The sequence below is a fragment of the Lytechinus variegatus genome, chromosome 3, assembly GCF_018143015.1.
Source record: "Lytechinus variegatus isolate NC3 chromosome 3, Lvar_3.0, whole genome shotgun sequence".
NCBI classification, from domain to species: Eukaryota; Metazoa; Echinodermata; class Echinoidea; order Temnopleuroida; family Toxopneustidae; genus Lytechinus; species Lytechinus variegatus.
Window position 1 is genome coordinate 1,554,642 of NC_054742.1, and position 144,179 is coordinate 1,698,820.

At 35.0% G+C, this 144,179-nt stretch overlaps 7 protein-coding genes across 9 annotated transcripts; 3 read left to right on the forward strand and 4 right to left on the reverse strand.

Annotated features, from left to right (window-relative positions):
- The first annotated feature begins 5,487 nt into the window (after positions 1-5,487).
- Positions 5,488-12,096, forward strand: LOC121409939. The gene is made up of 5 exons (XM_041601731.1): positions 5,488-5,696; positions 6,549-6,604; positions 8,476-8,595; positions 9,926-10,082; positions 11,139-12,096. Exons 1-5 carry the CDS (start codon positions 5,585-5,587, stop codon positions 11,297-11,299), a joined length of 606 nt encoding a protein of 201 aa, XP_041457665.1. The 5' UTR covers positions 5,488-5,584; the 3' UTR covers positions 11,300-12,096.
- An 11,119-nt stretch (positions 12,097-23,215) lies between these two features.
- On the reverse strand, positions 23,216-38,126 carry LOC121409940 (nicolin-1-like). The gene is made up of 7 exons (XM_041601732.1): positions 37,703-38,126; positions 30,261-30,339; positions 27,877-27,977; positions 27,501-27,614; positions 25,621-25,701; positions 24,911-25,015; positions 23,216-24,185 (listed from the first exon to the last, which is right to left on the reverse strand). Exons 1-7 carry the CDS (start codon positions 37,865-37,867, stop codon positions 24,144-24,146), a joined length of 687 nt encoding a protein of 228 aa, XP_041457666.1. The 5' UTR covers positions 37,868-38,126; the 3' UTR covers positions 23,216-24,143.
- A 367-nt stretch (positions 38,127-38,493) lies between these two features.
- Positions 38,494-43,116, forward strand: LOC121409942 (UPF0691 protein C9orf116 homolog). The gene is made up of 4 exons (XM_041601733.1): positions 38,494-38,616; positions 39,749-39,872; positions 40,279-40,412; positions 41,195-43,116. Exons 1-4 carry the CDS (start codon positions 38,557-38,559, stop codon positions 41,261-41,263), a joined length of 387 nt encoding a protein of 128 aa, XP_041457667.1. The 5' UTR covers positions 38,494-38,556; the 3' UTR covers positions 41,264-43,116.
- A 3,898-nt stretch (positions 43,117-47,014) lies between these two features.
- Positions 47,015-74,073, reverse strand: LOC121409943 (TBC1 domain family member 25-like). 3 transcript variants are annotated; one of them, XR_005969250.1, is made up of 5 exons: positions 73,873-74,073; positions 59,275-59,384; positions 55,154-55,305; positions 52,216-54,161; positions 47,015-51,500 (listed from the first exon to the last, which is right to left on the reverse strand). XR_005969250.1 is itself a non-coding variant. In XM_041601734.1 (4 exons), the coding sequence occupies exons 1-4, from the start codon at positions 73,951-73,953 to the stop codon at positions 52,267-52,269; spliced, it is 2,238 nt and encodes a 745-aa protein (XP_041457668.1). In that variant the 5' UTR covers positions 73,954-74,073; the 3' UTR covers positions 47,015-52,266. The 3 variants fall into 3 exon arrangements, 2 of the variants coding, with proteins under 2 accessions (XP_041457668.1, XP_041457669.1); XM_041601734.1 differs by having other exon boundaries at positions 47,015-54,161; XM_041601735.1 differs by lacking the exon at positions 73,873-74,073 and adding an exon at positions 70,864-71,362 and having other exon boundaries at positions 47,015-54,161.
- Positions 74,074-86,962: 12,889 nt separating this feature from the next.
- Positions 86,963-108,019, reverse strand: LOC121409944 (F-actin-capping protein subunit alpha-1-like). The gene is made up of 8 exons (XM_041601737.1): positions 107,848-108,019; positions 102,810-102,873; positions 100,455-100,503; positions 98,953-99,016; positions 94,967-95,176; positions 94,199-94,278; positions 92,180-92,336; positions 86,963-90,371 (listed from the first exon to the last, which is right to left on the reverse strand). Exons 1-8 carry the CDS (start codon positions 107,881-107,883, stop codon positions 90,165-90,167), a joined length of 867 nt encoding a protein of 288 aa, XP_041457671.1. The 5' UTR covers positions 107,884-108,019; the 3' UTR covers positions 86,963-90,164.
- A 5,829-nt stretch (positions 108,020-113,848) lies between these two features.
- LOC121409945 (peroxisome assembly protein 26-like) lies at positions 113,849-118,377 on the forward strand. The gene is made up of 5 exons (XM_041601738.1): positions 113,849-114,350; positions 114,761-114,895; positions 116,436-116,731; positions 117,393-117,539; positions 118,082-118,377. The coding sequence occupies exons 1-5, from the start codon at positions 114,094-114,096 to the stop codon at positions 118,186-118,188; spliced, it is 942 nt and encodes a 313-aa protein (XP_041457672.1). The 5' UTR covers positions 113,849-114,093; the 3' UTR covers positions 118,189-118,377.
- A 10,012-nt stretch (positions 118,378-128,389) lies between these two features.
- On the reverse strand, positions 128,390-143,844 carry LOC121409946 (zinc finger protein GIS2-like). Its single transcript, XM_041601739.1, has 6 exons — positions 143,746-143,844; positions 141,848-141,996; positions 135,807-135,875; positions 134,464-134,532; positions 131,899-132,130; positions 128,390-131,144 (listed from the first exon to the last, which is right to left on the reverse strand). Exons 2-6 carry the CDS (start codon positions 141,966-141,968, stop codon positions 130,997-130,999), a joined length of 639 nt encoding a protein of 212 aa, XP_041457673.1. The 5' UTR covers positions 141,969-141,996; positions 143,746-143,844; the 3' UTR covers positions 128,390-130,996.
- Positions 143,845-144,179: the final 335 nt, after the last annotated feature.

Consider the following 144,179-nt stretch of genomic DNA (forward strand, 5'->3'; position numbering starts at 1 on the left):
ATAACTTAGTAAGTATATGGACCTAGTTCATGAAATTCGACCATAAGATTAATCAAGTATTACTGAACATCCTATTAGAGTTTCATGTCACATGACCAAGGTCAAAGGTCATTTAGGGTCAATGAACTTAGACCATGTTGGGGGAATCAACATCAAAATCTTAACCTGAGGTTAAGTTTTTGAAATGTCATCACAACTTAGAAAATATATGGACCTAGTTCGTTAAACTTTGACATAAGTTTAATCAAGTATCATCAAACATCCTGCATGAGTTTCACGTCACATGACCAAGGTCAAAGGTCATTTAGAGTCAATGAACTTTGGCCGATTTGGGGGCATCTGTTGAATTACAATCAAAACTTTGGATCTGATTCATGAAACTTGGACATAATAGTAATCGAGTATCACTGAACATCCTGTGCAAGTTTTATGTCACATGATCAAGGTCAAAGGTAATTTAGGGTCAATGAACTTTGGCCGAATTGGGGTATTTGTTGAATTACCATCATAACTTTAAAAGTATGTTGGTCTAGTTCATAAAACTTGGACATAGAGTAATCAAGTATCACTGAACATCCTGTGCGCATTTTAGGTCACATGCCAAGATCAAAGGTCAATGAACTTTGGCCATAATGGGGGTATTTGTTGAATTACCATCCTATCTCTGTAAAGTGTTTTGGTCTAGTTCATAAAAGTTGGAAATAAGAGAAACCAAGTATCACTGAACATCTTCTGCGAGTTATAGTAGTTTTCAAAGTCAGCACTGCTGCTATGTTGAATCGCGTGATGCAGGTGAGACGGCCAGAGGCATTCCACTTGTTCTAGCATGGAATCGCCCAGTATCTCTCTCCCTTGTGGTCTAGAATCTTGTAGGCCATTGGGGTAGACTAGAGGAGTTCAGTCCTGAGGGTTGTTCCTATAAAGGTCAGTGGGGTGAATGAGATAGAGTGGAAATCAAAAGGCCAGAAAGTGGAAGGGTTCGAGAGAGAGTATTCATAGCTGTGACATAGTTTACAGAGGACTTGACAAAAATGAAATGGCTTCTTTTTGTGGTATCTTGTTTAGCATGTCGGTTCAAATTCAATGCATGTTGGAGCAGCACTATCACTTCAGTGGTTGGCACCCGGTCAAACATTCTATAACTGGAAAAATTAATTGTGGAAGTCAATATACAATGAAACCCCTAAAACCACTTAAACAGTAATGAATTTAGATATTGCAAATGTTTATGTGACCACATATAAATTGTGATCTAAATTCAGTGTCAAAATGATGTGCTATGGATGTCATGCTATTAATCCAGCTCTAGAAAGTGGCTGTGAACAGCTTGTCTTGAATATCTGATGATTTTATTCTTTTTAATGGAGAGGTGTCATTTTCTTATTTGTCTCCATTCAGAAGGCCAATTTATGATCATGCCATTATTATGGTAATTGTAAGAGGGCTCAGCAGCCAATCAAACTGAAGTTCCCATGATGGTTACCTTAATCATGAGTTTGTATGAAATGGATCCCCATCAGTGTATTTTGAGTGAAATTTTGGAGTTCTCTCACCAGATATCAAATTCCATTTCTGGTTGTGATTTTTTGTGCAATTGGAGTACAATCCAGTCACAAAAGAAATCATGAATTGTTTCCGATGATGATATACAGTATGGTAGATTAAATTGTGTTTGAAAGATTTATAGAAAAGAAGCAGGGGGAATAATATGTAAAGCCTACTGCAGACCTTACGATTGTTCAACGACCAGATTTTGAAAGAAACTGTAATTTGAACATTTTCTAATATAACATATAGAAATGTTTTACATGTATATGATATAAAGGTAATAAAAAATGTTTAAGTGATTGTTTCACTTTGTTCTGATTTTAAAATTCTCATTTTAGTTCTTGGAAATGGATTAAATGTAAAATACCAGTCCATAAGTTTCAAAGTACTATATATACAGGAACTATTTCTAACCTCTGGAGATGTAAACCAAAGTTTGAAAATGGATGAGGGTTGGTTTCAATGACTACATGTTAAGCAAATATGTACTACACCAATTAACTCTTGATGAACCCGGCATGACCCATGTACAGTTCAGTGCATACAATGTACCCTGAATGTTAAGTGTAGCTGATAATAAACACAGCCAGCAAACTTTTTTAATTTGAGAAAACTGGGCAGAAGCAAGACATCTCAGAGACAGTTATCTAAATCAGGCTGAATAGTTTTTTGTCCTATATTGTGGTGTATTTCACAGTTTTTTAGGACTAAATACAGGCACTCATACCCATGTTTCGTCTAAGTTTGAGAATTTTTAAAAAAATCAGCTGCTCACAAAGTACAATGATCCCTTTAAATAATTGCAAGTCTTTATTTCACAGTAATGGCTACATTGGTTAAGAATCATAGCCAGTATGATTGTTACAATGTTTTAACAATTCTGAATCAAATTTACTTGTATACCTATGAGTGAAATGGCAATATATTTTCATTTCAGTATTCACAGGGTGATTCAGAACCTTTGACCATGATTATGTAATCCTCTCATCGATTGGTATTAACTTTTCATTTCGAATTTGGGTTGTATGCCAGTCTTTAAGGTGTGTGGTGGTCTTAAGTCACCATTGATCTATGATGTCTTTCTATCATGTGTCTTCCCTGTAGAAGCTTAGCTGATACATGTTGTTACTATAGAGGTAGTGGAAGAATTATTGGTGATTAAATGACGTCCTTGTGATCATTAGAATACATAACTTCATTGTTATTAATACTGCAATATCAGAAATAAGAACATCATTGGAAACAGTCACCCAACCTTTATATAATGATATGAAACATCCATCTCTCTAGCAGTGCTAGCACCTTTGATATGTCCCAGCAAATTATATTCTATCTGAATACTAATAATGATTTCATATTAAAAATTTGAATGTAACTTTAAACAAGAAACTCATTTGCAGGTGTACTTGTTTGTATTGTTTGTTTTCCTCCTTTTATATTGTTATTTAATTCTGTATTTTTTATCGTAAGTTATTTATTTTTATTTACTGGTATTTATTTTTTTGTAAAATTATTTTCTATCTTTAGAATCGTTCTCCCTTTCTTACTTTTTTCTTCCTCTCTTTTATTTATTAGGCCGGGGGGGGGGGGGGCGGCTTAATGCCTACACCAACTGGCTACTTTTTACAAATATTTTTTCTGTTCTGTTTTTATTCTTGCAATAACAGATATTTTTTTGACACTATTTGAAACATGGTCCAAGCCAAGGTTGAGTGATGAAGGTCTGATGAGAGTTAGGGGTTCTGTGGTCAAATTTTGAAAGTCACAGACGTCATTATTTGAAAATTGTACAAGCTTAATGGACCGTCAAGTCCACCTCAGAAAAATATTGATTTGAATCAATAGAGAAAAATCAGACAAGCACAATGCTGAAAATTTCATCAAAATCGGATGTAAAATAAATGTTTCGAGGGATCATAACTTTTTTACTTCTTGACTATTTTTTGTGACTAAGGTATCAAATAAAAGAGCAGATAACAAACTTTTTAGTCATGTGACTTTCTTTTTCAAATTTAGATATCACCCGCCAAATGAGTTTTTGGCATCCTTTCTTTGAATTGTTTTTGCTCACTCATGCGTGAATGAGGAATGATCTAAGTAGTACCAGATGAAAGAGGAGATTCTAAGCTTTATGTTGGTAGGTCATTTGTCTATTTTATTTATGATTAAGTTATGATAAATCATCACTAAATCTCGGTTTCGTTTTTTCTTGGACGCACTGTATACCATATTAGAGATAAGGAATAGCTTTTCATTCGCTAGTGGTTATAAATGCATTGTTCTGGTTTAAATTTGGAAAAATGGAATGATATCTTTCTTATGATGTGCAATCCCTACAGTGTGTACCAATGAAAATGTTACAATTGTAAAAAGTCCCCCAAATCCCCCCCCAAAAAAAAATCCAACCTGGAGATTTTTTTACATATATCCTTGGGCTTTGGCCGCATCTCTCAGATGAAAGTATGATTTTTGTACAGAATCTTCAGCTTGAATGAGCACTGTCCATTTTCTAGGTCCTCCTAGAAATTGGTTGGGCAAAAACAATATTTACCATGCTGAGTCAAGGGAAAAGGGCAAAAATAAACTGACCTTGCTGTACATAATCTTCCTTTTTTTCTGGGGGGGGGGGGATTTTTGGTCTATAGAAAGAAAACAGATACATTGTAACTTTTTATACAACTTTTCTTCCCGAATGAACATTTTAAGACTATATAGACATAAATCTTAGTTTATTTAGCCAGCTGGATCTGAAGTAAGAAGACAAAGACTTGATTGGATGGGGGGCATTGTGTGATATAAAAGAGTATGTAGGCAATGACTTGATGGAACGTGAGAGGGGGAGGTCACTTTGTGATACAAGAGAAAGTAGACAAAGACTTGATAGAACATGAGGGGGTATTTCGGGATATAATTTTCATTAATGCCTAAGATATTATTGATCATAAGCTTAATACTTTGAATCATAATTTTCAATGAGGATATACAGTATAACAACATGCTATTTATGTTATTTCTAAAGAGTTCAATCATAATGCCCAGTGAAAAAGTGCAAAGAAAACCCTACAGTTTATTATAAGTATGTGACCAATGGGAGGGCTGTCCCTATTATTCATCACAATTCATTTTTCTTACCAAGGTTGGATTCCCCTTTGAATACATCTCTAATGAATAACATAAGTTAGTAAGGATATTTCTATTGATATTGAAGGTTTGCATGGTGGTATGAACAATTGTGGAAGTGGTTTACAGTACAACATGTGTGATGTCCTGGAAGGACAGATAAAAAAAAAATAAAAAAAGATAGAGGTACAAGTGAAATGGAAAGGTAAGAAAGTGGAGGATGAAAAGTAGAGTAGGTCTATTCTTTTATTTCTATTTTTCAAAAATTTTCTATTCTTTAATACTTGGTATAATTTCAGAAGAGAAGTAAAGATATGCAATTTTTGATGAAACTGCTAAAGTTCATCATGACAAGTTTATTTTATGTTAAAAGCATTTCAAATCCATTAAGTTGAGGTCAAGCATACAACATGTTTAAAAGTACACCTGAGCTCCCACTTTTTTGTCCTTTATATTTTCCTTAATTTTTACAATATCCGTTTTTGACCTGTCATTTCTTAATTTATTTTCAGATTATTTCTGACTTTTTATTCGAGTATTTGCTAAATTTAGTTTTAACTTATGTCAGCTGGTCACGCCAAGTTTCATTATGAATACAGACAGACTTAGGAAAATATTAAGGTCACATTTCGTATTTCAAACACTTACGCTAAACAAGGATAAACCAATTTATCATCAGTCCACTTAGAGTGTGCTAATGGACTTTATCATGAATGAAATTGCTATTCAATGACACACCTCAGCATCTGTCTCCCATGTCTTTCAAAAGAAATCATTTTCTCCATTCTGAAATGCTATTTGAATGATATAAACCAACAGACAATTCGATGTGGCTTGGATTTTGGGTTATTTAAGCAAGGCTTTACTTATTTTGCCACTCATTCGTTCTGGTGATTGAAGGAAGTTTATATTGTGTATGCTCGCAAGCTCTCCGTGCATTTTAAGATCACTTCAACAAAAGTCATCTCTTAATCCTGTCATGTCTCAAGTTTTAATTGCAGTTTCACTATGCTGTTTATACTATCAAGGTAAGTCAAAATTAACCATAAAGTTCTATCATATTTTTTTTTAGTTTCAGATTTTTTCTAGTTAATTTCTATTCATTCATTTTTTTTTCAATTTGAGATGTGTAATGCGCATTTTATGAAATGTTTTTCATAAAGTTCTATATATTCTAAAGAACTACTTTCTTCTTTTTCATCTTCTCTGTCTACTACAATGCTGTAGCCTACTCTACTACAAAACGAAATCAAGTACTGTCCCTCTAAAAAGAATAATTTCCCAAGTACGAAAACAGGATTCTTCGATATTCTCATCATGACGAAAAACTTCCATTTGAGAACACTATACCCCAGTTCCTCTTCTCATCAATTCTCTTCTCCAGCCGTAACTTCCTCAAGAAAGCAATTTAAGTATCAAAACACCCGTTTCTTGACGTTGGTCCGAAGATAAAACAACAGCCCGGCATATACAGTCACAGCAGGGGGCCACACACGATGAGAGAAGTCTTACGTAATAGCGCAGCTGTTGTTTATCTTTTCGTCCTTTGCTCAACGCTCATATACTGACCTGTGGGGGTAAAATTGAGACAGCGGGGATTACCCCTGGATTACTTGGCCAAGCACGGTTGATAAGGGCTTGGAAATGATTTTTAGGAGATCCAAACGGAAAATGGGGTACAACACCGCAGTTCGCAATCCGAACTGCGGTATTGTTTCAAAGGGAATTTTGACGTAATGATATCAAGAAAATGCTCTTTAGACTCTTTTCTACCCAATTGAATTATGGCTGGGGCTCTCATCTTTGTCAAAACACATTATAATGATTTCATCTTCCATTTTCTAAAATTTGATCATCTTTTTTCCCCTTTCTTTCTCAAGGTTCTGCTCACCAACTTCAGGAGTATTCACATTCTCCAACATACGACTTTTTACAGGTAGGCCATTTAATAAAAAAACCTTACCATTTCCAAAGATGACAGAAAACTTCTTGTTTTATACAGTGCATCTCAGATAAAACAAAACAGGCAATAATCTGTTTTTATGTTCTGGACAGTTAATAACAAATCATTGTAAAGCTTAAAGTCTTAGGGTCTGCAATTCATGCTATAGGCCTACACACTTCAAACATGATTTAAACAAATTGAAGAAATGAATACCAAATAAATATCATTGACGGAGAGTATCTGAATTTCATGGGTTGAATTTCAAAAGCTATGTCTTGAATTTTCCAGATGCCTGTAAATAATATACCCTCAATCCAAGAAAATGACCTAGCACTTAGATCTGATGATTCAACATTATGTGCTTATTTTAATTGGCTGCCTTTCAGACTCATGTGCCACTACATTTTTTGATAATCAGCAATGCATGGTAGATTATTAGTAGAAATGCATTTATTTGATTTGATGAATTATAAGAATGCATGAATTATCCCTTAAAATACACAACTTTGTTTTAGTCAGTTTTGCAGATCAAAGTTTCATTTGATTCAAAGAATACAAACTTTCAAGATGTGTGATTTTATTTTTAGAAAAAAAAACCCTGCCTATTAAAAAAAAAACTTGCTTCTTGCTTCTTATTGTGTTTACTGAGTTTAAGGTAAGAAATCAGCAACATATAACTTGCATCAAATGAAAGAAAAGTCTGTAAGTTTTGCAATGGTGACTCATTCATTATTCATAGTTGTAATTATCATTGTTTTATTATGTTGGGTTAAAAGTTAGTTTAATTTTTTTTTCGGGGGGGGGGGGGGGATGCACTGTATAACACATTTCACAGGAGTTTCCTGGTTTGAACATGTATCATTCTATTGTTATAACATACTCTGTGCTTTTGTTAATTTCCATAGTGCTTCTATGAATAAGAGACTTTATTGAGATTCATGCCATAAAAAAATCAGGATTTAAGAATACAATTATGCAATCATTTTTATGATTTGGAAATCATATTTATCAGTATTATTACTTATTACCTCTACTGCACTTTTCCCATTGAGCCCAAAGCGGTTACAGTTAGACAATGAAAATGAATTATATAATTCTAAAACTACTAACCACAAAAGAGACTAAACAAATGCTTATAATCTACTCACCTTACCTGTTTTTAAATCTTGTATAGTTTCATTATTTGTTGATTTTTTTTACATAGTGGTAGACTCATAAATACAAGGCATTTGGTAAAACTTACCCCATGTAGTGTATACAGATAACTTCAATATGTGGAATAAAGTTGAGGAATAAGCCATTTCGGAGTTCCATTCTGCGCATGATCAGAAGGAGGTCATTTGCACTCTGATAGCATAGTGGTTTATATTCAATGAGATAAGCACCATCTCTGACGTCTTGATTATTCATATATTACTTTTAAATATGTTTTCATTTAAAGCAAGAATGTGTTCAGTAACAACTTGTATTCAACAGTTGGCCAAGTACATTGTAATAGCAACATGTGAAAGCATTCAAAATAGAAATGTAACAAAGACCTTCCTGATCTTCTTAAAGCATTCATTGATATGCAATCTAGTCACCTGTTCTATACAATTTGTGCATCTTGCTATGTCAGGGTAGCTTATGTAATATCTTGCTTTGAAATTTGCCTATCCCTATGGAAGAAAGGAAGGGACAATTGTACAAACTTGCCCATGAGGTAACTCTGAACTGGTCTATTGTATTGTCTTCCATAATAAGAATCCTTTTGGTAGTCCTTGCCAGATTCATATCGTATTTCAGATCAGATTTTCAAATGGGTTTGAAAATGACAAATTCATTTTAAAAGCACTGTTCCTTTTTTTTTTATTGCTTTACAGTATATTGCTAAGACGATTGATAATAAGTTTCATGGTAATGTAGTATCAACTGAAGGCAGAACAGGTGATTTGGAGACACCATACCAATCAACAGAGGACCATGACATTGACAAAAGACAAGTGGGTATCAAACCTCTCCCATTCTCTCTTTGTTTTTATATCTCTGTCTCTCTCTCTCTCTTGTCTCCTCTTTCCCACTGTCTTTCACTCATTCCCCTTCCTCCCTCTCTCTATCTGTCACTCCTATCTCTATCTGTCACTCCTACCTCTATAACTGGGAAAATACATTATTTTGAATAAGATTATTTTTATGCTACATGTGGTGTACTATAAGTATTCAGAAAAGCAGTGGTTGACTTATCTCTACTATAATCATATAAGACATGAGTAACACAGACTCTATTCATACCTGCTAAAATTTTCAAATGTTTAGACATTTTAAAAATCACAATGTTTTCAAACTTCCATTAGAATAAATTTTACTAACCTTTGTTTTGAATCAAAATTAAATAGCTGCAGATACACAATTTGGGTCAAAAGTTTACAATTACCTAGACCATTATGCAGAAATTCTCCATTGGACAATTAACATCTTTGAAAAAAAAATGTCTTGTTATAATCAATTTGGTATGAAAGAAAAAAACTCATCATACTCCTTTGTATTTATCTAATTTATCATGAATTTACATTCATTCAATTCCGAAGAACCAAGTTTGGTTCAAGTAGATTTCATAACTTATCAAGAAAGCTATTTGATGAATTTTCAGGTGTATGTAAACTTTTGCTCCTGATGAATATAGCCATGAGTTCAAGTCAATTCATTATATTTTTAACAATACCAAAATACCATACACACTTTAATAATTCTAGTCCCGGCCATTAAAGTCTAAAATTTATGAAAGAAAATCAAGTAGTAAATTTGGCTTTAGAAAGCAAAATAATATTGATTTTGAAATTATTTTCGATTTTGCCAGAATTTGAGATTTTTTCAGATGACATGCATGGTGAACTGTTCTTTATTTTTTCGTAGTAGCATAATATTTCTAGATTTCAGGTTGTTTTTTTAGCAACTGAACACTAGTTTGGAATGCCTAGGTGTACGTCCAAAGTATACATTTAAGTCTCAAACTATAAAGTTTGAATTACTTTTTTTCTTTTACCAAATGAAGATTTATCAATATTATATAACTTTCTTGTTTTAATTCCGATTCAGTACAGATTTCAGCATTATACTTTTTTGATTTTTCTCTTTTCATTCAAATCAACTTTTGTCGGGGTTGACTCCCCATCAGTCTCAAATCAATACATGTACTTGTTGCTTTCGGTAATGATGATTTTAAATTTATTTATCTGAAAGAGCGTTTTCATTGTGTTCTAAAATGAGGAGTATATTCTTTTATTCTGGCATGGATACAATATCCATTTTCACAATCAATGTTATCATCCATAGTATGAGATGCTGTCTGATCCATGTGCTGAGGTCGTAAGACATGAACGATTATTCAACCTCCAGAACAAGAAAGGAGAACCTCGAGAGTTTGCTCCTGATTTCAGAGTTGACATCTACACATGTCGAAATTCAGGCTCCACATGCGCTGGTCTGCAAGGTATGTTCAATTATACAGGGTCTTGTTTCATAAAGACTTGTTATCATAACAAATGCAATTTCTATCGCAAATTTGTCAGCCAATCAGATAGAAAGATTTCAGTAGTTTTTAACTGTTATTGTAAATTTGTCATTGTAACAAGTTTTATGAAATGGCACCCAGGCACAGAGGGTGTGTGGCATGAGGTGGATGGTGTAGTGCTCCAATAGTCCTCCAATAAAAAATATGTACAGTATATATTTTTCCCTCTTTAATAATTTTTTTCGTAAAGTTTCTTATCAAATTTTCTTGATGAAAGCACTTTCGCAAACCAGTCCACTTTTAATTGCTTATTCAACTTTCCTATGGCAAAACTGGAATGCTGCAGAACAACTTCATTGCAATGACAATGTATGTGTCGAGTCTTGTGAGCAATGAAGTAAATTGATTTGCAAATAGACAGACTGACGACACAGCCAATGCTTGCTGAGTTTAAGCAGATATAAAAAAGGTTATTCTCATTAAAAAAAAATCTTTTCATTAATAGAAGAAAAGGAATTTAACGGGAAACTGAAAGATACATCGTGTTGTTTTTAGTAGAAACAGAAAATTATACCCAAAAAATTAATGAGGGTTTAAAGAAAACACAGCATTGCCTTAAATTCCATATTTTGTGACTTGACATGTGAGAACTTCCCAAATGTCACATTCTAAATGTAAATCCTGTTACTTGCAATTATTCATTATTTTTTATTTTATTGATAGCTTCATGGTGCTACCTGTATCTCTAAATCAATATTTCCAATTATAGATCTAAGACACAGCATATACTCTTGTACAACTTCCAGAAAAATTTATCTTTATGGAATACACCACAGATGAGGGAGCTGCTCAAATGTGATGTAACAAATTAAAAGATTTGACCTTAAATTGCCAAAACCTTTGTTAATAGCTTTTCTCACTTTTGTTTCATCTAAACAAACTTGACATCAGCGTGAACTTCCCCTTTGAAATTTTGAATGAAAAATAATCATAAATACAAATATAATGAAACCAATGATTCACTTCCATACACAGCCCCACCTGCTGTGCGGGAAATCCGGAAGACTGTTTGCAAGGAGCGGATGGGCTGGATCCTGGCCCGAGTCTGGAACCCTAATGACAAGAGCACTGCTTTCACCTACGAGATGGTAGGCCCAGTACCACGAGGCTGCTTCTGTGGCATCAGAATAGCTTAGATGATCGTTGTACCAGAGATGGACAAACAGAACCATGGACCACATAGAGGGTTGTTCTCAGAAAAATGCCACGATTACTTGTCCTATCCATGTTTTGGCCTGTAACACTGCAATCTTGCATGATTTCTGTTTGGATTTTTTTCTAGTAGGAACATGGGTATCTGGCCAAGACACCACTACTTGGTGGCTGGTAATGCTTCAGCTTGAAAATATTATACTAATAACGAAAGTTCATTCGTGCATTGGACAGAATATTTCATGAGGTGAAAGATGAAATGATCCATTCAACGAGGCGTAGCCAAGTTAAATGGATCATTCATTTAATCTTTTACCGAATGAAGTATTCTGTCCATTGCACAAATGAAAATAACATTCATTATTTGGTTTATATGACACCTAAAAAAACATTCTTCTTCATATGAAATTTATCAATTTTGATGCAAAATATGGTCATGCAGTGCAGGCTCTGTTTATTGTAGCGTCCATACAACATACGCGCTGCATGCAAACACAAGTGGTTTTGCTTGTGGTGCTTGCAGTCTCGGTGCGCGCATGCAGTGAGTGGACAGTATCGTATTGATCCAAAATGGCACAATGAATGGATACAAAATTGCATGATTGATGACGTCATTGTAAATGGGCTAAATGATCGATATCAAACAACCAATCAAATGACAAGGATCTATCTGGGTGTCATATAAAGATGAATAACTCTTTAACATTCGTAAAAGAAACATCCATAACAAAATCATTCGATTTTCAGTCATATTCTGATATATCTTACATTGTTCTGTTGATTTTGTTTGAAAAAAATAACATTATGGATAGCCACTGCTCCACATGGTTGATTGATGGCCGGTGGTGCTTAAGCTTGAATATACAAGTCTCAAACACCCAAAAACATCAACTTCCGTACAACACAATCATTTTTAATTTTCATCAATATTTAAAAATATCTTGATTAGTTTCTTTAACTTTTTTTATGAACAATGGCAGGATTGGAAGGCCATTACAACATCTGTGTGCTTTGGCTTGACATGTGAACAAGTGTGTTAACTTCCATAACATTAACATCCATTACAAAATCTTTTAAAACATGCATTTATATTTGGATCTGGGAATTGCTGGTTACTGCAAATAGATGCAGTGAGCAGATTTTTTTTTTACTTTGTGTTCATTCTTATGAGGGTGTGGGGCCATGGGCTGCAAGATGTTTGAGTCATGATTTACATTTTCTTGAGAATGACCCTGGAATATTTATGACATTGAGTACTACTATTTTATAACTCATTCTTCTGCATTATGACAGAAGTCATTAGACTGACTTTGGTCAGTGACATCGAATCAAGCGTGAAAAAATTTCATGGAGGATGAAAAAAAAATATCCATCACAAACTGCTTAATTAATGTGCTTTACAATGAAGCTACTGGCATCAACAGAAACCATAAGGGGCAAAATGTAATTTTTAACTTCATTGTCCTATGTTGGTTTGGGGTGTCATTTCTAAACTTGTCCCCATGCGCTATTTTTCTGTTTTTTCTAAAATTCTTCATTGCATTACATAATGTGTGTGTTGTACTTAAATATGAAGTGTCATATCACAATGATGCTTTGTTGCATTTTGAACACCTCAATTGCAAGATAGTGCACCTTTGTACAAATATACTTCAGTACAAACAAACAAATTAGTGAGCATTTTGTGTACTACAAAAATAGCTATAATTCTAAATGGATCATTGAAAATGTTGAGCACATTGGGCACCAGATTTTGCCATACATTTCGCATAATTGAAGCCTTTTGGTCACCATTTTAATCAATTAAAATGTTCCCACTTGCCAATGACTTGAGCTCAATGTGTCTGCAATATTTGTATAAGAAACCAGGGGGGTGTTTCACAAAGATTTAAGTATGACTTAGAGTTGCACTTAAATGTCTAGTTGCGTGCAGTATAAAAGGCATGACAGCATTGGTCAGATAATGCCAAGAGGACACGCACTACTGCGTATTGATCAATAAGATTGCGCGTTGCATATCATGTACGCGTCAACATTTAAGTGCGACCTAAGTCATACTTAAATCTTTGTGAAACACCCCCCAGCTTAAATAAGAACAAGTGTGTAAAGATGACTAGATGAGTCAATTAAGACATTGTCAATGAATAAAAAACAACATGAAATAAAGTCCATTCACATATTTATTCTGAAATTTCATGATATGGAATACGAGTAGCATGGAGGCAATTTGAGAGAAAGATTCACACACTGAGGTATGAGAGGAAGAAAGGTGGAAATATTTGAAATTTCAAAGTAATCAGAACCATACAGAAAAAAAGTACCAAGTTTATTTACTAGTGCAGATCCTGACCAGGTTTGCATTATGATCATTGAAGATTTCATACTATTCACATTTCTTGCTTAATATCAATCTTTTTTTTTTTAATTACAACATGCATAAACCTTTGAAGGTGGATAACCTGGGGGGGGGGGGCGGCAGACAAATAAATTGCTGTACACACGCGTGACCAAAAAACATGTTAAAGGGGTGTTTTTTCAGTTTGGGACGTGGGCTGCACGTGCACTCGTTAAGGGTATCAAAAACACAGATTTTCAAAAATAAGGGTGGTTTTGAAAGACTGGTCAATGGTCAATCACGGGGTCAAACGTATTTAGGGTGTTTTTTCCCCCAGGGCTTTTTCCCTCTTCGTTTCTGAAAAGTGTTCAGGTTCTTCCTGATTGTGGTATTTTAACCCTAACTGCGCTGGGGGGTATGCAACACCCATGAATATAGTTTTGTCTATAATTAAATATTGTTAGCAAGAAAACATATGTTAATGAAGCTGTTTACGGGGTTATTTTGCACACAGAGAAAAATGCGTTTAGGGGGTGTTTAGAATAATTTGGCCATGCGTGTGTACAGTAATACATTTGACTGCCCCCCCCCCCCCCCCCGGTGGAAAATGCAATAAAAAAGTCTAATATCTGAACTACATTGTATATAGCACTTAATACATGGTGTTTATAAGCGCTTTACAAATCGATTAAGTAGCATACATTAATATCATTGGACATTTAACAAACAAAAATGGAAATGTACAGTGTAAAGTATTATCACATTACAAATTAGGTAAGAAAACGGCCTATTCTAATTGGGAAATACAAAATAATGATGATAATACAAGCAATGATGCTTATTAATTAAATAGTTCAAATTCAAAAGTTAAACAAAATGAATTATCAAAAATACAATGACATAAATTATGTTAGAATAATAGAGCATTTAAATAGCTATACACATACAGTTGTAAGTGTGACAGAGACAGAGAGATGGGAACAAGAGAGATGATAAAGAGATATCAGGGCAGTGTCTTAACCCTGAAAGGACTGGGCTAATTGAGATATATTGAGGACTGGGGGGGGGGGCATGATGTCCCCCTTCTGATCTCAGCGACCGTTCGTGATACCAGTATTGTGCAGATATTTGGCTTACACATTCCTTACCACATAAACTACAAGCCAGTATATAAAACACAATTTCCAAAAATCATTATTTCTTATTCATTCTGAATATGCAAATTTATTCATGAAAAGCATTACTTGTATATTACCCCTAAAATGACTGGGGGCTGATTCAGCCTCCCCTCAACATATTTCACGATAAATCCCCATGCAAAAAAAAATTTACGCATTGCTCACTGACTTATTACTTTCAACTCTCGCGCAACTTTTGAGACCAAAATTGCAACCACTGGGTACACTGTTCTGAAGTACATGTATGCAACATTTCGTAAGTGCATGCAGACCCAAAATTGCTTAAAACATTAATTTGTTTACAAATCCAACACAAATAGTGTTTTTTGCCAAAATTCATGAATGTATCATTATTTTTCCTTTTACTAATTAAAATCAATTAATTTCATCTTGATTATGATCAAAATAAAGTTCCCAACATGGGGGGGGGTCAAAAAACAAAGAAATACATGTACACATAAGAAATTTAGAAAACAATTTAATACAAAAGAAAATAAATGTGATGTTGAAATTTCTGAAGTAAATTTTATCAGATTCCTATAAAGAGTCGTGAACCAAAAATTAGCACTTTAGGGGACATTATTCACTTAATAATTAAAGTAAAGTTTTGATTTTACGCATAAATTAGCAAAATTAATTAGCAACTAGATTTTAATATGTCATTCGGACAAATTAGATGGTCTGTCTTATCAGATATATTTGATTAACACAGAGATACACAGACAGATATATAGCCAGGCCAATTCAAATGGATTGTGAGATACGAATTAAACCACATGTTTTGACATACGCATAGGGACGTACCATAAGATACCCAGAAGGGGGGGGGGGGGCTGGAAGTTTGGGTTGATGAAATTTTTTTTTCTTTCCTTCCTTCTAGCAAAGTTTTTTATCCTTAGTCCATTGAGACAAGTTTTTTTTTGCCGCTTACAGATGAATAATTAGTGGACCAACTTTTTTTCTCTGATGGTGAGTCAATTTTTTTTTGGTCATATAGCATGTCAAGTTTTTGTTTAAAATAATTTCCAGCCTCCCCCCTGGATATCTAATGGTGCGTCCCTTATATTTCATCAAGGCTCAGTCACAGATTTCCAGACTCCGCCTCCCAATGTCACCAAAAGTACCGTGTGCAGCAAGAAAGCAAAAAGTGTGTGTGTTTAATGCTATACATGCATACGTTTATTTTGGCGGAGCGAACGACACATGCGCACAGCCTGAATGGAGCTGCGCATTGGCCCTATGGTAATTCGGGTTGGCAGGACATGATTTGAACTCCAAAAGTGTCAATGTCCGGGGGAAAGAGATCACTAGTGGCTGCAATCAGGAAAATGCCAGGAATGGCAGTACAGATGTATATCGTCAAGAGGGTCGAACGGAGGAACAGTGGCCAGGCGGAGGGGAAAAGGGAGTCCTTGTGATCTGCAGTTTGTTTTAGGGACTAACTTAAAATATACAAATGTTTATGTGAATGATGTCAGTGCTATGGAGGGTAGAGTGGTGTTTGTTGGAGATGGGGAAGGGAGCCTTCTTCTTCGTCAAGAGCTGCATCGTAGACAGGGTTAATGTCAAAGTTATTGTAAAATATCAAATAATAGGTAGGCCTAAACTCAAGAGTTAAATTTGATGTTTGGTTTAAATGTTTGTGCACGTGCTAGTGTCGTATACATTAGTTTGTATACATCCAGGACCATGGCCATTATCATGGTTTAACTTCTAATTTTAAAGGCATTGGTTAATTAACATTGTTCCCAAGAGCTGCAATTCTTTTAGCTCATCAGAATAACTGATGAGTGATGAGATGTAAAAATGAATATGAGAAAAAAAATTATGCCTCAAAGTTCAAGGATATTAATTTTTGCTTTAAAAGTGTGAAAACCTAAAATTTAACCCCATAGGCTACTTTAGGTATAGAGTCTAGAGGACTACACACATACTGGAAATAGAGTAATCAATAATAACTAGTAAATCAAACAGATTACAAATTTCAATCACAGACATTTTGCAAATGGATATGTGTCTTTTATTATTTTTGCATTTCATTTTTTTCAATCTAGAAAGTGAACATAATTAGACAGGTCATGCTGCTCACTTTTACAATTTGTTAAATCAATTAACCCTTGATACATTTTGGCTGGAATTTTTTTTTTAGTTTTAATAATCAAAATAGGGGTACCTTGAACATATATTAAAAAGAGGATGTACCAGGCTCATCGATCCATTAGGAAAATACAAAGTATTGGGGTTTCACAGGCCTAATTCATTTCCCATAGACTTGTGTGTTAAAGTGGCACTTTAAAAAATTAACAAAAAATGAGGAATTTTGAGGGTTGAATGTTTACTACCAGTGGATAGGATACTGTAACAGTATCCTGTTTATGTGATTTGTTCAATTGATAACCTATAATGTATATTCAGTAAGAGGGTGTACTCATGCTCAGTAATAGAGTACCCTTCCTACCTGCAAATTCTGTTGTCCAGCTTGGGACAAACCTGTTCTGCCTGCCAAAAGAAAGAATCGCTTCAAAGCCTCCAAGGTTTGTGGAATGAACAAAGTTGATGGAGTGCGAGAGAATGAGAACACTTCAGACAGTGACACCTCATCTTGTGAGAGTATAAGCACTGTGAACATTGTCAATGTAGTTCAAATGGACAGAGGACCAGTATACTGCATGATGGAACTCGATGGCCAGCGTGTCAAATTCCAAATTTACCGTGGTTCCACGGTCAATCTACTGCCAAGAATGTACTTCAATCAACTGACGTAATACGCCCTGAGGTGGTACACCTGCAAATGTGCAATTGGATATCTTCTGACTCAATAGGGAAGTGCAAGGTCAAGACAGTCAACCTGGGGAGCGTTTCATCAATATTTTCATCCGACAAGTTGTCAGATCTGACATCTTTCTATGATTTTGATTGGCTTAGAGGCACTGTTCCTATGGTAACTGTCGGATAAACTGGGACTTGTCGGATAAAACGTCCGACAAGTCCTTTCATGAAACGCCCCCCAGTTGACTGAACTGAAGTACAAGGTTGATTGTGTCATTGTTGAAGATCTTACTCCTTTGATCAGTAAAAAGGCTGCAGAATAGATGAAGCTTCTTTCAACTATAGTGACTTTGAACAAGTGAATGCAACACACACACATGACTTCATGAAGGGGTATCCTCGGACCAGTAGTACAAAGAGCTTCTATCGCAAGCCATGAAATCTATCGCGACCATGAGTACGATTTCAAATCCATATTACAAAGCATTTACGATAGAAAATATATCTTACATTCTAAAATCTATCGCAAGTATTCTGGATAGTGCGATTGATTTAGAATATATCGCACTTCCAAAAATCTCATGCTAAATCTATCGCAGACCACCGTTGCTATGGTGCAGCTGCTATCAATATTATCAGGCTTCATGTAGGAAAGACAGAGACCGTATGCAGCCCCTAGAGCTTAGTGATAAGGAGTGCAGAAATATAGATTTACTAGGAATGGGTGCATGAAACTCATATATGTATTTGCTGAGGAGTTGGAGCATCCAACCACAAGAAGCTGTGCCCTTCCAGGGTAGCTCCAGCTATTCATTACCTTGAATTTTTTTTGCCACCGGTTTAATTTTGGACGATACAGCCACCACCCATGGCATCCTACAAGAAACAATTGACAGTGTAACGTCACACCTGACAACCTTTCTAAAGGAGTTACAGCCAACTAGCAATGGTCATATCCATATTGCTATTGCAAAAAGGGTAAATTTGCATAACAAAAAGGGTTTTGGGAAAAGTGGGAGGCACATGAAATTAGATACCGGTAATAATGAATCAATCTTATACTGAAGTTTCACCATGTAGATGTCATTAGAACATTCAATCAAATGTAGATGTCATTAGAATGTTCAATCAAATAATCGAAATCTGTGGGGAATATTTATGTGTATAAACCTGAGATGTGAAGTAACCAACAACTTTGATATTGAAGAACATGTTATGAATTCAACAGAAGAACCTTTCTAAAAATACATAGAATGTCACTCTTTATTACACTACATGTAGAACTTCTAGAGGACGAGGAGCCATCTCAATAAATCCCTCCTTTACTCATCATAACTAAATGTACAGGTCCTGATTGGAATTGTCCTGTCTGCACCCATGACACAGCAGAAGCTAGGCAGGACGGGATACTTCAGTATTCATTGTGAGTTATTTGGGAAGGTCTTCAAGATCTATTATGACGAGATACCATCAGGTATAATGATGGAGCACAAATGTTGGCATTCTGGAGGATTGATATGGGCCAATTCTGATCGGCAGGCTATAAAAAACTACCTGCTAATGGAGCATAGATTATTTACAAGGAAGGTGCATCAAGAAATATTTCGAGTGTGCTCAATGAAATGTGCATGCATTCCAGAGAGCTAATTCCATCAAATAGACCCTGTGCATTTATGTTTGAATACACATGCAACATTACCTTTGCTGAGAAACTCTTTTTATTCAAGACGCTCTTCAAAACTAGAAATATCTCAGAAAGTGACAATCACCAGCCTCTAACCTTCCTCTGACCTTGTTGTGATGGAATGGAACAGCAGAAAGAAGCATGAATCAAGTTTGTCATCATGTTTCGAGGAGAGTATAATCATGTTAATGGTAATGTAGGTAGCTTAAACAGTGTAATATATGTTTATTTTTTAATGCATGATCAGTTTAGGAAGCAATGAAATACAACATAAATTGCTATCTTCAGATTAAGAAATAATTTTAAGGTAGAGTCGGAGATAATAAATTTTGTATTGTTGTAACAGTATTTGGTTGGAGTTCCATTGAGGTTGAGTCATTTTGATTTTAAAACATAGTATTGTCAATAGGGACGAAGTGCATTGTAGGCTTTTCTAAAATGCATACATGAAATTATACAAATCCATGAAATCATTCAGGTAACATGTATGCACATTTTTTTCAATGGTCCATTTGTCACAACATATGTAAATGTGGTAGGAACAGATATACATATCACCCGGTACTGCCACTCAATGTGATTTAGGGACTGCATGACCATTACCAAAACCGCAGAAAAAGGGTCAATTTTAGGGTCATCCGCGGACAGAACTTTCCTCTAAATGCAAAAAAAAGGGCAGTAGTGTCCTCGAAATTTACATAACAGGGGTCGAGAACCTGGGTCCTCAAAATTAATTGAAAGAAGTTGTGATTCAGAAACCCTTGTTCGCGTCGGGAATTTGGTGAATGTGGTGTCTGCCATTGAATCAAGCTCTAGGCATGTTTTGTGACTTTTAATGAGAGTACATTTGCTATTATCAAACAGCCTACAGGTTTTTTTCATCTTTGACCTTCATGGAAGAAACTAATCTGGATGCGTTGATGAGAATGGAAAAATTATTCTGATCTACACTTGTTCTGTGAAAGGTATACACAATCATTGCTTGAGATTAGCAAGGTCATTGCAGTGCAATCTTAATACTCAGTTTGAACTTACATGTGTTGAGCTAATAGTAAAATCAGATTAGGAGTCATGTTTCATTCATCTTAGTCATGAAAGCAATAATCTTCAGAGTCAAATTTCTAATGAGAGAGGAGATAACCACAATTCACAACAAAGTGATGTGTGTGTGTAGGTTTAGATGTAGAAAATGATTCAACAATACCACTGAATTCTGATAGTAATCCTGAATTTGAAGAAAATACTGAATTGCATGGAGAAACACTTGATAGTGAAACCAATATACAAGAAGTAGAAGTTTGATTTGTCATGAATATGGTGAAAGATCTGGCAAAGCTAGAAGCAATGATGCAGTGAAAAAAAGCACAGGATTTGCTATCAATTGTTAAAAATGCCTTGTCTAATGAAAACAGCATCAAGATGCATATATATTTACAATCTTTTTTAACGGATCAATCATTTACAGATTAATAGAGTTTATGCTGGTGGCAAGAAAGGACAAGCACAAAAAAGGAATAAGAAAGGTCAGTTTCAGAAAACGATCGGAGCAAGGAGAACTAATTGTTTTGATGTGTCAAATGTCAATGATGAATAGAAATGAGAAAAAGAACTTGGTAAAAGATGAGGCACTGGTTAATAAAGAATGCGTAAAATCACACTGTAAAGGTCATGTCCCTATGTATGCAAAGAATGTTGATGAATTGATTAAAATAGACAAAAGTAAAGAAATAGAGTTAACTAATAAGAATGAGAAGCATAATTTAAAGAAAGTTTGCTTTGAAACTGTTGAGGAATTACATACAAACGCTTGTTAAATGATGAAAACAAGGACAAGTATATTTGTAAAATTGAAAGCAATGATGATGGAGATGGAATCATTGATTATTCTAAAATTGATCTTGAAGAAAGTGATAGTACTGGCAGTGATGTAGTTACAGCAATCAAACATACCTCTGGAAGAAATGTGAAATCTGATAGAGAAATCAGTCAATGTGATTTTTTATGGAACTTCCTTGGGAATAGAGAAATCAAATCAGTTTTTAAGAAAAAATCATGTACATGAAGATAATATGGCATGTTTTGAGAAAGACTTTAAACATAACAATTCTCATACAATAAAAGATCAATGTGATGGAGGTCATTCAACAGATTCCTTGGAATTTGTTTCAGATTCAATTAGCAAAAAAAAAAAAACATTTGAGAAGAGCAAAAATTTGTACCTTCGAAGAAAAATGAGAAAAAGTGTATTTGTACAAAATTAGATATTAGGTATGAGATTGGAACTTGTGATGCAATATATACTGCAATTGGAGTTCCTTCACAAATCAAATTTATAGAAGATGATGTCATTTGTTTCTATCGTGCAATTTCATTTGTGATATCAGGTATTGAATCTAATCATGCAGTGTTAAGAAATGCCACTGTGCAACATTTATTTGAGACTAAAGATATGTTTGTGATACATTGAATAGAGAGTTTAGAAGTGTTAACGAATATGTTTTGGAAAAACAAATAAGGGAAGACAGAACTTGGGTTACAGACACAGAAATAAGTGCATTGGGAAATTCAATTGATGTTGATATACATTCATATGATCAAATGATTAAATACAGTTTTGGCAGTTATACTCTGCAAAGAAACCTGGAAGAAAATTTCAAAACATCTGAAACAGGAATTCAAGTGCAACTTAACAACCCCTAGAATTACATGTATACCATTAATGGATACACACCAAATACACAGTGCTTCTATGTTGCGTAATAACGTTACGCATGAGGTGATCTGTCAGAGACAGACCATCCCATAAGATTTTTTGTAGAAATTGATAGTATAGTTTTGTAGATTGTGCCATGGGTAACGAGTGTGCCAATTTTTTGTCTTGATTGTGCAATCAACAGCAGAGATAATAAGGGGGTGCTGAATCAGCCCCCCCCCAGTTCTCCATTCGAAATAGCCCAGCAATTTTAGGGTTAACACCCAATTTCACTTCAAATTTTCATTTTTTTTTCCAGATGTCATCTTTGCAATCTTATTTAAAGGATTCAGCAAAGAAAATTTCAAATGTTTCCTTATGTATTTCTTTGTTTTGAAGATTTCTTATGTTACTTTGTTTTTTCATCTCTTGTTTTTCATTTCTTTTGTTTCAATGGAAATTATAACAAACCATTTAGCAACTGAATTAGACTCTAAATCAATTATGCAGACCAATTAGAATAAAAAATAATCACCCGTTTATGAATTTCATCTCCCGTATACTTTGTACATGAAGTATAAAAATGAGCCATTTTCAGCATGGCATTGTCTCATAAAAAGTCATATGGTGTCGCCATGCTATAACCCTAATGTTGCGCATTTTGTCTGAAAAGTTGCACAAGGTGTCAGAGAAAAAAAGTAATAAAATTCTGAGGCGCTATCTTTTCGTGTTACGGAAAATATCGCACAAACCTTTGAGGAGGACATCATGCCCCCCCTCCCTCCCCCAGTCCTTATATATGCTTTTCACATTGCATTTCCTTAACCCCATACTATCCTTAACCCCATACTATTTTTTTTTGGATTCACACTGTCTTTCTTAACCCCATACTATCTGTTTTTCGATTCACACTGTCTTTCTTAAACCCATACTATCTGCTCAACCGTGGTTAATGCCTTAACCCCGGACTATCCCTCAGCTCATGAATATGGATGATTTTACCATACAGAGCATGATTAACGTGCAATTCGACTTCTGTGAATGGCTAATGCTTAGCCCCACTTTCCTAAACCTTGTTTCGTTTTCACACTGCATCTCTTAGCACCGCAATTGTGGTGCTAGCACCACAATAAGCCGGCTAACCCTGATTTTTTGCAGGGCCAGATAGTACCGTACTATTTATGGTGCTAGCCCACTTTGCTAAAACGTAGTGTGAAAACGAAGTGGGCTAAGCTTAACCCGGGAAACTGGTGGGGCTAAGACCCCCCCCCTTAGCCCCACCAATTTAGGACAAAAAGTGCAGTGTGAAAAGCATATTAGTGTTAAAGAGATTTAAGAGAGAGATCAGGAAGTTGAGTGAAAGGTGAATACAAACATCTGTTGCAACTGAGTAAAATCAGAGGACATTATGCAATGACTTACATTCCTAGTAAATATAGAAAAACTAGGCCAATGAAATGAATGACAATGTATTGCAATTTTAATTTGGTACATCAAATTCCTTTCCTCTTAATTCCTTCTTTCCCTTTATGGCCAAATTGAGAATAAGTCAAACTATGATTTAACTTACAGTTACGCTTCAATGACTTAATGGAGGGAATCACGAAGGCCTTAATGTTGGTGTTGGCCTTATGAAATAAGTCTCCAGTGACAGATCATTCACTGCAATCTATTTTGTCAGTACTTGAGACAACTTTTCACTCCCAAAGAGTTTGTATACAAAGCAAATGTGCACTTGAGAAGAGAGGTGACTAATTTTGTTTTGGTAAAATTCATACTCTTAGGTATTTAAAATTTTACAGCAAAAGCATCATCAAAATAAAATAAAAAGAAGGGTCCTCCTGTTACCTTAAAATACAAAAAAAAAATGAGGCATCTTATTTAACAGCTTTATGAATCAGCCTGGAGCGATGGCTATCTGGTCACACAGGTGAACAATTCTTCACATCAGATTAGTGCAAAGTGCACTGCCTTCATTGCACTAGATACTTCTATTGTCTGACCAAACAATCTGAAATCTTCTGCAGACTACATCTGATAATCATCATCATGGTTTTCATGATATACCTCATTATGCTGGGTGGGCTTTACACCCATGCTTCTGTTCATCATCCTGGCTCTAGTAATCTATCCCTTGATCATCATTGTCATACTGAGTGAGAAGGGTGCTTCAGGTATAGGACAAGAGATTGACTTCATAGCTACCATCAACCTTGATGACAATACAGATAAAAAGAGATAAACATCAATAAGTCTCCCCCTTGTCTTGTATACAAGACTTTGACATTTAACAAACATCTCATCATTATATATGACTTTCATGGATTTTATCAGCTTTTTAGAATGTCCTTTTAGTCTAGTGCTTCTTTGGGCAGCTTCAGATTAGTGAAAAAACTTCTGTGACAATTTTATTTGAAGAAAAAAAAATGTTATGCACATTTTGATTAAAGGGAGTGACTGCTCTTTGCAAGCACATAGCATCGTTGTGAAATGAAAGTGTCACAGAAGTAACATATGATCTCTTAACTATGCATTTTATTTAAAACTAACAACATTTTTCCAATCAGTTCTCCCTATGCAAACCGACATGCCTGAATTCACAAAGGTGGCTTTGAATCTGTGATCTATGGCCTGTTGCATTAAAGGAAAACTCATGTTTTGCATATTCATGCATTAATTACGCGTAATGCAATGCATATAATGAGAAAGCATTAAATAAAGTTGTGCTTTTGTCGCGGAGTGCTAAATTCATTTTAGTGTTTGAGGTTACTGCATTTAAGTCAACTGTAAATGTAAATTAATGAATAGTAGGCTCATTCATGTTGTAACTTTTGAAACAAGCATGGAATCTACATAATCCATGGTTTCAGACCACCGATTCATCAACACCATCTTTGCGAGTTGAGGGCAACATTCATTGAATGATAACAGACTTACATCAAATCTTCCTAGAGCACTCTCTGTCTGCTGCTCCTGTACCTTAGCTGTCAGAGCCCAAAGCCTCTGTACTCCTGCTGCAATCTCATCAACGGGCAATAAACTCTATTCAAGACAATAAGTTAAAATGAATTAAGACAAATATCATTTTCAATGAGAAACTATTGGATTGCAGCTCAATGTAACGGCAGTGTTGACTTGAAAACAACTACCTGTACAATGAATAATCTTTAAAAGAGAGACAAAAAATACAACAGACACTCATTGAATCCAAAGTTCATTGACCTCAAATGACTTTTGCAAAGTGACCTATAACCTGAAATTTAATTTGTCCATTTGCTAATACCTGATGACCATTATATAAAGGTTTATGGGGTAAAGACTTATACTTGCAAAATTAACTTAAAAAATCACAATCTGTCTGGAAAAAGGGAAAGAATAAACGCTCAACTATTGATCCATTCTTGAGAGAATGAGATACTTCTTCAGGTTTTACAACAGTGAATTCCCAGTAACCCTCATCAAATTAAGAATTGTACATTCAGTACTGGCTCGTGCAAAAGATGTCGACTTTTTACCATGAGGCATTGCAAATTTCGGTCTGTTTGCTGCTACCATATTGCGAATCCACCGCATTGTCTTTTCATGGGACTGAAGGTAAATATTAAAGGTGTTTCTTTGAATGACAAAAGAAAGATAAAAATCATTACCTTAGAGCCAGGTCGAGGTGACTGAGCCAATTTATACTGATGCTTTTCCAACCATTCTACCATTGGAGGAACCGTCACTCTCTGAACAAAAAAATTAATCAAAGTGAATGTTATTGGAACATAATTGAGGCAGAAACAAAGAATTCAAGTCACTATGAAAACACAGTAATTAAATTTACAGAACGGGCATAATATAAGTTATTCAGAGAAGATGAAAAAAGAAGCTATGTAGATAGTTAATATCCCTTGTAATACAGAGGAAAAAGTTTAGTTAGATATCCCTTATGATACATTTAGTAAAATGACTTTGAGCCATCGCTCAATGGCCAGTCAAATGATTATTCCAGCACAGAAACCTATTGATTATAAATGTCAATCACTATTTAGAAAATAAAAGGTCAATTTTTAGTATAGCGCTCCAATATTAATCTGTTGCAGGAAGCAGACCAGCAGTCAATTGTATGACTAATGATTGATGTGCATATTTTTTAATTTTCGACATTGCTTCAGACTCATGAAATGGGAAACAGCACTCTCAATTGTATCAAGCTCATGGAGGCGCAATAGCTTAGTTGATAGAGCGAGGGTTTCAGATTCAAATGACCCGAGTTTGATTCCCACTTGGTGCGCTAGTGCCTTTTAGTAAGGCAATAATCCTCATTACCATGTCCCTTGGAGAGGACCTTAACCCTAATAGGACTGGGGGGCATGATGGCCCCCCTTGACACTTCGCGCGATATTTCTGAAACGCAAAAAGATAACGCCGCAAAATTCTATAACTTCTTTCTTTGAAGTCTTGCGCGATTTATGAGACCAAATTCACAACGTACGTCATGTGACTTTTTACAAGATAATGTCACCCCGAAAATGGCTCATTTTTATACTTTGTGTACAAAGTCTATGAGAGATGAAATTCATAAAAGTGTGATCATATATTCTAACTGGTCTGCTTAATCAATTTAGGGTTTAATCTAGTTGTTAAATGGTTTATAATAATTTCCATTGAAAAAAACAATGAAAAACAAAAGATGAAAAACAAAAGATGAAAAACAAAGAAATTCATAAAGAAAAAAAATTGGCTTTCGCAATTTTTCTTTATGGAAACCTTTAAATTAGATTACAAAGATGACATCTGCAAAAAAAAGAAGAAAATTTGAAGTGAAATTGGGTGTTAAAGAGAAATGCCAGTAGTTGCAGTAAACACTGATTTCATGAGAAAGTCTGTAAAACCAGGCTTGTCAGAATATCATCGAGGATCTAGATCTGGTACAGTTACATAAACTGAAGTTTGTGAAATCTTGAAATCTACATTGAAAAACGTTCACACTGAAGATCACCAACACAGATATGCACATGTGGGACAATGTATAATTATTGCTGGAATAAAGACCCGACGGAAGAGACCGAATCCACGCTTATTTTGCTTATTTCTCAGCAATTACACAATTTCTCCCAGAATCCTTTGGCACATATATTTTATTCATACGAACAGACACTTGGGTGGTCATTATATTAGATTCTGTAAAAAGTAATTTTGAGATCGTTACCAAAACTGGAATTTATCTTTAAATATGCAGACTTTTTCATGAACTAATTTGCATATTTATTCATAATACATAAAAAATAATTACCGGTATTCTAGAATTTTTTTTATACTAGCTTGTAGTTTATGTGGTGAAAACGGTGCGTGCCAAATTTCAGCGCAATCGCACGAATGGCAGCCGAGATCAGAAGGGGGCCATGATTCCCCCCCCCTGTCCTCAAATCCAAATAGCTTAGTCATTTTAGGGTTAAGCCTATGGTCCTCTGATTGCTTGCTTACAAACATTCATAGCAATACCACCATTATAACATTAATTCAAATGAAGTTTGATTCCCACCTCTTCATTATATTCTGTGATTACCACATTGTCGACCCCGAAGCTGGCCCAGACTGGAGACGGCTGCTGCAGGATCAGACGAAGTGCCGTAACCTTGTCAGGTGAAACCAGCATCTTGATACAAAATACAAATTTGATAACTTTGCATAAAAAAGTGCACAGCCTGCATCCATCTCTTGAAGGCCTTGTGCTTTAACATATGATTCCAAATTATGGCATTATTAGTATCAGTAATTACGTGACCTTTCAAATTGAGTTATTGGAGTCAATTCTAGTCTTGCTCGTTGTTATATTACCTTCTTAGATATCTAGATCAAGTGTAACAGCACAAAACAATGATACAACAATTTCATACTGGCTGATTTGCAGTGCTCACCTGATCTCTTGTAAATGTGAAGTAATCCTGAGAAGAGATATCACAATGTACATCAGGCATCAGCTGGGTTGGTTTGATACATGTTAACCATTTACACTCACCTTCAAAGCAATGAAAAAAGGAAAATAAGTACAGCAACTCTACCTAAGGCTGTGGTGGTAGTAAATACTAGTGCCCCTCAGATTAAAAAGAAGTATGCTCAAGGTGGAAAACGGGATCCACAGTTATCACAGGAGTTCTTTAAATTTTGGGGTGGTTGTACTGTAGTCTCCCTTATGGTATCTGGGAGTTTATTCCATCTACTGCTAGTAGCATCTCTTATTTGCCCTTATAGTTATATGATTGTAAAAAATAATTCTTCGAAGAGTGTCTTGTTGTTGGTTTACTATGGACCATCTTGATTTATAAAGAGATATTTGATGTTACTGGGAATTATATCTTAAGTATCCTTTGAGATGATAAGTAGGCAAGCTTTGGTACTAACTTTTGAAAACTAGTAAGTACAATACAAGCCATGCGCTTGTAGTAGCCTTTGCAGTTCATTTAATGGTTTCACTGACTTTGCTTATTGGTTCTGAATTGACAAGCCCTAATTTAACAGTAGTGCTTTACACTCCATTCCAAGTTTAATTACATGTAGGAAACACAACACACTGATCATGCTGACGGAGATAATCAAAGGTGTTTTACTTATTGCTTAAAAAATGCATTCTTGTTTCCAATACTATATTGTAATTAATAAGCTCGATCAAGACCCAGACTGAAGCTAAAAGTGCAATTGATAAACGGGAAATATGTAAGGTACATAGTACAACAGTGTAAGTTTTAATGCATATTTAGGTTTTGCGGGAATGGGACAAAAGGCTTTCCATTGCCTTTCTCCTGCCTCAAGACCCGTGCTGTGTTAAAAGTGTTGTGATTCCATAGGCATGTACACAGAAAAAGGGGGTTATTTTTCTGCTTTTCAGATTGACAATTCATTTTTTTTTAAGTTGCAGAAAAAAAGACAATTATTCATTGCTTAAATGGATGTAAACCTATAACTCTTCAGTCGAAGTTTTGTTATTTCTTCTCTTAGCTCTTGTTGGGCCTAAATTACTATGTCAGGAAAGCTTGTTACACATAATCTGAATGCAGATATAATTCAAAAGTTGTTTCAAATAAGCAGGAAATAAAATAAAGTGAAAACTAGTCAAAAGCTGTAGATTTCATCAGGTCAAGCTTGCAGAAAAGGATATTTTTGATATCTCTATGTGACAAAAAGTGAAGAAAATAAAATGCGTATTCTGAAAGTGGGAAAAATCACCCAATTTTTCTGTGTACAACTCTATGGAATTACACTGCTTTTAAACATGAAGTCTCGGTATTGAGGCCGGTGAAAGCATAAACAAGAAAGTCTATTTTCAAAGCTCGATAATTGGAGCTATTCCTAAGCAAAATACTCAGCTGTCAAGCAGTGAAAATGCAAAAAGCTTGCATTTCTGTATTAAGTACTTTATTAGGTTTTGATTGGTATATGATTTGTCAATTTCATTTTAGGTCCAGTCTGGGGCTTTAAGTAATAGAAGTTAATTTCCACTGATATTTGCTCTCACAATGTGTGATACACTTGTTTTGTGGTTTGTCCATCATTGTCAATCCTTTTCTCCTGCACCTTGCATGTTCTATTATGTTGGTGTACTGATTCCCACTATATTGTACAAATAATCAAACTAACTTCCCACTTGATGTTTCTTGCCCTTCTGAACATATGGTACTTAAAGTTAGTTCGTGATTTAATAATGAGCCTCGTCATATCAGGGAAATTTTTCTAGGACATCCTGGATGTTCAAAGGCAGTTGAGATACCAGAAACAGTGCAGAAAATACAGCGATGCTGCAAACTTGGAATTGCCTGAAAAGCACCACTGCATTAAAACACATAATAGATTGTGTATTTAAAACTGCCCAAGCAAGACCAATGAATTTTGTTCTATAGAACTTAAGAATATGAAACGAGATTAAAAGTTCTGAACTTCTGATCATTTAATATTTGGTTTTGAAATTAATTCAGTTGTAAAGCACATGCCAATGCACTGTATATACAGAATAATAATACTAGAATAGATAAATAATCTTTTTGACATAAAACATTTTTCTGGGGCATAGATATTTCTTTCATATGTTTTTTCTTGAAATCAAAAAAATATCTTGCCACAAGGAAACTGAACAATAGTGTGTATAAAAATAGAAATATAATAGATGAAGCTGAACAGGGTCAAGCAGGGGAAAACTCTTCAGATAATTCTTTTCACAAGTTGATCAGGGCATTCTGTACAATAAATTCTGTGAAAAAATCGTGATTATCTATCTCAGTGCAATCCAAAATAGTAGGCCTACAAGTACCTTGGTTTTCATCTTTATTCCGCCTTAGCTTCATCGACATGAACCCAGTGTAGTTATTCTTGAATGTAATATCTCCAATCTAATTGAGAGAAAAAAAAGTAATAATATACTCATTAGTAATGTGAGGGTGAAATCACATTAGGTATATTTCCTATTTTTAACACAAAGAGGTGTTGGTTTCTGACAAAATTTTCTGTCTCTAACTCTACTTAATTCTTAGCTAGAGACAACCCATCACTCTCAATATTTTTTAAGTTTGTATTGCGGCTTAATTAGTTGCGAATTAATTAGTTAGACCTAACTTTAGTCTGGTTTAATTTGAGATAAAAGAATTTGGAAGTCCTTTCATTTATTTTTCAAAGCTTGTTTTGGTTCAGGAAGTAGAAGGGGGGGGGATGTCCGGACACTTTATATATTTGAAGCCTTATTTTTTTCTTTGGATTACACTACAAATATGAATTTAACCCGTTGCCAACGGGAGCCGGCTATATACGGTTCCCTAAAACTCATTCATGTACGGGAGCCGTATATAGTCGGTTCCCCAAAGGCTATTACTCGCATCCATTTGCAGGCTTTAAAAATACAATTTCATACTATGTTTCTGCCTTTTCTGTGTTATAATTACAATGTCCATTAATTAAACTACACATTCCAGAAAGTCATACGTTTTTACCTTTTGTTTCTATAGTTTATAAAGCATTATAAAACGAGTTATGCTTCGAAGAGAGTCCAATATTGGCGTACAGTGGGCACTGCCGCGATGGGAGCTTGATTTCAATGATTTTCAGTTTCGCAGAACCACGTATATACCGTTATCAATAAAAGTGAGGGAAAATAATGGGAGCAGCGAAATGCAACCCAAAACGCACGCAGAGCTCCGTGCGTGCGCTGATATGATCAACGATAGATCGAAAACGATCGATACTATATTAGATTGGGAGGGTGGGGGGGGGGGGTAATGACAAGGGCTGAGTTTGTGTTTGAATTTATTTGGGTGAAGAGGCCGAGGTGATGGGTCAAAAATATATATGCTGATGGCTTCAATTCGTTTAGGTTTTATTAATGATTTATGTATTTATTTTTGTATGTGGAAAATTTCTTTTATGTTTTTTATTTGACACTGGAAAAAAAATCAATATGTTGGAATTTTCTGTAGAAGTTTCTTCTTGATGCATATAATTATCATCAATGTTATTTATAATTATGTATTGGAAGATGTCTCACATTGTGTTTTATTGTAACATTCATGAAAATATTATGTTTCAAAGTTCTATTTGTTATATATATTTTATTTTGTATATGAATTGAAGTTGTCAATAAAAACTACTCAATACAAAAAAAAATGCTTGTGAGGTATCAAAATGGCGCCGTTGATAAAATATAGGAAGAAAAATCATGGTTTCAGTTTATAACATCGATTTTTGTTTTCTTCTTTCATTGAGGTGCATTATTTTGCCTCTAGAAAATGGCTGTCATAATATTCAAGTTCATGAACTGATCAAGCTAGATCAAACTAGAAGAGAGTTCACGACTTTAAGTTGATATCGATTTCTATAATCCTAAACAAAAAGTGTATACAGCTGGCTATTGAGAATACCTCGGATCGTACGTACACTCTATTTTGTTCTAACGATACGGATGTGGTAATTGATGGAGGCATGGCCCCCTTTCCTTTGAAAATCACAAAAGGGCATCCAGCGAAGGTCAATAAAGTTGCCACTTACTAACAATGTAAAAGATTGACTTGAAAGGGAAGGATGTACGGATGAGTTCACCCTTTGTCAGTTTGGTTTAACACCAAAGAGTGATAAACGCCGTGACATAATAATCGTGCTAATGAAGACTAATATGTGTTATTTACGATGTACAAAGAATATGAAGCATGTTTTATCCATATAATCTCATTATATGAATTTTCGAAAAATCTAAGGTTTCCCCCAATTGATTTTATTCTGATTGAGCATGTTATCGTGGTTTGGTTTGACCTGCATATAAAAAATGTGATGCGATAGGAATCCAGAGCATGGAGTAAATATGCATTCCATGGATATATTATTCGAGAAGATAGAGGGAATAAAAAGCAGAATATATCAAAATAAAATATTTATGTTTATGTCTGCAAACATTCCTATAATGCTTTTCACGGAACAAATGATGTAAGCCGGGTAATGAATAAGTAGAGCGCCTTGATCACAATGTTTAGTGGATATTATATGAATTATTAATCATTATCATCATGCGGCTCGTTTAATTTTTTTGTATTGCTTGTTAGAAGGGTGCGAGAAAAAAAAGCATATTGTGATTCCTTATACGTCCATTCGGTTATTTCTTTCATTTTTGGCCGTACTCCATATAATGTAACAGACGCTCAAGTTTAATAAAGATAAATATGAGATAAAGCAATCAGTACATGAATTAATTAATAAAGACAATTAATTAATTAGAGATAATATATATCACTCAATATGAGCTGGAATATGATATTTAGGCAGGCGAGAATGGCCTTTCTATGTATCTTTTTTGAAGCACGCTCTTCCTCTTACAGTTCTCTAATTAACTCGTTATATTTGTATTTTCATCGGAGCTCTTATGGATTGTTGGCTACAAGGAAAAAGGAAGTGGAGAAATCAAACATAAGAATTATTTTAATACATCGAAATTCTGTAAAGGTGAATGTACCGGGTGAGAAATTATATACACTTACGACATTTTAGAATTTTACTTTGGCAATGCAGGTTATTATTTTCAGAGTCCTTTTTCATCTTGACGAAATTGTATATTAAAACAAACTGAACGCAGGAAATAATAATTTCCGAACGGAAAGTTCCTAAAATGTTAATAAAATCATATTGTCCGAAAATTTGACAGTGAGTGTGGCGAATCAAATAGGGGGGGGGGGGGTTAAATGATGGAATATAATTCATATGCACTAGAATTAGAAAAAAGGGTATAAAATAGTAATGGTGTCACTTGGGTTGCGATTTCATTGCTGACCTCTATCTCCTCCCCCCTTTGCTTGTCAGAAAAAAAGTAAAGAAAAAGTAGCGTTTATAGTCCCTTCCACCGAGAATTCCTTGGTTCACCGCCGATCTCTGACAAATAGATTACCAGCAAAACCGAAAATGTCTTTCTGGTCACACTCATTTTTTTTTCCATTTTAAATTGTCCAACATATACTTAAGTTATTTTTTTCTTGCATTTTTCCATGCATTACTAATCATTTGTTGATCATTAAATCCTTTGCACATAAATGTCAAGAAAATAACCACACACGTTCTAAACTAGTGAAATAAACTGAGAATTGAGTAAGTTCACAATAAATAAAACGGATTGCAGGGACTTATTGTATATTCTTGGATAATGAAAGAAAGGCAGAATGTCTTGTTTATAATACAATTTTAATTGCTAGAATCATTTGATACATAATATTCATTTTTTTACACAAATACATGGCAACGTCACCGTTGGATTTTGAATTAAGGAAATAATTTGGAGGTTTTTGTTGAACATTTCTCGACGACGTAAAATCTAGACATCATTTGAAATTGATTATGGGCCGAATATGCCAGGCACCTATCCTAATGTAGGTTCTATTTTTAGTATGGGTTGGGCTTGGAGGGCCGGGTTTGGACATATTTCTGTGATGACGAGATAATACTCAGAAGGGAAAAAATAGAGAGTTCCGGGGGGCACGGAACGGGAGATGAAGAAGAGAGGGAGAGCATAACCCACTTGTCTGCGCAGTGTTGTAGTACATTTTTTTCGATTAAAAGCGCCTCGTATGAAATTGAACCCCCCTGCGTAAGCTACTGATTGAATAGAAGGGAAAAAAGTAAAGGGAAAATAGAGGAGAGAGAGAATGTAAGTAGAGGTTGACTAGAGGTAAGGGGATTAGAGAGAGTAGAGGGGGTGGCATTCAGCGAAACTGATTCTTCTTTCGGGTTGCGCCAAACAAACATGATAATAACAATAATAATTTTCAATCGAATTAAACTAATTTTTTATTCTTTACATGTAAAATATTCAAATGTTTACATAATATCAATGATAACAATTATAAACATTACTATCAACACTAACAATCGGATAATGAAAATAACTGATACTAATAATATTGATAATAATAACAACAGTGGTTAAAATTATGAATATAATAATGATAAGACAAAGAAAAAGATAAAATAAAAAAAGCAGACGAAACAGAAAAAAAGATGAAGGGAGAAGATAATGGTGATCATGGGGGATGGGGTGGGCTAACTTAAATAATTGGATGATAGATGATAAATAATCTTCATAATAATTGTCGTATACCACCTTGCAAATTTTAATCGAGAAGATTATGATTTCTTGTTCAGAAAGTATTACTTGTATGCATATAAAGATATTTTGAAGATTCATGTTTTGGCGGGCATACTTTTAAAAGGAAATATCATATTCTTCATTTTTTTTCATTTTGCAAGAAGAGAAAAACAGAGAGAACAAAATAAAGCAAAATAGGATGACGGGAGTAAAAGAATAATGAGAATAGGTAAGAGAAGATAAGACGACGAAGAAAAAAACGAAAAAGAAGCACAAGCAAATTCATAACAAGAATAAATAGAAGGGAAATGGAAAGAGAAAACTTAGGAGATGGAGGAGGTGTAGGATTACACAATTATCAGTGAAGAAGGAGGAGGAGAAAAGGAAAAGGGAGCATTATAAAAAAGGGGAAAAAACAAGGAGGATTTCATTTGCAAGAGGAAACAAAGCAAGACTATATCAAGGGAGAAGGGGGGGGGGGTCTATAAATAGGAAGTATAAGAACAAAAAGATGAGACAGAGATCGAACAGAAGAAGAAAGGAATGAGGATGATAAGATAAGAAGAATATCGAAAAAGAAGAAGAATATGAGAAGAAAAGAAATGAGAATAATAATTTTGACAATAATAAGAAGATCGAAAAAGGAAGAAGAAAGGAAGGGAGAATATTATGATAATAGTAATATCGAAAAAGAAGAAGTCCAAGAAGAAGATCGAAAAAGAAGAAAAAGGAAGAAGAAAGGAAGGGAGAATATTATGATAATAGTAATATCGAAAAAGAAGAAGTCCAAGAAAAACTTCAAAACCCACATCACAAACAATACATTCTCAAAGAAGTCACTCTGTGCGGACATAATTATAGCACTGGAGCGACAGGTGAGCTCTGAACTCCGTGCAGCCAAAACAGGAAATGAACTACGCATGCGCGAAAACTATCGATCGATCAATTCACTCATCGTGGATCGCACACACGCTTTTGTAATCAACGATCCAGCTCGCACGCACGGAACAATGGAGCTGTTCGAACTTGACATGGTCGGCTGATTAATCTCGTTTGGGGTGTTAGAACCTATTCTACAATGCCGTCGCGAACGGGTTAATAGTTGAAATCATCTTCTCTTTTGTTCTTTATATTTCCTAACATTTTGTAATAAAAATTGATGAAACTTCGAGTGTAAATTTTTCCAAATGACGTTCTGAAATTGATTGTCCGGACACACAACCTGCAGAGATGCCAAGTTCAAAGACCAGCTATGCGTGAGATTTTCTGTGAATCTGAGTGAGATCACAGACATTGTGTACAATGTATATGGGGATAGGCTGTGATAGTTGCGTGAGACAGAAATTTGAGGGGATGAACAAGAGTCCAAAATGCTTGAGTCTCACGCATAATGCGTGAGACTCGGTAGCTCTGAACCTGTCCAGACACACAACAACTGGGTATACAGTAACCCAGGGAGCTCCGACCTGCAAAGCCAGAGCTCCCTGGGTTAGGTACGGTATACATTGTACCACTATTTAACCCAGGAGCTCACTATGTATTTACCCATACTCACGGGACTAGTGTAGATTATGGTAAAAATATCTACATACATAAGGTTCAGTTCTGGAAGCAGGATCTTCTGTTCTTTTATGTCCAGCTCCTGGTGATAAACAGTGACGTCTGAAGAATTAGCGCGGTCCGGGGGAGGAACCTTATAATCGAATTTAAATTCTGCATTACGGCACCAAAAATCAATCCTTTTTTCAAATTGTAATACATCCTTAGACTCTACTACAAGCTCAGGAAGACTATTCCATAAGTTGCAGATTCTTAATGTAAAAAGTTCTTACGTGTATTCTTATTAGTTCTAACCTTGAAGAGCTTGTGTGCATGACCCCTTGTACTAGCGAGAGAATTAAGTTGCAGACTTGGGGTAACATCAGGGTCATATTTGTGAAGAATCTTAAAGGTCTCTATCATGTCACCCCTAGCTCGTCTATAAACAAGAGTAGGCAAATTAAGCTTCTTCAGTCTCTCAGGATATGAGAGCCCTTTCAAAGATGGGACGTAGCGAGTAGCTCGTCTCTGCACATCCTCAAGTGCATCAATGTGCTTTACCTTGTACGGATTCCACAAAGCATGCCCATATTCTAAATGAGGACGAACAAAAGCCTTAAAAAGCCTCTTAAACATATCCTCATCCAAAAACACAAACGACCTCCTTACCAGGCCTGCTAGCCTGTTTGCTTCTAGCAAAATAAATTGTGAAAACAGAAATTATGCACTTACCACGATTATATGGATGAAGGTCTATCGTGTGGCAGTATCCTAAAAACCAAGGCACAGACTGGAACCTCAAAAAAATGAAAAGTTCTGTCGCGATACCTCTCCTAATTCTTTCAAAATTCATAACAAAATGGCCGATCGAGACTGGGGTAGGTGAGAACTTTTCGTTTTTCTGAGGTTCCAGTCTGTGCCTCGATGTAAGGATATACTGCCACACGATAGACCTTCATCCATCTAATCGTGGTAAGTGCATAGTTTGTTTTCACAATTTATTTTGCTAGATATTTTGACCATAATCTACCCTAGTCCCATGAGTATGGGTAAATATATACAAGGTGAGCTCCAGGGTTAAATAGCGGTAGGCCCTACCTAACCCAGGCAGCTCCGGCTTCGCGGGCCGGAGCTCCATGCATGGGTTACCGTCATGACTGTATACCCAGTTGTTACAGTATATGTCCGGAGTTTGGACAATCAATTTCAGAACGTCATTTGGAAAAATTTATTTGCTCCCTGGGCCTGGCATGCCTGGTTTGACTAATCTCACCCATCCCCACACTCATGACTACAAAAAAAATAAAAATTCTACAAGATTAATTTTCATTTATTTTGGTAGTGGTATGCCTAATGAACAGGTGTATAGGTACTATGTTAAATCTTTATATTATTATTCTTAACTCAAATTTGGTGTGCAGACTTGGGTCTTGGGAGTTGTGGACCACCAGGCATGACCACGGGCATGACGGGCCACCGGCCATGTGACACACACACTTCACAAAGTTCTGCAACAATCTTCAGAAGGAAGCAGACTAGACCACTAACGTTACACAGAAGAAGGAGGAGGAGAAGAAGACTTAAGTTTAACTAGGATAACTTACATCGACAAATTCAAAGTTGGGAAAGGTTATATCCACAACAGACACACCACAGGCACAAAAACTTGGGCCTAGTTTGTCTTTACCATCCGAAGTCTTGGCATATAAATCAACAGGCTTTTTCAAAGTGCAACGGAGCACATTTCCCTTTTGGTATTTTAAAGACATCGCTTATGAAAGTCTGTATATTGTTCACGAAAGCCGTTTACGAAGAATGTTTACGAAAGCCGTGATGATCCACAATCTAATCTCGAGTCGAGTGTGTTAGTGTTACGCCCGGGCTATAGGCAGGCCGCCAGGCCAAGGACCGTACTTAGCTAGATTCCGCGCCCGGGAGTCTTGGCGGGCAAAACGATACCATACCGTTGATCGACGCTACAGCCACGGCCACATGCACAGAGCTAAAGCTAAGCTAGCTAGAGAGCTAGCTCAGCAGCGCAATTGGCGCTCGCGCTCGCGAGCGACTTTGCGTTCGACACAATTTGGATAAGCATAGCGCAGAATCAGCAGCGCGCGAAATCCGTGCCAATATACCGTACATTGCAAATTAGTTAAGGTCATACTGTATGCGCTAGACACCCCGTAAACTCGACAAGGGACGGCTCCGTGTTTTAGTTGGTGTCCTAGCAACGTGCATTGATGCTGCCGTGTTGTTTTGTTTACATGTACGTGTGTTGCATGCATATGCTATTGGCCTCATATTATAACATACAGTGTAGTAGGCCTACCGGACATCATTCGACGTTCGGCCTTACCGTAAAGCACACACAACCAGACGCCATTTTCAACTGTTTATCAGCCAGCAGATCATAGATTTATTAAGGGCAGTGTGAAACTGAAATATTCCTCATTTCAAAATGGAGCAAGCTGGAACTGACACTCATCATCATGACCATTCCCGTCATCATCATGAACAGGTAAATTAAATAGGGCCTAAAGACAAAGACAAAGTAACGGTATTAACGTTACGAAAATCATTGGCCATGTTGTTGGCCCGAATTCTCATGTGGTTTATGCAGATTTCCTGTAAATTACACTTATTTTACCACATATATTTTGCCAAATTAATGCCTGTAGTGTAACCGTGGTTATCCATGCTATTTTATTTATCAGTCCACTGTTTTTGAAATTAGATCTAAAAAGTAAAATGAATCCACTCTTCAAAAGTTCAAACAGACGGTGGATTCATTTACAAAATTTACTTAGGCCTAAGTTAACCATGGTACCATGAGGGAGGGGGTGTCTGGACACTTATATTTAAATTTAGAGCCTTCTTTTTTGTCTTTGGATTACACTAAAAATATGAATTCAATAGTAGGATGGGGGTCAGGTGTCCGGACAGTTTATCTTTTTGAAGCCTTCTTTTGGATTACACTAAAAATATGAATTCAATAGTTGTAATCATCTTCTATTTCGTTCTTTATAATATTTCCTAACATTTTGTAATAAAACTGATGAAACTTCGCTTGTAATTTTTTCCAAATGACTTTCTGGAATTGAACATCCGGATACACAACCTGTCCGGACACACAATAACTTGGTATAATCATCTTCTATTTTGTTCTCTATAATATTTCCTAACAGTTTGTACTAAAATTTGATGAAACTTCGCATGTAAATTCTTCCAAATGACTTCTAAAAGTATAACGGACGTCAGTTTGTCGCACTGTGACAAAAGCGCGCATCGGCATCAGAATTTTTTAAACACGCGCCCAATACGTGCTAATTTAGGGGTCTAGATTAAGGCAAGCGTAATTTATACAGGAAATCTGCATAAACCATGTTAGATTAAACCATGGGTTTTCAAAACTAAAGGGTAATTTTGGGTTGCTTTTCATTTTGATGATTTAAAAGATATTGATATTTGTTAGATAATGACTGTCTGCAAAGTTTGGACTCATTGCATGCCATCAATAAGAGACCTCTGAGTCAGATTTAAACTTTTGATGTTAATACAAGTTTAAAATACATGTAGAAGCTCCAGGGCAAGGCATGACCATGCAAACCTAACTTTACACTTACAGAATATTCTAAATTTCTTTCCAACAGATGGATACAGACAGGACAGGACGTGATCAGGTACTTGCCACAACAACTCTTGAGAAGACAAGTGGAGCCAAAACATCAGACTTCTATAGAACAGAAAAACTTCCACATAGATTTGAAAATCCTGGTAAGTGGCAAGCATAAACCCTTAATGTGTTTTTTTCTTATTAGATAGCTAGCTTTCAGATATTTTAGAAGTAGAATGATCAGTTGTTAATTTTAAAACAGTATTTTTTTTTCTTTTCATAAAATGATTCTTTGCTTTTTGTTCACTCTTAACCTTTAAACAGCTATCTTATAAATAGATTGAATATAGATGTAATAGATCTCCTGTTATTGATATATTAATTTTTTAAACAAGTCTTTCACGCTGTAAAAGCGAACAATATTCTTGACCAAGTGAATGATTGTTCGAGACATTCCTGAACAATCCTGCAATGTAACTTGAGAAAACCCATTTCATTATTTTATGGAAAAAACAACATATTTTATATCAAAAAGTAATCATTCATTGTCTCTATTCTTCCTGACAGAGGTATTTGAAGGATATAATCACAAACCACAGAACCTTCTTTATCGTACTACAAGCATGGGATATGGCAGTATACCTCCCACTGTTGACACAGTCCCCACTTGTTTCCATGCACGTACTAATAAATTCTCAGAGGTAAGCATCATGTTTATATCATCAATATGTCTTACTCGGAAATTCATGTGTTTGTCCAATCAAACAGACAAATAAAAATCAATTGAAGCAAAGCCACCCTAAATTTTTTTTTTTGTCTTTGCAACGAATGTTTGTATTGCCTTATTCATGTATGTGCACAAAATATGTCTAATTTTGTCAAACCATGTAGGAACTAGCCTACACTGTATCTTTTTTAAAGCAAATAAGGATTAAGTAAAGTTTTCATACTTCCAATTTCTGCAGCTCGATTCTACATGTTTGAAAAGCTGCTGATTAAAGAATGGTGTAAAATCAGTTGTGTGTGTGTGTCAGGTTGTGTGACTAGTGTACACGTTATTTACCCTCATTTCTGCAAATGATGTGAACCTTTCTACACTAGTTAATTTAGAACTTTGGTATATGTATTCATTTTAGCTTGTGATTATCAATCTGCAATTCCTTTTTATTATATTACATACCTTCACATCAAATACAGTACATTCTTGAGTTTGAAATTTCAAAAAAAATTATGTCTTAAACTATATATTTTTTAAAGTAAGAAGTGTCCATGTGGAAGAGAAAATATAATGCTTAACCTAAACCGATATATTGTAAGTACTTTTATTTTTGTCAGTACCAAATTATTTTGGTGCTGCTGCTGTCAAAGCCCATTGACCTCCCTTGTTTAGTGAACTTGACTGTTTTAAGTGCAAATGTGAATTAGGTTTAGATGTATGGCTTATATCATTCTCTACTCCTTTGTCTTTATTTTGTCATTGCAGCATCTAGGTAAATGTGGCATGTACCGCAATGAAGGATTGAATACAAGCATGGAATCAAGCGGAGTGTGATAATCAACTGATTATTCGAGCTTGTCGATAGCAAAATTCTGACATTGAAATGAATCTTAACTCAGCCAAAGTAGAAAGGACAATGCTACAAGGTTATCTTTGTGAACTCAACAAAAATGAAGTGTCATTTTTTTTTCCATCGTTTGGAAATCAAATATTCAGCAAGGTCCATGTTTCAATCCTTCTTAAAGATGAATTTGATAATTCATGTGCTGTAGAAGATTACAAGTTGTATGCAATATGCTATGTACATATCTTGTAAATAGAGAAAAAAAATTCTACTGTACTCTTCTGCAAAGTAAAATGTTTGAAGAACCAGCATATGCAACAGGTCGTATTACGCTTATTCTGTTAACATACTTGAAAGAGGCTCACAAAGTGTTTGTTTCAGTGCAAATGAAAGCCAAAGATACAATATGATACGCTCTACCTTGGTTACATGTACATGCAGGTTTTTTTTTTTTTTTTTAAACACTTGTTTGAAGATCAAGTTTATCATGCTTATTACCATTTTCATTTATGAATTGCCTTATAATTGAGAATGACATTGCCTACTGATTCTTAGTCCCATGTGTTGATGGTTCAGTCCAAGACCCTTGAATGATTTAATTACTAAAGTAGTACAGTACTGCCTTACATGAAATAAAGTATCAATAGTCAAAGCTACTGAAAATTGGAAATTTTGATTTGACATGGGCATAAACCCGATTGTAGCATAGCAAAGAAATGAAATAAAAGTTTTATCTGAATGTAGAATATCTTGTTTCTGCCTTTAAAAAAACAACATAAAATGACCCCTACATGTAAGTACAATGACTAGGTTGCGTTCAAACTTGTCAACTGAAAACTTAAGGATAGAGCCTTGTTAAATTTTGTAAGGATTCGAGAATCTGATATTGATAACAACTTTGTATGAAGTGAAGCCCTATTACCTGTTTTGAAGATACATACAGTGTATATATATATATATATATATATATATATATATATATATTCATGTATGAACACCCTAACTATACACAATGTAGATCATAAAATTCAGACGGTTATCTTAAAGTCAGGGAATTTGAAAAAAATTATTTCCAGAAGCAAAATCAGGAAATCTTAACACACCCTTTTTTTTCCAGGAGCAAAACTTCAAAGAATTTATCAGTTCTAATAAGTTATGGAATTTGTTTTTTTATTCTACATTGTGGAAGAACATTTACTTATTTTTTTTCATTCATTAGCATCCTTGAGCTGACCCTATATAAACACGGCATGGAATATTGAAATTAGTTAATCAGTTAGATTGCACTTGGCAAATGGTCAAGTCATGAAAAAGTGTTGGACCACAGTCCTTTTTTGCGATTTGGCCTTGTAGTCTGGAAAGTCAAGAAATTTCAGAAATGTTAAGATATATGAAACTTGCATGTACAGTATATGATACCATTCACCCCAAACAACATAGTTTACACACCTATTTGGGGATACTGGTACTATAAATGTATATTATGGAAAGTGATGTGATTAAACGTTTATGTGAACTATCTTTTTTAAATGTATTCAATGTACTGTCCTAATAACATAAACACAAGGGAAACTGAATGTAACACAAATATTACTGAAAAAGCCAATTGGCTTGTAGACATGAGAAAACATTCTTTTTCCACAATCAAGCTTTTGCTTGCTAGGAAAGCTTGCCAGGCGAGGTCCTGACGAAGCTTGCAGCCTAGCAAGCTAAAGCTTACCAAATCAGGTATCGTTTCATGATTGGAAAAAAAAATGTATTTCTGATCATAACAATTATTATGTGTGAAGTATTATTTATTGTGTCACAAATCTTTGAATAAATACTCATTTTTACATGTAAATTGATATTGTATAGTTTGCAATTTTTCAGTAAAGGATTTGTGGTTTTAAATGTTCTGTTCTTTATGTCATTAACCTCCAAGATCCCAAAGAAGATTTTTATGTGATAATTAATAAATGGGACCCATCTCCCCCCCCCCCCCATTTTCCCAGGTTACATACTAACATTTATTTTCACTCAATACATAATTGTTATCAGGATAATGTAATAACTGGAAAGATGAATAAGGATTTGAATGGGGAGGAGCAACTGAGATTCTTGTCCCCATGACACAGAGGTTAGCAATTAATCACTAAATCCAATTGCCTATCGGTGTCATCGTTGCATGTGAAATTTGGTCAGTAAACTGACTGGGAACCAATCAGAATTGTTCTTTCAAATTGGTAATTGCTAACCTTATGTGTTACAGGGCCCTGACCATCGCATTTATTTAGTGGTAACTTCCATTGGAAACACTATTTTCCACATGGTTCCTCATTATACATGAAAAAAAGTGCGTGAACATGATGGTGATAAAGTTACATTCACAGCTGCCAACCTATGTTGGCCATAAATCATACTTATCTATAATTAAAATCATATTTTGAAAGAAAAAAACATTTTGGTACAAAACTGGATAAATCATATTTTGTCACTTTCGCTCATTAAAAACATACTAATTGGCAAATTTGGATATTTGCTACCATCTCAATCATGAGGAGAAATTAAAGGAGTGGGGGAGCGGGTGAAATGAGAAATGGACTCAATATGACCTGTAAACAAACTACCCCAAACCTGGGTAGAATTGGTATGTGATTTTGACTTTGTACCGCAATCCTGAAACACATAAAACACATAAAAAAAGCAAATCAATTGACATTTAACTGCTGACCATAACCCAGTCGAAGAGACTAAAGTTTATTGCACAAATAATATCCATATAAGTTTAATATGTACCAGCCAAGCTGTTCAGAGTAGTATATCATCACAAATCCCATTTGACAAAATACCTATTGATTTCAATACATACATATAGTACAGTATTTTGTTAGACTATCATTTCACAAATGATACTATACATTTCATAACATGGATAATACACATGAATATGCACTGGTGTTACTATAGTTAATAATACAAGTCTATTTTAATATAAACATCACATTACCATCACTATTCGGCACAAAAAAAGAATTCAACTAATACATACAGCTCAACAGGCCTAACCAAAAAAAAAAAAAAATAGGGACAGTATGTGTTACAGTTTATGTCAAACTAGAGAATTTATTAATTGAGAAATTCACAATCAAATTTTAAGTTATGCTCACAAGAAAATGATCCATAAAATCCCCAAACTGAGTTTGTGTTTGGAAGAAAATTAAGCTTTTGAAAATATTAGAAGTATGAAAATGAAATCAACTAAATTATAAAGATAGGATAGAGATAATCAAGAGAGAGAGAATGAATGAATGAGTGAGTGAGTGAATGAATGAGTGATAGCAAAGCTAGGAGATGCACAATGGGGGAAGGAGGGAGGGATAAAAAGGAGAAGTCAATACTCTCTATAAAAGATATAATATGAGCAGAGGAAATACTATTCCAAAAGACTTATATATTTATATATATATATATACATGGAATGTGTGGAATTCACATGTACTGTTCTCATAACAAAAGAAAACATGATTATGACACTGTTTAAAATAGAGTTTTAGAAGAAACACGGTAATTAGACTTTGACGGCCAAGTTTGCCCTACAAATGGGTTGAATCCATCATGGGTTAGAAAATATCATTATTGTATTAGACTAGTGAAATTTTCAGTTATAGATAGTACAATGCCGTTTCAAGAACAAATGGTAAATTAGCAAACCTCCCTGTTTTTTTTCTTGGTTTAAAAAAAAATTCTTTCTTGTATGGTAAGGTGTTGGAACAATGAGTAATCTACCACATTCCATGGGAATTTAGATATGTCCAAGATTCTAAGATTGAAAAATAGACATCCGTACAAATTTCATACATATAAATTACAGGGAAAATGAGTAAATTACAAATTTTCACTCCAAATCACCATTTGACTCATGTGCAATTTTAGCATAGCACTATACATGAAGCATTATATAAATTAAAAAGGCATTAAAGTTTTCATATCTTTTAATAATACTGTTTTGTCTGTTTTTAATTTGATTTCTGTTCAACCCATGACAAGGACAAACTTGACCCTTAATAATTACCAGCTTTAAATGCATATCTAGGATATTGATATAAAAGTATCTGCTATAGTTATATATCTATAATATGCAAACCACCTCCTATACTGCTTATGAGCTTACATTAAGAAATCATTCTTGATACATACATTGCAACAAATGATCATAACACAATATTCACATGGTATACATAATTTCACCATGAGACTGAATAATAGGATAAATGGCAATAAAAAGAAATGTAATCAACTGCCAAAAAATATCCCATGCATGTATCAATTGGGGAAAGCATAATGATTCAACAATTATTTCACTAGGATAGACCAGCAACCCAATATAATTTACAATGAAATATTGCATACCCGGTATTTGCATGTAGATATGTTAGATTAAAAAAAAGCTTTGATCCCTTTCATACAGGATGTCAAATTTGCATTTTAGTTTGACCCCCAATACCTATCCAAAAGAACATTCCCTATTTCATGTGTTGCATTTGCATTGTATAATAATATACCTTGGCAGTACAGTGGATGAGTTTGGTGTATGGTGTTGAAATCTGATGTTGGTGTTGTTACAACACAAACACCAGCCACAACACCGTACTTGAAATGATACTGGTGTTGGGATTGGCCTCAGAAAATATGACATATTTCTGGCAGTTTGTGTTGAGCGCTGGTCTTGAATGTCATACCTATGCTAAACCAAGCATCACAGCTGGTGTTGACGATTAACGTGTTATTTTCCCATTCATCAACATCAAACCCCAGGGATTGGGGAAAATCATTTTTTCAAGTTCGGTGTTGGTGATTCAAAGCCCATGAATAGGCGGCGAACAGGATGAAGCATCCCTGTAAATTTAGATTTTTGCAGATAAGATGAGTGCAAATCATTAGAGTCTTATACATTTTAATGGACAATAATATTCACTTTCAGATTCTTGAAGTAATTTTAGCCATTTGCATTCTGTACGATGACATTTTACTGTAATTTCTCCCTGATTTCACTTTCGTCAAAAAGTTCTGTAAAAAAAGTTGAGATGGTCAGCAGGGCAGCAGACAGGCGTATTGTCATAGGCTATCAATAATGTAATCGGTATCGTTCTTCTGAACCCAGCTTGGTGTTTGAGCTTGGTTCAGCAGGTTTTTCATGCTCTCAACACCAAAAACTGAATTGAAATCACCCAATAAGTGTAATAATACAGGGGTTATGGATCATTAAAGGGGAATGAAACCTTTGCAATAAGTAGGCTTGTGTCGAAACAGAAAAATCAAAGAATAAGAACAAAGAAAGTTTGAGGAAAATCAGACAAATAATGAGAAAGTTATGAGCATTTGAATATTGCAATCACTAATGCTATGGAGATCCTCCCACTGGCAATGCGACAAGGATGTGTGATGTCACATGTGAACAACTTTCCCTGTGATGGATTATAAAATACCCTCAAAATGTCTCTTTCTGCTTCTTCATGTGGTGATACATACTCTGTACCCATGATGTATTCTTTAAAAATATGTATTACATGCCCTCCTATAGAAAGAGCACATGATATACTATTAATAGATATGATAAAAGAGGCAATTTAAGTGAAATATATATACTACAGTAATGGGGAGAGTTGTTCACAAGTGACATCAGACATCTTTATCGCATCGCCAATTTGACAATCTCCATAGCATTAGTGATCACAATATTCAAATGCTCATAACTTTTTCATTATTTGTCTGATTTTTCTCAAACTTTTGTTGATCTGTTTCTTTGATTTTTCTGTTTTCACACAAGCTATCTTTTTCCAAAAGTTTCTTTCTCCTTTAATGACTCTTTTGTGAAATAACCAAAATATTTTGGGTTTGGTTTGGTTTATTTATCAGAAATCATATTTACAAAGCCAAAACCATCTTGCATGATAATGTTCACAAATGACAATTTGCTATCATTCAACTTTTGTCAAGCATGATTACCCAAACATGCGAATACAAATAAGTGAATATATATCTATTCAAAATATCATGCTGCATGTTTTGCATAATCAAAATATTAAGTACATTTCATTTAATTATGTATAGAATGTACATTAACATAAAGGAAAGCAAACAAGGAAAATCAAAATACATATCAAAAGATTATTGAAGAATTCTCAATACACCATCTCAAATGATTAATTTTTAGGCACAAAATTTCCCATTTCATGCACTGATTGTACACACTTGAGAATTAAAATTTCAAATCAATGATTTTGATCACATCCTTTTATTCACACTTAATAAAATGAAAAGAAAAAGGGTGTGGTATTTGTATAGTGTACATATCCACCTTATAAGGTACTCAAGGCATTCCTATATTACCCTGGCTAAGATACTTATCGCTTTTATTTATGACTCAACATGTATTGTACACATTTAACATCAACATACACTGAACAACCGTGCTGTCTTAAAAGGGGCTCAAGAAAACAAATTGCTAGAAAAGATACGCAATCCATCATCCCCAATGCCCTACCCTCCAAAATAAAGAGGAAAATAACTTGTACAAGACACGGAAGAAAAAAATATACACATACTTTTAAATGTGAACATATATTAAATATACTCATTAATATCTAGAAAGTAAATTTCAATAAATCACCATGGTTATTATATGCTCATTTACATTTCAAAAATCAAATATAACATATAGCTAAATATGGATGTGGTCAAGGTGACTACCTTAATGCCATTACAACTCTAAATATGGTTGACGATATTACTGGCAAGTAGAAGCAATAAATGGCAATGATTTTTTAAACAAAGCTTGTTTTCAAAAATTATTTGGGCCATTAAGCTAACATTCAATCATGATTCAAATTATATGGGGAAAAACTAAATAAAAATAATGTTGATATTGTAAAACATAAGCTGACTTAGGTTTTAGTTAACCCTTTGGCTTAATTCAACACATGTGTATTACATCTGCGTTTCATAAAATCAAAATGATAATTCCAAATAATTTTATGTGTGAGTGTCAACCAAGTACAAAATTATTACTATTCTAATAATGATTCAAATAGCATCAAATAAAAACTGGGGGTTTCTTGTTGTTGGGGAAGGGATCAAACTAGAATGAACCCCACTCAGTAAGTTTGAATTCTAATTGAAAATCATTCTCTTTGAACTATCCATCCCATCAACCAAAATTTTCAATTGAAATTCACTTTTTATATTACTGTGTGTAAATGCATCTATTGACTATTTTGGAATTAAACACACTATGATAATATGCATAAGAATGAACATCTGTGATTGCATTAGGTGTGTCAGCTCAACAGGGACAGATTATCAAAGCAATGGAATGTAGATCAATAAAGGGACATCCGATTGTGTTTTAATCAGAATAGATAACAGTACTGTAAAATAATTTTTCATAGTAATCAGCACTGACATTCTCACATTTATAATCTGCACATAGACTCTATGGAGCAACATATCATGATAAATCTTTAGTAAGATATGTCTTACCAAGTTCAATAGACAATAATGCAATTGCACTGGCAATACCAATAATGCTTTTTCGTGTTGCATTTTTTAATTGCATTTTCTATGCTTATAATTAAATTCAGATATATTCTACAAAAACAAAGTAATAAAACACATTTAAATAAACTACATTTTGCAAAAAAAGATTGTTTACCACATTTGCTATTAAAGACTATAATTCAAATAGGAGTTCTCTAATATGCTAGCAATGTAATTAATCTATACACGCCCATATATCAAATGAAATAATCCCAAATATACACACAAAAACACAAGAATATAATTTAAGTTTATATATTAAACTAAGATTGTTTTAAAAACACAAATCCCAACTTCTTTAAAAATTTTCTTTTCATAGATATCTGTAATGGTATATGAAATAAGACAGTTTTGTGATGAATGCTAGCTTGCTACACATTTTTCCAGCTTTATACACTGTATGATATGGCAGTAGATATTTCAGAACAAAAATTGTTCAGATATCTAGGCAAATGTCATACATGAACTGTGGCACCTCTGAGGTGCCACAGTTCATGTGACTACGCGAAAAGCTATTTGCATTTAAGTTAACGATAATTAATTTGTAAAATTAATAAAACAAATTGAGGATTAACTTATGTAGCAATTGATCAAGAGAATATTACAATATATACAGCATTGCAATATAATACTACATGTATTTGCTTCTTAACAAAATAAATAATTCTTAATAGTACTTATACAGTATAAAAAGAAGAAGAAAAAAACAAGTACTGTAACTTTAACTGTCCAGAGTACTGGAGTTAAATCCGGGTAGTATTATATCTGTTTCTAACTTAATAAGGATGCTAGAACAATATTCAGAAGAATCTAATGAAAAAAACTAAATTATAAAGATATGCATCTAGATACATTTCAAAGAGAGAGATTACTAATGATTACTTCTAGCACAGTCATTGTGAAATTGTGATGTCTTTTGTATTGTGCAGATTGTATTGCTTGCAAGAGGGATTTCATTGTTAAGTGCAGCTATTAATTTCAAAGTATGAAATTTCTTTTTGTTTTCAAGGCATCCCAAATAACACATTTTCCTTTCACAAGCCTTCTTTTAACAGGGCTCGCAAACGTTAAGCGGGAAAATTGTTAATACTACTTGTGAACGAAAAGCGACTCCCACAAACAATTCACAAAGCTTCCGAAACTTAAGCACCTTTTTGTCTTATGACCTTAAAATGTTGGACTTCACAAATTGCATCCTTAGCAAAATATTTGTGAGCCCTATGAAAATCAGTCTTGAAGGAAACTGTAGAAGTGAGATTCAGCTTAAAAACACAATAAAGAAAAAATATCTTCTTATACCTTCATCCCACTTTTTATGGTGCACATGTGTATGTATACATAGACATAGGGATATTGGAAAATTATATCAAGCTAGGTAATAGAACTTTCATAAAGTCATTGGCAGTATCAAGATGTAAGATGTACACAAACATTTCTTATACATACAATATAATGGCATATCAATGTTTTTTGACAGGAAGAATATGTATCATGGTCTGGGGAAAATTAATACATTCTTACTTTTGGTTCATTTCAAATAGCACTCGTTTTGAACTGCTGGTGCTCTTTTGAAACTAACAAGTATTATTATAGGTTTTGAAAAACTACACAAAAAGTTATACAAAGCAATAATCACTTGTTTTGCCTCTCAAATCTAGGCATCTTTACCTTGAAATGGGAATTGCCTTTCTAAACTATTACATCATAATGTGGAGCTCATCCAGCATCAAAGTTAACACAAATTTCAATTTCAGCCCAGTTGACACTGTAGTGAATTATATTGGTGACATAAATTGAGGAAACAGAATTGAAATTGATGAAGAAATGACAGAGAAGCATTTTTGTGATTTATGAATAAATTTTGTATAAATTAGCATAATTTTCTAGTCAAAATGTCTAAATTCTGTGAAGAAACTTGGTGAACCTCATGTAGCTCTCTAATGTAAAAAAAAAATAAATTCTGTGTATAAGTTTTGAATCCTCCACCTAGTGCTATCATAAAAGTAAACAAAAATGAAATCAGATTTAAAATGACAAAGAAGAAGCATTTTGAAACTGTGGACAGATGACAGACGCCACGGCAGAAATATCTTCATTTCTTAGCACGAACCATATAAAGTAAAAGTTGTGACATGGTAAAAAAATATCCTACCATCATTACTCATCAGTCATCATCAAAATAGAATGAGAAAAGAAACTGATATCTCTATTAAACAAGAAAGGAAAGTGAATACTTGGGATCTGAAGGCAAATGAAAATCCTAAAAATAAAAATTAAAAGCAAGTCAAAGGCAACAACATACATAGCAGCAAGAATCACAGTGTGAGCTAATGGACTGACTTCCAACTCATCCCTCCTTCGTAACTTCCACTGGCTTCCAATTGACAAGTGAATTTGCATGAAGATCCTCCTCTTCACCTATAAGTCTCTGTCTGGTTCGTCATATCTTTCTGAACTCATCAACACCTACACTCCTTCCCGTGCTCTGAGGTCACAGAATAAGCATCTTCTTCAGGTTCCTTGTTTTAAGACACAGTACTACAGCAATAGCACCTTCACCTCAATGCTGCAACCCTCTGTAACTCTCTCCCACTTGTCATCCGGACTGCATCCACTATCCAGACCTTTAAGACTGCACTAAAAACATACCTGTTTAAGAATTGATTATATATTTGCTTTATAGATTTTATTTACACTGTACTAATAAAAGTCAGAATTTGGTATATGTCGAGAGTTAAGTTATTGTATCATAAGATATGCTTTACCATAAATTGCATGGTTTTATGCCATGCTGTATAATTATTGAATTATTTAATCCTATTGTAATTTATTCTCTTCAATTACCATATTGCATATCATTAGTTGAGATTTTTAATTCATGTATATGTGAAGTGCATAGAGACTTTGTGCATTATGCACTATAGAAATGCAATTTCATTTGTGTTTGTGCACTATGCAGAAGTAAATTAATTAGCAAAGTAGATCTTGACAGCATGAAAAGAATATTTCATAACAGAATATATTTTGAGATAACAACACAGTATAAATGACAATGGCTTTTAACATTCACGAAAAATACAACAGATATTAGCAATGTCCCACATTATGTATTGAATAAGCTGGTCCAATAATTACATTTTTAAATCACACGTCCAATAATTGCAGGTACAAATGCACATAGTCATGACACATACAGTACATACATATACTTGAATGGAAGTCAACCTCATTACTTTACTGTTTATGTTTACTACAGTTGTTACTGCACAAATTTCAATTAAAATGCCTGCATGACATGCTTCTTCATACATGCATATTCATAAATGTGACCTTTAATAATAAAAACAAAAGGGAATAAACTTACATTAACAATAAACAATTTCTAGGCAGTTTGGATGCGGCTTTATTGATTACATTAACAAGAGCCTTGGATTGTTGCAGCGGCAGAGCCATTAAGACCTGACATACCACTTGGTCCATCCTTCCCAGCTGCTTTGGTCCCTACAACCTGAACCTGTGGCCTAGCCGCCTCAGATTGTAGATACTCCAAGTACAAGGCTCTAGCATGATGCAATACCTTGCTCAGGTGATGCTTGCGTACCATCCTATCAAACAGCATGGCCATTTCATTATAGTCCATTTTATTGGCCATGATCCTGCGACTGTGACCAAGAAGCAATGCAGCACAGACAAACATCATGAAGGGGTTTCCTCCACCAAAGTCTTGAGGAGGGGGCAAGCCTCTGTACAGGCTACGGGAGGGGGAAGATGGAGACTGACGGGGGAATTTTAGTGGTGACATGGGGTGGGGTCTCTGGGGAGATTTGGGAGGAGACTTCGGTAAGGAATTTAGGAGAGGAGAGGTTTCACTTCCAGGAGAGGTCATATCATCACTTGATTTCTGATAGAATGCTAGGCTAGTTGGATGGCTCTTTGCATTGTTGTTGGGTTTGCCTTCTTCACCCTGTCCTCTATGATTTGATATCCCTTCATTAGTATTTCTCCCAGATAGGTCTTCCTTTTCAATAGAAATATGCAACTCAGTTCTATACTTTTTGACTTTCGATGATTTAGATTTCTTTTCTGCAGGCTCCAATTTGGTAGCACATGATTCTTTTTCTTCGCACTGTTCTTCGTTCTTGTTACTATCTGCTTCCTCGTCATCTACTTCCCTGAGTGTTTCACTCACCCTGCTTGGATCTTCCTCTTTCAACTGTTCTTTGGAATTGCTGTCAGCATGTGATACAGACTGTGGGGTTTTGTTCAAACTGCTCTGACTGCCTAGACTGTCCCTAGATGAGCTCCTGAGACGTGAGAAGCGGAAGCGGACCCTGTCAATTGCATATGCTGAAGGGGAATTCCCAGTGATCGGTCCATTTAGTGTAACACCATCAGTTGGGGGATCTGGAGGGAGGGAACTCCACATAATCTCCAACATCCTCAATGCATCCTGGAATGCAAACTCTCTCTTCAGCTCCAAAAGTAGCCACCTGTAACAGAAATAGAGATCATCTGCATTCTGTTCTTTGAGGTAATCATAAAAGTCAGGAGCCAAACAGCGAATGAGTTCTGTAAGGTGCAAAAACTTGATGGACATGGCATGTCCGTCAGGCATAAAATTACCTTTAAGACGTTTCATCAAACTGCAAAAGCAAATGTAGGCCTGAGCTTCATCATTCATTACATAGAGAATGGGTGAAGCCAGGTCACTCATACCTTGGCAGTATGATACATCAGGATGTGCCAGTGAGTAGGTTGTCAAGACATTGAACAACTTAATACCATTTGGGTTTTCATCCCCGCCAGAATAGAACTTCTCAAGACGATCAGTCCGTAGAACATCCTTACGCACCATGTTCTTAATATTTTTGAAGTCCTCTCTGGGGTCGTTTTGAAGTCTGTCTCTCAACCGCTCATATTCTCTTGATTTGGTTCGAATGTAGTCTAGCCTCTCATTTCCAGTCATACCCTCGGGATAGATATTCAAGAGATGGCGCCAGACTACCTTGCGCAGGGATGATTCAACACCTCCCTGGTACACCCTAATACGTAGCTCCTGTGGTCTCTCAAGACGTCCAAGTGGATCCAAGAATGACCAGAACTCCTGATCATCCAGAGGTCTCATTGGCATTTCATACTTTTCCCCTTCCATTGAATCATCATTGGTTGTGAAGATTTTCTGAAACCTATTGAAGGTCTTCCCAACTTGATCCATAAAAGCGCCGACTAGTGGTACAGAATGGCTGCGATCATGGGAATTGTGAAGAGGTGCTTCCATTCCTGTAATCACATCCCAGTCCTCCAAGAGTCCTGAAAAAGAAGAAAGTTGGAAAGAATATAAATCATGATAATTCCAACTTTTAATCTACAACAGAACTTCAGGACAGTCCTTAACCTGTTCAGCCCAACTCTAAAAAAAAAGGGCTAAGGTCTACAGAAAATGTGCATTATGACCTAAGTATATGAGTAGCAAGTTACAATAGCTTTCTTAGAAAGAAAAATAATTTAGCATAAACCACAAGGCATTTAGAATGATTTTTTTTTCAACAAAGCCAGATTTAAGTGGAACTTATGTGAAGCATCAGGTCTATTTCAACATACTAATATCTCTTTTAGTTTGTTATAAATGCCTCAAAAAAAGTTCTCCAACTCAAGGGAACTACCAAGAATGGAACTGATATTATTGGAAAGGTCCATTATTTTTTCATTACAATGAGGTGATATCTGTTGTGAATTTGTAATCATGGAATGTGTTCTTACAGTGAAAACTAGGGCAAAGTCAGAAGTGAAATTTTGCCAGATGCATTGTAGCCAGTCTTGATTTCTTTTAAATGTGCAATGTGTTTTAAAATTTGCCAAGGTGATTTTGTTTTCCTTGAAATGTTCAGAAATGTTTAAGATGAAACCAACATCTCAAACTTGTTAAAATGACAGGGTTCAACATCATTCATTATGTCAATGAAAATACACAATGAGATGACTTTCACGCATCAGCCCATCAATATCATTCAAATTCAGTCCATCCTCGAATTCACTGCTGAAAACTCTGAATTTAGCAACATTTCTTTTGTTTAATACACTGAGCACTGCAAATTTTTCAACCCTGCACATTCTCATGGCTAATGGCACATCAATGTAAAAAACAGGGGAAAATAATGCCTTCTAATAAATTATATCACAGTGAAACAATAAGTAATTATTCCCTCAGACTTGCAGAACTTGTTTAGGGGTTTATAATATTCATTTATTATTTTGACTGTGCCTGAAGTGAGATTTAAGAACACAACTAGCAGATGGCATACCTGGACCATCAAATGGTTTAGCATCCACTTTAAGCCTAAGGCATGGGTCTGAAGCTCCACAGATAGCAGCATCTAAATCCCAATCAGACAACATGGATAGATAGACCTCCTGACCTCTGTCATCATGTGACAGGTAGCTGATGGTAAAACCTCTGAGGGGTTGAACAAAAAAATCAAAGTAAATAATGAAATAATTTAAAGCCTCATCACTATTAGATTACTTTTATTCCTGTGACTTTGAATATTTTCTTTCATTTGTAAGTGAATACAAAACCATGGGGGCACTTCACAAAGATTTAAAGTATGATTTAGAGCCGCACTTAAACACTGACGCGTACATGATATGCAATGAGTGATCTTGTTAATTGATATGCAGTAGTGCGCGTCCTCATGGCATGATCTGACCAATGCGGTCAAGCCTTTTATACTGAACGCAACTAGGCACTTAAGTAAAACTCGTACTAAAACTTAAAAAGTACAAGTCGTACTAAAACCTCCCCATGACAACCAAACTCATATACTTTTCATCATACTTTACGATTAACCATAAATATGTCTTATACAAGCCTCTTAATTTATCTTTCTTGGATCATAAAGGTTTAAACAATTGGTAAGGCAGAACCATTATCTATAATGATCTATATCTATAATGAAAATAAGTCTGCAAAATAGTTACACAATTGAACTGGATTTAGTGTGCAAGTACTGTATGTTTTCAAACCTGTATTAAAATGTTTAACAAATGGTTTGAAATTAACAAGAATTTGACCAACAGATATTTGCCATACAAGTGGCAACAGCATTAGACTTACATGTACATGTAGTCCATACTGCTTTAAACATTCCCACATAGATCAAATTAATAATGATAAAAAAAAATCCATGACATTCCTGAACCCAATACTTTCAATGATGGGACATTGTTTAATTCTCCAATGACAATATGACATATTTTTTTAATTCTAGTAATAAGAGCAATGTTAGTTCATGTAAACAACCCTAAATAACAAGGCAATTGAGAATTTTGATTTTCTGGGAGGACATACTGGTAATAATCAAATTCTTTTCCTGTTTAATTAATAGATTATCTGATTGTACATGTATTTATTACAGTCTATACAATGAAAACTTGGCTTGGAGTTTACACAGTATGTATTGATATGAATCTGAACAGCAAGTCCCATCTAATATTCAATAGATAGAACTTGCTAGAAGATGCCTAACACATTTGATTTTTGATCAAGTACACAATGCTGAAGCTTTAGGTAGTGCTCAATCCCATTTTCTTTTTATATGTAGGCTACATGTAGGTCTTGTTGTAGCATAGGGGTTAAAGGTACTTGAAGTTCACACTTTGAGTGGCTTCAAGAAGAGGTTTCACGTCAAAGGAAAAGCATATTGATTTTAGGGTGCTGTCATGGCTTCATAAACATAGTGTAGGTACATGTATATCCCTGCAATTTATTATCAGGGATTCGATTTTAAGGCGCGCGAGAGCGATCGCGCGCTACATGCGCGCCTTAATCCATTTTTGGTAGCGCGATTAATAGCGCGCCTCGCAATCGTTGACCTGCGCGGAAATGCCTAAAGTCGCCCTCGAAATCACCCAAAATCATGCTTATTGCCGAGTGAATAACAACTCAATATGCTCGAGCTCCACTTACCATTTAAAAATAATCCAAAAACCAACACTCAAAGTCATGAATAATCCTTAAAAATAGCGCGAGTAGCGCAGTTTCAAATGCCGACGTTGCGTTATTTTTTCTGTACCACGTATTTCCATACACATGGTACCAACTACGGAAAAAAAAAATCAATGCAACGGTCGGGAAACAGTTGCATGTATAGGGGTCCATTATGACTACCACCATGTGCAATTTCGAATGCACATGTTTCCTCTACAGATATCACGATTCTGTGATTAAATAATTCGAATTACACAGGAAATAAATCCCTGAGACTTGTAACCTAGCATTGGTGAGTTGTCATTCGGCTTTGCTTTTCAAAACGGCTTAGGCCTATTAACTTCCAAAATAAGTTACCTGATTTATTAATTATGACTCAAATATCATTTATTTTCTTTTCTAGGGGATGAGGTATAATATCAGATAATAAATCATCAAACAAAGGTCCATCTATTTTACAAGGCTGGCGGCAGGCTCACGCATTGGCGCTTTTACTAGCTAGCCAGTTAGAGCTCTGTCTCTGCCAGAGCTCTGGGGGACAATTCACTCAGTAAAGGCCTCAATGATGGTGATTTTCTGTTTCAGACAGAGTTTACATTTCATGAATATTATTCAAAACTGCCAATAAAGTTTGATGATTTCTTCATTGTCATGTATATTTAAGTTCTTAATGAAAACATTCTCACCGAATTTAGACTCCCCAATAGAGAAATGAAATTTTCATGGAGATCTGCGTTTTCAAAGAACTTCAGGAAAAGTTAGGGGATGTGGGCCTTTATTACATGTACATGGCTGAGTACAAGGTATTGTACTGGAATAGATGGAGTAGAAATTAGATATTGAATTCATTTATATCCAAGTCCAACTCACAGTCACGCACTCACCCACATCCACCCACACACACACCCACATCCAAGATTCTAAGCATGAAAAATAACTTTAAAAATCATACAATATTGAACAAAAAGTAATAATTCATTAACAAGTGAACAGGTATATCCAAGTCACACACACACGCACTCACCCACACACACCCACATCCACCCACACACACCCACATCCAAGATTCTAAGCATGAAAAATAACTTTAAAAATCATACAATATTGAACAAAAAGTAATAATTCATTAATAAGTGAACAGGTATATCCAAGTCCAACTCACAGTCACACACACACGCACTCACCCACACACACCCACATCCAAGATTCTAAGCATGAAAAATAACTTTAAAAATCATACAATATTGAACAAAAAGTAATAATTCATTAATAAGTGAACAGGTATTCCTCAAAATACAAAAAAGTAGCATTTAAAAAGAGCCCCCGAAATTTGCCAAAAAAAATTAAAATGGAGCCCCTGAAAAAAAATTGTTAGTTACTTAACTTTAAGCCAAAGTCAAACCTAACTCAAACAGGTTTTGATAACACACATTCTACTTACAAAACATTGTAAAACAATTACAAATACTTCCTTTGGTTGTTGATTGTAACTTTATAGTACATACATTTCCTCCATCTGTTTTGTTAATTGGACAAAAAGCTCCCCTTGTATGTTGAAGAAGAGCTTTTTGCAGTGCTCCTCTACCGCTCTCCTTAAAAGATCTAGGAGAGCTATTTATTGCTCCCCTCATAATTATAAAACTGAGTCCCTGTATTATCGCAAACAGATGTTTTGTTCAAAATACTTAGAACGTACAAATTAAAAAAAAACAATGACAACAAAACATACAATCAAAGAATTTACATAAAATGGGTAACATACATGTAACTTGTCTAAAATAAATAGAAAATACAGTATGGTATTACTACTAAATTTCTCATTACAAGATTCTCCATATATTCTTGCACGTGTTTAAAAATCAATGATCACAGCTTTGAGAAATGCATACCGGTACATACCACCCCCCAAAAAAAATTTAATCTGGAAAAAAGATGGATTCTTGATTATGCACCTCCAACATTGCCATATCCGTTCAATATTTCAAACTTAAAAATTGTCAAAAACCTGGAAATATCATCTGGGGCAGTAACACAAAGATTTAATCGATAGATGAAATGGCCTACCAAGATCATCGTTGCATGCGCATTTTGCTCAGAAGCCTGACAGCATCATTCTTTCAAATTAGCAATAAATCGCTAAATTTTGTGTTACGGGACCCAGATCGTCATTCGTCAGTACCACATACATGTGTATTAAAAAAGTCTCTGATTATCAACTGGATCTGTAAGTTATAACAAGTATATGACTTTTGACCTAAATCACATCAGATTCAAACATAGTAATGAACAAATGAAAGATTGAATTTTACATATTGAATGGAATAGTTAGAGCAAGAACAAGCTATTTTCATATATGAATAAAAAAATTTACAAATTGGTTTTGGCTTTGGATATAATTTTTTAGATAAAAATTTATGCTAAATATTCATCACTTACATCTTTAGTTGGAATGCTTGTACAAGGAGAAGCTGTAGCATGTCAAAGCTGGTGATTTCAGGATCTATACTGAAGCTCTTATACTCAGGTTGCAACAGGCCCGAACATTTCTATTTGGAAAAGAGAAAGAAAGAGAAAGTCATTAATTTCTGTGTCAGTTTTACATAGCACAGTATGTCATATATTTGGAAATTCTGTGGCACAGTGTCATACAGGATTACAGGGTTCATTGATGCAAGCAATAAGCTCACTTATTGGCCGCTACCTCTTAGGTAGCGATTCTGATTCGGAAACAATGGTTAAAATAAGAAATCCAAATCTGGGGCGGTATTCTGAAAACGTTCTTATCTTAATTTTGTTCTTATCTACGTCACGTTCTCAAATTGGTATTCTGAAAACGTTCTTATCTTTTTCTTATCTTTCGTTCTTATCTTTGTTCTTATCTTGCTTTCCATCCAATGCTGAGCGCGTAAATTTATAATTCGCGCATATGATACAAAAGCGCGCTAAAAGATAAGAACAAAATGAAGATAAGTGGTATTCTGAAAACATTCTTATCTTTTTTCTTTCTTATCTCTTTGCGATATTTATGATAATATTTAAGATAGCTAGAGTGTTATCACATCTCACGATGTCCGCGTTCTTTCTTGCTGAAAATCGATGGCCACTGGTGGTAACAAGTATTCTTCCAACCCATACTTTCATTCTACCTTTTTTTGCCTGTCTCATTTTTCTATCCCTTTTTTTCTTTCTTTCTTTATTTATTTCATTTATTTATTTTCGCTTTTTCTTCCTTTCTCTCTGTCTTTTTTCCTTTCTTTCATTCTTCATTTTGTTTTATTCTTTTGAATCTTTAACCTCTTCCTTATTTTTCTTTTGCGTTATTTTATCTATACTTTCTTTTCTTTTTTATTGAATATATTTCCGTTAAAACAAATAACAATACATGAATATAAAATGATACATGTGAATTGATAAATGAAAAACGGGAGGATGGGCCTACACAGCAGCATCAATCCCACGATTGGGAGGGGTCCTTTCTTTTTTATTTTCCCTTTATGATTTTTTTCCTTTTTTCTTTACTAAGTTTTTTTTTCTTTCCCCTTTTTTCTCTTTCTTTCTGTTTTTCTTTTCCTTTCATCCTTCACTTTATGTATTTTTTAAAATCTTTTTATTTCTTCATTCTTTTTCTATCTTTCATCCATTCTTTCCTCTTTATACATATTTTTTTATTTATTCATTTTATTTGTTCCTTTTTTCTTTCTTTCCTCCTTCCCTTAATTTTCAATTTTTTTCCCTTCATTATTAGGTGGTCTGTCTTTGACAGATCACCTCTTAATTTCGTCAGAATTTTCTTTTTATTTATTTTTAATGACCACATATTTGTCGCCAAGATATCTCAAATTTGACATTGTCAATTTCATTGAATTTCATGTCATCAATTGGATCTGTCATGGAAACGCCAAAATAAGCTTTTCAAGGTCAAAAGGTCATGATGACGTCATCTAGACGCCATTTTGTAAAATCACATTATCAATCATATCTCCATTATCAATTATCAAAAAGTAACAATATTTACATCACATCAATTTCGTACATGATCCTTTATAATTTAAAGGTACAAAAGTTAAAATTTAGCAAGATAAAACAGATAATGATTACTTTTTTAATCACATGTATTGTCATACATCAAAGAGACTCTTTTACAGTGCTTTATCATCTCCCGTCTTTCACAAGCATTCTATCCATAATCAACATTCAGTTGTCATCATGAAGATCACATTGATCTGCATGAACATGGTAATAGTGATCATGATGGCAATAATAAAGACAGACCACCTAATTCGTCCGCATGACGAATTAAAATCTAGTTTTTTTCTGTTTTCTTTCTCTTATAATTTCTTTCATTTTATTTTTGCGGTTCTTTTTTTTTCTTTTTTTGGGCTCGTTCATTTGCTCTTTCTTTCATTCTTTTTATTTCTGCTTTATGACACTAAATGTGTGCCTTCTTTCTGACTACTTTCTTCTTTATTCTAATTTACTTTTTTGCTCATTCTCATTTCGTTCGTTCTTTAGCTACTCTTTCTTCTATTAATTTCTACAAATCGTTTTATTTATTCTTTCCATTAATCTTTCTTCGTTTCTTTTCATTCATTCTTCATGCTTTTTTATTTTCCCCTTCTGTTTTTTTCCTTCTTTGAATTTACCTTTCTTTTTATGTTTATTTAGTTTTCAATTTTGCTTTAATTTTCCTTTAATCTTTTATCTTCTCTCTCTTATCTCTTTCTTTATTTCTTTGTTTCATTTTCCCCTTTTCCCTCTTCCTTCACTTTTTACATATTTTGTTCCTTCTTTTTTTTAACTTTCTTTCATTCGTTTTTTCTAACTTTTTTTTAATTCTTTATTCCTTCATTTTATCCTTTTGAATCTTTTTAATTTGTCCTTTTTTGTTTTTTTCCTTTAAGTTTCTTTCCTTTTCCTTCTATATTTTTCCTTCAATTTTTTATTCCTCTTTTTACCATTGATTATCATTCTATTTATTCCTCCTTTTTCTTTCTTGTATTCTTTCCTTTTTTATTTCTTTTGATTTTTTGATTTTCTTTTAAGTTATTTTTGCTTGCTTCCTTTCGTTTACCTTTTCTTTCTTTCATTGTTTTTTGCTTTGATCCTTTTGTTTTTTAAATTTCTGCTACCTACTTACTTTCTTTCTTCCTGTTTTATTCTTATTCGTAACTGCTTTCTTCACCTTTTTTCTTTACTTTCTTTCTTTACTTTGTGCACGTGTCTCGAAATAATAATCAGTCATTGCGTATAAAATGCCTATTTCGCGCAATGCGCCAGAAACAGTGTACGTGCAGCGCCCATGATGTTCTCTTCACAAATAAGGAACGCTTCTATTGGTTAAACTGCCAATATAAAGCGCATTTTGATTGGTAATATCTTAACAAGTGGAATGCCTCTGGCCGTCTCACCTGCATCACGCGGTTCAATATAGCAGCAGTGCTGACTTTGAATACTACTCTAACTCGCACAAGATGTTCAGTGATACATGGTTACTCTTATGTCCACTTTTTATGAACTAGACCAATAAACTTACAGAGATATGATGGTTATTCAACAAAAAACCCCAACATGGCCAAAGTTCATTGACCTTACATGACCTTTGACCTTGATCATGTGACCTGAAACTCGCACAGGATGTTCAGTGATACTTGATTACTCTTATGTACAAGTTTCATGAATCAGATCCATAAACTTTCAAAGTTTTGATGGTAATTCAACTGATACACCCAATTCGGCCAAAGTTCATTGACCTTTGACCTTGGTCATGTGACCTGAAATGCGCACAGGATGTTCAGTGATATTTGATTACTCATATGTCCAAGTTTAATGAACTAGACTAATAAAGTTTCAAAGTTATGATGGTAATTCAACAGATACCCCCGATTCGGCCAAAGTTCATTGACCCTAAATGACCTTTGACCTTGATCATTAGGCCTGAAACTTGCACAAAATATTCAGTGATGCTTGATTACTATTATGTTCAAGTTTCATGAATCAGATCCATAAACTTTCAAAGTTAATGTATGATGGGAATTCAACAGATATCCCCAATTCGGCCAAAGTTCATTGACCCTAAATGACCTTTGACCTTGGTCATGTGACGTGAAACTCAGGCAGGATGTTCAGTGATACTTGATTAACCTTATGTCCAAGTTTCATGAACTAGGTCCATATATTTTCTAAGTTATGATGACATTTCAAAAACTTAACCTCAGGTTAAGATTTCAATGTTGATTCCTCCAACATGGTCTAAGTTCATTGACCCTAAATGACCTTTGACCTTGGTCATATGACATGAAACTTTAATAGGATGTTCAGTAATACTTGATTAACCTTATGGCCAAGTTTCATGAACTAGGTCCATATACTTTCTAAGTTATGATGTCATTTCAAAAACTTAACCTCAGGTTAAGATTTGATGTTGACGCCGCCGCCGCCGCCGTCGGAAAAGCGGCGCCTATAGTCTCACTCTGCTTCGCAGGTGAGACAAAAATGGGCGTGTTGAAGATAAGAAGGAGGCAGTCCTTACAGAGATAAGAACGGGTTAAGAAGATTTTCAGAATACCGATTTGCAATGATTTTAGCGTCTTCTTATCTCATTGAGATAAGAAAAAAGATAAGAACGTTTTCAGAATACCACCCCAGGTTCCTAAAGGCCCTGTGACTGGGCTCGAAATCCTCACACTCACTGGGCTTTTTGCAAAGTCTTTTTTCAAGTCAGTATGAACAAACTGGTATATACATGTACTTCCACTTTCCAAGCCAAAATCGAAAGTTTTTTTCAAATATGTAAGTTCAAAACAAGATTGCTGCATCCTTTCTTATTTTCACTCAAACCGTGACATCGTTCTCACTGCCCTCCTAAAACTAGTTTACTGGATATAGTTTAATGGAAAATAGTTTAACATGTAATGAAAATGGTCATAGCGATCTTGGAAGCAATTTTTACACTGGTTCAAAAAACCACCTCGCGATGCAGTTTTGAAGATCGCTTTGCCTCGCTAAACTGGTTTTAGTGTGAGGACACAACCTTTCTTCAGGAAGCGATCTTTGCACATTTTGGGCACGCTACTCCACACAACAGGTGTGGAATGCCTATGCTGCAGTTTCGATATTCGCGTGAAACTTGTCCATGTAGCTTACAGTAGTAAGCATTCTATCAACCAATTTGTCAATTTACAGTAATTTTTTGCTTCAGATGGGGTCTTTTTCTCTTTTAATAATAACATTAATTAGTACAAAAGGCATATCAGACTTTGCAAATTTGCACCAGGGTGCGAAAACTATGGTACATGTACAAATGATTTCTGGATTGCAATTGTACATACACTGAAATTCAATACACGGAAATGAGTAATGGGTTAATTACACTGGATTTTTTTTAAATATCAATACCTAACTCTCTTTTATGCTGAAGTATTGTCAAATTGTTTACCTCTGTAAATTTATGCATTTCAGCTTTTTAGCTGCAGTATGTGTACGACTTTGCTTGAAATAAATAAATAAACCAAGAAATAAAATGAAATGAATGAGTCTAATCTCATGCATGCACTGTCTTTATAGAAAATTCCAGACAATATTTGATTGATTTGTGATGATCTATGGATGGAGGCCAAATTTCTCACTCTTACCAACAAAGTCCTACATGTAGCTGATGTGGGCCTACTGTGGGTAAAAAAAATACTTGATACATGTACTTTGATGAAAATCTCATTTTTCTAGTATTTCCACTTGTCAAGTGTGAATCAGAAATATGTGCATTTTAAACAGGTTGATATATCATTCCTGAGACAAAACTGGCATACTTATACATGTACAATATTCTACCACTATAACTTGTGAGTCATCAGTAGTATGGACAATAAAATAATCACACATTCCATCAGGTGTGTGTACATGTAATGTAAAGGCTTGATGGCATTAAATGGCTTACATTCCGTAACAAAATTGCATTGATATAGTTGTGAATTCCAACTTGCATGTATGGCTGCCTGTGTATGTACATTAAGAAAAATATATCACTGGCCTTTCATGTAAACATGAATGTAATGAGTTCATTTCAAATTTTATTCATTTTTATTCCACGTCTTTCAAACAATCAAATTAAACTTAACTTGAATTGTAGTCCAATAAAGTGGATTTTGAAATTCTTCAAAGATATTTTTCATTGCCTGACCTCAAAAATCTGAAGCCAAGGAAAAAGAGTTGGAGCAGTAATTATATGGTTGACAGTTGCTGGAAAAAACCCAAAATAGTGGAGTGCTTCTGGCAGTCTCGCCTACATTACACGATTCAATGTTACAGCAGTGCTGACTTTGAAAATTACTATATCATAAAAAAAACACCATTCATATAATATTCTACTACGTTCATTGACCCTAAATGACCTTTGACCTTGGTCATGTGATCTAAAATTTGCACAGAATGTTTAGTAATACTTCACTACCCTTATGTGCAAGTATCATGAACTAGGTCCATATACTTTCTAAATGACATTTCAAAAACTTAAAACCTTGGGTGAAGGTTTCAATATTGATTCCCCCAACATTGTCCAAGTTCATTGAAATGACCTTTGACCATGGTCAAGTGACCTGAAACCCAGGCAGGATGTTCATTACCTTTATTTGCTAATTTCATTCACTAGGTCCATATACTTTCTTAGTTTAATATGATGTCATTTTAAAAACTAAAACTTAGGTTAAGATTTGATGTCAAAGGTCTGCTCTGCTATGCAGGGGAGACTAAATGATTTGATCTCAAATAATATGAATCATATAGAACTGTCAAAACATTGTATGTGCAGCTATTGCATGCTCACTGTAAGTATTAAGTTGTCTCACCATGTTTTAGTATACATTTAGAATTCAAATGGTGCACAGATGTGAGCGCACTGGTAAGCTTTGTGAGCACAAGGCAACTACAAAACTGTTTAGATAGGTTTCCATACGTGTAGATAGCATACTCACTAGTCCTACCGATGCACAAAAAAACCTGTGTATCATTTGTTTTATAGGATGGTAGAATTTTTTGGCAAAAAAATCTTCTTTTTTTTAACAACCAACCATGCATAAATAATCATCATCGCATGGCCATGCATAAGTAATTACCATACACACGGCATATTTACCAGATGCATGATATATTCTAAAATGTGATGCAGACCCTTGATGACCCTTGATTACATGTACATGAATACATGTAACATGCCTAACTTGATAATATGCCTCCATATTACTATTACTATACTAAATGCCAGATACACCTTTGCATTGGCTAACATACATTTGTAGGCAGTGCACTCATAGAACCAGTCAGCTTCAGACCTCCGGTAGCTGCATGTACGCATGCCCAGCCCGCGCCGAGACCAGGGGCAGGGCCAACAGCTGCCGCACCGGCTGCCTGGGATTGCACTGCCTAGCTTGTATGTTACATCAAGTACATATACTTTATAGGCCTGTGCACGAATCGTTGATCTCCCAGGGCAGTAGATCAGGTCGTAGCTGGCATTTAACCAGCACAATACTATATTAATTCCGCCCAGCCTAAGAATATTATTTGTATTTACAGCTCTCCTTTTGCATCCTTTACTTGATTACCGTACAACTACATGTACTTCATCTTTGGGTCTTTGCAAAGTAACAATTTTGACATAAACAGCACAACATTAACATGCGTGATGACTCACAATATTTTTGCACCATTAGCTTGTTTACGACTGATATCGTTTTGATTATCGATATCGTTCATGTAGACCAGTAAAAATTTGTGCATATCTTTCAATCAATTAGATTGCACAGATTTTCTCAAGACATCCATTCTATAAAAATTGTTTCTGAGCTACGTTGCACACCATCAGAAAAGGTTTTAATGTATTTACCCCATTTATTTTCAACCCTTGACCATGTTTAATCAAAATAAATCAGTCAACACTCCTGACACTTACATGTACATGTATGGCAACAGGCTATACCATTAACATCTTTCTATGTACTGATGAATTGCTTTGCAAATTTGACCTTCAGTTGTGAAAATTCAGGACTAAATTATAATTTCCATCCCTTTATAGACAGCTAAATTTCTGAGGCTTTGTATGCACCTGCAGATAAAAAGGAGGGATTTTTAATTATTTTACACCATTCAAGGTCACACTATCGACTTGAAATTAATACATGTGGAGGCTGTCATAAACTAGAATACATGTAGGTCTGTGAGTGGCAATATAGAGATTAGAAGGGAAGGATAGTAACTAGTACTGTTTACTATTCAGCTTTGTTATTTTCTGACTCTATATTTAATATTCAAACCTCTTTAAAATACCTCTTTAAAATCCCTCTTATAGAAGTCTTATCATGGTTGAAAAATTACGGGCTTCCTGTTGTTATAGAGCCTTGTGTTTAATCAGATAAAAGCTCTTTAAATACCTCAGTCTTTTAATTTCTTTTCTTGTTTAATTTTTAGGAACTACCTGTATTCATTTTATATTGAAACTATAAGAACAATGAATATAAACATTCTATCATCAGAAAAGAACGAATTGCTAACTCCTTTTGCAATGACTATATTGCAACAATAAGTGTACACTGTTTGACAAAGTACAACAGTTTCATTAAATTACTGCCAATGCTTGAATATAGATTTCAGGAACAAAATAGAATAAAAGCTTTGACAATTATTATCTCATCGTGGTTCATAGAATTAATTTATGATTATTTTCATATCAAATCAAATGTCTGGCAATACAAATCTAAATTTATCTTATCAATTTTACATATGCTTATTCAAGCCTATCTCACATAATTAACACATGTGCAATTATTCTTAAAGCATGTCTAAAACTTTGGTAACTAGGGGTCAGTAATGTGAAATACAGGTATACTTAAAGGGGAAGTTCACCCTGACAAAAAGTTTAATGTAAAAATAGCAGAAAAAATAATAAAAATAATTACCGAAGGTTTGAGAAAAATTCATCAAATAATTAAAAAGTTATTAGAATTTCAATTATTTGATTTGTGACGTCACATGCGAGCAGCATTCCTACATAGCGAATGGTAAAAAATCTATGAAATGTCATTTTCTCAGAAAATTGAAAATGGTTTTCACTGTAACTTTTGTCTCAATAGACAAATCATTTCACACCCGATCATGAAAAGAAAACAAAATTAAGTCATAAGGAACCATACAAAATTTGAAATTTATACATTTTATATTACATAACACATGGGGCAGCTGCTCGTTTATGACGTCACAAATCCAAAATTTTGAACTCTAATAACTTTCTCACTCTTTAACGGATTTTCCTCAAACCTTCACCAATATTTTTTACTATTTTTTCTGCTATTTTTACAACAAAGTTTTCTTCAAGTGACATCGCTACTCGTTGCGTATTGGTTTTCTATGTAAACGGAATTGTCAATTTTTCTTGTACACAAAGTCTATGGGGAAACAGAATTTCCGTTTTCAGACATGCTGAAACGGAATTTGAGATTTTCTGAAACGGAAAAGGCAATTTTTAGAAACGGAAAATCACTGTCCCTACATATCATTTGACCTTTTGACCCCTAGGTGAACTTTGACCCCATCATTATAATGAGATCACATAAGGTATTACCCAAGGCTTGTGTGCACCAAGTATGAAGATAATTGATGCAGAAATAAAGTAATCAGAGCAAGTTGACAACTGACTAATAGACCAACTAGTAGTACTCTATTACAGACAGATTATATGACATCTACATCAGGGTAGGAATTAATTTTTTTGGGGGGGCTACTTTTTTCACATTGGAGCTACCACTGAATATCTTGGGGCTATTTTCTAATTCATGGGGCTACTTTTTTTTTATCGCATATCAGCAATTACCTTTTGACATTACGAGACCCACTGTGACGCCTAATAGCTCAAAACATTTTTTTTTAGCTACAGGCCTTACAATAATCAACAGTGATCCCACCAGAGTCACCTTCAGCTTCACACACTTCAGATTTGAGCCAATCGAGGCCCCAAGACTTTATTGGCTTATTCAAACATTTAAGAAATCAGATTTAATTAAATGTTTAAGTGTGTTTTGACACCCTCACTCCACATCCCCTTTACAACCGAACACACATATGGGCTTATTTATTTTTCATCTTTAATGAACCATGAACAATGAACCCCCCCCCACAAAAAAAGGTCTAAATAAAATTAATGAATAAAACAGATATATAAAGGATAGAGGTAGAGATGGAGAAAGAGAGAATTCAGATCAAATAATAATTTTTTTTTTTTTTTTAATAATTTTTTTTCATGGTTAGAATCATGGGTGTGGGTGTTTGTGTGTGATTGTGACTATGAGGTGCACTTGGATTGCATATAAATTATGTTAAAGAAATGAAATCAATATCTTACTCAGTCTATTCAAATTCCAACACATAGCCACAGGCTATGTACACAGTAGGGGAAGGCGGGGTAAGTTGTGACAGTTTTTGCTTTTTGCATGTTAGAATTGATATGATTAATAATCTTGTCGAAATAAGTACCTTGCCTTGAAATTTAATTCTTCTGAAATATATTCCACCTATATATAACTTTCTATCCCCACACTGAAAGTCATCGTGACCTTTGAAAAAAACGATGTCAAATGGCTCAACTTGCCCCATATATGGGGTAAGTTTGAGCCACCTTCTGGGGTAAGTTGAGCCACAAAAACTATGTACAAAATGTATGAGGGGAGAACCAGCATGTCAATTTTTTGTTTAAAGTCTTTTCACTTGCTAATTCTCTATAAATACTAACATTCTTTAAAAGGAAAAGAGCAGTCATGTAAATTTGCTCTTTTCAGCCAGCATTTCAATCGATTTTTATGTTTTTTTTGTTTTTTAAGATACATTACCATAGGAATTACCATGGCTCAACTTGCCCCATGCTGTTTGGCTCAACTTACCCCAGTCCGAACTTAGTGCGATAATTTTGTATCCACACATTTATCATGCATCCATCATATAAAAGACTATGACAAGAATGAAGATTCATACCTGGACTAATAATGTTGTTATCATGTCTTTTTTATAATTAAAGACGTTTGTGTTTATAAAGCACTTATCTATTTCACACTCTTTTTTACTTTTTTGACTGAAATTCACATTTTTCCCTCTAAAAAAATACTTTTTGTTTCAAAGTTGAAAACAATGTGAAGGGGTTAGGGGTTATGCTATGGGTCATCAATACATGACACCACCACAATGTCGGACTCATTCATTATTGGCCTGGGGCTGGTGGCTCAACTTGCCCCTATGCTCAACTTACCCCGCCTTCCCCTACATGTATTGTAGGTTCATGTACCTTAAGTTTTTCACAAGTTATTTTGAAAACGCAGATCTCCACAGAAAATGCCTTTCATTCTGGGAGAGTCTAAATTCGGTGAAAATGTATTCATTAATAACTTAAATATTAATCACAATGAAGAAATCATAAAGTTTTTTGACAGTTTTCAAAAATTAACATGAAATCCTTAACTCTATCTGAAACAGAAAATCACCATCACTTAGGCAAGTACTGATAGAATTCTCACCCAGAGCTCTGGCAGAGAACATGAGCTCAAACTGGCTAGCTAACAGCATGCAAGTACCACGCTCAAGTGCACGGCGTCCTCCTAAATGTTTTTTTAGATTGAGCCTTGTTTGATGATTTATTGTCTGTTATTTACCCCTCTTCAAGAAAGAAATTAAAAAGTTAAAATTCACAACTGTAAGCGAAGTGATTTTGGATTATTAAGGCTCCATTTTGACAAGCAAAGACAGCGACTGTGAGGATAAAAGACTCACACATCGTATGTGCTGTGAACAGGGATTTATTTCCTGAGCAATTCGAATTACTATATCACAGAATTGTGATATCCCAATGTGGAAATGTGTGCATTAAGTATTGCACATGGTGAAGTATGGAAAAACCATGGTATTGAAAAAGAGACGCACTTGGCAATTTGAAACTGTGCTTATCGTAAATTGGAAGTTACTTGATTTTAGCTTTCCAGATATTTAAATTTATACATGTACGATATGGCTTCGCTGCTTATCCATCTCGCACTCCGACTCGACGATGTCGATCGCCAGCTGATCGCTTTAGCCTTTACAATTCTGTGCATGCATAGTACACATACCGTAAGATGCATGTGGTCTCGTTACCAGCTGTGCAGTCTAATCGTGCACGCGTACATATACATAAGCCATGCGGCAAGTGCGTCAACAATTCTTAAAAAGCCTGTGCTAAAGACTATGCGTACTCCGCATCCCATATTGCATTGCGCGTTTATTTACAGTCGCGAAGTTTCCGGTGTTACGGAAGGCTTGGATATTGCATCGACCGTTCAACCTATAACTGGCAATTAAGGGCGATATAAAAGATGCGCTTGCTCCGCCGCCGGAGAACGTAATTGTGTGAAGTATTTTTTACATTGTCGATGGTATTTTATTGGAGAGACTCTAAAATAAATAGTCGCCCCAAAGCATTGCGTTTTGAGAATTTTTAGGGGCGATTTGGGCTGTCATGGGGGCGAAATTGCCCGTCGCCCCGTGTAATTCTGACGCTGATCTACATGTACATGTAGATACATTGTTGATCCTTGTCATTTGATTGGTTGTTTGACATCGATCATTCAGCCCATTTTACAATGACATCATCAACAGTGCAATTTTTGATCCATTCATTGTGAAATTTCGGATCCATATGATTTTGTCCATTGCACTTGCACACCGAGACAGCATGCAGGCACCACACAGAACAACTCATGTTTGAAGTGCACGTTGTATGTATACACCATAATCAGCAGGCCGAGCTCGCACCGCACGACTATATTTTGCATCAAAATTCATAAATTTCATATGAAGAAGAATCCATTTTTAGATGTCATAACATGTAAACCAAATAATGACTGTTGTTTTCATTCAGGTAATGGACAGAATACTTCATTCGGTGAAAGATGAAATGAATGATTCATTTAAGGAGGCGTAGCCGAGTTGAATGGATCAGTTCATCTTTCACCTCATGAAGTATTCTGTCCATTGCACTCATGAAAATTCATTATTTGTATACATGTACTAACATACCAGCAGTAAAAGTGACCAAGAGGCCATATTCTGAAAATTATCTGAAAATACAATGTATTCTTGTATCTTCATACTTACAATAAACTCTGTATTCTGAAAATTCTTGTAACTTTCAATGAGCGTGTTACAAGTAATGTCTATCTCAGACTTTGTAAACATTGATTTAAAGTACCATGCCAGTTACCCAAATAGTTTGTCTTGGTCATGTATCTTTTATTGTACAGAGTTATGCAGTGCTGTAGGCTAATTAGCATATTCCCAAGAATCCCAAAACTCAATATTAGGCTTTGTACAAGTTTTAAATTCTGATCCCTATTAATACTAGGATGATTCAATAGTTTTCGTGCAAGGGTTTTGTTATTAGCAGGTGAATGCCATAGCTGGGTAGATTGGCTTTTAAATTGAAATTCTGGTACGGGTAGCCAGAAGGCTCATGGAGATTCGTGTCATATCACTGACGTGCTTAATCTCCATGGAGCCAGGGACAAGATGCCATTGCTCTACGCACACCAAGTATTTTGGAGACAATAATGTTGCTTCAAAATAATTGTTTTCTTTAGGGTTTTGAGCCCAAACTTACGGAGATGGGCTACAATATTATTTTAATCCTGTTGGCCAAAAAGTTATATTCTTAACTAATATTACTCATATAATGAATGAAAATATTAAAAGTAGACAAGCGTTTACTCTGTCTGTTATTGTCACCATCTTGCCGTCTTTGTTATCATAGCCTAGCTACAAGAAGCTCATTATCATGAGCAGTGTTAACTTAGATTTTTAAAAATACTTGTAGTTGTATCGGCCGATAAATATCATGAATCTTATCTTAAAATTTATTACATTTATTGGCCCTACAGTATACCATAGATCCGTCTGTATAGCCTACTGACCCTGTCATGGAGAGGTGTAAACGTTATGAGGACCAAAAATCAGAAAATATTAAAAGTTTCTTTAAGAAAATTAAAAACTCCTCCGAAACAGTGGATAAATCTGTCTAGAGCCTATGATGGGGTGACTATAATTTGCGCTTGCGCATATTTAAAAAAATCATCATAACGCGTGACGTTGATTTTCAATCAAAAATTTCTCAGTTCACACGAAATTAATAAAAATCATTTTTAAACACCAGACACAAGGTGAGATCCCAAAGTCAAATTCGCTTGACAGAATTATAAAGTAGGTCAAGGGTTTCGCTGGTATCGTGATCTAAAAATTCCATGGCGATCGGCTGAAAAAGTGTCAAAAAAAAGTTTTGTAAAGCTTTAGAAACGAAATCAAGCAGATGCAGACAAAGGAAGGATAATTATATCAGATGGAGGTTAAAATGCCATAAATTCGGTTGGTATCACATTTTACTTACGAATTTGGAGACCTCTGCTTGCAAGCTGACAATAGTTGATACTATTTTCTCGGAGCAGACACAAAAGAAAAGGTAACAAAATTTGCCGATGTTTTGCCCATAATTTCACAAATTGAGTCCTTCCCTTTGAGAAAATGAGTAGCCTAAGTAATTTTATGTCGCTTTTTCTGTTGGTGATATTGGATTCTCGAGATATTCAAATTTCAACCCTGTGCACAAGAATTACCGCAAGGACGTCACTCAAAGTCAAACTTAAGACAAGTGTTGCATTGTGGAAAGTCTTGATGTATAATTTTTTTATAAACTTTAATGATGCATGTATTAAAGTGAGAACAGCAGAAAAAATTCTAACCTAGGCCTAACTAAGCCGAATTACGAACTTATCATTCTGGAAAGAAAACGACGTCATCGCCATCGGCTATGCAAAGAATAAGTAACATACATGTAGCTATCGGCCTAGGGAAAACAAAACACACTTGTAATCGTATGCCTGGGACTACCGGTACTTCATACCACACACAGGCCTATACCCGGTACTATTTATTTTGCCTGATGCTTCTCTACCGTCTGTCATAGGAAAGAAGACAACTTACCATAACTTGCACTCTGATTGCATCTCGTCTGCGGGTTCCTGTTTTACCACTTATTCCTGCCATTTTTGCGACGACGTTCATTTTAGATAGATTATTTCACAAAGGAGATAGATTCGACTCACATTTTGATTTTAATATCCCGAACCGTCATCGATGACGATTTTCGATGCAAAGTGCAAACGAGAAATGCATCATGCATGCTGTATACATATGTAGTATGCCACGTCGTTTACTTGTACCTAGCTCGGTATAGCTCAGCCAAGGAGATCTCCTTGGCTCAGCGAAATTAAACGTAGGCGTGATGTCGCATCGGAAGGGGGGGGGGGGATTGGGTTTATAACAGCTCCATGATATAGCCAAAAAGTGAAAGAATTTTTTAGTAACACATATATGCAGAATTGTTAGAAATGTTAGAAAACAAACAAGTCAAGCATTATATACATTTTGGTAATGAAAGTTGTAGTTGAGGAATTGTATAAATTTAAGAATATGCTGGGTGGAGGCGTGCTACCTTGTCATCCTTGGGCATTTTTTTTTCTTTCTTACTTTATGAACCCCATCCACTAGGCATATACATCTCGAACGAATCTATTGACATGTAGTTTATCGAATAGAACATATGTTTGGTATCAAATTAAAGCTGATGAAAATTGCAATGCCAAAGGTCAGTAATGTCTTAAAAGTTGCAATTGGGCAGCAAAAAAATTGCAACAAATCAGAATTGTTGATGATGATTGAATCTCTGCATGGATCCTCAGATTGGTTTAAATACAGACATTGGCCGGTTATCCCTCGAATCTCTTCTCTTCTAGTAAGATAATTCAGTGTAGGTGCGAAGTGTCAACCAACCATCAATTGCAGCTATTTTTTTTATTGCCGGGACATCTTTATCAAGAGGCTGATGTGGAACTATTAGCTATCTTCTGAAGATATCACCGTAGAAGAAGCACATGCAAAGTCTCACTGTCGACACATATGTTTATTTTGTTATACACCAATTATTTTAGGAGTTTATATAAGCATGCTTCATAATGGAAGGGAAAATACTTGACATTAAAGACATGAAATCTAGGGAAAATGTTGGCTGCATGCACTGCGTTCGAATGTCTTGTATCCATACTCACGCTGATCTTTGTTCGATTAAGATTTAAATCCTAGAGCCTAATGCAGAAGAAATGATCTGGATTAAAGCATGGAAATAGACATCGGCGGATCCAGGGGGGGTGCGCAGGGTGCGCCCCCCCCCCTAATAATTGAGCGGAGCCGAAGGCACCGCTCAAGAAAGAAAAGGCGCCGCTTAAAAAAAATTAGACACTGATATAACATTAGCAACAGTAAAGGAAAGACTATCCCCAGCAAAGCGCAATCATATCATCTTCCTTATCTTTTCTTTTAACTACCTTTTTCCCAACAACTTCGCCGGTAGCAGTGCCCTGCCTGCATACAACTGGCGCCAATCAAGAATAATCGGCGCCACCTTAATCTAAATCGGCGCCGGACAAGAAAAATCAGCGCTAGGTTAATAAATCGGCGCCAGTCGAGAACAATCAGCACTGCCAGACTCTTAACCGGCGCCGATCAAGGATAATTGTAGCGCCACCTAAATCTAAATCGACGCTGGACAAGAATAATCGGCGCCATCGATCGGCGCCGGTAAAGAAAAATCGGCGCCGGCTGCCTGAGTTCTTGGCGGCGCCGATTAAGGATAATCAGCGCTACCATCTAAATCGGGGCTGGTCAAGAATAATCAGCACCACCTGGTTAAAAATCGGCGCCATGCAGTCAAGAATAATCGGCGCCAGTCGATTATGAATTGCCACTGCCTGAATCTTACGTGACGTTGGTAAAAATAATCACTACTTCTTGTTTAAATCGGCGCCGGTCAAGACAAATCGGCGCTGCCTTTGTCTTAACCAGCGCCATCTATAATCGGCGCCGGTCAAGAATTATCAGCGGCCCTGATTCCAATAAATTGGCGCCGGTAGAATTAATGAAGAAGGGCCTATATTGCCAACCAAATCTAGATCGGCGCCGGTCAAGAATGATCAGCGGCACCTAGTTATACATTTTATTGTTGAATGGTCATAACGAATAACAAAGCTTATCGCATGCCCTTACACTGAGTGGACTGGTTCGGGACAGTTGCCCATCACAGATGTCATAAAATCTTTAATTTGTTATTCGAAAAATCCCAGAATCATACAAAAGTGTAGAGCAAATCCTTTAATTTTGATATTATTTTCCAATGCTTTAGTAAGAAAACGTCAGTCACCTTTCTCCTTTACATATCCCACATTGTGCCACCTCTTTGGCCTTTAGTGTAAGATTAGACAGTTACTATAGTGTGTTATAAAGGTGATTCGATATTTTAGTCAACTATGCTAAAACCCGTTGCTTATACCGGGAGTGTATAATTACGCAACCAGACGTATATTCGTTAGACCTTAAACCACTAAATATGATTTTCAATGTATAAATACAGTTTGTCAATACCTTTGTTTTAACGTTTAAATGTTTACGCCACAAAATTTGATTTATTTTCATCTTCCATGAAGTTAAAAGTTATTCATCTGATCACTCTGGAAGAAGTTTAAAACAAAGATAACGATACCTGTAAAACTGGAGAACTATTTCAGCTCTGTCTTGAAGGATCTCTTTCTGAATTCAGGTCATAAGCATTATATCCAGTTTCATCAAATAATTAGATAAAAATTACTCATCATTACAAATTGCATTAGATTTAGTGAAAAGCATCACAATATATATATATATATATAAATACCAAATTCTGTATATAGGCCTATACATCATGTACATGAAATTTGAATGATGATATATAAACCTGGATTGGTGATGTATTCCAAAAGATTCCCCCAATAATTCCGCATGTGCAAAAATACAATAAGATGGTAATGTTACACAGAAATCAGCAAGCGAGATTGAGCTACACAACTCGTTCTTTATTTAAAATCGTGCTAAAATTGCCCGCTTTTCAGATTGGAATATAAAAAATTTTAGCTCGCGCTTCGCGCTCGCATCATTTCTGTAGCAAAATTCCATACTTTTCATGATAAAATAGGTGAATAGAATGTCCCGTATTCAGTTCTGAACCTCAAAAGAACTCCCGCTTCGATTTGCAATAATCTTTTGTTGGATATAATCTTGTTCTTTATTAAAAACGCCCAAGTTAAACTGTCATTTTTTCAGATCGAAATATCAAAGTATTAAGCTCGCGCTTCACGCTCGCATCTATTGTGGTTTTTTTTTAGATACCCATCTTAATCGTTGGTACCAAAAATGCCTAGAATATCAAGCTTTCTGGTCAGAATATAAAGAAATTTCAGCTCGCCCTCGGCACTCGAATTATATGTGTAGTGAGATATGTATCTTCCTCATGAGTTACTACAAACAGTCCTAAACAGGCACCTTTTCCTGTTTTCAGGTCAGTATACTATAAAAAATTTCAGCTCGCGCTTCGCGCTCGCATTAATTTGTCGGTGAGATATGTGTCTCTATCTCATGAGTCATATAGATAAATATATATATATATTTATGCATGTGTGTGTGCGTGTTTGTGTGTGAGGTTTGTTTGCTTTTTGTGATCAAGCGCCTTTGGAAAGTTGATTCATGATTTTTGCCCCCCCCCCCCAATCTGAAAAAAGGATCGACCCCCCTGTGTGTATATATATATATATATATAGTAAAAAAATAGTATCTCAATTTAAATACAAAAGATATGGCCTCATCGCAATAAAAGGGTTAGTACACGAGATTTTGAAATCGCACGTAACATGCATAATTTGTGTTACATTTGCTTGTTTCTTTCTTGAATAAGTTTTTCAATCTCTTTATAAATATGTTTTAGAATATTTTCTGTTATAATGAGATATGTATAAGTGGACTTCAGGGAATGGTTGTATACAGCAAGGGGGAAGGGGGAGGCAAATTCCCGATCAGCTGTTGTGAAAACATATTTTTTCCTTAACATTTCATGAAAACTATGAAAAATGTGCAAATGTGAGATGTGCACCGAATACTTTTATAGTTCGGTCCGTTTACTCTATCGTTTTTATTTATTTTTTTTCAAAAATATGTTCGAGTCTTGCCCCCCCCCCCCCGGAGATCCTACATTTTGAAAAGAATATTTGACAGGTTCCGACTTTTCCCCTTTTTCAACATTTTCTTTTATGGCGCCGGTGAAGTGCAAAAATATGTGCGCCGCTCGGCAGTGCGCCCCCCCCCCTTTCGCCAAAAGCTGGATCCGCCTATGATAGACACAATCTCATATTGGCTTAGCATTTCTTCATTACTATTAGTTAGGTAAGGGAAGTTTTCTCCCGGGCCTGGGAACGATTCTTTTACGGGGGGTGCTGATGATTTAAAAAGCCAAAAATAAAAAAAATAAAAACAAAATGGAAGTCAAATTGGTCCAGAGAAGAAAAGAAAAGAAGAAAAAACGGTTACACAACAAAATGAACGTCAATTTGGTTACAATTTGTCAATTTTTACACATCTTCCACTTCCAGGATACCTGGGGCCGGTGCTGCCTACATGTGGAGAATAATTTCATTTCATTTATTTTTCCATTTCCAACAATCATTTACATTTACAATAGTTTTGTTACATACATCTTGATATAATTATAATCACTAAAACAAAGAAACTTATTATGTATAATAGTCAAGATAACAGGTCGGAAACGGAGGAGGCTGCTAAAAAGCGAAGCTTGTAGGAGGCAGCCTCCTATAACATACGTATGAAGAATGTAAACAAAACACAAACACAACATGGTAGAAATTTGAACTTAAATCTATCTGAATGAATAGTTTGAAAGAAATAAAAAGAAAGAAATAGATAATGAGAGAAAATAGCAAGATCAGTGGTCTCCAGATTCTTGCCCCAACACTCTGACAGCGAATTTACGGATCAACAGGAAAACGAAAAATATCATATTTCACAGCTCGTAGTGCTGAGTATATATGAAAAATATAATCTATGAGTGATAAAGAGTTAAAAAAACTAACGAGTATCTTGGGGAAACTTTTTCAACTTGAATTTAAAAGAATTTAGGCTTGGGGAATCTTTGATAGTATTATCAAGAGTGCCCCAAAGTCGAGGGCCTTCGAAAGTGAAGATGGATTTGGCAAGAATTGTCCGGGGTAGAGGAAAATGAAATTCCTCACACAGCACCATGAAGGAATTTTGGGGTGATTTGATCAGCACTCCAAGCACCCCGCTTCCCTGAGCCATGTTTTCCTCGGAGTCAGAATATTTAGCTCGAGAACAGCTGATCAGAATTACTCCCAACTAACAGCTTCCATGTTTGGATGAAAAGTTCAGGACGCTCCTTTACTTGTTCATTGCATATTGGTTACTCCAAAAGGGGTGTGGCTTAGATGTCATTTAAATGCCTCAAGCCAGGGTGCCAAGGTGACACCTGTCATATTTTTGATATACACACCATCAACTACTCATATAATTTTCGTCAATAAATGGAAGTAAATAATATTGATGTTTCTTTGAAAATATGAGATGTTCAGAATGATAGGATCGCGGAGTTACTCTTTTGTGCCCCCCGGCCAAATATGACATTTTAAGACCTTAGATGACCCCAAAATGACCGGCACATGACTGTTTTAAATGTATTATTATCCATTTATTTGCATTGGAATTTTCATTAGTTTTTATTTTGACACCAAACATGATATGTATATAATTCAAAGTACAAAAATCATAATTGAGAGTATTGTTAAAAAGTGGGCGTGGCTTATGATATTCATGAAAAAAAAAATGCCTAAGAAGACATCCTAACTTCGAGCAAAATTTTTTTTTTTGATATATATATATGCATATACGTCCCCTCTTGTGACGGCTATGTCAAAATTTTTGACATAATACTTGACTATAAATATCTTACATAATTATGCACTTCCCTTTTGACGTTTTTTTTCTTTCCCCCAATCCCCTTTATTTAAAAAAAGACCCATATGTATTTACTATGGTTTTCATGCGGCCCTTTTCCTTGGCTATACTATTAACTACTCAAGCATTTTAGACATATAAAATATATATGTGTGTGTGTGTGTGTGTATTGGCGAAACAGACAAAAAGACAGAGGTTGCAAGACACGCAGCATTAATAGTTGAACTCCATTTATTTCCAAGCTTTTTACTGGTCTTCCTCAGGGCTTTAGAGACATAAAAGAGTTATTGTGCGTCCCAGGAAAAAAAGGAAATCCATTCCCACGTGTCTTTTCTTAAAAGGCAAGATCGATACGATATCTCATTTTTCATTTATGTCATCATAAAATTCAGTTATTCTTTTATATTTTGATACCTATGAACATAGGCGGCGGAAGCAGGGGGGGGGGCGTGGCCCCCCTAAATTTTTTAAATATATATATATATATGCATATACATCCCCTCTTGTGACGGCTATGTCAAAATTTTTGACATAATACTTGACTATAAATATCTTACATAATTATGCACTTCCCTTTTGACGTTTTTTTTCTTTCCCCCAATCCCCTTTATTTAAAAAAAGACCCATATGTATTTACTATGGTTTTCATGCGGCCCTTTTCCCTGGCTATACTATTAACTACTCAAGCATTTTAGACATATAAAATATATATGTGTGTGTGTGTGTGTGAGGGAGGGTGTGTGTGTGTGTGTATAGGCGAAACAGACAGAAAGACAGAAGTTGCAAGACACGTATAATTAATAGTTGAACTCCATTTATTTCCAAGCTTTTTACTGGTCTTCCTCAGGGCTTTAGGGACATAAAAGAGTTATTGTGCGTCCCAGGAAAAAAAGGAAATCCATTCCCACGTGTCTTTTCTTAAAAGGCAAGATCGATACGATATCTCATTTTTCATTTATGTCATCATAAAATTCAGTTATTCTTTTATATTTTGATACCTATGAACTTAGGCGGCGGAAGCAGGGGGGGGGGGGCGTGGCTCCCCCTAAAATATTAGTTGATAACCTTTTTTTTCCTCGTCAATTCCCCCCTAAAAGTTTTGGTTGATAGCCTTTTTTTCTTTTTTGCTTCCTTGTCCAAAATTTTGGTGGCCCCCTTCAATTTTTTAGCTTCCGCCGCCAATGCCTATAAAACGAACACCTCACGCAAGACGAGTGTGAAATTTCAATGTCAAAATCAAATTTTGCAGACAAATTGGTGAACGACACGACAGGGCTTGTTCGACTTACCGGTTCATTACCATTTCTTTTGTATTCTTTGGCGAGTTATCTCACTGATCTTTGAAACGAGAGTAGATTCAAATTTACACGTGAGTTTGCTTTGAATGAACATAAATATATTTTAATCTCATATGAGCCTGATTTAAATAGTGCGAGCGCGAAGCGCGAGCTATTAATATTTTACATATATTTATTCTTTTTTTGTTGTTGAAATTTTATTTATTTTGTCCTACAATTTTGGGCAATGTTCGTGATCCTGAACAAGGTGTTATTGCAACTAAATGATTACTGCAAGCGCGAAGCGCGAGCAGAAATTTTTAATATACGTTTGATCGAAAGGGATCTATTAAGGACTGCTTGCAGTAAGCCATGAAGACTTTGAATATTTCAACTGTCAAATAATGCGAGCGCAAAGTGCGAGTCGATAATTTATGACATTTCTACCAAAAGAATGGGAATTCCAGCACTTTTGTAATCGTGAACAGGATAGGTAGGCTTATATAATTCGAGATTTCGACCTAAAACAATTGAATTATCAATCCAATTGGTTTCAACTGGTTTCAATTGGTTTTAACTGGAATTTAACAATTTCCAGTTGAAACCAGTTGGGCACTGGAAATCCTAACTGGAACCAGTTGGGTAACTGGAAATCCTAACTGGAACCAGTTGGGTAACTGGAAATCCTAACTGGAACCAGTTGGGTAACTGGAAATCCTAACTGGAACCAGTTGGGTAACTGGAAATCCTAACTGGAACCAGTTGGGCAACTGGAAATCCTAACTGGAACCAGTTGGGCAACTGGAAATCCTAACTGGAACCAGTTGGGTAACTGGAAATCCTAACTGGAACCAGTTGGGTAACTGGAAATCCTAACTGGAACCAGTTGGGTAACTGGAAATCCTAACTGGAACCAGTTGGGTAACTGGAAATCCTAACTGGAACCAGTTGGGTAACTGGAAATCCTAACTGGAACCAGTTGGGCAACTGGAACTTCTCCTAACTGGAACCAGTTGGGTAACTGGAAATGACTTCCAACTGGAAATGTTTTCTAACTGGAACCAGTTGGGTAACTGGAAATCCTAAATGGAACCAATTGGGTAACTGGAGGTGACTTCTAACTGGGAAGATGGGTAACTGGAAATTAATTCTAATTGGAACCAGTTGGGTAACTGGAAATAAAACTGGAACCAGTTTGGTAACTGGAAATCCTAACTGGATCCAGTTGGGTAACTGGAAATGATTTTCAATTGGTTTCCAATTGGAAATTTTCCAGTTACCCAACTGGATCCAATTGAAACCAGTTAATTTGCATATTTTTGCCAGTGTGCACAGATTAATGTTTTTATGAGATTCATCATAATTTACAATGTATCTATTGATTTTTGTTCAATTTGAAGTACCACACTTTTTTAAGATAAGTGTTTGGAATACTTAGCAGTGAAAACCATGTTCATAAATGTTATAGATTATAATTAGAATAGATTAAAAGATAATTAGTACACCACTAACTGTTACCAAATTGATTCAAATAAAACTACATATATTTGAAGATCTTCCATATAAATATGTACATATGAAAGTCTGTATTTTATCAATGCCCTTTACATTGGTATATACAGTGCGTATCAAAAAAAGTTTACACTTTGAAAAAGCCCTGGGAATTAAAAAATATACAACATGTGGGTAATTTTTTCACATACAATCTTGGATTTGGGTCTCATCTATCCAATGAAAGTAAAAGTTTTGACAGAATGTTACACTTGAGTGAGCAATTTCCGTTTTTGCAAAGCTCGCAGAAATCTGTTTGCGCAGAAATGCTTGTTTTCACACTGTGTCAAGGGGAAAGGGCGAAAACAAACTTATCCTGCACAGCATTTCTCATACATTTCCCTTGTAAGTTTAGTCAACTGAAATAAAATGGATACATTCAAGCATCTTGTAACAATTTTGCCACCCAAATTGAAATTTCAACACTTAGTAAGCACAACCTTCACCCTTTTTGTGCCAGCTGGATCTGAGGACATAACTAAATCTGAACAAAAGTTTATATCAGACATCTCCAGCATTTTTTCACTATGTTTTTAATCATTTAAAGTTGGTTTACATTTTATATTTCATTTAATGCTTGTTTCTCCACACTTTTTCCAAGCTTGACAATGATTAACAAAATGAACATCAAGCCTAAGCCATTTCATGTAAATCACAGCTCAGTGTACAGCAAATATCATCACGATGGCCTCGTTGTGTTGGTGAGTGGGGTGGGGCACAGTGCACTCTTCGAAGTGTTTTGGTCAAGGAAACAAGTTAAAAAGGTTGGAATTATCTTAAAATAAATTTTACTAGCTTAATTCCATTTGTTCTTCATGATTATGTCTACTTTTATTCGCATAACTATTTCAAAGTTCTGCGCAAATTATTTTTCACTAAATGTTAAAAACTAAGTGGTGCTCACTCAAGCGGAAATATTTTTTGACAGTTATATCGTAATTTGCTTAAATGGATCTGTACCAATGATATAATGTGGAAAAATCTTCAGAATATGACAAATGTATGATTTGACAGGATTTTTTCGAAGTGTAAACTTTTTTTTGATACGCACTGTATAGACATATAACACTGCTTCTGTGTTGACATGAGCAATAGTTAGTGCAAGTGTTAATTAATTTGTAACTAATTAGTTCATTCCAACTGGAAGTTCCAATTGGATCCAGTTGGAAATCAATTGGTTTCAACTGGAACCAATTGAAACCAGTTACCTCCAATTGGATTCAACTGGTTTTAATAGGGAAATTGGAACAACTGGAACCAATTGGAAACCAATTGCCAACTGGTTCCAGTTGCCCAATTGGTTTTAACTGGAACCAATTGGCAACTGGTTTTCAATTGGAACCAGTTAATCCAATTTCCCTATTGAAACCAGTTGGCCAACTGGTTTCAATTTGTTTTGCTCTAATTGGTTTTAACTGGATTTTGGTCCTGGGTATGAGAGCGCGAAATCTGTTGATGGCCTGAAAATTGGACATATTTCAAGCACTTTTGTAATTATGTATAGGAAGCAGGAGTAAATATATTTTCAACAATTAATGCGAGCGCAAATCGTGAGCCAAAATTTTTAATAAACTGTCTTGAAATGAGGATTTTAAGTAGTTTGGTTTAAAGTTGTGAGGTGTAAATAACTCACCAATAAAAATGCGAGCGTGCAGCGCTAACTGATATTTTTTGACAATCAGACCTGAACAGGGTTGTTTAGAGAACTTTATGGAATACACAATAATAAGTACCTGGCAAATCAAATTGTTGAAATTTAGACCATAAAACAGCACTTTTTAAAAATCAATTTGTAAATCAAACAAAATAATGCAAGTTCGATTTCCAAGCTGAAATTTTTTTTGTATATTGACTTCAAAACTTGACATTTTAAGCTCCATATTGAGCAAGATACGTAAATCACCTTGCAGGCAATGCGAGCGAAAATTTTATATAATGACATGATTTTTTTATTTTTTTTCCAAGTCTTCCCTTCATCTATTTTTTTTCAATTATCTTCCTCCGATTATTTTTCTTCTTGTTGTTTTTCTCCTCTCTTTTCCCTCTTTTTTTGTTGTTCCGCCAATCAATCTTGGAATAAAATTCCGGACTGTATTGAGAAAAGATTAGATCAAGTATGGCGTCCCATAAAATCAATAAATATTGAAATTGGTCCCTAGGTATCTAAAGACAATTGCTTTCCGTTCTTCAGATACAAATTCGACTACGTAATACCTGATCCCCTCTTCTATGCCTTCTTTACACAGTCCATCTTGCAACTCTGGGATAAAAATTGAATGCCTCTGTTTTCACAAAATTTTGTAATTATTGATAATTAGGTTGTTATTTTCTTTCTCAGAGAGGGAGACATAGAGCGAGCTAGAGGATGGAGAGAGAGAGAGAGAGGGGGGGGGGGGCTAGATCAGCTTCATTCGGGAAACAAAAATGGTAAATTGAATTAGGGATCAGCCCGGGGGGCCACTTACGGTGACGAGTGGATACCATGCGCGACCAAAAAAAAAAACACGTAAAAAGGATGTCTTTTTCACGATAGGGCACGTTACGTACGTAACGTGATAAGGGTGTCAAAAACACAAAAATAATGAAAAAAGGGTATCTATTTCACTAGGAAAATTACGTGTTTAGGGTCGAAATTGTCGGGATGATAAAACAAAATTAAAATGTTTTATAAAGGATGTCCTTTTTGCCCCAACACTTCGTGTTTAGAGTCCGATTTGCGCGAGGTGTCGAAGGTGGGGTCGTACTAAACCAAATAAGGTAAAGCCGACGACCGAAGGACCCGTAACAATAAAACATTCCTGTACTTGTTTAGGGGTTCATTTCAGGGAATATTTGCCAAGAGTATCGTTTTGTTTCCAATACTTGTTAAGGGTAGGGTTTCACACGCCAATACTTGTTAAGGGGTGCATTTTCAGAATATGGAAATTACGTGTTTAGGGTGCTTTTCCAGACCCCATGGTCGCGCATGGTATCCACTCGTGAATGGAAGTGGCCCCCCGGGGGTCAGCTAAAAGAAGTAAGAAATGAAGAAAAAAAGACAATGGAAAAGCAGTGGCAGGACCAAACGCTCTCAATGACTTGGTTGGCTTATCTATTTTTTTTTTTTTTGAAGCATTTATTACCTGTGTATAAATCCTGAAATGTGTGCGTGCCATTGGGAACCCCACTCGGAAAAGTACATCTTTTGGACAGAAAATAATATAAACCCCTCAAAAAAAGTTTGGAAATGTGAGTTTGGCCATTAATTTATCAAATTTGTTGCGGTTTATGTAGTGATGGTTCTAAATCATGAAATGTGTGCGTGCCATTGGGAACCCCACTCGGAAAAGTACATCTTTTGGACAGAAAATAATATAAACCCCTCAAAAAAAGTTTGGAAATGTGAGTTTGGCCATTAATTTATCAAATTTGTTGCGGTTTATGTAGTGATGGTTCTGTGAGATAAAATGGTTTGAGTCGTGGTTTGAAATACCCATACATGTTTGTTGTGTTTGCTTGTGCAGAGGTGTGTTTGACTCCATGATAATGTTAAAGTGCATATAAACAAAAGAAACAGCTGAGAAACTCACTCATCACCACGGAAAAAAGAACACCGACTTGATCGATATTGTGTCATTTTGCAACTTTTGAATTTTGACCTTGCCCCACATTTCAAGGCACTGCACCTCCATGTGAAGCATAATCATATCATGTAGGGTATCATTTTAAAGATAATTAAATGATCTATTCATTAATATTAATTACACATTGATATTTACTAAAACCGAGGAGGGATTATCGATCAAAGTCAGATTTCCAAACTTTTTTAGAGTTTAGGTAAGCAAACACAATGAGGAAATTTATAGTGTAAGTTTCTCAAAGAAAATCTACAAAGAGACATGTCATAAAGGAATATTTGTATTACAGAAAGTCTAAACATTTTTTATTCCTTAATCAAACATTTCATTGCTGAAGGCCTTCATCATTCTTAAGAAAACGAATGGCTGTCTATTGCATTTTTAAACAAGTTTATTTTTCTTGTTTTTACTTGATTTCTATGAATATTAATTTTTCACTGATTTGCACTAGCTTGATTTATTGTCCTGTATAGATATTATTTGCTAATATTTGCATTCACATTTGTATTTCAATGCATGAATAAATTTTAACTCAAAATGAAATAACATGAAAACATCCCAAGCATTCCCACACTGCCAACTTACTTTCTATATCCTATACTCTACCCAATGCTCCAATTCTAAGAAATTCTGATGATCAAAGATTAATTTTAATAAAAATTGATGTAACATTCATGTACAATAAAGAGCAATACATCTAACAAAAACAACACAAACAATATATTGTGTGTGGTAGTCAAAGTCTTTAATTGAAACTCATTAACAGTTTGATTCATATTAGCATTATTGAACTAAATGTACATGAAAAAAAAAACTTTGGCTCCAACTCTCTAGTTAAGGGTTTTACTAATGTTTTTGTTAACTGCTGTATTCACAATATATATTCCCCAAAATAATCTGTAGCAAAATAAAATAATGAAATGATAAAATAATTATTGAATGCTACTGGACTCCCAATTGTAATGACTGATATTTACCTTTTCCTTCTTTTTTTTCTTTTGTACAACCACATGAAATGATTTGGAAGCATTTATCAAAAACCAAAACTTCGCTCTCTCTCTCTCCTTTACACATGCTGTAATATATAAAAGCTATTAGCACATACATGTATTCATATCTGAATTTATCTTGCAGACAGTCACCACACATTACTTTTGGAAATCTACAGAACACAAGAACTACATTTACATACAATGCATATTCCTTCTCTTTCATACAAGCTGGTATAATTGTGCACATTGTGATCTTGTGTAACAAACTGGTAGTTATACCAAGGGTTGGATAAAAATCCATAAAAAGTTGTTGCTTGATGAATTATTAACTAGAAATGCTTTAATATCCAAATAAAAATAAAGTGGCCTGTATTCTATATTCTGGTTTTACTTAGGCCATGGACCAAGTCTGTGCAGAAATCATGGAAAGCAGAAAATGTCAACATTTTGTTTACATTGTACGTTTCTACTCGGTTTATAATGTTCTTTTCAAAGTTCAAATTATCTCCAGACAGTCATATTTGATTATCAAGTGTGCTGTTAGAATTGTGTGTCACATTTTATCATCCATAGTCTAACCACAACTTTAGACAAATATGAACTGAGAAGTGAGAAAACATGCCATTCTTGTCCTGTAGGCTGTAAAACTAATATGGATGATTGCTATCCTATATCAGTAACAAGAATTTAATAAATTGTAACAAACTATATCTTTATCCAATCTGACCAAGAAAATATATTATATATTGCAAGAGCATCTCATTCAATCCTATATCATGTGATGTGCCAGAAAGAAGAATAGTTTTAACATACATGTACACAATCACAATAACACAAGAGCACTTCAGTCTAACTTCCATAAGTTGTACATGAATATACTATGGGCCAAGTGAATTCATATGCATGTATTCAGTTTATCAGTGGAACTGTGGATTTCAATATCGATAGTTAAATATCTACACTACAGTTAGTGAACTGACATTGGATATTTGTTATTTTGTTTCACATTTGAAGGGGAAAACATTCTATGAGAAAGCATCAAACATGAATGACGTGCATTAAAGGGACTGTTTCACTTTGTGAGCAGCTGATTTAAAACAATCTCATACCAAGATGAAATATATGTATGAGTGCCTGTATTTGTCCTCAAAAACCCTGAAACAGACCAAAATATAGGATGAAAACTCTTAATTTAGGTATAAGTAGCAATTCATTAGCTTGATTTTGAGAACCGTCTATTAGACAGGTTCAGCTTATGACCAGTTTTCTCCAATTCAAAAAGTCTGTTGGCTGTGTTGACTGCCTTCTGCTGTGTGTGTCTCCTATATACACAATATTATTAGCTGCACTGTACATTCAGTATATACCTTGTACACACTGTATGTTGGTCATGCTGTGTTCATCTAGAGTTTGTGTTGTGGGGCACAGATTCGCTGTATACACATAGTCATTGAAACCAACCCCTAATTATTTTCAAACTTTGGTTTACATCTCCAAGATTTTAATATTGTTCCTGTAGATATGATACTTCATGGTATTTTTACACTAAAAGCCTAATTTGAAATGATCACTTTAATATTTGTTTGCAAGGCAATCTTTATTAAAAGGAATATTAGAGGTCAATTGTCATCAGAGATATTTAACCTCAAATTCCATCTAAATAATCTATACACAATTCATACACTTCGAGGAAAGAATGATAAAATTATACCTATGTTGTTGATAACACATTGTGCAGTGCACATTAGTGATGATACTTTCTTCCACACTTGGTTAAAGAATAAACTATATTAATACAGATCACTTGCTTCTCACTGCCTCCTACTGAACAATTAAAACCTCCCTCAGCTTATATACATTTACATACAAAAATTGCAACACATGATCACACCTCAAAATTTCTTTTGGATGTTCTTAGTCCTTACAGTTAATTTCAATATACAAAAGAGAGACACACATAATGGGAAAATTCCTAATTTTCATCGTAGGAGTACAAAATAATCAGGTTACTAAAACTTGATAAAGCAGTGAATTATATGTACCTACACAACAAGATTTAAAGCGAAAGAGAACATGGTAATAAAGACTATATAAATTAACTCTCCATAACTACATGAACAAATATAAGGCCCATCATGGGCCTATCTTTGAGTAGATAAATGATGAAAAAAAAAAAAATCAAGCTAGCTATATAATATAATCACTCTATGGAAACAATAAGTACTTTAAATTTTATTTCCCTAGTTGCCTAAAGGTATATCATTGGCTTCAAGAGAAAGATATCCATCAAAACAACAAGATGGAACTGCATGTAGCTGCAATGTTACCTATCAAGAAATGAAGATACAGAAGAATTCTGAAATTATGATAAATTTCAAGGCCAGTATCTGGATACTGATCGTAGAACTACATCACGTGTTTTGTAGGGTGTATTAGAAAAGAGGCAACATTCAAGATAACAGTGTGTTTTACCAATCACATTTACATCTTAGCAATTGATTCTACAAAAAACTAATGACGTTTATCTCCTGATGATATACACATTTGGATTTATGTCTGCAAAGTCTTCCACAAATCAATCAATGAACAGATATCTTTAAAAAGAGGTGCTCTTGGAAAACAGGGAGTTAACTTTGCATACATGAGGATCAAATATTAAGGATCAAATATGCTTTATATTTCACAAAATGTAACTAAAACCATACAAAAGAGAATGTTTAGAGGTTCCCATATTTCGTCACATCACAAAAAATACATATGGTGACGAAATACGGCAAGGACAAGATCCAATGGTGCACTATATATATTTAGATATACATACAGATAAATGATAACTTGCTGTAAAAAAAAAATTATCCAAGGGAGGAAATAGAGGTGTGAATTGCGATTCTTTAAGGCATGACAATGCCAAAATGGGGGCTAAAAAGTTCTTATTACTGGGACTGGTTGAGCTTTTTGCCAATGTCGTATTGACTAATTTGTTTCCAGTCGACCTTGGTTTTGGTGATCGGCAGTGCCCTTCGGAGTGCCTTAAATGTTGTATCGGACATTGTAGCATAGTCCTCAGTCAGGGTTGATTGGTAAACTTCCTCTGCATGTGAGATTGCTTTCACAAATGCTGCTGCTGTGTTCTCTGGCGTCTGCAAAAACAAGAAATATGATGAATCAATCCTTGTATAACTCAATGAACCTGTCCAGATCGAGTCAGAGTGGTATTTCATGAAGTGGTTTTATAAGTCATGCACAACTCTATGCATGACTCTATGGAAAATTGACAAGCTCTTCATGTGCTAAATGAGATATCACAAATTGCCCTGTCTAAACAGGCCTGCTAAACAGGTAATCATTCTATTACCTTAATCATACCTACTATTGAAGTTAAAATAGACCAGGTTTTGACAATGACTCAGGGTGCAAAGAGAGTATTTTGGTGAGAAATTGTTCACATTGCACAGTGCGTGTATGTTTATATTATGCAATTCCATAAGCAATAGTGTGTGAGGGAGTACACAAGAAATTTATACAACATATCATAAAGGCCTTATGGAGTAGTGGAAAATTATTTCTCAGGAACTGTTGGTTCTAAATTTTAAAAAATTGGTAAATTCCATTATTGGAATAAGAGGACTATGTGTACATATTTTAGTTAATATGAATTAAAATCACTACGAAAGTCACATAGGCTTAGAAAATGGTATTTATGGACAAGTCCAAGAGGGATTTATATTTGTGTAGTTATTGTTTTCAAAGGTTTTAATGGGTAGTGAATTCATTTGCACAGTTTAGTTTGTATATTCATGCCATTGTTATATCAGTCTGTTAAAATCTTATTGAAAGGTTACTAATTGGGGTACATGTTGGCAATTATGTTGAGGGAACGCTCCACGTTAATTTACGGCAGAGTCAGAACTTTTAAATGCCATTCAAATGACTGTTGAAAGCATAAACATTTACGTATTTTGACAACTATTTAACTGTAAAGATCTACGGGAAAAAATCTTCCCAAGAAGTTGCTGAAATTTCACATTTTACATCTTTATATCCATGAAAAGGCCATCTATTTTTTTAAAAATGGTTTTGATTTAATTGGGAAACTACCAAGACAAATGGAGCACGTCCGACAATCTCGCCTGCATTACAAGATCAAATATAGCAGCAGTACTGACATTAAAAACTATAATTATTCAAAAAACACTATTCATATAATAATAATAATAATGTGGAAATGCTAATGTCTTATCATTTTATGGTTTATTCAAGTTGGTAATTATGGTAAAATCTGTAAAATTGTAATATTGTATAATACAAGCAATAATAAAAAAAAAAAATTAAGGGACACCATCAACTCTGTCATTTGAACATCACTGAGTTATGAAAATAAGCAAAATTTTGAAATGCTACATCTTTCTCATTTTACATCTAATTTTGATGAAATTTTCAGCGTTTATTTTCTCTCTTGATTCAAATTAATATTTTTGGGGGGTGGTCTTGACCTTTAAGTAACACTTGATTACCCCTATGTCTAGGTTTCATGAACTAGGTCCATAATTTTTCTAATTTTTCTAAGTTATGGTGTCATTTCAAAAACTTTACCCTACGTTAAGGTTTCAATGGTGATGCCAGCGACGTCGGAAAAGCGGTGCCTACTGTCACCCTCTGCTATGTAGGCAAGACAAAATTGAAGAATATTCACCTCTTTCTTGACTCTGAAAGATTGTTTCTTGATGTAACACTAGGTCAACACCATGTAGTCCAACATACTGACTTTCATGATGTTGACCGGGTGCATCAACTGAAATTAATCAAACCATCGATCAAAGATCATTTTTAATTGATGCTTACCCTCTTTCAACAGCAGCACTTGTGGAACTTTGTGAACCTAACACATTTCTCATTTCCATTTTCAAAACTGCATAACTAAAGAATAAGGATATATTAGTCAACTTACTGAGATTTCAAGGGGGAACTTGACTTCCTTATGACTGACTAGCTGGACATTTCCATCTTCATAGTAGTGTACTTGAACCTTGATGAGTCCACCTGCCTCGACTGACCCACATGATGGGTCAAAGGTCACTGACCACTGAGATCGCCAGCGACCATTCCTGAAAAAAAATCATTGCAGATGAATGGAAAGTGATTAGAGAAGACATTAGAACATTATACCAAATATAAAACTAATCAAAGATCACACACTAAGAAGTTTAAAGTGCAACTGGGGCCCAATATAGAACTAAACTGTACCATTTACATGTGTGGCAATTTCTAAAGAATTCTTGGCTTTGATTTACTGTTTACCAACTTTTTTTTTCTAAACAAGTGCACACAACTGTTTTCAATAATGCTAAATCATTTCCACTTATTTGCTAAGGGGCATACATGTAGGTATCTTGGCAGGTATCAAACCCTTGACTTTCCTTTGTTTTGTCAGGCGCCTTAGACCACTTAGCCATGGCACCTCCCATTATGCAATTTTACCATGGAATTTGCAGTTTGGTGGTCAAATTTATGTGAGAGGATTCACAATTAGTTAGCTGAAATCAACTACATGTAAGTCTCTCTCAAATTGATTTTGACATTATAGAGGATCAACCTCTGGATCTTGACCCATGGAAAGATCACATAATGCACTATGAATGAAGTCATAATCCCCCCTCTTATTGCTTGCAAATTGCCAAATTACACCACTTTTGGCAAATATGGATATTAGAAGGGCATTACATTAGTGTGAAAAATAACTTTTACTTAAAGGTCAAGTCCACCTAATCAAAATCTGAATCACTGAGAAAAATAAATTTATAACGTTGGAAATTTTATTTAAAATCAGATGTAAAATAGGAAATGACATTTTTACGATTTTTTTTGCTTATTTTCACACAACAATTAAATGCATCAATCAGTAATATTCAAATGAGAAAGTCAATGATGTCCATCACTCACTATTTCTTTTGTTATTTAAATGTTTGAATTACATTTTAATTTTCACCTATTTCACAATAAAGACCAACTTAACTGAGCCATAAAAAGTTAAAGCAATGGTAATACCACATATTCATGGAGGAATTGAACTTTGTTTACATGATAATGAGGAGAAAATTAAACTACTACCTATTTTATATAGTGAAATACAAATCAAATAGTGAGTCAGTGATGCCATCAGTCCCCTCATTTGCATATCGACCAGGATGTCCAGTTCTGTTTTGTGAAATTAAGCAAAACTTTGAAATATCATTAACTATTTTACTTTACATCCCATTTTGATGATATTTTCAGTGTGATGTTTATTTGATTTTTCTCTTTTATTTCAAATCAAGTTTTTTTTCGGGGTGGACTTGTTCTTAAAATTTTGAAACTCATGTGGGAGATTTCTGGGGGACTAGGCTCGCTAGCTAAGCTGACTGGAGTGACTGCGTTGGTTGTATGCCACCTAACCACAATCATCAAACAATAAGCTTCTAATTCCTACAAACATAATATAAACAAATTCTTTTTTAAGTTTGGCAGGTTATTATCTATACTTTATCACTATACTTTATCACGCGGATGAATTGCAAGTATATTGGAGCGTGGAGCGCTGTGGCCCAGTGGATTAGTCTTCGGACTTTGAAACAGAGGGTCGTGGGTTCGAATCCCAGCCATGGCGTAATTTCCTTCAGCAAGAAATTCGTCCACGCTGTGCTGCACTCGACCCAGGTGAGGTAAGTGGGTACTTGGCAGGAATTTATTCCTTGAAATGCCACCGCCCTGTAAAAGGCTGCGGGGCTAAAGCCAGGGTAATAATATCCAATGAAGCGCATAGGGACGCATTTGCCAGTGATATGCGCTATATAAGCATGTTGGTATTATTATTATTATTATATTTTGTTTTATTACCATTTACCAAGAAATATGGGGTTGGGCAGAATTATCAAATATTTGGACTGAAAAAAATAACTTGTGTGAAAATATTCTCAATGAGTTGTCTCACCAGAAGTTGGCTGGCTGAAACAAGTGATGTTCAATACATGCCACAAGGATGACCTTCTTATCTTTACTCCTGCCATACGCCTAATAAAGAGAGAAAGAAAAAAAAAGAGTAGTGAAATACTTAAAAAAAATAATATAAGTTCTGGTCATGGGAATGACACATGGAAAAAACTGAATTGTTTTATTGAGGGCTTGCATGCCTCTATGGCAACAGTGATGAATTTAATTTGTGCACCCTAGACCATAGACCATTTCTTTTATAGTTCAATACTCTCTTCATCTTTTCTGAAGTTTGCATATTATAATAATAAATTTTTGAAAGATCTAAGAATTGGGGTCTGCTGTTTGATTATTAGAATCATCTATAATGTAAATGATCAGAAATCAATTTTATTTTGATGATAGTCACATATACTGTACACAGAGAAAAAAAAACATCTATGGGACAATAAACAATATTCAGCTCGAAGACATCAGCTGATACAATTATTTCTTACAGCATCTGAAGAAAAGCTCTTCAAACATTGTTCATTTTCCTAAATTACATGAATTTTTGCCACAACTAGGGCCCCTGTCATTAAAGGCACTCATTGACTTTGTACACAAAATGTGTCTGAGCTTTTCTTGCCATGTCTGCACAAGACTTCAAAGTCAAGAGAAATATCATCATTCCATCAATAGTGTAGTGGTGGGAGTCAAGATTATGATGTCCATGATTATTCTATTTGCATTACATGTCCACGGGTTGATGGGGGAAGGCAATACTCACTGCACTGTTTCCATTAGGAAAATGATCCTTGATGTAACCTGCTAGAGAATGAGACAATGCTATCCTCCATGGTTCTGAAGTGGTATCAATGTTAGTAGCAGGCTCTACGTCAGTCACCACTTTCCTCATGTGGTCAAACTTGAAGGTCTGCTTGGAATCAGGGTCTAGAAAGCGTCCATTCGGTAAATCATTGAATTGTGTGACTAAAGCCTGAAGAAGTAAAATGTGAATGAAGCAATCAATTCTCTCTGAGTCTACAAATCAAAGATTATGCACTGACTTGAATAACAGCAGTAAAACAAAATAACAAGTGGAATGCCTCTGGCAGTCTCACCTGCATCACGCGATTCAATATAGCAGCAGTGCTGACTTTGAAAATTACTATAACTCGCACAAGATGTTCAGTGATACTTGGTTACTCTTATTTCCACATTTTATGAACTAGACCAATACACTTACAGAGATATGATGGTAATTCAACAGATACCCCCATTACGGCCAAAGTTCATTAACCTTTGACCTTGGTCATGTGACCTAAAATGCGCACAGGATGTTCAGTGATACTTGATTACTCTTATGTCCAAGTTTTATGAACTAGACCAACATACTTTCAAAGTTATGATGGTAATTCAACAAATACCCCCAATTCTGCCAAAGTTCATTGACCCTAAATGACCTTTGACCTTGGTCATGTGACGTGAAACTCATGCAGGATGTTCAGTGATACTTGGTTAACCTTATGTCCAAGTTTCATGAACTAGGTCCATATATTTTCTAAGTTATGATGACATTTCAAAAACTTAACCTTAGGTTAAGATTTTGATGTTGATTCCCCCAACATGGTCTTAAGTTCATTGACCCTAAATGACCTTTGACCTTGGTCATGTGACATGAAACTCAGGCAGGATGTTCAGTAATACTTGATTAACCTTATGGCCAAGTTTCATGAACTAGATCCATATACTTAGGTCCATATACTTGCTAAGTTATGCTGTCATTTCAAAAATTTAACCTTAGGTTAAGATTTGGTGTTGACGCCGCCGCCATCGGAAACGCGGTGCCTATAGTCTCACTATGCTATGCAGGTGAGACAAAAACCATCAGATATATGTAGTGCCCCACCAAAAATATAACTAGATGGACTTTCAATTACATGCAGTCAAAAGCTATGACTCAACCTTTGCCAGATCAGAAATATTATACAAATAATGAATGTTTATGAGTGCAATGGCCAGAATACTTCATGAGGTGAAAGATGAAATGATCCATTCATTGAGGCGTAGCCTCATTGAATGGATCATTATTTTATCTTTCACTCATAAACATTCATTATTTGGTTTATGACACATAAAAATTGATTTTTTTTTCATGTGAAAATTATGAATTTCGATGCAAAACATGCTCATCCAGTGCGAGTTCGGTCTGTTGATTGTTACGTCATTACAACATGCGTATTTATTTATTTGTCCATGAGCTGTCTCGGTGCGCGTGTGCAATGGACAAAATCATATGGATCCAAAATTGCAGTTGATGACGTCATTGCAAAATTGGCTGAATGAACGATATCAACCTATCAAATCGCAAGGATCTATCCTGTGTAATATAATATACAAATGATGCATGCACATGAGTTCATTAGGCGATCTATCCTCACGTGAGTTGAGGCTCTGTTCAATCCATTGCACTCAGCCTAACGGCTTCGTGCAATGGGGTGAACACAGCCTCAATGAGAGTGGATAGGTCGAGTAATGAATGAATGAAGACATGCATCATTTGGTTTATACAACAAAATCAGATGGAATTAAGACACATTTTGCCTTTGTCCGACAATACATTTTCTCTGAAAATATCATTTTCCCTGTGCATGAAAGCAGTTGATTGTACTATGACGCACTTTGATTCATTAGTCTGAGCGTGCACAGTCAGCCTTGTTGATGCGCTGCCTTACTTCAATCAGCGCAAACACACACACACACATAAAAAATGTATGTACACACGTTTAGTGGTACACACTGAGGGAGAGAGTTCAACCGTGCAGTGGGAAAGTAAAAAATGCACAGTCGCCGTGCAATGGAAAATAAAATTTGCATGCAGCACAAAATAGATCAAATATTGAATGGCTTTCAACCAATCAAATTACAAGAATTTTTGTATGAGTTTTATGAAGAAATTTATAAAACGGGTTCAAGGATGTAGCCAATGGTGAGTGCGTATTCAAGTCACGTGTTCATGCTTTAATTATGCGCAACCTTCCAGTCGTGCTTTTTTTCGTGCAGCACTGTGCATTTTTTGTGCAGCACTGTGCAATTGTTGTGCAGCATTAGTTCCAATAGCACGTAAAAACTGATACGCGTTCAGTAAAAGAGGCTGGCTAGGATTTTTATGCGCTTACTTAGGCGTGCATAGTAGATACGCCTGTGATGTCATAATTGACAATCTTGTGATCTCTTCGTCTGTGCGATCGTAAACAAGTTGGAGGGATTTGAACAAGATTTCCATGAAAAATCCATTTTGCCGACCCGTTTTATAAAACAATTAATGCACATTTTAAGATTCGTGATGTTAGTGACGATGCGAGCAACTCTCGGGCATTCACAATATTATGCAAAAGCACTCGGCGCAAGCGCCTCTTGCTTTCGCATAATTGTAAATACCCTCGAGTGTGCTGCATCGTCATAACACACTCATAAATGTGCATTAATTGTATAATATTACACACTTGTTTAAATATGGGAAGTGAAGACATGAAACCATCGGCCCACCTTTGGCATACATCATTGCATGCATATGCCACTTACAACATGTTGCTAAATTTTAAAACTGAATAAAATTGTTCTTTTATAATTCAGAATTTGATTAACTTTTCAGCATTTTTCAGCCATACAGATTTTTTACAGTGCCGTTCACTGATATTAAATTCTCAAGTTTCACACACTTTTTAAAACCATTTTCACGAAAATCTAGCATACCACAACGACACTGCACTATCTCTTATAGTGCAGTGTCGTCAGACTAAAAAACATGACTTTGAAAAAGTAAATGAAAATGGAGTTTTTACACCATATTCAAAATATGTGATCATTTTCACTTTAGTTAGCTGAATTTAATTGATATTTTATGCTTCAAAAAGGTGTTGCATTAAATTTGGCCCCCAAAAGATAGAAAAACATAGAAATACATTATAAATTCATTAAAGATAAAAGAAATTGATTTTTAAACCATTTTTAGTAATTGCAGAATGAGATATTATCAGGTATACAATGACTTTGATGATGTTTGGCTTTTGCCCTTGCGATCCCCAAATCTTAACATTTCATTGTCACAAGTCAGGTACATGTATACTGACATTAGTCAAGTTTGAAATTGAACCCTCAAATAGTTCAATCATTTGTGAGAAAAAGATCTGAATTCCTTTATAAAATGAATTCCATGACATATGACATTTTTATATCTCAAACACATACTGTAAGATCACAGTCACTCCCAAATGCATACTTGGACCCAGTTTGAAAGTGATTTGTCAAAATTTGATTAGATTTGTGACGTCACATACAAGCACCTGCCCCACATGTTATGTAATATAAAATGGAAAAAAAATCAACAACTTTCAGCAGTGGATGTGAATTGCTTTGTTTCTTGACATTGAAAACATTTTTTTTTTGCAACTTCAAGTTACAATAAAACAAAAAATAAAGTTTCTGAGATTGCATTCTATCTATCTAGTTTGCAAATAACATCACAATTCCAAAAATAAAAATAAAATTCTAAAAACTTATTTAAAGCTTTAATGGATTTTCCTCAAACCTATATCAATATCTTTTTTATCTACTTTTTCAATAATTTTTTTGTCAGGGTGAACTTCCCCTTTAAACATGCATATTGATGGGTGGTGTTTAGACAGAAAGAGAAGAACAAGAAAGAAGATGAAAAGATATATAGGGGCATGAGGAAGATGATGAAAATTGAATAAAAAAAAGTTGTCTTACTGGTCTTTCTACTCCATCAATGCTGGCTGGTGTGAATTGGTCCTTGTTGTATTTGGCAAATGATCTGTTAAAGGAACAATGAATAGAGAATTTATAACTTTGGTTTAAAATGAGGTTTGGATTACTGAAACCCTTATTTGAAACATAATTTAGGAATTACCTACTAGCATTTCATTAACAAATTGATTGAAAATATCCAATGAGAATACACATGTAATTTGTACTGTTCGGTTTGTTCCAACAATGCAGCTTACATGTAGATACAGTACATTGTATCATTTCAATTACTAATAGTGAGTACCGGTAGTAGGCCTACTCTGTGTATATCAACTGTGTACAACTACAGTATATCTTTGTATATCAAGTTTTATAATCCCAGACACTAGAATAAATAATCACAGAAAGATAGGTTTCTATACTGGGTGTATCAATAAAAAGAAAAATAAATTTCATGACTTTTTAGAACATAACAATAATTTTCATAAGTATGAATTTATGAAATTTATAATGAGCAAAATTTGGGAGTAATTCAAGTTTTAACTTTCTTTTTTTTGCACATCTGATTTTGATGACAATTTCAGTGTTATGCTTGTTTAATTTTTCTCTATTTAATAAAATCAACTCTTTTTGGGGTGGAATTGGCTATTCATATCATTTATCACTAAAATTTAAAAGTTACAATACCATATGATTCTACAACACATCATCAATGATTGATTTATGCTCAGCACTTCTCTGTATATAGTGTAGGAATACATACTCTACAGTCCACTTAATACTTATTGCAAGTGTGAAAGTCATTTAATAGGCACATTTATAATTTGTGATACTACACAAAGGGTAGCTGACAGGAATGCCCATCATAACACTCACGGAGCATAGTCAAAGACAAAGTTCTGTTCTATTCATTACCATTATTAAACAGATGCATTGCTTTCATTTGAATCATTAGCTGGGATAATAGCTTTACAAGCTGTATACCTACATGTACATGATAAACAACTACATGCCTCTCCATTGAGAATTATAAATTGGATCCCAAAAAACATTATAGAACTATAGAAAATTGTGTATAGGCTATGCATTACATGTAAACCAGCATACATATCAAAGGTATATGCACAAATGTATTGCTGCACTTTTACAGTACAATACATATTACAATAAAGTTTATCATCACTGTGCACATACAATTGCATGCATGATTCCTTTTAGTTCTAACTAAACAAGGAATTCTCATCTAAAATGTATTTATGAAAACATTTACAAGTAAATAATTTTTTTTTAAGTAAATAACTTTTTTATAAAGCAGTGATACACAGAACTTGGTAAGCTATATCAATGTCATCATGATATATCTAATTTTGTTGAAAGTTTCATTGCATGCTTTTCTTTCATTTCAATCTCTTGTATGTAATTCCAATCAACTTATTTTTTATTAAATAGTTAAGTATTCTAGTGAGTTCATAATCAGTGTAATAACAAATAAGGGGAATACTTACTCTCCTGCTTCACTGAGAAGATGGTCATTATTTATCAAAATCCTGACATCTGTTTAAAAAGAATTAAAGAGAAAATAGAAACAGGCTAAAGTTGTAGTTGCTGCTGTTTTAATAGTACATGTAGTAGTAGGGTGGTGGGGTGGCAGTGGTGGCGGCAGCAGCAGCAGCAGCAGTAACTAGTATTCATACTAGTTAATAGGAAATAAAGGCAAAGTCAAAGAATTTGAATGACGTTAAGTTAACTACATGTAAGATTGAAGCCCAAATACAGCCGTTCCTACATGTTTTTCCTAATACTCAATGTGGCTGATATCAAGTTTAGAGATTTTAGTGATTTAGTTAGATATATTTGGAAAGAAATCTGAGCTCAGTTAACGCATGGAGGTAAATGTCTTGTGTTCGATTCCAAGACATACATGTAACATCAATTTTCAATCTTTGCCGGTTTAGTTTTCAACCCAGACCAGCTTGGCGAGCGGAAAATCCCCACAACTCGCTGGGCTCCCAAGTTCCAGCCGGCTCGATTCTCAAAATTGTCCAATTGTCAATTCACTTTTAGATCTGGGGAGCGTTTCATCAACATTTTCATCCGACAAGTTGACAGGTCTGACAACTTTCCTTGAGAATGATTGGCTGAGAGGCACCGTTACCTTAGAAACTGTCGGATAAAACGTCTGACAAGTCCTTTTATGAAACGCTCCCCTGGTCTGAAATAAAATTCATCCATTTAATCTCATATTCACTCTGTGAAATTGAAAACATTCAACTCTTCAAATCACCTCTCAAAACTTACTTATTTCAGCAGATGTGTAATAATTAGCTTAATTGGATGAGCCTGCGCCTATATTTTTAACAGAAATATGGCGCAATACAAATGCTGTGGATCATCATCATCATATTCATGTGAAAACATGTGCATACACTTGCAATTTAGCCATATACATGACTGTATAATTGACTGTTATTTTTTACAAGTCAAAAAAGGAAACAAAAAAAATAACCATTTACTTTTGAACTTAGGACAAAATATATTTTTTCAATAAATTACCTTTGACTTGGCATAGTGACCTGGATTTACATTCATCAATTTTACAATAGTTTAATACTTAATAACTATTTTACCTGTAGTTTCTGGAATAGGGAGAACTTATCAATATTTTCAAAATTATCTTGAAAATCTTTTAAAATCATGGTTAAAATCAATGGCCCTAAATATTCATTGTTCTTGATTTTGCAACATACTGTATGTACACTCAACATTACAATCACTTTAAGGCAGTTTCTTCTATAATCAACCAGAAATATATCTGTAAAGAGTTAGTAAATTAAATATTTATACATGTACATGTACATGTACATGTATCTCAATAAATAGAGTAAAATTCACAGAGCAAAATGCTGAAAACTTGATCAAAATCGGATAACAAATAACAAAGTTATTGAATTTTAAAGATTTGCATTATTCTGGTGAAACAATTTCAGGCATGTCTTTATGGATATTCATCAGGTGGGCTGATGATGTCATATCCCAACTTGTTCTTTTGTATTTTATTATATGAAATTACGTTTAACATTTTTCTATCAAGAACTAAAACGATTGAATTGACAACTGATTTAGTGCATTAATTATTTATTGCGCAGCATATTTCAACATAATGTAGAGACATCATTTACACATGTATGCAAAAATGAAACATTGGTGATTTCATGTAATAACATAAGAAAAAGGAAAGTGGGGATGTGACATCATCAGCCCATCTAATGAATATTCATGACGGTGTGCATATAACTATTTCCACAAAATATTGATAAAGTTTAAAACTCAATAACTTTGTTATTTGTAATCCGATTTTGAGGAAATTTTCAGCATTTTGTGTGTGAATTTTACTCTATTTATCTATAAAAATATTTTTTAGCCCTGACCATCCCTTTAAAGATGAGTACTGAATATCATCTAACATTCAAATCATATTTTACAAAAGTTTAGTGGCTATTGAATATTTTTCACAAATGATTCTTTATAAAAGTTTCAAATGAAAGTATCTGGCACACTCACTTTGTAATGTACTTATAATTTCTTTAAAAATGAACCTTGAACACCTATCTTACAAATGTAGTGATTGACTATCAGAAAGTTGGACAAAAATTACATCCAATCACAAAGATCAGGTAAAATCTTAGTAATTTATCAAATAGAGTACATTTTTACTTCTTATCCTTTAGTGGATTCACATTTTTACTGTTTTAGGGCAACACATGTAAACAAATTATCCAGCAATGCATCAGAATAACAACTTTCATTTTAGGTAGGATTTACCAAAACTAAAACTAGGCTTTAAAATTGACAGAACTCACCATTGAATACCTCACTGAACTCTCCTGGAGGTGCATGGGTAATGAAATCTGATGCAATTTTAACCTGAAAATAAATGATTACATAAACCAATAGTATTAGATCTAGTTAATAATGAAGTTGCAGATAAACATTTCTTTTCTTCTTTCATCCAAGTAAAATTTAAGAAATATATGTTGAGTATTTCATAACTGTTTATAGGAAGGATTTTTAGCAACTAAAATAGAAATGAAATCAATTACCAAAGAATAATAGGTTACTAAAATACATTCCAATGGACATAGGTTTACTTTTTCTAAGTTTTAAATTTGATCTTTCTACTGTAAAACACAAGAACCTAAGGCAAGCGTCAAAATGCCTCTGGCAGTCTTGTCTGCATTACGCGATTCGATATAGCAGCAGTACTGACTTTGAGAACAGCTAAATAATTCACAAAAAAACATGATAATAAATACTACGTCCACTGACCTAAAATGACTTTTGACCATGATCATGTGTCTTAAGATGTGTGAAAACAATCACTCATACTTAATAATAATAATAATAGGCATTTACAATGTATATAGCGCCATCTATTTAGAAATATTATATTCTGAGGCACGATGTTATTACTATTATTACCCCGGCTTTAAATCGAGCTGCCTTTCAGCGCTCATGCATTACATGGATTTAATCCTGCCGGTACCCATTCACTTCACCTGGGTTAAGTGCAGCACAATGTGGATAAATTTCTTGCTGAAGGAAATTACGCTATGGCTGGGATTTGAACCCACGACTCTCTGTTTCAAAGTCAGAAGACTAATCCACTGGGCTACAACGCTCCACACTTTTTTCAATTTCAATTCTTTTATTTCATTTCCATTCAAAACAATACAAAGTAATATAAAACAATATAAATCAAATACAATTTTACAGAAGGGCATTCTTACTTCGTAAAAAAAAACCACAGTATAATATAGAGCATAAATGGATATGGACCCTTATGTCCATGTTTCATGAACTAGATTAATTTTCTAGATTATGATGCCAATTTGACAAATATATGCCTCGGCCCACAACCACTGTGGTGAAACCCTGGTTTGCACAGTCCATCGACTGAACAAAGAAAAATAACCGATTTAATTTCAGACTTTGCAAGTGGCACTGGAGTGTCCGTAGGGATAGGGAAGCCAATCAATGTGGAGTACCAGAGAAAGAAGGTAAGCCTACGTACAAGCTACAGTTAGCGAGTTGAATTTTGTGAATATACACTTGCTAAGACGAACTCAAACTAAATTTAAATATTTCATAACAGGAAAACCAAATTAATTCATACATTTATGTATGTCTGTCTTTCTTGCTTTATAAAACCTTTTCCTGTGCGCTCCTGTCTTATAAATTACAATGAGGGGGGAAAGCATACTTCAAAGTTGATTTCAATGGTAAGATTATTTGTTGGTCATGTATGCCCCACGTACTCCTATTTGTGTAAGTTGAAGGTGAGTGTGATGCCGGAGCTCCGAGCTCACGCGCTCAGCTAATTCAAACAGTACAGGCCTCAACTTCCGGACCGTTTCGGAAAAATATTAGAATTGACACATTTGAACAGATAGATCTAGACTAACTTTTCTGATATTTTGTTGACTATGATCTGTAAATTTTATTCATATTAATATTATTACCCATTGGGTCCGAATATCAGCATTTTAAATTGCATTAGAATTTGGACTAAACTGAAATTTGATATGGTGCTAAAACTGTTTGTATGTTCAGGTCTTTTGTGACATTCAGTGTATCCATTATTTTGAAGTTTCATGTGATTGGGAAAACATGGGATTGACAACAATCTCTGATTATTTTTACTTGGCCTAAAATTGGCAGATTTCAAGTAACAAGGAACGACACCTTTCTACAATGAAGTTTGAAAAAGGCTACTCAAAGGTCACACACACACAGTCTGAGGATGGAATCCATCTGGCTCAGGGGGCTAAGAAACATGCATAAGTGTGGGGAGAACTTTATTTTAATCAATCAATATCTAACCAAAATCTTCAGCTATTTTGTGCTGAGCAGGGACATAGTAATACTACCAGGAGGATAAGTGAAAAACAGAATTAAAAAAGTCAAGTAAAATGTTAGCCTTTTGCCTTTTCTCTTTCTGCCTCAGTGAATTCAGAGAAAATGCCTGTGAGTTTCTAATAGATGCCATCCCAGTCTTGATTTACAGTTAGTCTCAAAATGAACTTATATTTTGTTTGATTCTAAGATAAAGCTCCCAACTCCTATGTTTTTCTGTGTAAGTGAATTTCAACTTCATTGTTTGCAGAAGCAAAAAGACCCTAAAGCTTCCCTCATATCAACAAACCAACCTTTGTCTTTTAAAGTTTTTCTTAATACTACTGGACTGATTGTAATGACAATTCATTTGAAACAGCAGTACAGCATGGTAAAAACCAAGAGTAGAGGACTAAAGTTTATTTAACATTTGACAAAGATCTTTACCATTACAGTCAACAATATTTTATTTACATTAATATCTAAACCCAAAATAAAAATGCATCATGAATGTGCAGTATACATTGTACATCAAGAGAATTCTTCACTTCTCTTTTTTTTGGAAGTCGTCCAAGAATTCCAGCAGATATCGGTCCGATATTCTAATGAAAAAACTTATCAAAATAATTGGAATCAAGGTTTTTTGTTACAAAACTTAAAATTTTAAAGACATTTCTGGAGAGTGTACTACGTTGAACAGACTCAATACAGACATGGTCAGGGTATAAAATATGGTAATGTTAAGGTTTTAGGGGTTACCTTATTCTCCACATTTGGGTGTTTGTGGAATATTGGGGGCTATTTCTTTGATATTTTTAGGGATAATAAACAATTATGCAGTACAAGCAAATATCATTGATCTGTCTGTAGTTAAAATATTGATATTTTAAATTGTTTGTGACAGATCTTGGGATGACTCTAATGGCCACTGGTCACCACAAAGCATTTTGGGGGAATTCTAGGGGCGATTTGGGCTGTCATGAGGACAAAATCGCCCGTCACCCCCGTGTATTTCCTACACTGTATGCTGAACAGGGTGGTTACAAATGGCAAGTGACTCTGCTCTGGATCTGATTCAATCAACAGATAAATATATAACATAAACCTGTAAGTTAAAGCTTTCATCAGATCAGACAATTGATGCTGTAAAAACTGTTATCAGTCATAAATATCTGCATATTTCCTCTGTTTATCTTCTTCTCTTTTTTTTGGGGGGAGCATGTTTTAAGTGTTATGAGATAGTTATGGAATTCATTTAATGTTTTAGGCACAAACTGGACCCTCAAAAAAAAGACAAATTCTGTCGTTTGTTCTTCTTTCAAAAATAGAAAACAAAATGGCCAATTGATACCGAGAACGAACGCGACATACATGTAGAGGTCTAACTTTTCCCTTTTTTGAGGGTCCAGTTTGTGCCATGATGTCAGGATTCTGTGTCACCATAGACCTTCATCCAGATAATCGAGGTAAGTGCACAATTTATTTTTCCCCTTTTATTTGGAGTGCTATTACAACCCCATTCTACCCCATTTTGGAGAGTACCCATGTCTACCTAGTATTACATGGACGAGTCCTGGGCTCCGGCCTGCTTCTCAGGAAGAAGCTCCCTGGGTTAGCGCTGGCTTGTCACAAAACCAATGCCAGATTTCAACACCATAGGATGGGGGTCGGGTGTCTGGACACTTTACATTTTTGAAGCCTTCCTTTTTTTTAATCTTTGGATTACACTAAAAATATGAATTCAATGGTAATCATCTTCTATTTAGACTATTTTGTTCTTTATAATATTTCCTTAACTTTTTGTACTAAAACTGATGAAACTTCGCATGTAAATTTTTCCAAATAACTTTCTAAAATTGATCGTCCAGACACACAACAACTGGGTATACTTGAAATCACCCATTGTGACTGTCAGTGACAATGTCACTAAGTCAGCTGATAGTAGACTTAACGTAGTATGGAAGTGGATTGTATTACCAAACACTTTTCACAAATCCAATCATATCAAACACATGTTTCTCATAAAATTTACCAAACTTTCACCACTAGCACACAATTACCTACAAAATATAAATGTGATAATTTTGCCGAATTTGTTTGACTTTTTTACAATATTCGCTTCCAATCAGACCCCTCTTCACATGTGAAATAGTTTGGTCACTTGAAAAAAGGTACATGTATCGTATTACTGAATGTGTGTTTTCTATGGGAAAAGTGGAGAAAACAACAAAATCACTGATAAGCTATATTTTGACCATATTTTGTTATTGTTAGATACTTAGAATATTAAGACTTTGAAAATGTGTTTTTGACCATTTTTCATCATCTTTCTATTCAAATTCCCTTTGGGAGGATGTTGCAAAGTTTTGAACAAACGCGTACAATGTGCACGTTCAATACAAGGCTGGTCAGTAATACAAATTACAATCACTCATTATATACCTAGCAGCTCATCATTCTTGTGATACTGAGAGTATACCACGATCATTTGGGTGTGGAGATCAACGAACAACAACGACTTTACGTCATTTAGGCCTATTCTTGACTAACGTTACTAGTTTACAATCAACATGATCAATGACATCCCTAAGGGCCTACTAACGGTTAGGCTTCACATAGATTAGAATCTACTAGGCCTAAATCATAAAAAGAGAATCTACCGAGTACTGAAATCAAGACAAAGAGTCGAATAAGAGGCATTTGCTTTAATTTCAGTTTATTGTAGAGTCTCACAGCAATCAAATTAACAGCAACAGCCATATAAGAAAGAGAGGCACTTTATTAGCTTCATTTATGACTGAACTTCTGAAGCCAGAACCTGACTCTGAGCCGAGCCTGCCGGCTGTGTGACCGAGGCTGAGGTCGAGTAAAGCAGGAAGTGATTTTTTGTAAAGAAATTTACAGCTTATAATACCATTGTGTGAGTTTGAGAGACGTTTACTATTTGGAGATTCTTCTTGATTATCTGTTAGATGATTAAAATGTAGCTAAAATTACAATTCTCACCTTTTCTGCGTCTGAGATTGGCTCAAAGTCCGACATCTTGTTGGTTACACTGACGTTTCAATAACCCACATAAACACTCCGTACTGCACTGCACTCACACTGCTTGCGCACAATATGCCGCACTAGCGCTAGCCGCGCCGGCAACGAGATGCAAAAGCTCGGGGAATCCTGGCGTAGGTTAACCAGAGATATGGTTGGCCAACTGGGCCAAATACAAGCTGCATGTAGTTACACGCCTTTCTTACGAATGGGATTCTGGGAAAGCGAAGTGGACTTTGTCGCCCTCTGCAGTCAAGTTTTTACACAACCCGGAAGAAAACAAACAGGCCGCGCCGCGATGAACATGCACGTACAGTCGAGTCTACACACTACACACCTCGGGTTGATTAACTTCGGATGTGTTCAGCTAGCTAAGCTAGCGCTCTAGCGGAATGTTAATGAAATTGCAATCTATATGTTGTTGGCTGTTCCATGTTGAGGTGTTGACGCTAACGTTAGAGCTGACGAAATGAAAAAAATAGATTTGCTCGACAATGAAACTGGAATATGTAAGTTATTTCTTCTTAAATTCAATTCAGAATAGATTTTGCTCTAGCCTAGGGCCTAGGCCTACTTCAGTCTTCAGCAAATTGAAATTTTGAATCATTTCTTCTTCTATCTAGTTCTACAATGATTTGCAGATTCAGTCTCAGAAATGAGTGTGACTCGTGTCAATAAAACTAAGCATCACTCAGTCTCTATTTTTGGTTGTTCCGCTGGACTGCGTTGGCTCACTGACAATGGGGATGATAGTAAAATGTCAGAAATTGTTAAATAAATACCCAGAAACGACGGTTATTCCTGTCTAGTCGTCATTGATAAGCATGATAAGGACAGGTTGACTTGAATTTTGAAAGTTGAATTAAGTTAATAACTAAATAAGTTAGACTTTCTTGTCTTGAGAGTTGAGTGCCTGAGAGAGATCTAATATTATTAATATCGTTACAAAAAAGAAGGCTACAAAATATAGTGTCCGGACACCCGCTCCCCCCCCCCATCCTATCATTTAAGTTCTAAATCATGTAAATGGCTGGTACTATAGATCTATTATATGATCGATGATGGGGTGACCATAATTTACACACATTTTAAAAAGGCAGTGTATACAGCCACACGCGTGTGTCTTTACCATCCAGCCACACGCGTGTGGTTATATCCAGAACACCTATCTGTGGATACCGCCACACGCCGCCAGTAATAACAGTAAAACATGTATGTAGGTCTGACCGTCTATATCACGATCAAAATAACCTCATTTCTTCATTAAATTCTTACATTCTAAACCCCTTTGATATCCTTAGATCGTTTCAATTTCATTCTCACTGTCTTCTCTCCTTGCTTTTCTTGTCTTGTTACAAACGGTCGTCTGTTTAACAGCAAATTCTCTTTTTCTACTTGTGTCGATTCTGGCTTCCTTCGCGGTGGCAGACCCATACAGCGTTAGCGCAGCGCAGTAGTAGACATACACAGTTTGGGTTTACGTTTTACGTAACAAGACAAGAAAAGCAAGGAGAGAAGACGGTGAGAATGAAATTGAAACGATCTAAGGATATCAAAGGGGTTTAGAATGTAAGAATTTAATGAAGAAATGAGGTTATTTTGATCGTGATATAGACGGTCAGACCTACATACGTGTTTTACTGTTATTACTGGCGGCGTGTGGCGGTATCCACAGATAGGTGTTCTGGATATAACCACACGCGTGTGGCTGGATGGTAAAGACACACGCGTGTGGCTGTATACACTGCCTTTTAGAAATTACCATTCATCATGTTCATGAAGCTGACTTTCAATCAAAAATTTCTCACAGCTCACACAAAATTCATCAAAATCATACCAAACGGAAGGCAAGATCGATCCCAAAGTCAAATTTTGCTTGATGGAATTTTTAAGTAGGTCAAGGATTTCGCTGGCATTGCGATCACAAAATTCCATGACGATTAACTAGATCTAGTGCGTGCCGGGATCTGAAAAAGTATCCTCAAAAAGTGTAGCCTTAATTTGTGCACGATTGCTTTGCAGAGATTTAGAAAAGAAATCAAGGAGACAAAGGTAAGATGGTTGTATCAGATGGAAGTTAAATGCCATAAATTCAGCTGGTGTAACATTTTATTTTTTGGAGACCTCTGCTTGCAAACTGGCAATTTCTTGAAGCTTGTCGATAGTTCAGATTTTCTAGGAGCAGATGCAAAAGGTAGCAAATTTGGCAATGTTTTGCCAATATTTTCACAGATTGAGACCCTGCCTTCAAGAAAATTACCATCCTAGGTAATTTGGGGTTGCTTTTTCTGTTTGTGATATCAGTTTTTCAAGATTTTGAATAGATAGTGAGATATTCGACCATGCACAAAATTAGGTAACGCGCGAATTAAGGTCACACCACCATATAATGTTTTCCAACCCTTTCTCCAGTTTAAGCTGGCAATTATTGTTGGGTCTAACGTTAGGGGAGATTGGGATTAGTTGGAACTTGGGTTAAGTTGAAACATTGTAATTTTCTTTAATGCCTTTAAATAAATTTATGCAATACTGCTCTCAATTTATTGCCATTAACAGCCATCCACCATATTACAGACAACACATGTGCAACAAGCCTGGTGAAGTTGGAAAGTTTTGTTTTGTCTTTTCACCTTCTGATTTTTTTTTTCTCTTTCAGAAATGTTTTATCTTTACTAGAGAAGTTTATAGATCAAGTTGGCCAGATTGGTGGTATAGTAGACACTTGAACAAAGCTACAAAATAAAGCTATTAATATGCAATGATGGTGAAGTCCCTTTTTTTGTGCTGTAAGCTTATAAATATCAAATGGGTCTCTGGGGTTAGTTGGAACAAAATTGAATGGGCTAGTTGGAACATGTTCCAACTTACCCCAAACATAATTTTGAATTGGATATAAAAAAAAGAATGTATACAGTATTTCACGCTCTTATGAACATGTATTGTCAGCCAATGAGCCATGCTTGTTTTGTTTCTCAGTTACTGTACATGTCTGAGTGTGCATTTAAGGCCTAAATGTTGTAGGCCCCTAATTCAATATTAACCCTTATCATACGGGGGGGTCATTTTGAGCCTCACTTGTCAAATTTTGTCACTATGCCATCGTGCAAATTTTTTGCTCATTATTTGAGACCAAATTTGCGATGCCCGGTGCCCGATTTTGAAATAACGCAACATTTTATATGTGCATGTCGGACCAAAAATTGCTCAAAAACATGATTCCATGTACAAGGTCAATGCAAATTGCGTTTCAACCAAAATTCATAAATGTATGATTGTTATTACTTTTGTTTATTCAAATGGATTTATTTCATGCAATTTATGATTGCAAAAGGGTCCTCTACAGAGTTCATTGGAAAAAACAATAAAAAACAAAAGTTCGAAAAAACAAAGAAATACATAAGAATTTTTTTGCAATTTTTTCATAGATATACGTAAAAATTGATACTCTGACCAAAAATTAGTATTCTACTAGCTAAATAAATTGAGTTAAAGGCAAACACATACAAAAAACAAATTTAGGGCAGATTTCATATGCTTATTTGCATAATTAATAAGTTAAAAATATAAATAATTAATTTTTGTCACGAATGTAAATTTGATGCAGAAGTACATGAAATTGGTGATACATTTTAATTGCATGTAAAATCGAATGCACACAAATACGCTGAATTCTACTCCACAGTCTCAACTAGCATGAGTGGCTGTATAATAGAAAACATAAAGATCAACAAATCAGAATATACACCTTTAATATTTTGAACTTGAATAAATAAAGCAAATAGGCTGAAACCATACAATATTACAGTTGTAAGAAGTTTTAGTATAATTCTTAAATGACCATGCAGTGTTCCAACTTACCACATACCATGTTCCAACTTTAATACCCCGCATATGGGGTAAGTTGGAATGTTTGCAATGGTCTTGTTCAAGGTCGATTTTTAGTAACCATAGAGTTAAACATTTAATGGGGTACAGTATTTGAAGCCCTTAGATGTATTTGCTTTAAGCTGATATATTGATTTTTTCTTTAATAAAATTATTTGGATTTTACAGCCATTTTGTCAAAAATGTTCCAACTAACCCCATTCTCTCCTCCATAAAATTTCCCTTGATCTATGATATCAATGACAATGCACACAACCATAACATGTTTTCATTTTGTCATTTTTGCAGTAATTTGAATTGGAGAAAGAGGCTTTCCTTTTGGTTCTCCTTTGTTTTGTTTTTGTCTCACTTGCATAGCAGAGTGAGATTATATTTGCGCTTTTCCGACGGTAGCGTCAACATCAAATCTAAACCGAAGGTTTTTGAATGACAGCATAACTTAGAAAGTATATGGACCTACATGTAGTTCATGAAAATTTGACGTAAGTTTAATCAAGTAATTACTGAACATCCTGCCTGAGTTTCAGGTCATATGTCCAAGGTCAAAGGTCATTTAGGGTCAATGAACTTTGACCATGTTGGGGGAATCTACATCAAAATCTTAACCTAAGGTTAAGTTTTGAAATTTTCGTCATAAGTATATGGACCTAAACAAGTATTACTGAACATCCTGCCTCAGTTTCGAGTCACATGACCAAAGTCAAAGGTCAATTTGGGTCAATGAACTTTGACCAAGTTGGGGGTATTTGTTGAATTTCCATCATAACTGAAAGTTCATGGATCTGATTCGTGAAATTTGGACATAAGAGTAATCAAGTATCACTAAACATCCTGTGTGAGTTTCAGGTCACATGTGCAAGGTCAAATGTCATTTAAGGTCAATGATCTTTGGCCATGTTGGGGGTATTTGTTGAATTGCCATTATAACTCTGAAAGTGTATTTGTCTAGATAGTTTATGGAACCGCAGGTTAAGTTTTTGAAATGACAGCATAACTTAGAAAGTGTATGGATCTGATTCATGAAACTTGGACATAAGTGTAATCAAGTATCACTGAACATCCTGTGCGAGTTTCAGGTCACATGACCAAGGTGAAAAGTCATTTAAGGTCGATGAACTTTGGCCATGTAGGGGTTTTTTGTTGAATAACCATCATATCTCTGTAAGTTTATTGGTCTTCGTCATAACTTTGAAAGTATATGGACCTAGTTGATGAAACTTGGCTATAAGAGTAAACAAGTATTACTGAACATCCTGACTCAGTTTCGAGTCACATGACCAAGGTCAAAGGTCAATTAGGGTCAACGAACTTTGACCATATTGGGAGTATTTGAGGAATTGCCATCATAACTTTGACATTTTATGGATCTAGTTCATGAAACTTGATGTAAGAGCAATTCAGTATCCCTGAACATCTTGTGCAAGTTTCATATCACATGATCTAGGTTAAAGGTCATTTAGGGTCAACAAACTTTGATAATGTCGGGGGGGGGGGGGGTATTGGTGGAATTATCATAACTTTTAAGTTGATAGATCTAGTTCATGAAACTTGGGACATTAGAGTAACCATATATCCCTGAAGATCTTGTGCTTGTTTCGGGTCACATAACCAAAATCAAAGGTAATTTAGGGTCAATGAACTTTGGCCATGTTTGGTGTAGTTGAATTTGCATCATAACTAAGAAAGTGTATGAATCTACACATGTAGTTCATGAAACATAGACATAAGGGTAATCAAGTATTAATGATTGTTTTGCACATGTCTTAGGTCACATGATCATGGTCAAAGGTCATCTTGGTCAATGGACACAGTATCCTTTTGTGAATAATTATTTAGCTGTTTTCAAAGTCAGCACTGCTGTATCGAATTGCATAATGCAGGTGAGACTGCCAGAGGCGTTCCACTTGTTAGTTAATATTGTTGCTTACAGGTCTATTATCCTTAAGCAATCTGATAAGTATGCCAATAATTTGAGCAAAAGACAGGATATTCTTGGAAAAATATCACAGTCCTTTATTTTTAATATTTCCTATTTCAGTCTTATTTCGCATTTTAACAAATCATTTTTGTTTTGCTATATTATGCAGGTTTCTGATTTCTCATCTTAAGATTAAGAAAGACAGAAGGTGGAATTCAGCAAACCATGATAAACTGCCATTGAAGAATATTGTCCACAGTTTAGTAGGAACGGTGATACGTGCAACTTCACTCCAGATACCTCTTATTGGACACTCGTCTGTCATGTGAACATCAATACAATACTGTTGGTTGTAATGAGACACTATTTGCAGGCCACTTCTTCATTTTGTTTATAAACTGGAGATGGACATAGGGATGGCTCGTGAAGGTCACCAGGTCGACGGGGTGAAGATTCTCCAGGCTGCCAATGATTTGCTTCTCTTTCGTCGTCATGAGGAGGTGCTGCGGGTGTGTAGGTTAGGTGTGGATAGGAATCAGGAGGTTGTATTTCCTCGTATTGGAGAGCAAGTGTCTAGAAGTAGAGATGGGACTGACATCCAGAATGGACTATCAGATGAAAATGAGCAGAATCTGAAGAAAATGCACAAAGATGCCATGAGGTAATAAATGCTCTCTTTGACCTTTAGTGGTAGTATGAGTATGATTTTTTTTGTTCTTAAGTAGTTAACTGCATACATGCTTGTTGTTTCCTAAACCCAACTCCTATTTGTTAATGTATTGTGTATAACAAGGTATAACAAGGCAAATATTTTAAAGCTTCAAGTGATTATTAGAATTTTTCAAATGAATTCATAGAGATAGAAATACTGTATTGGCTTGGCATTGTAAGCATCCCTTGCAATGTTGTTGGATTTTATGCTTGTAACTTAGGAGTATGCCTATAATGGGAATTCTTTAAAATTCCTTTATTCAAGCTCTTGCCCATTGTTCCTTTAGCTTGCACATTCTAATTTTACTAAAAAGCTGTAGCCTATACTGTATTATTTGTATTTTTATGTTTACCTCAAAGGGAATATCTAGAATCGATGTGCATACTTGCCATGCAGGCATACGCTGAGCTGGATAAATGGGACCAAGCATTACCATTTCTCTTGTCTTGTTATGGAGATATCTCAAAGCTTCCTCCAAGGATTGTATTAATGTGGTAAGTTAAAGCTGTGGCAGAAAACAATGTTGACTTTTCTGCATAGCAGATGTGAGACATGTGCTACTTGTCTGACGGCGACAGCATTGTCAGTGTATCCAAAACTCAACCAATGTCAAGATTTTGCAATGTCATCGTATCTTTGAAGGTATTGATCTCTATCACGAAACTTGGATATAGGGTATCAAGTGTCACTGATCATCTGACATGAGTGTCAGGTAACATGACTTTGACCATGTTGTGGTGTTAATATAAAAAAATCTTATTTTGATCAAGGTTATGCTTTTTAATTTTCAAGGTAACATTGATGGTATAACTCCAAATAAAATTTACATACAATAGATGTCGATCATCAGAAATTATGTAAATGAAATTTCAGGGCAAAGGTTATTTAAGGGCAATGAATTTATTTTGTTATCAAATGAATGTGGGGTTTAAAGTATTTTACCTGAATAAATAGAGAACAAGTGGAATGCCTCTGGCCGTCTCACCTGCATCACGCGGTTCAATATAGCAGCAGTGCTGACTTTGAATACTACTCTAACTCGCACAAGATGTTCAGTGATACATGGTTACTCTTATGTCCACTTTTTATGAACTAGACCAATAAACTTACAGAGATATGATGGTTATTCAACAAAAAACCCCAACATGGCCAAAGTTCATTGACCTTACATGACCTTTGACCTTGATCATGTGACCTGAAACTCGAACAGGATGTTCAGTGATACTTGATTACTCTTATGTACAAGTTTCATGAATCAGATCCATAAACTTTCAAAGTTATGATGGTAATTCAACAGATACACCCAATTCGGCCAAAGTTCATTGACCTTTGACCTTGGTCATGTGACCTCAAACTTGCACAAAATTTTCAGTGATGCTTGATTACTATTATGTCCAAGTTTCATGAATCAGATCCATAAACTTTCAAAGTTATGATGGGAAATCAACAGATATCCCCAATTCGGCCAAAGTTCATTGACCCTAAATGACCTTTGACCTTGGTCATGTGACGTGAAACTCATGTAGGATGTTCAGTGATACTTGATTAACCTTATGTCCAAGTTTCATGAACTAGGTCCATATATTTTCTAAGTTATGATGACATTTCAAAAACTTAACCTCAGGTTAAGATTTCGATGTTGATTCCTCCAACATGGTCTAAGTTCATTGACCCTAAATGACCTTTGACCTTGGTCATGTGACATGAAACTCTGATAGGATGTTTAGTAATACTTGATTAACCTTATGGCCAAGTTTTATTAACCAGGTCCATATACTTTCTAAGTTATGACGTCATTTCAAAAACTTAACCTCAGGTTAAGATTTGATGTTGACGCCGCCGCCGCCGACGGAAAAGCGGCGCCTATAGTCTCACTTTGCTTCGCAGGTGAGACAAAAACTAATAAGACAAGACAATGAAAACTTCAAAATGTTCTAAAGGTATATGTTCCACTGTCAATCAAGAGAAACAGATAAAAACGTCTGTGCAAGCTATAGCAGAATTGACAGTACACATACTCTCCCTCTTTTCCAGCATATTACTATTCAGCAAAGTTCGGAACTTTGGTGAAGCGGAGTCGTTCTCGTCTCAGTGGCTCAAGACCCAGAATGGCTGGTCCATCAACCAGTATTGCTCAGTCCTTGAAACATACATCAAGAGGGTTTATATCTCCCAGGGGCAGTGGAAAGCTGCCAGGGAGTACATAGAAACTAACACTGTATTGAGTCCAGATAGGAAGATGAGGTACTTGAAATACTTGGCAGAACTGCAGCAGCAAAAGGAGAGTAGTTCCACCAATGGTTGTAAAAATGACAAGCATTCACAACCTGGTGAGTAGGAATATCAAGTTTTTCACTCATTACCATTGTAAAGTTAGATTTTAAAACCATTGTTATTAGGCCTAGCTATTTTAATAGATCATAGCATGTTTAAGAAAAGGTTCCCATGAGGTCCTTTTGGACGTTGAAAATTTGATCCCATGCTTACTTATGAACCATCACAGCATAATATTTTCATAATTTAGAGACTGTTTAGCTTTTCCATTATCCATTTTTAAATGTCCTCTTTCTATAACATAGCCACAAATTTATAATCACAAAATAGCCACAGGTCTTTTATGAATTATTTGAAATTTCAAGATCAATTGTGCAATTAATGATTGCCAGGAAAAAAATTGAGAAATAAAAAGGATGATTTATTTTCCAACAGTCCTCTTTATACAATAGCGTTTCATGTAGCTACCGGTACATAAGTTTTGCTAGCTACTTTTTTTTTCTCATTACATTACATATATTATTTCATATGCTATTCAGTTGTGCAAGATTATGAATCAATTTAATCACTTAAGAATGTATTCATGATGGGTTTGTGACATTTGTCATTCACTTTCCTTGATGTGAAAAACACTCTATTTGATCAGTGCTTCATTTCTATGTATTGAATATTCAATATGTTATTTTTAAATGTTTTGATTTTGACTTGCTGTTTCAGGTAACATTTTGCTGAGCCTGTTTCAGAAGCTGCGCTCATTCTTTGTGTCCCGCTTGAGCCCATCATCATCCCATGGATTACACCGGATTCAGAACCTTGCCCTTATCAGTGTCTTCCTCTACCTATTATTATTTAGGACAAATACAAGTAAGACTTAGTGTAGTGATGATTTGTCGGTGATCTATGTTGACAGCTGTTAGAAGCTACTGAAATCCTACAACTGATTCGCTTATGAAAAATTTGTCAGTGAAAGTCACTTCAAAATTCTTCATGAAACTCTTTGAGGGCTGATTTTTCTCCTGGATTGTGATGTGGTTTGAATACTTATTGGAAAGTGCTTACCATTTGTATTGATGGGTTTTTATCATGAGAAAAACATACAGGCATTGCACTGTAGAAGTGTACTCATTTGGGACAACCAGACAAGGAAAATAAATTTGCTGAATAATATACTTCTGGTACACTGTTGTATAAAATTGCTGAAGTTGCTTGGTCAGCCAAATTAAACAGGCTCTATACAATTTTTGAAATGAAACTGAGGAACTAAGATGTATTAGATAACTATTCTCCCTTGTGAATTCATGTTTTAAAATGTACAGGATGCTTTGGATTATAGATTTTTTCTGAAAAAAAAGTTTTAAAAAGTAATCCTTGATGCTGACGATGTGTAAATACGTTTTTTTTATCAGGTATTCCTACTGGTGCTTCCCAGGCCAATGCTGTGTGGGGTAGTTTAGTGGGTGTGTGGCGATCACTGTTTGCTCCTTTCCATGTCATGGTCCAGGAAGCCCAATAGAGGGAGCATTACGAGAACTGTAGCCTTGTACTTGGAACTATTGTGGTTGTCCCCACTTGTGGTACCTGCTGTAAACGGTTTTGACCCACCCATGGTCCAGCCCACCTGTCCTGTCTCTAGATCTCTCGAAATGATTGGAACTGGTCAATATTCAGTCCAGTATTCTGAGATTGATTGATGTGTGACCCCAAGCTACATGTATGTACAAATATTTGTTATGGGATGTACTACTACCGGTACTAATTATGTGTTCTTGAAAGCAAGGCAAGTGAAATAGTGGAGCCTCATGAATCCTTCTTGTCAAATATAATGAGACTATTGTGTGTGATACACCCTTGCTGAACACATCAACATTATACACTGTATCACTGTGCATTTCAAACTACAGTTGAGGATATACCTAAAATAAGTAAGGATGCTAGTATACATGAAACTTATATTTTGTGGATAATTGAAAACCTAGCAATGCTCTCACCATACTTATAAAGAGTAAGAGAAAACTCAACAAAAGCAAGAACTGCAATGTGACCAAGGACGGCCAGAAACTTCTCACTTTCAATATTTATGGAGTTTGGTGATACAGTGTGGTGTAAAGATTTCAAGTCACTCATGCAATGCAGCCTTTATCAATGCCGACTTGTATCTTTACAGGATATAGTTGAAATGAATACAGCACAAAAATTTGCTTCATAGTCTGTCAAATTGTCATTTACTAAATGATTAATCCTGTCTATTCAGAAATTTAATTCTGTTTTAATTGCTAGTCAGTTGGAGGGGATGCACTTTCCTCCCCTATTTTGAGATGAATATAATATACATGCTTAATGTATATAGAGGGGTAATGGTACTCCCCTTCCTCCAGGGTAATATAGTCCTCTCTATCCTACTGCTTCCATTATTTAGCCAAAGACAAAACATGCTGACCCAAATTGGGCAAAGGGTCCAAATCATTGGTAGTTTTACCTTTGTGAACATGCTACAGTGAATTATTTGCCTTTGGTATTGGATATAATTGTTTATCATGATATACTTTGCTGTCTCTTAAGGGGCCAGGTTTAAACCACCGCATGTTATGAATTCTATGATGGATTTCACCCCTAAGGATTGGACAGAACAGAATTAGGCATGCACAAAGCTTAAGTTAATTGTAGGCTACATGAAAAACAGCTTCTAAAACTATGAAATGACATCGCAATTCATTTATTCTGATTGCTCCTTCCTTTCTTTTATTTGTACTCGACGCAACCAAGAATAAAAACTTATGTAAGTTTGTTTTTCTGTCATCTTTGCTGTATGTAAATGTAGACATGTATATCTGGGAAATGTATGAAAGTACTTTTCAAAGTCAGTTGGCAGCAGTAGCTCAGAGGATATGTAATGTATTTGATACACGTATTTTCTTCTTCTTGTAGGTATTTAAGAAAATAAAATGCTCAAAGTGTACAGAATGTAAATAGTATAGAGAATACATTTACAATCATAATGGCTAGTTTTGTACGTGTGCAGTTGTCATGTAATTATTATACAAACAAATCTCTTTTATAGCAAGAAAACATTGTCTTTCCTTTAGAGCCATACATGTAAGAACTGTTGGTTTTATCATCCTTGTAGCCCCTGTGGCCATCGTCCTGCAACTTATCCCCTTTTAGTTTGGCGCATGATTAAATATGCCCTCTATTGACAAAACAGGAAAAAATTGAATAGTATGGAACTTGCAAAAGGCTTATTATTCACTTACACATGATAATTAGTCTGTTTGAGCGTGACTATCTACATGTATTGTGAAGAAGTTTTACATTTTGCATTCATTATGAATCATGATATGTTGTACAATGAAGTGGGAAATTATGAAACTTATAAAGTTATTATTATAATAATACTTGACAATGAGGAGGACATGCATTTTTATTTCATTAGAAAAGAAAAACAGGAGTTACAATTACTTGAAACATAAATTTTGAGGGTACAAAAAAAATCTTACTTTCAGATTTTGATTATTCATATTCCTACATTGGTAAACAAAGGAATGCAGGGTATGTCTGTTTCATGAAATGATAAATTATGTAGGTTATCCTCCATTGGCATTGAATACAAGTACTATTACAATTGATTTAACAACACATACTCAGTTATAATTTGTGACCATACTGTTCAGGTTTAACAGAAAATGTCACAATGAAATCATTATTGCATCAAATTCTAAATCAGTGTGATCGTTTTCTGGTACTAATCCAAATCACAAAATTTAATGATTTATTTGTTGATATGTTTTGTTTTGCTTGCATGCACAGTTATCAATATCCAAAACAGTACATTTTAGAGTCCACTTTATCGAAAAAAAACAACCTATTGCGTATATCATACAATGATAATATAGTTGTATAATATACATATAATATACAGTCTCAAGGAAGTAATGTTTATCTGGGGTTCACATATTTTTCTCGTCCTTGGTTTTAAATTGATTTCCTTCAGGATTTCCTTGGAATATTCTCTGTTGAGGAAAACAATACAAAAGATCATTAAAAAAAAACAGTTCAGGAAATCAACAACTTATGGTATTTTGCTTTCTGGCTACTTTTAATGATGTTATTGAGAAAAGTTGTAGGTGAACCACTAAATAGGATAATAATTGTTTCTGCTTAAAGTTTCAGTTGAGAGAGGGTTAGGGTAAGTGTAGGCCATTTAGTGAGATGTGATATTGCTTATTTATGTTCTGTAACTTTCTGTTCAGGGATTGATGAGTGGGTTTGAATCATTTAGAAATGATTACTGGTAATAGACTGATTTTGAATCTGCTATAATCTGGAAGTGTTCTGATGAAATCACAGACTGAAAGATTGGCAACAGCAGTTATTGTTGTTTTTAAGGTTGAAAAGACAGAGACTGAAATTACCTTAGGTTATGCTGCATTTATTCTGTCTCACTGTGCAATGAACTACATAAAAAGGTTAGGATTGTCGACTTGTGGTTAGAGTATAAGTCAATTGATTTGCCAAATGTGGCTACAAATGCCTGTGTTTTATTTTATGATGGTGACAAAGATCTTAAACCAGTTCTGAGGACATTGAAATTAACTCTGCTCTTCAACTCAACATCATGTAGTTTCCCCAGTTTGATAATCTAGAAAATCAAATTTGCTTTGCATTTCTCACAATCTTATTCCTTTCAGTTCAAAGAATCCAGTGCCAGTGACCCCATAGTAGTACAATTCATAGAAAATTGAAATAGTTCCTCTAAACTGTTTTAGGCACAGTTTGCCAGGCAGTATTTGTGCGTGTGTCTTTAAGTAGGGCCTATTGGGAATATTTGTCACACTCACATCTTTAATACCCTGTATGTATAATGCCTTTTTGGAGAAAAAAAACGGAGTGGTTTAAGAAACAGACATTTTGGAAAATCCTCTTGTTCTTTGTTAAATTATGTTTACAGGGTTTACAAGGTCTGAGTTACTTTCAAACATAAAATTCAGAAAGATTTGACACTAGTGCCACTTCATGTTTGTTATGCTGCTTCATTTTACAAACTCATACTGTGCATTTTAAGTTACACTATCATGGCAGGCTGTCCATTTTGTTCATTAATGAGATAAGATGTTTGCTAATCATTGTCATCACTGAAATTGAATTTATTGGATGATGTTTATGTCGTATATGTTTATAAAATATACTTTGTATTATCAAATTCTGTTCAGAAAAATGGGCACATTTGTAATAGTTATCACAGTGATTTAATCTTTTTTTTTTATACATGTAGTAATTTTGTATTTTCCTGGTTTATGGACAAAGGATGTAGACGTGATTCAAATTCAATTCGGTTTTAATAAAATGCATCGTCAAAAAGTCTTAAGACTAACAATGGGAGTCACAATCGAATACATAAAATCAAATATTAGATAGAATTAATATATAAAATGTAGTACCCATTATTTTACCAATTACACACAAAATGCATTAACATTATAATATGAAACATAGTTTATTGTGATGTAAGTCTTGTTCCCAGTTTGAAAATCAAGGTCCTTTAGCTTAAGGCCTTACAAAAATTACGTTACCATCATTTGATAGACCGTAGAGAAAAATTGGGTCGCTCTGTTGTTTTACTAGCAGACCCAAAATGTACAAATGCAATGTTTTTGTGAGAAAATGACAGATTCGTGCAAAAAAATTTGCTCAAATTTGTATTCCATGGATTAAAAAAGCACATGTATTTTGTCCTGTTTGACTACATTAATAAATCAACCCATGCATGATTTCTTTGTGCAGCGCAGCAGCTAAGGTATTTAAGAAAAATAGGAGGAAACCGACCGACCCAACTTTCCGACCTTGAACTTATGAGGGTAACATAACAATTTTTTAAAGTGCTAAAGAGATATTACTATTTACAAGCAACAGTAATAACATGTATATGTTCATTGACTAACATTTACAATTGATTATACAATATTTTGTATCTTTTATATTAAAGGGCTTCGGTAGTACTTTTACAGTCCATAGCATAGGGACAGCATTGTGGGGCATTTGAACCAATGGATTTCCCATGATGCAACAAACTATTAAAACTTAGATTAGATATGTCATAGTGGTGTAAAATAATAAAGGGTTCAAACAGAAATTAGACAGAACCAATTTATATCTTCATCCATATCATCATAGATTTTTGTAAAACTTGTGCAATAAAATGTCTTGCACAAAATGAGAGCTCTTTAAAATCTGCTCGAGTGCAAGAATGATAAAAACATGTATTTCATCAATTATTTCAGAATGCGCTGTAAACATTGTGAAATGATTTTTACTATGAAAATTGATAACATTATAATTTCATTATTGAATATTATACCTCAGTATCTATGCATGATTTTTTTTATCACATCTTGTAATATTTTGAACCTGTTAAGTTGATATAATCAGTTTCCCATTTATACTTTAATCTTTTGAGGTACATGGAATTTTGTTTATTTTATGTTCATTTACAACTAGGTCAGCTGCAGCTCGTAATACTTCAATTTGTTCTCATTTTTTTTTTCAATTTTTAATATATTCAGAGATCTGTAAAATTTTCATATACAGTTATTTCTTAGTTTGTCATTTGTAATACATTTCTGATCTGATATTTGATTAACAATATCTAGTTTCTCATATAATGTTTTATTAGATTCATTGTAAATCGATTCAATATAAGGCACTCTTAACAAATGTGCCAAAGATGATAAAGCATGCAAGATGAAGTATAATTCAGTCTGAAATATATTTTTTATCATCTGCATGAGTCGTATAAGTTTGATTATATATCATTTATTATGATTGTTTTCATACATTATTTTGCATGTTGAATACATAATTTACAATGCTACCTTTATATACAAAGTGCAGATGATGAAACATACAAGGTACAATATATTCATTTGCCTTTGAGAGTACTCCATAATCATTATTACCATAAGAATTCTGCATGGTGCATTTACATGCATGTGCCTTGATATTTGTATCTTTTTGAATAAAAAATGTTTACATTATTGTCATTATTTACAATCTACATCATTATCTCCCATGACATACAAATCAATGTTGGAAAGAGAAAGTTTATATTTTAGACCAAGGGTGATTCACAAAGGATTTTGTTTTGACTTTCATGCTTATATGAACGCACATAGTCGTACACAGTATCTGATGCATATCTTTGGTAGGAAACCCCAAAGTTTGCTGTATGAGCATGTATCCTGCACACAACTAGGAATTTAATTGCAACTTTTAAGTCAAATTTATTCTTTGTGAAACACCTTTTACATGTATGGATACAGTTTTCCTTGTAATAACACATTAAGATTATTCCTTCTGAATATTTCTGCTCTGTCTGAAAGAAGCTATAGAAATATGTTGACAAATCTGTGTTATCTCTTATTAAGTAATGACCAAATTGTTTTCATTGTAATTACCTGATATATTTCATTGTTGAAAAACATTTATATTCAATCAAATTATACAAAGTTGTCAAGTCATATTTAGAGCCAAAACATGGAATATTGCTTTGAACAGTACGCCATTGCTTATTTTTTTCTCCTCAAATTTTGAACATTTGGAGAGCAGAATCTTTGAATACAACTATTTTCATGGACCATCATTTTCGAGGAGAGGAATGCTTCTATTTTCAAACTAAGATATCGTATTTTTAAAGGTGATCCTGGTTGTACAGATTCAAGAGTACTGGTACTAAATATGAAACATTCTTAATGACTTTTTTGACAGTACATATATCATAAGGGTTATTGTAGAGATTGTGTCTATGTAGAAGCCCTTGTTACTCAAGCTTAGAGAGTTAAAAAAGGAAGAACTAATATGAGTGCGACTAGATTAGGTTAACGTAGAATAGGGGCTAATCACCCTTAACTTCACATTTAGTTTAGATTTATGGGATTACTTAAAAAAAGATAGAGAATGTTTAAACTGTCATTTGAGCTTAGCCACACCATAATCTTGCCCTCTGCTTGTCATGTGGTTACTGGAAATGTACAAGTTTGAATGGCATAATACTCATCGGTGTGATCAGGGCTCCGTAACACAAAGGTTTGCGATGAACTGCAAATATGAAAGAACACCCCTGATTGGTCTCTGGACAGTATTTAGCGCTTGATCGCTAATCTTTGTGTTACGGAGCCCTGGACAAATAGTACAGCAAATACTTTTATATTGTCTTGTACATGTATGTTCTTCATAATCTCATACTTGCACTGCAATTTACAATGTTGAAAACATGGCCACTTGTTGTTTTGAATGTCTGCTGTGCATACTATGACAATGTTGATTCTTGATAATTTATGATGCAGCAGCTAGTACAAACGTTCTGTTCAAATGCAAATAATTGGTATAAATTAGGGTATACTTGTCAGTATTAGTAGACTGTGGTGATGGATTTTTGTATTATACCTTTCATTTATCTTTCAAGGGTAGAACACCCCTTTGCCTGGATCGCAATAATTCTATATTGTTTTGATAGCAGAATCATTTGATGTACAGTGGGTCCCACAAAAAAGGAAACCGGGATTCCCAAGTCTTTTTTCTTCAAAGTAAAAAATAACTTGGATATTTCATTTACATTATCCTTTAATTCAATTATTTCTGTTTATTTTGATACCTAATATGATACAAACACTTCACAAATTAATGAGCAAGTCTTGTGTGAAATTTCAATGTCAAAATCCAGTTGCGCAGAAAAATTGGACTAGATTGGTTCGTTATACGACGATAATGCTTATTCAACGATTAGCTCATTAGCATTTCTTTTTTATTCTTTAAGATTCTCTCACTGACCCTGAAATGGGAGTGGATTCAGATTCACACGCGAGTTTCTGTGCAAATTGTTTCTGACGTGCCTCAATATTTATTAGTTGTAATCTGCCATGCGTGAATGATTTGCTAAGCTGTTGGTCTGAAATTAAATTTATGATGAAAACATATTTAATAATTATGAAATCTATCTTTGAAAATGGGTTTCCTTTTTGTGGGGAGCACTGTACATGTATGTAATTATGAAAAATACTGTTTTGTGCAGAGGGATTTATGAATGTTAAAAACTTTATAATGGGAGTCTCATGTAATCAACAGCTAACAAATTGGAAATTTGTTGCTAGCCCTCCCAGATGGTCAGTCTGATATGTTGGTCTTGTGGGCCATATGCATTGCACTAATCATACATCAGTACTTAGATTCACTTTAGATTAAATGGCATAATACTACGTTTTGTATAACTTGTACTGAATGTTGGCTTGAAAGAAACAATCGTAAAAATGGTAATTCATGGGAGGTATTATGTTTAGATAATTGAAAACCATGTAATTTTTTCCCCCAATAATCATTTGTTTCCCCCCAATACCCAATAAAAATATGGAAATAGGTCCCATCACCTCACAAAAATCTAAAAGGGAACTTCACTCTTACGAGAAATTGGTTTTGAAAAATTGTAGGTTTGATAAAAATCCATTAAAGACTATCAAAGAGTTATGAAATTGTACTTTTTTTAAATTTGTAAGCAGCTCCCCATATACCATGTAAAAAAATTTATATTCTATTTTTTAATGGAACATAATGAATGAAAATATATTGCTTATAGAAAGGGGTATAAAATGATGTGTCTAATGATATATCCACCCCACAATTAAAATTAATTTCATTTAAAAAAAAAACATTAGGGGAATTCATATCTGTAAGCAGCTCCCCCATATACCATGTAAAAAAATTTATTATATTCTATTTTTTAATGGAACAATGAAAATATATTGCTTATAGAAAGGGGTATAAAATGATGTGTCTAATGATATATCCACCCCACAATTAAAATTAATTTCATTTGAAAAAAAAACAGGGGAATTCATATCACATTGAGGATCTTCTTCTCATCTATGAAATCAAAAAATCAACATTTCTATTACTCTATTTTTTGACAGATTTTATCAAACCTTCACCAATATTTTTCTGCTATATAATATCATTAAATGAAACTTCATCAGAGTGCACTTCCCCTTTAAGATTTGGAGAGAGTTTGAAAATTATGGCAGGCTGGTCGTCCAGTGATCCACTATCTGACTTGTTCCTTGTTTTTCAGGGCACCAATCCACATTATTCAACTTTGTAAAAATACCAGTATATTGAAAAATCAACATTACTTTGATTCATGCCAGGGTGACCAAATTCTCAAAATATAAATAAAAAATACTCAATATTGGAGAGAACAAATTGATGCTTCCTTCCTAAACCACTCATTTGGGGGGGGGGCATACCTTTTGATGTTTATTAATGTTAAACTGAACTCCTTGTTTCTGATCCAATATCCTATTATCTTCTTTCAATTTGTGATTAGTTGCATTAATTTCAGAAAAAAAATTTGCATCAGTTTTCAAAATGTGAAAAAATAAAGAAGAGTGTTGATACAGGATGTTGAATGATGATGAAAATATTAGTCCCTCTTGTACATAGACATATGGGCATGGTAACATGAAGATAAGACATTGATCATGTAATTTTTATATTTGATTGGAACCAAGCATTAACAATCAGTCCTTTAATGAATAGCTAATCTTTGTGTTGTTTGCCATGATTAAAGCGACTCATGCTTACCCTGAAGGACAGTTGAGGTAATGTGAAGGATGGCCTGCCATGGTTCATCATATGTCCACCACATAAGTTTCACAGATTTATTATTTTTTTAAAGAAAAATGTAGTGCAATAAATGTTTCAAGCCTTTTCAGGTCCAACCAGAGCATCAATATCAGTACTTCAGGTGTAACGAAAGATATTGTAACCATGTGTATATGGTTCTTCTATGAGTAATTTACGACTGATATCATCTTTGATGTTGCAGATTAAGTACTAATTTAGTTTGCTCTATTTAATTATTTGTATATCTTACTTTTTATGTTGATATCAATTAAATATTCGTGAAGAAATGGCTTTTCCCATTGCATAATCTGATGCAGTCTTTCAGCTGCAGTAGTGGGGAAGCCCCTAATTGTGTGGCGATGCTATTGTGATGGGCATAACAGATGACCAAGCTGATGTTGCTTATGAAACTGCATAACATATATGTAAAATAAGAAAGTACATTATATATAATGCATTGGTGAAATAAAGTGGCCCACTAACTTTGAAGTATGTGTAATTGTGTGATTCAGTTTTATTATGGAATTCTTTCATGTTTCTGTTCAGACCTTTCCATTTTCAAGCATTTGTTTTATTTTTGTTTGAATCAAAAGCTTTCCTGGGAGTGTTTTATTAAATAATTTCCGCTGGTAAAAATGAATATGAATAGATGAAACAGTCAAATATCTTTGGACCCCATAAATCTCTTTAACCTCAACTTCAGTACTCTATGTCTCAGAGGGCACAGGGTACGAGTTAGGACTGTAATAGTTTTTTGAATAGAAAATTTGGGGTTTACTCAGTTTTGGATGTTAGGTATTATGTTTGGCTTAATGTGCAGATTTTCCATCCGAGCAATTGTTATGGAGCTGGAGAATATACTGTATTGTTTCCCCCAAAGAAAAGTATCATGTAGAAACTGTAACTTTCAGTGGTTAAAGTATGAGGATAATTGCATTTAATGCTTCATGAAGATCAATCACATCCCAAGCAGCTAATCAGACAATCAAGCACATTCATTCACATAACAGACATCAAACTCTTTACATAAAACCAATAACACCAAATAATTATTACTTTATACTCAAAGTGTTCTTAATTGATCTTCTCTGTCAAGTGGATAATCAAACATTTTAAAGTTCCCAGATCATAACCTATGTACAAAACTACAGGCACAGATATGATCTTCAGCAGGTAAAAATGATACATGACTGTAACACAAGTGCCACTGATAAAACTGCTGGTCCAATAATAATATAAGGGTCACATTCATGGACACACAAATATGATTACACCCCCTCCCATTTTGTTTCTTTAATGATTGGCATCATTCAAGACCCCACTTCAGTTCAGATTCTTCTTGCCTTCTGTTCAAAAGTCCAGTGTATCTTGAATCCCAAATATATCAGAATGGACACAGTATTCTCAAGAATTATGTCTAACAACAATTTTGCAATGCAAATGAACCTACAATACAGTGAAGCTGACACTGACCTTTGTTTGTCTTGAGTGGTATGATACGACATAAAATACATATTACTTTCTGTTGGTTTATCACCATTCTTTTCTGCTTTGAAATGTTAAGCTAAAAGTTGTATTTGAAGAACTACCATAGAAATCTGATCCACAGCACCACTACTTGTGTTATTGATAGCAATGTTTTGTTTTACAGGATGCACTACATGGAACATTATTAATGTACGATGCAGCATTTTCAGAAAACTAAGATGATTTCAGCCACTTTTGGGAAAGAAAAATTCAGAAGTGATCGGGGCTTGTTTTTTTTCTATTACTCAACAAAAGAAATCTGAACTGCCCTTTCCATACAAACTATATTTACAAAAACAATGAATGATAGTACATGTAGATGGCCATACTGTTCCCCATTTGTCAAATCATTGTCACTTCCCTGCATCACGTAGCAGCCATCATATCAACTTTTGTTTCAAAATCAAAATTGTTTAGTCATTTATATCCATTTTGTTTTATTGATTGATGGGTATCAATCAGGGGAAAAATAATTCCATCACTGGATGACACCAGAAAGTGTGCAGTTAATGAAATACACCCTATTTGAAGCAGATTTCAATATCTAAATCAATCATTTAACACTGACTCAACATACATGAATAAAATTCTTAAAACAATAAACATCCATAAGTATAACATTTCATGTATCATTTTCCATGTGAACGAAACACTGCTATTAGAAAATGATCCTTCATAAATAATTTTAAATTCTGATAGGCCTGTAAAAGTCTAAAATGTAGAATGCATTGTAAGAGAAAAGAAAAGTGATTCCAATTTCATTTATGAAACAAAATGGTTATGTACCTCATAATTAGTTACACAGGCACTTAATTTATTCAGGAATAAAGATGGTCATATTAAAACTATAATATGTAATAGTGATGTACCTGCTTAGCCAAAAGGGACATAAAAAATCGCAAAGGACTTTGTAAAAACAAATCTTACATGAATAATTCTTCCCATCCCTTTACACTTATCATCTGTTAGAAATTGACCATACCAACACTAACATTAACTACTAGACATCAATCACATTCAAAACAGCAATTTCAACACCTTATCAATAGCTGTATTGAAAATAAATATCTAAACAACTGATTGCAATGAGAGTAAAAAAAAATTTACATGGAAACTGGAAATCGTTACTCATTGCAATACTAAAGCTTACACTATGTTGCAAATTCGGGCTGTAAGATGTGAAAAATAACCCCTGAAAAAAAAATGCCAGTTGTATTTAACATCCAATGATTCAGTCTGGACTGTATTAATGATATTAGAAAAACAAAAATATTTTACTGTTTCTTAAAAAAAAATCTCTTTCCTACAGTACATAAGATATGCACTAACCTACATGTAGGTGTGATGCACAATCTAGAAACTAATAAAGTTTATTTTCACTTGTAACTTATGATAATCATAATATATATATACAAGCTCAGCTGCTTTGTTAGAACCTCCAGAAGCTTCACTTGAACATTAGGTGACAAATTATACTTTTAGAGCAGGGGAAAAATGAATAAAATAATACAAGCAACATATATCCACACGCAAACGATGATTTTTCTACAATTTCCTTATATGATTGTATTATTTTTGAACACCATTACAACTAATATCTGCTTTGAAAACTTAAGATATATCTAAGAAAGCCTATCCCATGTTGTTAAAAAGGATTGGGCTCATCACCAAACTCCACTCCACTAGATACTCCTACACCATCACCCAGTATCTTCATCAGTTGACCAAACAAGGTCATTTGAATTTTTTTTCTTTGATCTCCCACATCTCCCCTCGACACCGAACTGTGCTCTTCCTGCACAGGCCTGCAACACTGCTTTCTTTGATGGCAAATTCCGGCATCTTGCATCTTTATACACCCTAGTGTTCCACTTTTTCACACATCAGGCTTGATTTTCACATTTATATTTCTTTGATTATCAACACCCCCAAACATGATAATCAAAGTGGTTGCACCACTTTTTGTCAGTTGAATTTGTCTCAATTTATTATGCTCACATTCTTTTTTTTTCACTTAAGAAAAAAAAAACTTTGTATTTCAATAGTTCATATCTCTTCTTTCCTACCCCCATCAACTGACTGGAAACAACAAGGTTTTAGTGGAGATAGCCGGAGTGGGGTTTGATGGTTCAAGCGCTGCCACTGCAATCACGAGCAATGTGGCCCATCCTGCCACAGTTGTAGCACTTGGTATCTTTCTGCGTTCCACGGTATCCCCGGTACTCTTGACTCTCTACGTCAGGACAGTCACGAGCCTTGTGTCCTTTCCCGTCACAGCTGATGTGATTTAAAAAAAAAACTCATCAAACAGAGTGTCATCAAACATAACTTCTACAAACAGATTAAAGTTGATCCTTAAAATGATTTCTTGGTAAAGCCCAAAAAAAGTTTGAATGACGTAACGGGAGTAAAAAAAAGGGTCTTGTCAGTCAGACATTTTTTTTCCCTAGGTCATGGATGATGTCCTATTGTGCCTTTCGCAAGTAAAAATGATAAACGAAACAATGAAAATTATAGTAAGTCAGCACTTACATATTTTTAAGAACAAGGTATATCTCGGTTTATGATGACTTCTGTGATAATTTGGAACGAGTTTGAAATTCATACGCTAAGTGTTCTTCTCTTATTACATGAATGAAAATCAAAGGACCAATGATTCAAAGACATGTTTCTGGTACCATCTATACAGAGAAGCAAAAAATTATTACAAATCATTTCCTAATATGTTACAAAGTAGAACAGAATAAGTTAAAGCCACCCAAAAAGCAAGTACTTTGAATGAAAAGAGAAAAATCAAAGCATATAACACAAAATATCTGATTAAAATTGAATATAAGGAGGCTCTTCAGATTCACAGGATACAATTCAAATGCTTACATAAGAAACAAATCATGCTTTCATTAACCCTAACATCACGGGAGGGGGGGATCAAATCCACTAGCAAATGGTGGACATGGCCTTTGCATAATTTGGTGAAACGTTAAGCTCGCTTAAGAAGGAAACAAGAAGACACAAGTCAAATTATTCTTACTTGTAGCAAGTCATGTTGGGGCATGCAAAAGCTTGGTGACCTTCCTCCTTACAGTTGAAACAGGCTGAACCACCACCACCACCACCTGATCTTCCACGACTTCCATAGTCTCTATCTCCATTCTCTGGACATTGGGCTTTCACATGACTGGTACTCCCACAGTTGTAGCAAGCCTTACCCTCAGGACAGTTACTCTTCATGTGTCCCTGTTTCCCACAGTTGTAACACTTGACTATACAAGATGTAGGGGAGAAATGGTCATTCGAAAAAATTAAGAAACAATCCACAAAAGTCTGAACACCCTTTCAAGAGAATAGCTATTCTTTATACCCAAGACTAACATTAGCCCCATCCCAATTTTACCCTCAACTAATTTGCAACCAGGAAATTTAAGAAAATTTAAGAATTCTCTCATTTTCGAAAAACAGTAGCCTGTAATTTGGGAAAAGGTTGCAGTTATTGTCTTTGCTGCTATGCTGAACGCAAGCAATATGTCTGATGTGGCAAAGTCTACTAAATGTGGATGGCTTCGCCTATAGACTCCTGTCTTGCTTTTGATGTTTTTTTTATTGTGGATGGCTTCGCCTATAGACTTCCGTCTTCTTGATTTTTTATAATCAACAATGAAATGAGGCCAGATTTTGGTACAAAAAATTTTCATGCGTATGTATGAAGAAATAAATCGGACCAATGCATATGCACAACATGGGTAATACACAAATGAGTCGATGTCACACACTCACTATTTGTTTTGTATTCTATCATATGAAATATAGCACATTTTATTTTTTTTAGATTGCCTATATGAAGCAGTTTCATTGGATCAATAAAGGTTGCATCAGTGGCAATCCCACATATTCAAGGAGGAATCAAACTTTGCTTCGCATTGTGGGGAACAATTTCATATGTATTTCAATTATACGTTAATAGGATACAGTAATAAGCCAGGGGTCATCCTGTTTTGTTTTTTTTGTTTGTTTTTGTTTTGTTTTTTGGCATTTGTTTCTGCATTTATTGGTAATTCAATATAATAGCAATAATCATAATGCATATAAAGTACAAAAATAAAAAAAATTGACAAATTGACAAATTGACAAATTGTGACGATTACATGATAGAGGGATAATTTACATAATAGACATGTAAGCGATAACAAATATGGTTTGACCGGTGACCGCCCGGGATTAATTTACGGCAGAGACCGGTGGACTGCAAAATAAATACATACAGAAGAAATTCAGTGTCGCCAAAGACTATAAATTATCAACCAAGTTTAGGCCTATATTTCTTCATCTAGATATATGCTAAAGCCGGGGTAATAGTATGCAGCGCTTAAAAACATTTGTATTAAGCGCTATATAAATGTTGCATACTATTATATGTAAAATTATAATTTCCAAACCTCGATCAACTAAGTAATAGCTCAGTCACATAATTTGCTCTAATTATTTGAAAAATTTTATATACAGATCTAGAAAAAATATAGGCCAAAACTTGATTGATAATTTGTAGTCTTTGGGGACACTGAATTTCTTTTTTTTTCTGATTTGGTAGACCGATGACTGCCATCGTGAGTGGGTGACATCATCACTCTTATCATCTGCATACCGACCAGGGGGCCGTTTCATAAAGCTGTTCGTAAGTTAAGAGTGACTTTAAGAACGACGATGTTGTTTACCATTTACCAAAAGAAAGGACCACCAGTCATTCTTACTTACAAACACCCTCCAGGCTATGGATATAAGCTGTTAGGAGCAATACTTTAAAATGTCATAACTTTGTTATGTCACATCTGATTTTAATGAAATTTTCATTCTTATATTTGTGTGATTTCCTTTCTATCAATCCAAGTCTACTTTTTTGTCTACTTTTTTTTTGGGGGGGGCCCATAATGGCCCCCCCCCTCAACATTTTTCGCGATATATCTGCTGCGCAAAATTTTTTGACCTAGCCGGTCACTGACTACTGACCTTTTACTTTCAAGTCTCGCGCAAATTTTGAGACCAAATTTGTGACACCTGGGTACGCGTTTACGACATTACGCAACATTATGTAAGTGCATGTCGGACCCAAAATTGCTCATAAACGTAATTTCATGTAAAAATCCAATGCAAATTGTGTATTGAGCCAAAATTCATAAATGTATCAGTATTTCTACTTTTACTTAATTAATTTTGCCTTGTTTATGATCAGAATTAAGTCTGGAACGATTTCCATTGAAAAAACAATAAAAAACAAAAGTGGAAAAACAAAGAAATACATAAGAAAACCGAAGTTTTTTTTAAATGTGATTGTTAAGAATGCTAAAAAGAACATTTTTACCAAAAATTAGCATTCTAGGAGCTTTTAAAGTGAATTAGAGCAAAAAGTATGATTATAATGCATAAATTTAGCATAATTAATTCATATGAAATAAAATCTCATTATTTTGGAAAGTTTTACCATACAGCCTTGTAGATTACATCGCACAATACCAGCGTGCAAATATTTGCGTCGCTCGCGTGATCCCCCCTCGGAATGACAAGAATCAAAATACCCCGGGAGATTTAGGGTTAAGGCACTTACCATATTCTATATCGGTGTTTGGACAGCTACTGGAGATGTGCCCTGGTTTTCCACATCGATAGCAGAGATCTGGTTTGAAAAAAAGTGATGACTTATTCAGATATCATGCAACACAGCCTAAAAGGACACAAGTCCACCCCAACTAAAAGTTGATTTGAATACAAAATCCAACAAGCCTAACACTGAAAATTTCATCAAAATTGGATGGAAAATGGTGTTATGACATTTTAAAGTTTTGCTTAATTTCACAGAACATTTATATGCACATCCTGGTTGGTATGCAAATGAGCAGACTGATGACGTCACACACTACTTCTTTTGTATTTATTACACGAAATATGAAAGAATTCTAATTTTCTCTTCATTGTCCTGTGAAACAAAATTTCATTCCTTCTTGAACATGTGGAAAAACGATACCAGTATTTCAAGTTTATGGTTACGTCAAGTTGGTCCTTATTGTCTGTAAAAATTGAAATATTGTATGATTCAAACAATAAACAAAAGAAATATTGAGTGAGGGACATCATCGACTCTCTCATTTGCATGTCACTGAGTTTCGCATATAACTATTTTGTGAAAAATAAGCATAACTTTTAAATGCCATAACTTTCTTATTTTATATCCAATTTTGATGAATTCTTCACATTGTGCTTGTTTGATTTATTTCTCTATTCAAATCATCATTTTTCTGGGGTGGATTGACCTTTGAAAACATTTTATGTACAAAGTCATTGGAATATGAGGCACCAAATAGAGGCAAGGAAATAAGGAACTATGTAAGTACCATTCATCAATCACCATGACTTGTGACATTATAATTATTTCCTTACGCCACAAGTTTGACCATAAAATATTCAGACATGAAGTGGTAGACTTATCAATTTTGCATGATTGAAATCCACCCGTAGCTGCAAATTTTTAACAAGTAGAACACCTCTGACATTCTTGCCTGCATTACGCAATCCAATATAGCAGCAGTGCTGACTCTGAAAGCAACTGAGATGGAAAAACAATTTCTTTATAAAATACTAAATTTGTTAACCTTAAATCATTCTTATAATTTCTTTGAAAATCGGGTCACAAGTTTTTCTCACAACTAATTGTGGAGTGTGCGCCAGGCTTAAATCACTATTGCACATGAAGTGGTTCAATATCTACATTGTACTTGGCCAGAGGGAATATTAATTGCAGTTTGATGTCCACTTTCTGGCCAATGTTTGTTTCCATCGTGCCTAACCTAACCCCAATCCTACAAGAAAGTACTGTCTGCTGATAAGTGCCAAGTAAAATTCAGAATGTATCAAGAAATGACTTGCCAAAATGATATATCTAGTTATTCTTACCCTCCTCAGATGTGTCTGAACAATCACGGGCCCTGTGACCAAATTGGTTACACTTGTAGCATCTAGTATCTGTAACAGCATAAACAAGATCAGAAATACATTTGGCTGTAGCTGAAAAACATAAAACTCAATGTTTTGTCACCACAAAAAAATAGGCTTCACATGCCTTGCCCAGTTTGGCAAATTGCCAACTGTAAAATTACATTTTGCAACATTGTTGAAAGGAATTTGCTTGAGACAAAACAAAACAAAAATACCAATAACAATTGCTGAAACCCATTTAATAGTGATCTATGACCTTCTTGTGCCTTTCAGCAACCTTTGAGATCAACAGCTCTAATTTATAGGGACAAAATTCCACAGGACAATAGCCACTGGAGCTTATCTCAACTTCAAAACAGAGAACTACCAATCTCATAAATGTAAAAATAAAAATCCACAGTATACAGAGCTATAACACCCTTCAATATAATACTTGATATATAATAATTGAGACTTTCATGCATGCAAATGTTGCAACTCATCCTTAAAACTTGGAATCTTGACTGCACATTGTCAAAATTTAATACTATGCAAATACCAGATCAAAAATACATGGACATTCTTTTTAACTTCTAAAATTTTCAAAGAATCTGTGATCATTCACCTTGTGACTCCAAAATCTAATAAGAGCATCATTTATGAAAACAAGATACATGTGATCTCTGTGACCTTTGCCGTAACTAGTCATAACCCCCCAAACTAATCTTATAATCACAAGGATGATTCCTCTAGATTCAAACGGTCTAAGTCCGTGTTTATGCTTCCACTTTTCAGGCCAGAATCAGCGTTTCCAAACGTGATTAGTCCAAAACGCCGATCGCAAACTCACAAAAAGGTGCGTTTGTAAACATCGTTTGACCAGAATCAGGCTTTCTGGGGAAGTATAAACAGAACCACGATCGTAAACGTGTTTAAATGACGTCATTTGGTACATGCTTCCGGTGAGATGAAAATCCACGGGCAAATAGTCGTATTGCTCCATGTTATCTCCACGTAATAACAACAATCGGAAAAAACTTTCGAAAAAAGGCGCGCTCAATTTGACCTCGCTTTACGATGCGAAGCCAGCTGGAGATCATGATTTGCTCTGAAAAGTTAAGCATAAACAGCACTCCCAGAACCACGTTTACGATCAGCGTTTTGAATCGACGTTTAAAATCGCTGATTCTGTCCTCGCAATGGAAGCATAAACACACCCTAAGTAATCATGAGAAAGGAAACACAGCAGGCAGATTTAAGGACAAACGACCCCAAACCATGCTGCCTCCAGCAAACACTGTAGAGTTCACAAATGAAAGTAAAGGTGACTTAATCATGTAAACTTTATCATATCCATTGTAAAGGTTGCAAGGGCAAGACACCTTAACTGTCATCTTAATTTGTCAAAATTGAGAGCAACAAATGGCAATAAAATGTGAACTACTTGACAAATAGTATGTACATGTAGGTCTACAAGCATGCATTGCATGCTAACAGCAGCAAAAACAGACCAAAAAAAAAGAAAAGAAAAAAAAAAAAAAAACCCTACCTAAAATAGAAGCACTACATATATTAAATGTACGTGTTGTCAAATTATCAATTTACAGTGGAATAGAGCATTGGTCATAAAATGTTGTGTTGGAAATGATAAAAATAAATAAAACAGAATGGTGAAAGTTTGAAAGAAATCAGACAAGCAATAAGAAAGTTATGACTGCTTTAACCCATTACACTGGGGGGGGGGCCTTGACAAATTTCGTAACTATGCAGCTAGGCAACATTTTTTGACCGCACCGCTCACTGACTTTCCTTTCAAGCCTTGCGCATCTTTTTTAGATCAAATTTGCGATGACCGGGTACTTGGTTCTGAAATTATGGAATACTTTGTAGGTACAAAATTGCTCGAAAACATGATTCCATGTGTACAAAGTCAATGCAAATTGTGTTTTTCAACCAAAAATCATATAAGTATGATTATTTTTACTTTTGTTGTTTTAGGTGGATTTACATGTATGTTATTCATGACAAAGGATTCCTGACAAAATTCATCCAAAAAAAGTTTGAAAAATAAAGAAATACATAAGAATAAAAAACAAAAAAATACATAGGAAATTTATAGAAATTAAAAATGTATATATGTTCACCAAAAATAGCATTCTACTAGCTATTATAAAGTGGGTTAAAGGCAAAAACATACCAAAAAAAGAGTAAATTTAGGGCAAATTCATACGCTTATTTGCAAAAGTAATCAGAAAATAAAAGCGATCAATTTTCTTAAAAGTTTACTGTATTGTCTTGGAGTTCACATGTACTTCTGTGTGCAAATTTTCACAGCAATCAACAGCCGAATTCTGAGGGGGTCAAATTGAACCCCCCCCCCCCCCCGTATAAATAGCCCAGTTAAGATAGGGTTACATTTGAGATCCCTGAAACTATGTAGATTTCAAACATGCAACTGGGAAAGTAAATTTTGACAAGGGACAAGGTATACTGGGAGCCAGGCCGGCCGGAACTCCGAACCTGGCAAGTTGGGAGAATTTTCGCAGGGTCAAGCCAGTCCGGGTTGAGAGCTTTTACAGCAGAGATCAGAAGCTATAATAAGTCTTGGAAAAATACCACATAAACAGCAAGATGATGTAACTATTTACCTCCATGCATGAACTAGGCTCATATTTACTCCCAGACAATCTAACTTAATCGATCCTTGAAATCAATTTCAGCCCCATCAAGCAGAAAAAAAACCTTATTTTGGCTTTGATCGCGATGTCTTCTTTTGATTTCTTAGTTAATATTTCACCAAACGAATGTAGAGGGCAGCAACACTGTTTGTTGACTTTGTGTTTGCCAGTTATAATCACCAATTTCTGCACATATCCAAAAGAATATATGGTGGCAAGAGGCCCTAAATCTGAGAATTTAATGATGAAATCAAGATCGAAGCCAAAATAAAGCTGTTCCTGATCCAAAAATGTAGCCACAATTTTTTTTCTTACATTATCTCCTTATTGAAGAATCCAAACTAAACCAAAATTCTATACATGGGACTACATATCTTTTTTAGAACTTAATTTCAATCTAACAGAAAACTATTGCTTGTTTTGTAAATTTTCTTTTGGATAATATGAAGGTCATCATTTTACATCATATTAAAAGAAAATGTTCAAATATAAGTTCATTTCACGTTGCCTTTGTGTAGATATATCAGATGTCATTCTATAACTGGCTATGGGTTTACGTTTTAAGTCGTAATTAACACAAGGTAAAAGCAATTTTGTGTCTCGCCCACGTATAAAAATAACCAGAAATATCGTGATTCGCGAGGGCATGCAACAGAATTGTATCAAAACCTCATTGCAATATGACTGGGATGGAATAACACTTGCCTTAAGAGCCTTGCATGTAAACTTTAATGTTGACTTGAAAATGACCTTTGACCTTATCATGTGACCTCTGACTGCAGCATAACGTGCAGGTCCCCCAAGTCTACCCACCATCCAAGTTTGGTTGAAAAGTGACTTACGGTTGCAGAGTTAGGTGTCATAAGAGAGTCTTGCATGTAAACTTTAACATTGACCTGAAAATGACCTTTGACCTTACCATGTGACGTCTAACTGCAGCATCACATGCAGGTCCCCCAAGTCCATCTACCATCCAAGTTTGGTTGAAAAGCGACCTACGGTTGCGGAGTTAGGTGTCATAAGAGAGTCTTGCATGTAAACTTTAACACTGACCTGAAAATGACCTTTGACCTTACCATATGACCTCTGACTGCAGCATATCATGCAGGTCCCCTAAGTCCATCTACCACCCAAGTTTTGGTTGAAAAGTGACCTACGGTTGTGGAGTTATGTGTCATTAGATTTGTGACGGACGGACAGACGACATTTGGATCCCTAAGTCTCGCCTTCACCTCTGGTGGGCGAGACAAAAAAATACACCAATTTTGTAATGTAATGCAGCATGATATAGCTAAAACAGAGAATCCAATCAATAACTTTAAACTTCTGATAGTCATTTTAAAAGTTTGAGTGAAATGTTTTATCCTAGAAAATGCATGTCCAAACTCGGTAACCAGACCTTCATTTTTGAGGAGCGCGATCGCACTGGTCCTCCTACCGCGCTGCTCCTAAAAAAAAAATAAGGAGAGCCAAAAAATCATGCTCCTAAAAAAAAAAAAAAATTAAAATAAAATTGAAAAAATTTCACATTTCACATCTTTAAATCCATGAAATGGCCTCTTTTTTTCCATCATTCCTCAAAATTACTTCGATTTAGTTGAAAACTATCAGAAAAAAGAAGAATATTCATCTCTTTCCCCGACTGATTTTAATTGAAACTCGGTAAATATTGCTGTCCCATGTAGTCCCATATGTAGATTTTCATGGCAAAACCATGGAAGTCTACATGTGGAACTACAATATTTACCGAGGTAAGTTCAAATCAGTAATTTCAAGGAATTATGGAAAAGAGAAGGCCATTTCATGGATTTAAAGATGTAAAATGTGAAATTTTAGCAATTTTTTTTTGGAGGAGCGCTTACGACATCTTGTAAACGTATTGACGTGACCCAGGTCTAGTTTCACCACAGATTAATTAATAGCTAACACAGCTATTGCATATATACAATGTTAAGAACTATCTATTTATCACACATGTAATGCAATGAATTGATTTGAGCTCCTCACGGAGAGCGATTCTGAGGAGATCAATTGAGCTAAGAAAAATGAGAGCGATTTATTGAGCTCCACGAAATTATAAACGTGAAGGACTGTGTAACCATGTTTATGAATATTCATATCTCATTAATGATGTGGATCGCTGAAACATATGTAAATATTTTCAAAAGTGGGTTTCAGGAACTACTGTCAGGTGCCATTTCTTTGCAAATAATGATTAAAATTGAATGCTAAAATTTATTTCTGAATGTTGCTCCATTACCTTGGAAGTGCCATTAAGATCGGTACTTGGGAATTGATTTGGACAAAATTTACATTAAATTAGTTCACTGACATCGCTAGGTATGAAAGTGAATTAGGGTCTGGCGTGCACCAAGCAAGGCCAGGCTGTGTTGTGCGGTGGCTCCAAGTTCCAGGCCGATCCAGGACACAGAAATTTTGTTTGCTAATCCTTCCGGTCCAAGATCAAGATGGGTTTTCCCTCCAAGCCTCAAAATTAGGACAATGACAACTTTCCCATAAGCCATATGCTTAATTATCAGGGATTTGTGATCTTCGTCAAAGTAAACACCCCTGGGGCAGTAACCTAAATACAGTCAACTACACTTCAGAAGAGCCTATTAATCCAACCCAGTTGTTTATAATACCAAAATGATAACAAAAGACAAAGTCAATGTTCGATTGAATGTGAACAATGCCTTCAAAAGCAGGTTTCAAAATAGTCTGTGTAGAGTATACAGCACCAGGTAGGCCTATATGTATCTACAATACAAGTACAATGTTTACAGTTACATGCAGAACGGCATCAATCGGTCTAAGATTGCAACAAGCGATACTTACTGGACAATAGAGACCCACCATTGGAATTTGTAAAACGACCTAAACGTAGCCAAACAATTTATCAACAAAAAAATTACATTAAAAACAATGCAATTCTATGTCATATTTGCCTGAACCTTTAACCACACCTAAAAATAAATTAGAATGATATGATAGTGTTCAAATATGAATTTTTGTAAAAATTCTGGAAATTCTTCTTTGAGTACTTACTTACCTATTTATAAATGTGTAATGCCACCAGTGTTTTTCTCTTTTTGTTTTTATTTGTAACCAAGTAAATATATACTCTTAATCATTAAAGATGTGAAGTCATCAATTGCTTATAATTAGTCAATATCAAAAAGAAAAAAATATTCACATTTTTGCAGAACACATTAAATTTGTTATAAATATTCTACACATCACTGCAAGTGAAATAATAATCTTTCATTCATAATCAATATTTCAAGGTTGTGTGTATTCTATTTTATTATCTTTATCATCTTATTTAACCTTTATACATACCTCTGTTTCTTCCTCCCCCAAATCCATTCCTAGCATAGTCGTCACCATTTCTCACTTCATTCTGACAATCACGGGCAATATGTCCACCCTTACCACATCTGAAGCATGGACCGGAGTTCATCTTGGAATCTAATATCAATTTATATCACCTGGGGATAGACGTGAACAAAAAGAATAATAAATGACTCAACAAAAATTTAATCACATCTTTAAAATTTCTGATGCAAAGTAATGTTTGGGCTTCACCACAATCGACTCATTCTGGAAAGAGCGACCTCATTTCGTGACTTTGCCAAATAACTTTCGATACAAAGCCCCCAAAAGATAAAAGACTGACCTCAATATCTGGAATCATTTCATTTCACAATGATACTATTCTCAGTGGCATTGACATTCACTAATAATTTTCATTATTAGGCCCTAAAATGACCCCTCCCTTCAATGTTTGCGCAAAAAATATGGACACCAAAAATTATGTGTCGCTAAGGCGAGCACATATTATGCCTGCCTGTGGCATGGAAAATGGAGTTGTTGATCTGTAATCTCTTGTTGGTTGTTTAGCTGAACTCCGTTGGCTTCACTCACCAAATACAGAGACCGAAGTTCTAGTGTACAGGGGACTCAATGGCCATATGTTTATGTACTTAAGATCGGATAAAACAGGGAAGTGAATTTGCACGACAGCCGAGGTAAGTCACTGTTTTTGATTTTGTTCCTTTTAACTTTATTTTTCTCCATTTTTTGGCAATCAATGCCAAGAGGGAAAGGTAATCCTCTGTTTTAGGGGTCCAAATTATTTTAGGTTGCTAACTTCAGGCAAAAGTCACAAATGCACTTACAATGAGAATAAGTCGTCCGCAAGCTACAAGGCCGTGAACGTACGAGCGCCCTCGATCGCTATCGGCCTGGCTGGTCAATTGACTGCTCTCCCGGGGATCGGAGTCAAGGCGAAAGGTGGGGGGGGTCCAATAGATACATATAATATATTGCTATATATCACCTCCTCTGTTTGAGGGGATTTTATTAATTGTGGCATTGGGGGGTACATTTTAGGGCATAATGATGACATTGGTAGCAAGGAGAAGGGGTGGTGGCAAGAGGGGATGAACTGCTCCATTATTAAGGGGCGCAGGCACAAGGGGGGGGGGTCCAATAGATACATATATATTGCTATATAACACCTCCTCTGTTTGAGGGGATTTTATTAACAGAGGTGTTATATAGCAATATATATGTATCTATTGGACCCCCCCCCCACCTTTCGCCTTGACTCCCCAGGAGAGCAGTCAACTGACCAGCCAGGCCGATAGGCGATCGAGCGTGCTCGTACGTTCACGGCCTTGTAGCTTGCGGACGACTTATTCTCATTGTAAGTGCATTTGTGATTTTTGCCTGAAGTTAGCAACCTAAAATAATTTGGACCCCTAAAACAGAGGATTACCGAGGGAAATTGCAATTATTGCATTTCGGTCGCGTTAATTTTCAAAATTTTTATTCATTAGATCGACAAAAATTGAAAAGCCCTGACGGGGGGATTTTGCATTGCAAGTCCCCTAATGGTGGCTGCACGATAGCGAGCCGTCTGTGTACGAGGAGAAATTTTTAAAAAATGTTTAAAAACTCGAAACAGACGGCTGCCAGCTGTAAAGCCTGTATAGACTATAGTTTGGCATGCACTCACGACTCAGACAGTCTCACCACCGCCACTCACCAGTGCAGTCTGACTCTGACTCGGAGTCTTGGCGTCAACATTCACCCGCACGTGGGTATTGTTTACGTTTCATACTAGTACACAGGGTGCACAGAAAGCATAGTCACATATACTATAGTGATCCGTGCTAACAGAAATTCTGGGTATGTTTTTATACTAGTATCAGTTATCAATCAAAATAAATTACCGAAATGTCTCGGAAAGAAGCCTCTTTTCCTAGATCCAGCAGCATGTAAAATGTCGTATTTGGCACGTGACATTTGCACACGAAACGCAAAAAACAATCCATCTTGCTTTCCTTTCTGCTTTTCTCGCGCTTCGCTGTAATGAAGTGCGGTCTGCAAAAAAGTAACCAACCAATTGCCTGATGACATCATCATTTTGTTCATTGAATATTCATGAGACATGCATTGATATTACGGATTGAGAACCGGGGCTCTACATCAATTTTAGAGACGCACCATCCGGGCGCACCAGTAGATATCCGGGAAGGGGGAAGGGGGTGCTGGAAGCCCCCCCCCCACAACAACAATAAAATCATGACTTGCTACATGAGCAAAAAAATAAGACTCACCATATAACTTGGTCCACTGACAAATCATCTGAAAGGGGCAAAAAACA

Coding starts and splice junctions, on each gene's coding strand:
- LOC121409939 (XM_041601731.1), top strand. CDS start 5,585: ATGCTCGCAAGCTCTCCGTGCATTTTAAGATCACTTCAACAAAAGTCA. Junction 6,605..8,475: donor CAACATACGACTTTTTACAG/GTAGGCCATTTA, acceptor ATTGCTTTACAG/TATATTGCTAAGACGATTGA. Junction 8,596..9,925: donor ATGACATTGACAAAAGACAA/GTGGGTATCAAA, acceptor TATCATCCATAG/TATGAGATGCTGTCTGATCC.
- LOC121409945 (XM_041601738.1), top strand. CDS start 114,094: ATGGACATAGGGATGGCTCGTGAAGGTCACCAGGTCGACGGGGTGAAG. Junction 114,351..114,760: donor ATGCACAAAGATGCCATGAG/GTAATAAATGCT, acceptor TTTACCTCAAAG/GGAATATCTAGAATCGATGT. Junction 114,896..116,435: donor CCAAGGATTGTATTAATGTG/GTAAGTTAAAGC, acceptor CCTCTTTTCCAG/CATATTACTATTCAGCAAAG.
- LOC121409943 (XM_041601734.1), bottom strand. CDS start 73,953: ATGAACGTCGTCGCAAAAATGGCAGGAATAAGTGGTAAAACAGGAACC. Junction 59,385..73,872: donor CAATCAGAGTGCAAGTTATG/GTAAGTTGTCTT, acceptor TTTTCCAAATAG/AAATGTTCGGGCCTGTTGCA. Junction 55,306..59,274: donor CAAGCATTCCAACTAAAGAT/GTAAGTGATGAA, acceptor TCAACCCCTCAG/AGGTTTTACCATCAGCTACC.
- LOC121409942 (XM_041601733.1), top strand. CDS start 38,557: ATGGAGCAAGCTGGAACTGACACTCATCATCATGACCATTCCCGTCAT. Junction 38,617..39,748: donor CCCGTCATCATCATGAACAG/GTAAATTAAATA, acceptor TCTTTCCAACAG/ATGGATACAGACAGGACAGG. Junction 40,413..41,194: donor GTACTAATAAATTCTCAGAG/GTAAGCATCATG, acceptor TTGTCATTGCAG/CATCTAGGTAAATGTGGCAT.
- LOC121409940 (XM_041601732.1), bottom strand. CDS start 37,867: ATGTCTTTAAAATACCAAAAGGGAAATGTGCTCCGTTGCACTTTGAAA. Junction 27,615..27,876: donor TCACATTTACAAGAGATCAG/GTGAGCACTGCA, acceptor TTTTGTATCAAG/ATGCTGGTTTCACCTGACAA. Junction 25,016..25,620: donor CACCTCGACCTGGCTCTAAG/GTAATGATTTTT, acceptor TGTCTTGAATAG/AGTTTATTGCCCGTTGATGA.
- LOC121409946 (XM_041601739.1), bottom strand. CDS start 141,968: ATGAACTCCGGTCCATGCTTCAGATGTGGTAAGGGTGGACATATTGCC. Junction 134,533..135,806: donor TTCAGACACATCTGAGGAGG/GTAAGAATAACT, acceptor TTTTCAAACCAG/ATCTCTGCTATCGATGTGGA. Junction 132,131..134,463: donor AAACACCGATATAGAATATG/GTAAGTGCCTTA, acceptor CATCTTGTATAG/TCAAGTGTTACAACTGTGGG.
- LOC121409944 (XM_041601737.1), bottom strand. CDS start 107,883: ATGTCGGACTTTGAGCCAATCTCAGACGCAGAAAAG. Junction 99,017..100,454: donor CTTCTCAGTGAAGCAGGAGA/GTAAGTATTCCC, acceptor TTCCTTTAACAG/ATCATTTGCCAAATACAACA. Junction 94,279..94,966: donor TTCCTAATGGAAACAGTGCA/GTGAGTATTGCC, acceptor TCTCTTTATTAG/GCGTATGGCAGGAGTAAAGA.